Source organism: Narcine bancroftii, chromosome 1, assembly GCF_036971445.1.
Source record: "Narcine bancroftii isolate sNarBan1 chromosome 1, sNarBan1.hap1, whole genome shotgun sequence".
Taxonomy (NCBI): Eukaryota; Metazoa; Chordata; class Chondrichthyes; order Torpediniformes; family Narcinidae; genus Narcine; species Narcine bancroftii.
This window is the reverse complement of record NC_091469.1, coordinates 252,099,392-252,232,117: the sequence shown is the minus strand read 5'-3', so window position 1 is coordinate 252,232,117 and position 132,726 is coordinate 252,099,392. Positions and strand designations below refer to the sequence as shown.

The 132,726-nt window shown below is 49.0% G+C and overlaps 3 protein-coding genes and 1 long non-coding RNA gene across 8 annotated transcripts in view; 1 reads left to right on the top strand and 3 right to left on the bottom strand.

The window, feature by feature from the left end:
- LOC138751274 (uncharacterized) overlaps positions 1-7,218 on the bottom strand; it is a 13,319-nt gene extending 6,101 nt beyond the window's left edge. The window contains exon 1 of the long non-coding RNA XR_011349790.1: positions 6,666-7,218. This is a non-coding gene — a long non-coding RNA (uncharacterized lncRNA). The remainder of the gene's footprint in view (positions 1-6,665) is intronic.
- Positions 7,219-11,392: 4,174 nt separating this feature from the next.
- Positions 11,393-57,086, bottom strand: cd82b (CD82 molecule b). Of its 5 annotated transcripts, XM_069895216.1 has the most exons (10): positions 56,996-57,086; positions 28,225-28,309; positions 25,188-25,260; positions 23,612-23,736; positions 21,608-21,682; positions 17,860-17,967; positions 16,850-17,008; positions 16,060-16,143; positions 14,176-14,246; positions 11,393-11,732 (listed from the first exon to the last, which is right to left on the bottom strand). In XM_069895216.1, exons 2-10 carry the CDS (start codon positions 28,285-28,287, stop codon positions 11,717-11,719), a joined length of 774 nt encoding a protein of 257 aa, XP_069751317.1. In that variant the 5' UTR covers positions 28,288-28,309; positions 56,996-57,086; the 3' UTR covers positions 11,393-11,716. The 5 variants fall into 5 exon arrangements, with proteins under 5 accessions (XP_069751317.1, XP_069751324.1, XP_069751292.1 ...); XM_069895223.1 differs by lacking the exon at positions 11,393-11,732 and having other exon boundaries at positions 13,689-14,246; XM_069895191.1 differs by lacking the exons at positions 11,393-11,732; positions 14,176-14,246; positions 16,060-16,143 and adding an exon at positions 15,724-16,029.
- A 34,402-nt stretch (positions 57,087-91,488) lies between these two features.
- LOC138751271 (protein FAM180A) lies at positions 91,489-105,152 on the top strand. Its single transcript, XM_069913358.1, has 3 exons — positions 91,489-91,932; positions 100,692-100,768; positions 103,286-105,152. The coding sequence occupies exons 1-3, from the start codon at positions 91,866-91,868 to the stop codon at positions 103,619-103,621; spliced, it is 480 nt and encodes a 159-aa protein (XP_069769459.1). The 5' UTR covers positions 91,489-91,865; the 3' UTR covers positions 103,622-105,152.
- Positions 105,153-116,993: 11,841 nt separating this feature from the next.
- LOC138741314 (complement C1q tumor necrosis factor-related protein 4-like) lies at positions 116,994-130,400 on the bottom strand. Its single transcript, XM_069895181.1, has 2 exons — positions 130,322-130,400; positions 116,994-118,070 (listed from the first exon to the last, which is right to left on the bottom strand). The coding sequence occupies exon 2, from the start codon at positions 118,065-118,067 to the stop codon at positions 117,087-117,089; it is 981 nt and encodes a 326-aa protein (XP_069751282.1). The 5' UTR covers positions 118,068-118,070; positions 130,322-130,400; the 3' UTR covers positions 116,994-117,086.
- Positions 130,401-132,726: the final 2,326 nt, after the last annotated feature.

Genomic DNA, 132,726 nt, shown 5'->3' with positions numbered 1-132,726 from the left:
TGTAATACTACATCTACTGTAGAGCAATTGTGACGGTGGGCGAATTGCAGTGCATCCAGATCTTTACTGAGGTGCGAGTTAATTCTGGCCATGACCAGCCTCTTGAAGCATTTCATCTCTGTAGAGGTTAGTACTACTGGATGATAGTCATTGAGGCAGCTCACCCTGATCTTCTTGGGCACCGGGATGACCTTTTGAAGGAGGTGGGAACCTCCGACTGCACCAATGAGCATTTGAGCGAATACCCTGGCTGGCACAGATTACCAGTACCCTGCCAGGTCTGCCATAAGGGACTGACGCCTTGAGAGAGTTCACCCTCTTGAAGGCTGTTCTGTCGTTAGCCTTAGAGACAGATATCACAGTGACATCAGCTTCTGCAGGGATCCTCATAGTTAGCATTGATTTCTCCTTCTCAAAGCGAGTGCTCATCTCATCGGGCAACGAAGCATCACAGAAATTTATGGTGTTCAGCCTCTCCTTGTAGGATATAATTGCCGGCAATATCTGCCATAGCTGCTGCTGGGTATCTAACTGTCCCTCGGAGTTGTCTTTCTGCTGCTATGGTGCTGGCATTGGAGACAGCTCAGAGAGGATACACAAGAATGACTCCTGCAATGAAATAGTTTGCAAATAAGGAATTTTTTACAGCTCTTGGACTGTACTCCTTGAAGATCAGAATGTGGGGGAGCCTCAAGGAAGCATTTTGGAAGGCCTGGACAGAGTAGATGTGGCAAACTTATTTCCCACGGTCGGAGAGTCTACGACAAGAGGACACAACTTCAGGATTAAAGGGCACCTACTTAAAACTGAGGTGTGGAGGAATTTCTTTAGTCAGAGAGTGGTGAACCTCTGGAATTTGCTACCTCGGGCAGCTGTGGAGGCCAAGTCGTTGGGAGCATTTTAGGCACAGATTGATTGGTATCTGATTTGTCCAGGTATCGAGGGGTATGGGAGAAGGCAGGGGAATGGGGCTGAGTGGGAGAATGGATCAGCTCATGGTGGAATGGCGGAGTGGACTCGATGGGCCAAATAGCCTCCTTCTGCTCCTATATCATGGTCTTAAGATATCAGACAAACTGACACGAAAAGAAAGCAAAGACTAGAGGCGAGGGAAGATTTTACAGTGAATGTAAATGGGTGAGGGACGTAGTTCAGGTGCAATTTGCTCCTTTTTTCCCCATAAGAAGTTGATGTTTAGAGGGAAAGAGATGGGGGTGGGGGTGGCTAATTAAATCACTCTTTGGGAAAGCTGACAAAAGAATGTGGATCTCCTGTGAGGTGTCATTCCATTGATCAAGAGCCTTTCCCGTGAACTACATGAGTGGGTTATTGACAAATTACTCAGAGGATCTAGCTAACTGAACCGTACTGATAGCTCAACAATAGCAACTGTGTCAAAGTTTAGACATCCATTTCATGCTGATTTTGGTTTGAAAAATTTAGGATAAAAATGCATTCAAAAACCACATGATAATTTCAATTTGGCAGAAAGGTTACTGTGGTAGATAGTAATGTGGATTTGAGATTCCAATCAGGGCAGGCTTGACGGGCTCCTGTCCTCAATTTGTACATTCCAAATAATGTTCCCTCTCATTTTTAGTAGTCCATGCGCACAAAAATCTTATGTCACGCAAATGTTTTGCCTGTGACACAAGTATGTTTATGCTGAATGCCTGTGCAAATGTAAACTTGGAATTATTTCAAGATTATTTTGGCACAGCCGATCTCTCAGAGCTAGTAAAACTGTACTGGCATGTTTTAATAGAATATGATTAACTACTTGTTTAACTGACTAACTAGTTAACAGAAATAGTTAGCTAAGAGATTCATTTTACTAAGTATAATTATTAATTACTGCATTATTTAGGTTTGTGTGCACGTTAATTTCCTTTGTGCGCTGGTTGCAAAATGTGCGCGCACGCGCACAGCTTAGAGGGAACAGCGATTCCAAAGTATGTGACTGTCCCTGCTGTAACCTCCATCCTGCAACAGCCACTCTTAGAACCACACTGAATCACTTGTTGAGATCGAGGCAAAGAGCACACAGTGAACAGATCTTTTTACCCTGGGTGAGAATGATACTTGGGGTCAAGGGTAAACTAGCACCTGACTGAAGTCCGACACCACCCACTGGTTACATTTATAACCATATAACAATTACAGGATGGAAACAAGCCATCTCGGCCCCTCTAGTCCGCACTGATTTAAGTGAACTCATCTAGTCCCACTTACCTGCTCCCTGCCCATAACCCTCCAATCCCCTCACATCCATGCACTCATCCAACCTTCTCTTAAATGGAAAAATTGACCCTCTTCCGGAAGGTCATTCCACTCAGCCACTACTCTCTGAGTGAAGAAGCTTTCTCTCATGTTACTTCTAAAGTTTTCCCCCCTAACCCTTAACTTATTTAGAGGAGGATTAAGGAAAGGCAAGGTAAACCAAACGGTACATTTTAAAAGGAGGACGAGAACTAAACACTGGCATATGTTTACAAACTAATGATGAAGCTGGAAGGAGAAAATGATGAGAAAATTAATTACAAAAATGAGTGTTGCGATCCTTTATTAGCCATCAGTCAGGTCTGTGAATAGCCCCTTTTCCACTGGCACCTTGTCCCAGGAATTAACGGGGAATTAACTGGTTAAGGGTCCAGTTGGAAAGGAAAACAATCAACATGCTGGTGTCAAAAGGCATCAAATCGTGCCGTGGATTAATGGCCTCGACCCCTATTCATATCCTCAGCATCAGCTGAGGCCGGCGTTCTGATTAAACCAGTGGAAAAAGGACAACTTCCATCCATTCCATTCCGTTCGAAGCTAGACTCTCCAAACCCTGAGGATGAGTTGTGTTCAGTGGAAAAGCAGTTAGTGTCCCGGTTAAAGGTAGCCCAGTGGAAACAGCACAAAGGGCTTCCTATCCTGGGACACTGCACGGCCAATTAAATGGGATGCCAGTGGAAAAAGGGATAATGACCGCCAAAGAAGTAGAGTTACAGAAACAATTGGCTGGGCGTAGGACTTTGTTTGGTTCCTTGGAGACTGGAGATTGGTGAGGTTCTCTCAGGGGCAATTTGGGAGGTTTTGTTGAGGTATTTCAGAATTGTCAACACAGAAAAGGAGAAACTGTTTTCACTGGCAGCCGACGAGACATGTGTACGAGGATTTTTTAAGAAACTGTGAGTAGACAAAGCACAACATGTTGATGATTTAATCTGCGCTGACTGAAAAGGAGCAACTTTGAAAGTAACCGCCAGAAGCAAATTGGATCAATAGATTGAGTAGCACATGTGAATGGTTATGAACAGAGCGGCACAGGGGACAAATTAGATACTTCAGCTACAGAGCAGGCTCATAGACACTGAGCTGAACAGTCTCTTCCACACCACGTTACTCAAGCTTTGGCCCATTTCCATCTTCAGATCTGCTTTGGCATGCTTGACGGCTTCTACTTTTTCAAACAAAATCCTCCAACACTCAAACATAAATATAAATGAATTGCAAGAAATGAATTAGTTCTACCACCAGGAAACAAAAACCACTGCATTGACTTGGTTGGTCTTCATACATCCCACGGAGAGCAAAGATGAGCTTGACCCGTGACTTTTAGCAGGGTTTTTAATCTCTTCATTTATTTCACAAGTATTTTCCCAGTTGACTGTGAATATGGTAGAATTAGACGTTATTCCCAGCACATAACTTGCAAAACTCTGGTATTCTTGTTGAGGATAGATGAAAACTGGCGACAGATGCAAAGGCACATCTGAAGAGGCTTCCATCTTGGTTTTCTCGCACTAATCAAAGGCAACATTAGTAACGGCAACTCAGACACACAAGGTGATGGTCTTGCTGTTACTAATCAGCCATCGAGGCCATGAGTGACAGTTCGCTGAACTCAGATGAAGGACGGCAGTGACTGGTGTTGAAATTTGAGGAGAGACTTTGCAGGTCAGTGGGATGGCTGCAGAGCTTCCTCTGAAAGTAGGCAAGAAGACTGAAGGAGGCCCGGGTTTTGACTGAAGGAGGACCAGGTTTTGACTGAAGGAGGCCCGGGTTTTGACTGAAGGAGGACCAGGTTTTGACTGAAGGAGGCCCGGGTTTTGACTGAAGGAGAACCAGGTTTTGACTGAAGGAGGACCAGGTTTTGACTGAAGGAGGCCCGGGTTTTGACTGAAGGAGGTTCAGGTTTTGACTGAAGGAGGCCCGGGTTTTGACTGAAGGAGGACCAGGTTTTGACTGAAGGAGGCCCGGGTTTTGACTGAAGGAGAACCAGGTTTTGACTGAAGGAGGCCCGGATTTTGACTGAAGGAGGACCAGGTTTTGACTGAAGGAGGCTCGGGTTTTGACTGAAGGAGGCCCGGGTTTTGACTGAAGGAGGACCAGGTTTTGACTGAAGGAGGACCAGGTTTTGACTGAAGGAGGCTCGGGTTTTGACTGAAGGAGGCCCGGGTTTTGACTGAAGGAGGACCAGGTTTTGACTGAAGGAGGCCTGGGTTTTGGCTGAAGGAGGACAAGGTTTTGACTGAAGGAGGCCCGGGTTTTGACTGAAGGAGGACCAGGTTTTGACTGAAGGAGGCCCGGGTTTTGACTGAAGGAGGCCTGAGTTTTGACTGAAGGAGGCCCGGATTTTGACTGAAGGAGGACCAGGTTTTGACTGAAGGAGGCTCGGGTTTTGACTGAAGGAGGACAAGGTTTTGACTGAAGGAGGCCCGGGTTTTGACTGAAGGAGGACCAGGTTTTGACTGAAGGAGGCCCGGGTTTTGACTGAAGGAGGCCTGGGTTTTGACTGAAGGAGGCCCGGGTTTTGACTGAAGGAGGCTCGGGTTTTGAATGGATGGTTTTGGATGTGTGACGAGCAGAGGTGATGTAAACTGGAGAGTGCAGGAGGACATGAATCAAACATAAAACTGGTGCAGCAACATCTGACTCCTGGTTGGCCTCTTGGTGTCAGAATGAAATGCTGAATTCATAATTATTGTGTCCATTGTTAAGACAGTTTATTGGATTGCTCACCCCGACCTTCCAAATTTCACCGAGAGAAAAGAAAACGGCCTTTGCACCTCCTACTTTCTTTGGACAGAACAACATGCCATATTTGTGACATTAATGCTGGTGGGAAGATACCTGTCTGCTCCTCTTCTTTGTCAGTGAAATCCTTCTCCCTGAAGGTTCTCTTCAGCGCTGGGTCCCAGAAGTCCATTCATCATGTGCTCTGCAGTCAGCAGCAAAGGGAATGACCTGCCTGGAAGCCCTTGGGGATTATGATGGACATCTTCAAGCTGAACACAAAGATAATTTCAGATTGATTGTATCACGTAGGAAGTTGGAGAAGCATTAAATGAAATTTTATTGAATTTAGCACGTTTATTGCTGAACTAACATTGCGTTAGTTCAACTGACCTAAAACTGTTTGGCCACTGAGTTTTGTTTGTACTCAGCATCTGATGCCTCTCATGTCAGTGTCCAATAGTCAGCCAGCATCGATGGGTTCTAGTTGTCCAGATACTGCTTTTCCATGGTTGCAATGTCCTGCTGAATCCTTTCACCATGTTTGTCACTGACTGAACCAAGATCAGCAGGGAAGATGTCCAGGTGTGAATCCAGAAATGACATGTTACACTGCATGGTTTTGTATGCTTGAAGCATGTTGTCAATCAGCAGGATGTAGTGCAATCATGTTGCATCTTTGAGCTAAGTGTATACTTGCCACAAATGCAACAGAATGTATCGTAGTTGGAGCAGCTGCAACATTGTCGAGACACTTCAGCATCTTCCTGAAGACAATAAATGCTACTGTATTGTTAAGTCCACTCACTCCGCTAATGTCTAAATAACATGTGCATCAACATGCGATCAATCTATATCAATGTAATGCACAGCATCTGTATATTTTAATTTAATTTAGACATTCAGGTGGGATGTTAACGCAGTGGTGCGTTTACAGTGCCTGTGATTCAGACCGGAGTTCAAATCCTGCACTGTCTGTAAGGAGTTTGTACATTCTCCCTGTGTATGTATGGGTTTTCTCCAGGTTCTCCAGTTTCCTCCCACCGTTGAAAACATACCAGGGGTAGTTGGTCAATTGTGCCCACAAGCCCGTGCCACCCAATTACACCCAATTGACCTACACCCCGATACGTTTTGACTGTGGGAGGAAACCAGAGACCCTGGGGTAAACCCACACAGACTCGGGGAGAATGTGCAAACTCCTAACAGACAATGCAGGATTCGAACCCTGGTCCTGATCGCTAGCACTGTAACATAGTTGCACTAACAGTGCTGCCCAAATGGGAGCTGCTTTTGTGTCCTGTCTGCATCTATCCTGACTAAGCTTGCCCAGGCTGAAAACAACATTTGCATAGCACCTGCTCTGAGTACATACTCAGGCATTCTTGGACTGACCAAAACAGCTTGCTTTGTGGGCAATACACTGATAGACTTAAAATAAGACAGGAAATCACAAAAATAGATTATATGTAAAAAGAGGAAAGAGAGGGAAACTGAAAGAATCGTTGGACTTCCCATGGACAGAGCCGTTGGCCCCCAAGTCCCATCACCAGATGGTTTGCTGGACGATGCCTCAGTGAGAGGCAAATGTGCCATTCTGCCCCCAATATTTTACAACCTGAGCCAAAATATTTCACAACATGAGTTCTTTTGCATTTTACCTGTTTTACTTGTCTGTTTCTGTCTGTCGTGATCTTTCCTCTTGATGTCTGATGTCTAATCCATGACTTTCTCACCTCAGGTTTTGATTCACTGAATGAACGCCCCACAACCTCAATCCGAAAGAGATCAACGGTTCATCTCTGGACCCAGAGCCCCTCTGCTGAAGACCCAGGATCCCATTGAGAAAGGAAGGTCTTCCTACAGGAACCAGAAGAACTGGATGGAAGAGAAAGTGGTTGATGTGTCATCTAAGGTGAAGGCAGTGAGCAGAGGTTCCCTTCCCTGCAGCTAGCTGGCTCAGAACTATTCACGCTGCCCATTTCTCAGTGTGAATGCACACAATGCAAGCCCCACTCTTCTCCAGGATCCTTTGAGATCAGTGCCAGCTTTGTCATCCTCCCCCAGCTCACTCTAATTCGTCTCACTGTCAGCAGTGATCACTTTCTCCCCTTCCTCCCACCCCAAGCACCTTGGAAGGAAGGTGCGCACACACTGTTCCATGTTGTGAAACAATGCAATTCAGCTAATCAAACTGCTGTTGATTATTTTCTGCAGCGATTTGTCCAGCGCTGCCTTTACTCCTTCACTGGTCATCTAATCCATGTGTCCACCACACATAATGTCATTTTAAATTTAAATTTAAATCGAGACATACAGCACAGCAACAGGCCATTTCGGCCCACATGTCCATGCCACCCAAATTACACCCAATCAACCTACACCCCTGCTATGTTTCAAACTGGGGAAAACCCACACTGACATGGGGAGAACGTACAAACTCCCTACAGGCAGCAAGGGATTTGAACCCCAGTCTTGATCGCTGTAAAGGCGTTGCACTAACTGCTATGCTAACCCGTGCTGGCCTAAGCGTAAGCAACATCCACATTCTCAAACGACGACATTTCTCAATCTGCAATGTGTTGTTTTACACGATCGAGTAGTCTGAATCATCTGGAAAGGTTTATTTTAGGCTGCTCCACTAAACTGTAATACATCAAAGAACTGTGTTGATATTTCCGAGCTTGCAGTATTCTGCTATAATGCTTCCCCTATCTGGGAGAAATTACGCAAATAATGAAACTTCTTGATATTCAATTTTAAATTATTTGGAAGCGTTTATATTTTCTGCTGCGCAAAATGGTTCCACTAAACTGTGGTATATCAAACAGCTGTGCAGATTTTCCGTTATGAGGAGGAGGGATAACTGTCTACATCCTTCTTAAACAGTGAAATTTCTCTGTCTGTTTTACACAAATGACCATTTTGAACGATTTGCTTGGAAAACCCTTCATACCTCGAACAGCTGGGCAGGTATTTCCAAACAACTATTCTGCTGTTTCCAGCCTCCTGTTACAACTGGAGGTATCTTTCACAAACAATGATATTTCTCATTCTGCAATGCGTGGCTTCACACAAGTGAACATCCTGAATCATTTGGGCTAAGTTTATTTCATACAGTTAAACTTTGACAGATCTGACTGTTCTGTAAGAGATTCTTCAAAACACAACGTTGCTGTTTGCAGAGTTGTTCTAATGCTGCTTTAGAATCAATGTATCTAACTTTGTATTCGGCAATGTTGTTTTACATGATAGCGCATTCTGAATTATTTGGAAACGATTGTTTTGTGCAAAGACTGTGATATATTAAACAGCTGTGCAGAGATTCTAAAACAGCTATTGCGCTGTTTGCAGTGATTTGTTACTGTGCTTGCTCTATCTTACTCAAATACCCAAATTTATTGGTCTGTGATGTGCCATTTTACTTTCTGGGAAGAATTCAAAATGATTTGGACATAGATGAAACCTTATCTGAGGCGGTCACACCTCAGGGTCCACCAGTAGATACATGGGTGATCACCAGGAGAGAAAAGCGAAATAGGCGAATTGTATGGGATTCCACTGTGGACATTCCCCTCACTATCAGTATACAGCTTTGGATGCTGTTGGGAGGGGGGGGGGGAGGGTGAGGGAAGGACCATTTAGGGACTAGCAGTAGTAGTAAGGTCAGTGGCAATGTGACCCGCTCTAAGGCACAGAGGTAAGGGTGCAGACAGACAGAGTGAGAGGGATAGGAGACTTGAAAATGAGGGGGGACAGACAGGAGGTTGCGTGGTTTAGGGGGATAGACAGGAGGATCTGTGGTTGTAGGGGTGACAGAAAGGAGGTTATGTGGTTGTAGGGGGGACAGACAGGAGGTTGTGTGGTTGCAGGGGGACAGACAGGAGGTTGTGTGGTTGCAGGGGGACAGACAGGAGGTTGTGTGGTTGTAGGGGGGACAGACAAGAGGTTATGTGATTGTAGGGGGACAGACAGGAGGTTCTGTAGTTGTAGGGGGGACATACAGGAGGTTGTGTGGTTGTAGGGGGACAGAAAGGAGGTTGTGTGGTTGTAGGGAACAGACAGGAGGTTCACTGGTGGTATTGGGGACATACAGAAGGTTGTGTGGTTGTAGGGGGACAGACAGGAGGTTCTGTGGTTGTAGGGGGGACATACAGGAGGTTGTGTGGTTGTAGGGGGACAGACAGGAGGTTGTGTGGTTGTAGGGGGACATACAGGAGATTGTGTGGTTGTAGGGGGAAAGACAGGAGGTTGTGTGGTTGTAGGGGGACAGACAGGAGATTGTGTAGTTGGGGGGAAAAACAGGAGATTCTGTTGTGTTGGGGGGACAGACAGGAGGTTGTGCAGTTGTAGAGGGGACAGACGGGGAGTTGTTTGGCTGTGGACGAGATACTGGGATTGTTGAGGGAGGCGACCTACCAGGAACAAGCTACGGTGGTAAGGTTTCTATTATGGAGTCTGGCCTTATGGCTAATATGGGGAGGGAGGAGAAAAGGCGAGGTGTAGTGAGAGGGGACTCCATAGTCAGGGCAACAGATAAGAGGTTCATTGGAAAAGATCAGGAATCCCAAATGGTATGTGCCTCCTAGGTGCCAGGGTCCGGAATGTCTCAGAACAGTTTCACGGCATTCCCAAGGGGGAGAGGGAGCAGCCAGATGTTGTGGTCCATGTAGGGACGTGGGTAGGAAGGGTGATGGGGCCTTGGAAAGAGAGTTCAATAAGTTAGGATAGGACCTGCAGGGTAGTGATCTTGGGATTTCTACCTGTGCCCCGTGTTAGTGAGGTTAGAAATAGGATAATTCAGCTTAACATGAAGGAGGTGTGGGCGCAAGTGGAGCATTTCCTATGGTCACAGGGATAGGTGCCAAAGTGGTGATTGGTGAGCAAGGAGCGGTCCCTGTGGAAGGTGAGAGGGGAGGAGAGGGGAATATGCAAAAACACGCAGAGATGCTGGGGGAACTTAGCCGGTGTCACAGCGTCCATAGGAGGTAAAGATATATTACCAACATTTCAGGCCTGAGCCTTTCGTCAAGGTGTAATCAAAGGGCAGGTAGGCGTCAGAATAAAGACTGGGGAGAGCAAGTGGGAAGATTTGAGGAGCATGAGTACAAAGGGTGTGAACGGATTTGATGAGAGGAGAGGTGAGGATTGATTTTGGCTCTGTGAAAGGAGTTAGAGGGAAAGGGAAAAGAGAGAGGTGGGGAGAGAGGGGGAGAACTAGGGGAAAGGAGATGGGGATGAAGATTGGGGGATGTTTTAGCGGAAACCGGAGAAGCCGATATTAATGCCAACAGGTTAGAGGGGGCCCAGACAGATGATGAGGTGTTGCTCCTCCACTTTGCAGGTGGTCTCGTTTTGGGGAATATGCGTCTGGTGGTGGGATCACGTGGCATAAATGGCAGAGGAGCATATGTTGGATGGGAAGGCTGGTGGGGTGGTAGGTGAGGACAAGGGGATGCCTGCCCTTGTTACCTGTGGGGGGGCACAGGGGACCAGGGCAGACATGTGGGTAATGGAGTGAGGGCTGAGTTGATTGACATAACAATGCTTGAATTTTCTATCTACGCCCCCTCCAACCGGATGCAATTAGCATCAACTTTTCTGGTTTCTGCTCACCTACTCTCTGTTCTTCCTCCCTTTCCTTTCCCCTTCTCTTCTTTCCCTCAGCTCTCTACCCCCTTCCTTCTCTATCCCCTCCCCCCGCTTGCTGTTGTGCCCTCCCTCCTTTCTCCTATTTCCTCCTGCCTTTGGGTCCATGTTCCTCCCCCTGCCCCAACATTCCGTTCGGGCACCCGCCGACGTTTTTCCATACCTTGATGAAGGGCTCAAGCCCGAAACGTCGATTTTCTATCTTTACCTTTTCAGTATAGAGTTGACCTACTAAATTTCTCCAGCATTCTGTTTTTAATTTAAACCACTGATAATTTCCCTAATCATAGTCTGTGAAAGTTTCTAACCACCAGGGTTTAACTGATCTGTTTGTGGCTGCTGGGTAATCCCTATAATGGGGAGGAAGGTCATATTTTACAGACATCTCGGCCATATTCAGGGGAGGCCAGTGCCAGGTTATTGTTGCAGCCAGTACAGGAGCTGCCTCACAGCCTAATGGCCCAGGTTCGATCCTGACCTGTGCTGTCTGTGCAGAGTTTGCACATTCTCCCCGTGCTCCTGGTCCCATGGATGAGCCAGTCAATTGATTGACTGTCTCCTGTAACCTGCTCCTGGTGCATCTGTGAGGGGTAGAATCTGAGTGGAGTTGAGGGGCCTACTTCTGTGCTGTGATGATAATGACTCCATTATAGCAACGCTGTATTTCCCACCCCCATTTCTTTCAGCCATCAAGGACGCATTTCGCCCAGATGAAATTAATGAAGGAGGCACTTCAAAATTTACAGTCACAGAAGATTTAATAAGAAACAACTGGCTAAGAGTTCAGTGGTCAGTAATCGTGCTCAATTGCAGTGAGTTAACCCTTTCACCCCCTCTCAGTGATAAACCATCTGTGATGGGCGGCGTGGTTCACGCAATGCATTTAAAGCGCCAGCAACCCGGGTTTATATCTGACGCTGTCTATGTGGAGTTTGTATGTTCTCTTCGAGTCTGCATGTGTTTCCTCCAGGTGCTGCTGTTTGCTCCCACCCTTCATAACGTACTGGATTGTAGATTAATCGATGCATTGGGGGGACACGGGCTCGTGGGCCAGTAGGGCCTGTTACTGCGCTGTAAATCTAAAAAGAAATTACATTTTTAATATCGAAGTTCTGAGATGACAGCAAAATCAGAATGAAAGGCTTCACCAGCAGTTTTGATATTTTGAACCACCCCAGACTAAACTTACCCTTGTCTGGAGTGTAGAACAGACCTCGGCCTGTATTTGGGGTGGCAAGGTTGGCATCGTGGTTAGCGCAACGGTGTCACAGCCTCAGTGATTGGGACCAGAGTTCGAATCCCACGCTGCCTGTAAGGAGTTTGTACATTCTCCCCGTGCCTATGTGGGTTTCCTCTGGGGTGTCCAGTTTCCTCCTACCAGTCAAAACGTACCGGGGGTGTAGATCAATGGGTGTAAATTGGACAGCACGGACTTGAGGGCCAAAATGGCCTGTTACCGTGTTGTATGTCTGTATGGCTAAATTTAAATTTATAATGTTTGGCAAGTGAGAGCAAAGTGCTTACTTTGACAATGAGAGACAAGGCAAATGCTTGACAAAGAAATGGAAAGGCTTGCTCGGGAAAGTGAAATCATGCAGTGTTTATTTGGAAAATGGGAACAAAGCCAAAAACATTGTGAATGAGGTAAACTTTCTTGCCTCAAATTTTGCCGGCATGGAATGTTTGAGAAAATTGGGACTAAGCTAGACATAATATTCTGTTGTAGGGATGTTGAGGTTTGGGAAACCCGAGATCGACCTCCATGTGCTCCCGGATGGAGGTTATCATCTTGTGTCAAAAGACTCATTCAGTGACACTCAACACTTGGATCTCTTCTCTGTACAACCCAACAAGGAACCTTATGGACAAGCCCTTTTGTTATTACCCATCTGTAATTCAAATGTAAACCCTGCCAAATGATGAGAGGAAGAGATAGGGTAATAGTGAGAAATGTTTTCCCACAATAGGATGGCAAAATCAGACTGGGTTAAATCAAAGCTTATGGGTTAAATCAGAGTGAGTTAAATCAGAGCTCGTGCATTAAATCAGAACTTGTGGGCTAAATCAGAGTGGGTTAAATCAGAGCTCGTGCGTTAAATCAGAACTTGTGGGTTAAATCAGAGTGGGTTAAATCAGAGCTTGTGGGTTAAATCAAAGTGTGTAGATTGGAGTGGGTTAAATCGAAGAGGGTTAAAAAAGAGATTGTGCGTTAAATCAGTGTGGGTTAAATTAAAATGTGGGTTAAATTGGAGATGGGGGTTAACTAAGAGTGGGTTATAATCATGCATTAAATCAGAGTGACTTAAATTGGAGAATGCGTGTTTAATCTGAGAGCATGGGTTGAAGTGCAGGAGCAGAGTTTAGAGGACATCTGGGAAAGTTTCTCTCACCTCGAGCATGGACGTGTTTGGAGCACACTTCCTGAGGGGATGGGTGGACAGGGACTCTCCCTATGTACAATGAGCATCTCTACATACTTGAATCCCAAATGGCTACAGACCAAGTGCTGGTAATTGAGATGAGGATAAATGGGGGGGGGGGGGGGGGGGGTAATGGCCAGCATGGAACTGATGGGCAGAAGAGCATGTTTCTGTGCTGCAGCTATAACTTGCCGCAATTATTGCCAGCAGCTGCTCCTCGTTGACTGAAGTGAACAGCTGAACAGGCCCTGGCGGAGATACACACTCCCAGTTATAACCAAAGGTCATTAAATTAAATTTAAATTTAGACACACACCAATGGTAACAGGCCCTTTCGGCCCCTGAGCCTGTGGTGCCCAATTACACACCCAATTAACCACCAATCCTGGTACATTTTGAAGGGTGGGAGGAAACCGGAGCATCTGGAGGAAACACATGTAGACACGGGGAGAAAGTACAAACTCCTTACAGTACAGACAGCGCTGGATTTGAACTCCGGTATCTGGTGCTGTAACAGCATGGCGCTAATTGCCCACCGTGCCATCATGTTGTTGGTGCCGGTGGTCCTTCTCACACCCCGATAACCCTTTGAAATAAAGGAATGCCTGCGCAAACTCGTTTTCACAAGTGTATTTATTGGGGCTGGATGATGGACAACAAGACCTCCTGAGCTTTTGTGTACAATGTTTAGAAAAATTATTCAAGATGCATTTTTTTTTAAAACTGATAGAAAACATGGAAGATTGTTGATTTGCTAAAGCTCTGATCCACAACTGGAATCTCCCTCAAAGGCACATTCCACCATGCTGGCCCCAACATTTAATATAGAGATGTGTAGAATAATCACATGCACTGCTTGAATCTTTATTACAATTGTTCCCTTACAAAGATAACATGCTAAACGTTCTCTAAAGTAGAAAACATCATCTTTACAAAATAGATACTGATCAACAGTTTTAATAATGATAATAAAGTGCTGAAGTATATAAGGTAAAAGTAACAAGCAGTGAAGCAAATACAAAGGTTGAACAATCAAATCGTGTTATTCACTGATTATCGTACACACTTCAGGTGACCCACAGCTGCTGGAAGATCTCAGTACCTTGGAACTTTGCTGTAGTCTTCCTGCTCCACGTTCTTACACAAACTCATTGACAAGATCATTCCCAGCAACTGCGAATAGAGCAGAGAACATTACAGCAAGGACACGCTCTTTAGCGCACAATGTCGTGATGACCTGCCATACACATACTCCACAACCCTTCCCTCACCCACATCCAGATCCTGACATCAATGTGCCTAAGAGTCTTTTAAATGCCCGTATTGCACCAGTCTTCACCACCACCCCTGGCAATGCCACCCATAACTGTGTTAAAAAAAAACCACGTTACCTCTGACATTTCCCCTAAACTTTCCTCCACTCACTTTAAACAGATTTGCTATTATTACCCTGGGTAAAAGGTGCTGACTGTCTACCCAATCTAAGCCCCCCCTCCCTTAATCTTACACACCTCTATTAGGTCACCTCTCACTCTCACTCCAAAGAGAAAAGCCCTAGCTCTGGCAACCATGCTTTATAGACACATTCTCCAATCCAGGGAGCACCCTGGGAGATCTCCTCTGCACCCTCTCGGAAGCATCTACATCTTTCCTGTAATGAAGCCACCACAACTGAATCTCTGAGCTGTTCTTTACCACTACGTTCTCTGTCCAATTGGAAGGGCCTAACCAACCACAACAGTGGAGCTGGATGTAGAAACACCTCCTGTCAGGTGAAAATGTATCTGAACGAGAGAGGAAATGCTGGAATTGCAGCTTTGTTGCACGTCTCCAAGGAGTCCCAGACAACAAAATGGCATTGATCATGATGAGTAAATGACACAACTATCTGTTCCAAACAGTGTCCATCACTACACCCATCAGCCTGTACAGTTTGGTATCAAAGAGCGATGGTTCAAAAAGTATTGTTACAGATAACACCCACAGTGTCGGCTCTGAATCACCTTCAATAAAATTTCATCTTTCCCAACTTTTATAGCCCAGCCCCCTTGAAATAGTAGCCCATCCTCCAACGTTCCTCCCTCTTGCTAACCGCAGCGATTGTGACAGCCTTCTGAGCTTCAGCAAAGCTTTCTGCAATGGCTATGGAGCAGTGGGTTGGTACCACAGGTAGAGCCACTGCCTCATAGCTCCCGGCATCTTGTTTGTCTGTAGGAAGTCTGCATACTCTCATCGTGACTCCATGGGTTTCGTCTGGGTCCTCTGGTTTCCCTCTCACCCCAACCCCGTGGCCTCACTTTCCCCCAACCCCTTGTCCCCACCTCCCCCCACCTCCCCCCCAACCTCTTGTTCCCACCTCCCCCCAACCCCTTGTCCCCACCCCAATCCCTCATCCCCACTTCCCCTCAATCCCTTGTCCTCACCTCTCCCCCAACCCTGTCCCCACTTCCCTCAATCCCTTGTCCCCACCTCCCCCTCAACCTCTTACTCCCCATCCACCCCTTGCTCCCCATCTCCAACCCTCATCCAACCCCTGGCCTCCCACATCCCACCTCCCTCAAGCATGCCCCCTCCCTCAACCCATTACACCCACCTCCCAACCCCAGCCCCTTGCCCTGCATCTCCCATCTCATCATCACCCTCCACCTCTCAACTCCCAATCCCCTCACTTCTGTGGAACAAACCAACCTTCCCATTCACACCCAGCCAAGAGACTTTCCCAAGGTGGGGCAGTGCCCACTCCAGTACACGGAGCAGGTGGTGGGAATGTCCCTCCCCACGAGACCTGCACGTGGTTCCTAGTGACAGGATAATGCAGAACACATGTTTGTAAGTTTCCTTCCTGCTGTTCCAGAGTGAGGAATTCACTCCTTGTTTCTCTGCCAGAGGGGAAGGGGTGGGGGGTGTTGGGAGTCATCTGCCATTTTCCAGGAGAAGTGTGAAGGTGAAGGTTTTCCTATGGGAAGGGATATGAGGATCAGCCTACCTCGATCACTGCCACTCCAATGCACACCCCAAAGATGAGTCCGATGTTGCTGGAAAGCCACTCCTCCACACTGGACACACAACCCTGGGGCAAGTGGAAGAGGATGAAATCAGACCGGGTACATACCACCCCTGGGTCCCCATCACCCACTGGGGGAGAAGGAGGATCGATGGGCAGAGGATCAATGGGTGGAGGGTTGGGGGAAGGAGGGTCGGGGAGGAGGGTCCAAGGAGGGTCGGGGAGGAGGGTTGGGGAGGAGGAGGAGGGTCAGGGGAGGAGGGTCGGGAGGAGGAGGGTCAAGGGGGAGGGTTAAGGGAGGAGGGTCAGGAGGAGGGTAGGGAGAGGAGGGTTGGGGAGGAGGGTTGGGGAGGAGGGTCAGGGAGGAGGGTTGGGGAGGAGGGTCAGGGAGGAGGGTCGGGAGGAGGGTTAGGAAAGGAGGGTCGGGGGAGGAGGAGGAAGGCTGGGAGGAGGGTTGGGGAGGGTCGGGGAGGAGGGTCGGGGAGGAAGGTTGGGGGGAGGGTCAGGGAGGAAGGTTGGGGGGAGGGTTGGGAAGGAGGGCTGGGGAGGAGGAGGGTCGGGAGGAAGAGGGTCAGAGAGTAGGGTCAAGGGAGGAGTGTCGAGGGAGTTCTGTCCCTAAACTGGCCTTTTCCGGGCCATGTTACTCTGGGCCCAGTCTGTGTCCCCAGGGCAGAAACCCATTGGTGTTCTCAGTGCTTGAGCTTCCCCACCCTGCCTCCAGCATCGTGAGGGGGTCGGGGGTGGGGGGATGGGCAGTGAAAGGCTCACTCACCTTAGTATACGGCACCACTCCCTCGCAGAAACCCGTCTCGGGCAGGGTGTCATTCTCGCTCCGCTGGTGGCAGGAGCAGGGAAAGAGAATCTCTGAGCTGTTCTTTACCACTACGTTCTCTGTCCAATTGGAAGGGCCTAACCAACCACAACAGTGGAGCTGGATGTAGAAACACCTCCTGTCAGAGCAGTAACAACAGCCTGCAGCCACCCACCACCCTCCCCCCCCTCACCCTCACCCAGCACCCCACACTGCACAACACCCTCATCCTTGGATAAAGGGTGGGGAAGGGAAGAGAGGGGATAGAGATGGGAGGGGAGGAACAGGAAGGGAATGGAGCAGAGGAAGGGGGAAGGGAGGGGGAAAGGGGGAAGAAGAGAATAGGCAAGGAGGAAGGGGTGAGAGGAGGGCTGCAAGGGAGGGAGAAATGAAAAAGATGGATGGGGAAGGGTCAAGGATAAGGGAAAGGGGGTAGGGGAGAGGATGGGTAGAAAGGGGCAGGAAGCTGGTGGGAGGGGAATGGGTGTCGGAGAGGGACGGAGGGGAAGGGAATGTGGTGAAAGGCGTTTCCCCTCATACCTGGACCCCTCACTCCTCACCCTGGGGGAGATGTTCCCTCATTCCTGGACTCCTCACCCTGGGGCAGGTGTTCCCTTACACCTGGACACCTCACTCCCCACCCTGGGGTAGGTGTTCCCTCACTCCTGGACCCCTTACTCCTCACCCTGGGGCAGGTGTTCCCTTACACCTGGACCCCTCACTCCCCACCCTGGGGTCGGTGTTCCCTCACTCCTGGTCCCCTCACTCCTCACCCTGGGGCAGGTGTTCCCTTACACCTGGACCCCTCACTCCTCACCCTGGGGCAGGTGTTCCCTTACACCTGGACCCCTCACTCCCCATCCTGGGGTAGGTGTTCCCTCACTCCTGGACCCCTCCCCACCCTGGGGCAGGTGTTCCCTCTCGCCTGAATCCTTTGATCCCCACCATGGGGAAGATAGTTTCTCACTCACTTTCCTCTGGATGTAATCCCAGGTTGCCCCGAAGCTTTTGTCACGGTTTTCCTGTGGGTTGTAGGTCACCATCATTTGGTGAATGACATCAGCGATCTCTGCCTTGAGCTGGAGAGGAAAGGAAAAGGTTTCAGTGAAGGAGCTGGAGTCACAGGAGGATAACAGCAGCAAGATCCTGACAGGGAGGCCAGAATGACGTGCCCTGTGGCCTGTGACAGGGATGGAAACTAAGTTCCTTGTGGTGACAGTGCTGGCTTAGACCAGCCCTGGAGCATGCCCCTCATGAGTAAGAAGGAAGGGCTGGGACCCCCTTCGAGACCCGCAGCCTCTGTTCACCCACCAAGCTCCTTGTGACTGTGACTGTCCCAGTAGAGGACGATGCTCTGCCCTGACAAGGTGAAAAGGCTGGAATGGTGCACAATTCCTAGATCTGTTCCCCTTGGACATCCCCAGTGAGATGTACAGCACGATAACAGGCCCTTCCAGCCCACGAGCCCTCCCAGGATTCTCTTCCAAATGCAACCAATTATCCTACTGACCCAATACATGTTTGGAACGGGGAGAAAACTGGATCATCCGGGAAAAACCTACGGGAGAAAGTACAGACAGTGGTGGATTTGAACCTGGGCCGGTGGATGATTGTAATAGGGTTGTGCTAATTGTGGGATGAGTGTAGAACAGAAAAGATTAGCCTTTCCTCATGGAACTCCATCTGATGTTATGTGAGGGGTGGGATCTCAATTGTTTACCTGGACCTGCGGAGCGATCTGATCGAGGTGTCGAACATGACGGGTGGGGGGTGGGGGGGTGGTAGGTGGGGCAGACAGTGAGTATCAGGAAACAGTGAGGAGGAGGAGGAGGACCGAGGGAGAACTGCTTCCTGCAGAGGGTGGTTGGAGTTGAGAATGCAGGGCCAGAGGGGATGAGGGCAGAGGCTCTCATGATGTTGGAGAAGCATCTGGACGTGCACTTGAATAGCCAAGGCAGGGAAAGGTATGGACCAAGTGTGGGTGAATGGGTCAGCAGAGACATGGTGGGCAGAAAGGCCTACCAGCATGCTGTACTGCTCAATGCGGATTGTTGAGCACAAACCCAGGCTGCACAGTCCACTGGGGAGTGGGAAGGTGGAAAGATGGATCAGGGGTGAGGTAAGAGAAGAGGGGAGTGGGTCTGGGCTGAGGGTGTGCAGAGTAGGGGAGGGAGGATGAGGAGGAGGGGGGGACAGGGGGGACAGGGAGGGGAGAGGGGATGGAGATGGGGAGGGGTGACAGGGAGGGGAGGGGTAATGGGGAAGGGGACAGAAAAGGGAGGGTTAATGGGAAGGGGAGGGGAGAGGACAGGAATGAAGTAGGGTCAGGACAGAGGGGAATGTAGAGAGGTTGGAGGGCAGGAAGAGAATGGGGAGGAGAGTGTGGAGGGAGTTGAGACAGAGGGTGGAAGGGTAGGAGGGGGTGAAGGGGATGGAGGGGAAAGAGAGGCTGGAGGGGAGGAGCAGGGGGAGGGAATGGAGGGGAGGGGATGGAGGGGGTGGAGGGGAGGAGCAGGGGAGGAGACAGAGGGAAAGGAAGGGGTGGAGGGGAAGGAGGGAGTGGAAGGGAGTTGGGGTGGAGGGGAAGGAGGGGTGGAAGGGAGGTGAGGTGGAGGGGAAGGAGAAGTTGGGGAGAGTGCAGCTGACCGGCAGTGTAATGGGACAGGAAACGGAAGGGATACCCTGTTTACCACTGTCCAATCAACCCCTATGACCCATCCTGATTCAGAGAGAAATGCCAGCCAAGTGCAACTCTGACCAACTCTACTCCCACAACTTGCCCTGTCCTAGTGGGTCTCACTGCACACATACAGGCTACAGTGCCATTCGTTACTGGAGTTATCTATAAGCATAAAACAAACTGGAGACCTTCCATCGGGTGCAGGGAGACGGAACAGAAAACAGGAAGTGTCGTGGCTGCATTCCTCACACTGGGAGCTCGTTCAAGAATTAACAGATGAGGGAAAGCTGTTACAAAAATGAAAATCTATCCCAGGGAACTGCCTTGGACCAGGCCTGGATCCACGGTCCCCTTGGCTCCTGCTCCCATTTCCTGGAGAAGGGCCAGGATTGTCCTGGCAACTCTCCATTTCCCTGGCTTTCCTCCAATTCAGGTCCAGTGCACGCTTGTGCGGCGCCACAGAGCCCTGCTTCAGAATAGTAAACAGCTCCAGGTCTTTCTGCAAAGATGCAGCCGCCTTGGCTAAAGGTGAGAGCTGCACAGGAGGTGAAGGAGTAGCTTTATATTGGTTTTGAGGAAGAAAATGCTGGCAGCATTCAGCTGATCACTCAGCGTCTGGTTGAGTGGGACAGAGTTAAGACAAAGAGCACCTTCATCAGAACAATGGAGTTGTTTTTACTCAGCAGGTGGTGGGTTCCTGGAATTCATTGCTGGGGTGGTGGTGGAGGTTGGTACAATGGGGACATTCAAAAGACTCTTAGTTAGGGATGTGGATGGAAGATAAAGCGAGTGATAAATTGTTGTGGAATAGGTTTGCATAGGTTGGCATATCATAATGGGAAGAAGGGCCTGTGCTGTTCTGTAATGTCCTCTGCTCTGTGTCCTGGACAAACCGAAGTCTGAGAGTCGTGAATGTGAACTGTTGCTCAAAGATGATCTTTGACCTGCTGAGTGTTTCCAGCACTTTATGGTTTTTTTTGCCGGATTTCATCATCTTCAGGGTTTGATCAAGATTTATTTGCCCACCCAAACTCCCCCATAAGTAAGGCTATTAGTTACATTGATTTAGTTGTATTTAAGATGCTGCCCCATCTGTGGGGCACCTGGTATGGATGTACTACTTCCTCCCCAAAAATCAGATGATTTCACACCAATCTGGCAGCTGGTGGTCACTCTTATTCCTGGCCAATTCTTTTCTCGTTCCAGAATATTGACAGGCTTGAAGTCCCACAGTTGCGCTGGTAGCACGACCATTCATCTGGACTGGTTGTTCTGTTGCCGGGATACCTTACGCTCTGAACTCTCTCGCCTTGTCCATGAGGGAAAGGATGAGGGCAGAGGACTGGAACTGTAAGAGGGAAGCTCAGGCAGGGCCGCAAGCAAGGGTTCAAGGTGGAGGGACTGGGTGGGGATCAAGCTGAGACCCTCTTCAGTTTGTTTCAGTATTTCAGCCCCTCCCGCAACCTGTGGGACATGCTCACCTCACACTAGCTGCAGGGTGAGGTGAGGGGGGAGGGGGAGAGAGGCGCATCTTCTCTCCAGGGAGATCTTTTGTGGTGTAGGGAAGGGGTTCGAGTGTGTGTGTGTGTGAGTTCCAGTGGGTGCCTGTGTGTGTGCACACACACCTACACACTTCCACACACAAATGTACACACACACAGGCACCCACTGGAACTCTCTCACACACACACAGGCACCCACTGGAACTCTCTCACACACACACACACACACACACACACACACACACACACACACACACACACACACACACACACACAGCCACATGTGTGCACAGGCTAATGCATGCACAAGTGTGTGCACAAACACACACATGAACATCCATAGATTCATACACATAAACATAATTCAGACTCACATAGATATGCAAGCACATGCACAGATACACATTCATGCGTGCACAAATAGAACACACAGTCTCTGGGACATACCCATACCTGCGCACGCACACATACATATGCACACACCCACACTGTGGAGAGTCCATGCCCCCAAAGCGAGCGATTCTGCCTGTAACTCACCCTGTCTCTCTGGAGGTAGATCAGCACACCAGCAGTGATCTGTGCAATCAGGATTAATAGTAGGCAGGTGAAATACTGCAAGACAAGACGGCCCATCAGACAAGAGCACTGACAGAGTGGTGAGGTGGAAGGGAGCCATCCCACCTTGCTGCAATGTAACGGCCTTTCTTGTGGGCTCCCCCCTCCAGCAGAACACACTCTGCTTTCCAGTGAATCATCTTCCACGGAGAAAGCAGTGGTGCCAGATCTGCGCCTCGAGGTTTGGGCAGGTGGGGATGCACAGGGCTTGAAGTCGGGAGGTCACAGAGCACCCCTTGGCCTTGGGAGTTGCAATGGACCAACAGGGGAGGACCTTCCTCCCCAATCACTCCAGCCTCTCACAAGGAGGTGAGGTGATTGGAGGCAGACCCCACCCCAGAGATTGCAACACCTGAGTGCGAAGAATTGTGTGAGTTGCTCCTGGCATGCATTGCAATCATCCCACCCTCTTGTATCACTTCCCCAGTACCACTAGAATCACTAACATCAATCTGTTAAATCTCCAGTGCCCAGACATATAGAGCCTCCAGAAGATAGCAAATATATCCAGGTCCATTGCAGGCTTCAAACTCCCACACATTGCAGACATCTATGTGAGGCTCTGCCTCAAGAAGGCTGTCAACATCATAATGAACCCCCATCACCCTGGTTACAATCTCTTCTCACTGCTCCCTTCGGGCAGAAGCCTGAACACCGGCACCTCTAGGTTTAACCACAGTTTCTTCCAACAGCTGTCAAGCTCTTGACCCTTTCTCTATGACCGTAACCCTCACCATGAACAATGCCACAACCCCCAAATGTTCAGACTGCAATCCTGCCATGGCATTTTGTGTTTCCTCACAAATTGCAACTGGGAATATTTATGTATCTATCTTTAGATAAATACCATCTCTTTTCCTGCTGTGATAGTAGTAATTCATGATATAAATTACTGTTTGTGTATCATAATGTACCTGTGTGGTTGCCACAGGCAACAACTTTGATTTATCTGTACATTGTACGAATGTGTATAACAATCGATTTTCATTGTAACATGATGTACACCCTGTGACTGACTGTACCACCCCACACTACACTCGGTGTCTGACTGTACCACCCCACCCTACACTCTGTGTCTGGCTGTACCACCCCACACTACACTCTGTGTCTGACTGTACCACCCCACCCTACACTCTGTGTCTGACTGTACCACCCCATCCTACACTCTGTGACTCACTGTAACACTCCACCTTGCACTCTGTGTCTCACCACAACACGCCACCCTACACTCTGTGACCCACTGTAACACCTCACGCTACACTCTGTGACCCACTGTAACACCTCACCCTACACTCTGTGACCCATTGTAACACCGTAGCATACTGTCTCCTCTTGTGGCAGCAACCTCTCTCCCCCAGGCCCCACTGAGCGAGTTCTCTCCCCCCCGTGGCAGTGAACTCTCAGCCCCAGGACCAACTGCAGCGATCTCTCTCCCTTTGTGGCAGTGACCTCTCTTCCCTCTGCAGTAGGGACCTCTCTCCTCTCATGGCAGTGACGTCTCTCCTCTGGACACCGCAGCAGCATCGCAGCAGGGCAGCTCAGCCAGGGGTGTCACTGTGACGCCTGCACATAAAACACCGACATCACTAGAGTAACTGGGTTGGCCATTTCCCCTTTCAATTTGCCAGAGTAGGACACCCAGGTAACACTTACGAGGTTCCCTAACCACCTCTGATCAGCGGTGTTTACTGCCGCTGAACCCTTTAGGACAGGTGTTGGAAGCAGAAACATGCCATTCAGCCCTTTGTACCTATGCAAGCTCATTAAGGACCTGGCTGCAGCTCCATCCTCCCGAAACAGACGACTTTTCACCTTACCATTGGAATGACCTGCCGTGCTCAGAGGTGGAATGGAGGCCTCGAGCTGGTGGGGAGGGGTGTAGGGATGGGCAGGGCGATCCGTGCCTCACACCCAGAGGACACTCACCAATCCCAGGAGGCACTTGACTTCGTTGACGGCCCCCAAGCAGCCGAGGAAACCCAGCAGCATCGTGACCGATCCCACTCCCAGCAGGATGTAAGAGCCGACCCTCAGTGCAGACGAAGAGGATTCTGGATGAGGAAAGGGAAGCCCGTGAGGTGCAGTCGGCCGCTCACCATCACTCTCAACTCCGACTCTCAGTCCACGAGTACCCCCCTCCCATCCAAGGTTCCTGGCATCCATTGCAACCCCCCCTGAAAATCAGCAGCGCCACCAGTGCCCACCCAACCCACTCCATACCAGCATCCCCTCCCTCCCACCGCCTATCCCACCATACCCACCATGGGACCCTCTCCGCTGGACCAGCCCCACCCTCACCCCCACCAGACCCATCCTTTCTAGATGGCTCAGTATCACTCCCATCTCCGCTGCATCCCCACAGCCCACCCCCACTCCCCTCAGCCTCGTCACACACTTCTTTACCCCCTCCCCAACTTGCCTTGAACCCCGTCTCACTGCACTTAAACGCCCAAAACAAACCCACTCCCAGCACTGCTGTGTACCTTTGACTGATCTGTCCACACCCCAGCCTTTCCCCTATCACCCCCAGCTCTTCCTCTACACCCTCTCAGCCCTTCTCCAACCTCTCCAGCCCTTACCCAATACCACCCAGCCCTTCCTCAACCTCCCCCAGTCCTTCCCCAACAGCCCCAGTACTTCTCCAACCTCCTCCAACCCTTCCCCAACCTCCCACAGCCCTTCCCCAACACCTCCAGCCCTTCCCCAACCTCTCCCAGTCCTTCCCCAACACCCTCAGACCTTCCCAAACCTCCCCACCCCTTCCCCAACACTCCCAGCCCTTCCCCAACCTCCCCAGCCCTTCCCCAACTTCCCCAGCCCTTACCCAATACCCCCCAGCCCTTCCCCAACCTCCCCCAGTCCTTCCAAAACACCCCAAGCCCTTCCCCAACCTCTCCCAGTCCTTCCCCAACCTCCCCAGCCCTTCCCCAACTCCCCCAGCCCCCAACACATCCAGCCTTTCCCCAATCTCCCTCAGTCATTCCCCAATACCCCCCAGCCCTTCCTCATCCCCCAGCCCTTCCCCAACACCTCCAGCCCTTTCCCAACCTCTCCCAGTCCGTCCCCAACACCTCCAGCCCTTCCCCAACCTCACCCAGCCCTTCCCCAACCTCCCCCAGCCCTTCCTCAACACCCCCAGCCCTTCCCCAACATCCCCCCAGCCCTTCCCAAAATCCCCTAGCCCTTCCCCAACATCCCCCAGCCCTTCCCCAATACCTCCAGCCCTTCCCCAACCTCCCATAGCCCTTCCCCAATACCCCCCAGCCCTTTCACAACATCCCTCAGCCCTTCCCCAACACCCCCAACCCTTCCCCAACATCCCCAGCCTATTGAGGGACTGGGCAGGTCGGCCTTCCCCAACACCAAGTCCCTCCATGATCCCACCAAGGGGGTAGGTGTGTCCTCCTCCTCCTTCAGGACCCTCTTCCCACCACAAACCTCTGGTCCTGGAGCAATGGGGAGCGAAGGGGAGAGGAGGAACGGGCATTGCTGAAATACTCACGCAGGACAGCGATGAAACTGTTGTTGTCCAGGAGGATCCACAGCCCAAAGCCCAGGATCACTGCTCCCAAGATCTGTCCAGATGATGACAACGGGTTAGATTCACACAGGTCCATCCCACCATGGTGTGGGGGGGGGTTGGGGTGTGGGGGTTGACCAATGTACTGCCCGAAATAGGCCAACTTTTCCACAATTCCACCATGCTGACAAAAATGACATTTCAGCTGGTGCTGTTTGTCTGCATTTGGTCCGTACCCTTCTCAACCCTTCCCATCTTTCCATCTGTCCAGGTCCCTGAATGGTGACCCTTCTACTGCATCCTCTGCCAGCTCTTTCCACATTCTCACAACCTTCTGAGAGGAAGAAAATGCCCTTCCAGTCACTCCTAAATCTCTCGCCTCTTACCTTAAACCTATGCTCTCTTGTTCTAGAATCATCTACCCTCAAGCCCTACAGTCCCGGCGACGTCCTGGTGAATCTCCTCTGCACCCTTTCTAACCGAATAACATCCTTCCTGTATCTGTGTGACTGGAACTGCACACAAATCTACGTGCTCTCACTGACACCTTGTACAGGTCCTTAATAATGACTTCTGTACTCAATGCCACACCCAGCGAGGGCCAGCATACTACGTGCCTTCTTCGCCACCCTATCCAACCAAGTCGCCTCCTTCAGGGAACTGTGCCCTTGTTCCCCAAGGTCTCTTCGCTCTATAGAACTCAGCTGGGACCCACCATTCCCAGTGTCAGTCCTGACCTGGTTTGACTTTCCAAAATGCAACCCCTCACACTTTTCAGAGTTAAGATTTACTTAGCACAGGCCATTTCGACCCATGAGTCGATGACTCCTAATTTACACCCAATTAATTTACACTCCCGGTACATTTCGAAAGGTGGGAGGAAACCAGAGCCCCAGACACAGGGAGAGCATACAAAACCCTTACAGACAGCACGGGATTCGAGGTCCAGTCCTGATTGCTGGCGTTGCACTAACTGCTACGCCAACCATGCTGCCTTAAACTCCATTTGCCATTCCTTGGCCAACCCTACCCAACTAATCTAGATCCTATTGTAAACTCTGACATGCTTCCTCGCTACACCATCGATTGTGGTGTCATCTGCAAATTCGTTGATCAAATTCACTCCTTTGCCATTACAATCATTCATGTAGATGACAGGCAGCGGTGGACCCAATACTGATGCACCACTGGACACAGGCCTCCAATCAGAACCTTCCACTGCTACCCTCTGCCTCCTTCCACAAGACCAGTGTTGAATCCAACAGCCCAGCTCCCCATAGGTCCTCAGTGATCTCAAGCTCCACGTGGGACCTTGTCAAATCTCCCATAAGCCTGTCCTTTTCCTCTACAGTTCAGGCTTGAATGCATCGCAATAGTTCACCAACAAATTTACATGCCCAAACAACTTTCAAAATCAGGGCACTCAGCAGTGCAGATAAAAGCCGACTGATTCTCCATAAGATCCATTTGCAGCTACTGGCTTGCAGAGATGCAGTTGGGTGCTGTGGCCAGAAGTGCCCAGCAGCCCCCTCCCTGTCCACCCCCACACCCAGACTCAGTGAACCAATGACTGCCCATGTGGTCTACTGTGATCTGAAGGGTGTGGATGGTGGCTACAGCAGAGCAGGCAATGGGGTGTGTGGGGTGTGAGGATGGTGTCCATCCAGCGGCCCAGACACACCTGCCCCTCCCCTGTCAAGACGTGGGCAGAACTAAAACTAGAGCCCTCGGGGATTAAGGCCAAGCTCCCGCTGGGACTCCAGGGAGAGAATGTTAGGGGGAACTTTTTCACGCAGAGTGGTGGGAGAGTGGGATGAGTTGCCAGATGATTTGGTAAATGCAACCTCAAATTTGACATTTTAAGAAAAATTTGGATGGGATATGGTCCAGATCTATGGGACTAGGCAGAAATATTGTTCGGGACAGACTAGATGGGCCAAAGGGCCTGCTTCTGTTCTGAAGTGTTCTACGGTTCTATATACGGAGAGTGGGAGATTGCAGCCTCTATTTGAATATCTTAAGCTCATTAAACATTTCAGTCCCACACTCCTGATCTTCGGTCAACAGCTGAGGAGAGAGGGTAGGCCAATCAGGGGATCTACTTTGCATTTTGCTCCTGGGCCTGGCCAAGTTCCCCACTCATGAGTCCAGGCAGTGGGCAGCCAAGGATTGTGCCCGGTTTGACTGCCTGCCCATCCTCCAGAGGGTTACGTCCATGCCCGTGTGACCCTGGAGAAGGAGCAGGCTGTGTCCACAGGTACGATGGAGCATTCCAGAGCCAGTGGGCACCACAGGCTGCATTCTGAATGGTGAAGCCGCAATATAATTTGAACATAAATAGTGTGTAACTGAGTCCTGTAATTATTGTATTAATATGACTTCTTGTAATAATATGACTCCTTTGTTCAAGTTTGTGAAGTGGATCGAGCTTCCAGCTGAAGTGGTGAATGCAGGCTCAATTTTAACATTTAAGAAGAATCTGGACAGTACATGGATGGGAGAGGTAGGGAGGGCTATGGGCTGGGTGCAGGTCAGTGAGACTTGGCAGAATAATAGTCCGGCACAGATTAGAAGGGCCAAATAGGCCTGTTTCTGTGCTGTAATGTTCTATGATTGGTTTTAAGGGGGATAAAATCTACCTCTGGGTGTCAGTGTTTACATCTGGATCTAACCTTCGCTGATTAAAAATAGTCAAATTTTATTCATCATGTAACTGCCAGGAGAGATACAACATGGAAACAGGCCCTTCAGCCCATCCATGCTAGTCATGTCAACCCTGTATTATTTTCCCCTCATTCCCATCAACTCACTCCAGATTCTAAACCCCCCCCCCTCCTCACCCACACAAAGCCGCATGTCTCTGGGAAGTGGAAGGAAACTGGTGCACCTGAGGTGGGGTAGGATAGGGTGGATAGCCCACACAGTCATGGGGAGAGCACGCACAGGGAGCACCCATGGCTTATGGGGCAGCAGCCTGTCCCACAACCGAACAACAGGTGAGAAATGAAGGTGTACTCACAAAGAAGAGCAGGTTGAAGAGGAAGAGGCAGTACTTGGTGGCTTTGATGCAGCCTTTCCCCATGTCTCAAGCACAGTGTTGATGTCTGTGGAAACAAGGTGAATAGGTGAGTTCAGAGCAGGAGCACCGTGTTACCATCTGCGGGATGTGCAGGGGGGGTTGGACTCTGTCCTCGAGGGGATGGGTGGACTCTCTCCTCGAGGGGAGGCGGCCGGACTCTGTCCTCGAGGAGAGAGTGACCACTCGTCCATTGACCTCAGTGTTGACAACATTTGGCTGCAGGGAGCTGCAGGCTCATCCTAAGTGGGGAATCACACTGTTGGTCAAACCAAGGGCTACCATTTGGACAGTACTGCGCCACACATGTCCATGCCATCACACCGGCAACCAACCGCTGGCACCAGGGATGCAACCATAGCTAGGTGTGTCCAGATGTGTGGGGGTAGGGGATGCTGAGCCTTGTGTCCTTATCTCCCCTCACTCCACACTGTGATACCTGTCTCCACACCATGAATCCTGACCCCCTCTACTCCATGACCTCTGATTTCTCCACACCACGAACTCTGATCCCTCCTTACTACGAACCCCCTGACCACTCCACACCACGACACATCACCCTTCCTCACCACAACCAAATTCTCCATATTGTGACCCCTGACACCTCACCATGACTAAACTCCCCATATCATGACCCCTGGTCCCTCTGCATCATGACCCGACTCCCCACAATGTGACCTCTAAACACCCCCTCCCACTCTAACACCCATCTCCTGCCGAGACCATCTTCCCTCTCCATTCTGACCATCTTCCCACATCAAACCCTGGTGTCTCTCTCCAATGCTGTAATCCCTGACCTCACACACCATGACGTGTCTCCCTATACCTCAATCTTGACTCCCCCCACGCTGTGACACCTGACTCCCCAGACCATGCCTGCACCCTGATTTCCTGACACCTGCCTCCCTTACAGTGCTCTCTCTGTGGGCACCCCTCCATCTACTCTCTGTGCCCCCCCCTCTCTCTCTCTCTCTCTCTCTCTCTCTGGGGTCCCTTCCCTCCACATTTTCTCTGTGGGATTCTCTCTCTCTATGGGGGCTTCTTTCTCTCGCTCTGTGAGGTCCCCTCCCTCTCTCTGTGATCCCCCCTCTCTCTCTCTGTGAGGTTTCCCCCTCTCTCTCTCTGTGAGGTTTCCCCCTCTCTTTCTCTGTGAGGTTTCCCCCCGCCTCTCTCTCTGAGGTTCCCCCCCTCTCTCTCTGTGGGGTTCCCTCCTCCCCCCCCGACTGTCTATCTGTCTATCTCTCTCTCTCTCTTTATTTGGTGTTCCTCTCTCTCTCTCTGGGGTTCCCCCATCTCTCTCTCTCGTGGATCTGCTCTCTGTGGGGATCCCCCCCCCCCCGACTGTCTATCTGTCTATCTCTCTCTCTCTCTTTATTTGGTGTTCCTCTCTCTCTCTGGGGTTCCCCCATCTCTCTCTCTCCCTGGATCTGCTCCCTGTGGGGATCCCCCCCCCCCCGACTGTCTATCTGTCTATCTCTCTCTCTCTCTTTATTTGGTGTTCCTCTCTCTCTCTGGGGTTCCCCCATCTCTCTCTCTCTCCGTGGATCTGCTCTCTGTGGGGATCCTCCCCCCCCCCGACTGTCTATCTGTCTATCTCTCTCTCTCTCTTTATTTGGTGTTCCTCTGTCTCTCTCTGGAGTTCCCCCATTTCTCTCTCTCTCCGTGGATCTGCTCTCTGTGGGGATCCTCCCCCCCCCCCCCCCCCGACTGTCTATCTGTCTATCTCTCTCTCTCTCTTTATTTGGTGTTCCTCTCTCTCTCTCTCTGGGGTTCCCCCATCTCTCTCTCTCTCCGTGGATCTGCTCTCTGTGGGGATCCTCCCCCCCCACCCCCCCGACTGTCTATCTGTCTATCTCTCTCTCTCTCTTTATTTGGTGTTCCTCTGTCTCTCTCTGGAGTTCCCCCATTTCTCTCTCTCTCCGTGGATCTGCTCTCTGTGGGGATCCTCCCCCCCCACCCCCCCGACTGTCTATCTGTCTATCTCTCTCTCTCTCTTTATTTGGTGTTCCTCTGTCTCTCTCTGGAGTTCCCCCATTTCTCTCTCTCTCCGTGGATCTGCTCTCTGTGGGGATCCTCCCCCCCCCCCCCCGACTGTCTATCTGTCTATCTCTCTCTCTCTCTTTATTTGGTGTTCCTCTCTCTCTCTCTGGGGTTCCCCCATCTCTCTCTCTCTCCGTGGATCTGCTCTCTGTGGGGATCCTCCCCCCCCACCCCCCCGACTGTCTATCTGTCTATCTCTCTCTCTCTCTTTATTTGGTGTTCCTCTCTCTCTCTCTGGAGTTCCCCCATTTCTCTCTCTCTCCGTGGATCTGCTCTCTGTGGGGATCCTCCCCCCTCCCCGACTGTCTATCTGTCTATCTCTCTCTCTCTCTCTTTATTTGGTGTTCCTCTCTCTCTCTCTGGGGTTCCCCCATCTCTCTCTCTCTCTCCGTGGATCTGCTCTCTGTGGGGATCCTTCCCCCCCCCCCCCGACTGTCTATCTGTCTATCTCTCTCTCTCTCTTTATTTGGTGTTGTCTCTCTCTCTCTCTGGAGTTCCCCCATCTCTCTCTCTCTCCGTGGATCTGCTCTCTGTGGGGATCCTCCCCCCCCCCCCCCGACTGTCTATCTGTCTATCTCTCTCTCTCTTTATTTGGTGTTCCTCTCTCTCTCTCTGGAGTTCCCCCATTTCTCTCTCTCTCCTGGATCTGCTCTCTGTGGGGATCCCCCCCCCCCCCCCCGACTGTCTATCTGTCTATCTCTCTCTCTCTTTATTTGGTGTTCCTCTCTCTCTCTCTGAGGTTCCCCCCCTCTCTCTCTGTGGGGATCCCCCCCCCCCCCGACTGTCTATCTGTCTATCTCTCTCTCTCTTTATTTGGTGTTCCTCTCTCTCTCTCTGGAGTTCCCCCATTTCTCTCTCTCTCCGTGGATCTGCTCTCTGTGGGGATCCTCCCACCCCCCCCCCCCCCGACTGTCTATCTGTCTATCTCTCTCTCTCTCTCTTTATTTGGTGTTCCTCTCTCTCTCTCTGGAGTTCCCCCATTTCTCTCTCTCTCCGTGGATCTGCTCTCTGTGGGGATCCCCCCCCCCCCTGACTGTCTATCTGTCTATCTCTCTCTCTCTCTCTCTTTATTTGGTGTTCCTCTCTCTCTCTCTCTCTGAGGTTCCCCCCCTCTCTCTCTGTGGGGATCCCCCCCCCCCCGACTGTCTATCTGTCTATCTCTCTCTCTCTCTTTATTTGGTGTTCCTCTCTCTCTCTCTGGAGTTCCCCCATTTCTCTCTCTCTCCGTGGATCTGCTCTCTGTGGGGATCCTCCCCCCCCCCCCCCCGACTGTCTATCTGTCTATCTCTCTCTCTCTCTCTTTATTTGGTGTTCCTCTCTCTCTCTCTGGGGTTCCCCCATCTCTCTCTCTCCGTGGATCTGCTCTCTGTGGGCTCCTCTCAGTTCACTGTGATGGGGGAAGTTATTGTCACTGCTGCTGAACTCTCACTCTTGGCACAAGAGGAATGACAGAGTTAATAGGGATCCGTCTGCTTTCTCCTGACCCCACCCTTTGTCTGTATCCTGCATCTTCTACCCTACCTGTGCCCAGGTGTGCAGTCACCTGACTGCCACACGTCTGATCCCTTTCACTACTTCAGGCAAGGTGTTCCCATCCTCAAAGATCCGGAGCTGGTGAAGGCCTCAAACCCCAAGCAGGAAGTTGGGAGAACGGAGCTGCCAGACATGGCAATACCACTGGGTGTGGCTGCCCAGCCTCTGCCCTTCACCTTCAAACCCAAGCAAGGACAGGAAGCCTCCCCAACCGCCTCCTGCCAATCACAACGGGCTCCGCCCCAAGTAGCAGACCGACAATTAACCCTTTCCCTCCTCACCACTTACCAGGGCATCCCAGAGATTTTCTGGCACACGGAGAAATAGAGATGGTGAGGCAGGGTCCAGCATTTCCAGAGGGCAGAAGGGAGAGGGGTCAGCATTAGGGCACTGGGTGGGGGTGGGGGGAAATGCTGGAATAGAGGTGTGTGGGAGAGTGTTGAGACATGAGAGAAAATAGTGTTGGGAGAGTGTGAGGGACAGATTTCAGATTTATTGTCAGAGTACACACATGACATCACTGACAACCCTGAGATTCCTTTTCCTGCGGGTGAGTCACAATTACCACTTAGGACAGAAAAACTCTATCAACATACACATGAAAACAAATAAAGAAATGTAAACAAACTGACTGTATAATACACAAAGAAAAAAAATCAATGAAGCACAAAATTTAAATCCTTAAATGAGACCCTAATTTGATGGTCTGATGGTGGAGGGGTAGTATCTGTTCCTGAACCTGGTGCTTCATCAGTTCTGGACTACCACAGGGCTGGATTCTTAGCCCCTGCTCTACTCACTTTACACCTCCAACTATGTAGCTCAGTACAACATCTACAAATTCAGTGACAATACCACAGTAGTGGGTTGTATAAAGGAAGATGATGAGATTGAAAACTTGGCCGAATGGTGCACCAACAACCACCTTGCACTCAATGTCACCAAAACTAAGGAGCTGATTGTTGACTTCAGGAAAGAAAAGTCAGACGTGTGCAATCATTGGGAGATCAGAGGTGGAGAGGGTGAGCAAACTTATGTTCTTGGGAATCACTATATCAGAAGATCTTTCCTGGACCCAATGCACTAATGACATTGTGAAAAAAGCATGTCAGCACCTCTGCTCCTTAGGAGTTTGCGGAGGATTGGTATGACACCAGAAACCCTGGCAAGTTTCTACAGAGGTGTGGTGGAAAGTGGGCTGACCAGCTGTATCACGGTCTGGTATGGAAATACCAATAACCCTGAACATAACGCCCTCCAAAAGGTAGTGGACACAGCCCAGGTCATCACAGGCAAAACCCTCCCCACTACTGAGTACATCTACAGGGAACGTTGCCTTCAGTAGGCAGCAGCGATCATCAGAGACCCTCACCACCCAGCACACGCTCTGTTCGTTCCCTTCCTGAAGTCAACAATCAGCACCGTAGTTTTGATGACATTGAGTGTGAGGTTGTTGTTGGTCCACCATTCAACCAAGTTTTCAATCTCCATCCTGTAAGCGGACTCATTGTCCCTTTTTATACAATCCACAACTGTGGTATTGTCAGCAAATTTGTCGATAGTGTTGTCATATCAAGCCATAGATTAAGCAAGTAGCGCAGGAGGTGGGAGAGAAGAATGGAGGGGACTGTGTTGGGAGGGTGTAGGGGATGGTGTTGGGTTAGGTTTGGGTCAGTGTTGGGTCATGAGGTCAGCATTGGGACAATGTTGGGTTTGGGATGGAACATAAGGGAGGTCCGTGCTGGGTCAGAGTTGGGACATAAGGGAGGACTGTGTTGGGTCAGCATTGGGACATGAGGGAGGACCGTGTTGGAACATGAAGGAGGACCGTGTTGGGACATGAGGGAGGATCGTGTTGGGCCAGGGTTGGGTCATGAGGGAGGACTGTGTTGGGTCAGTTTTAGGACATGATGAGGACCATGTTGGGACATGAGGAGGACCGTGTTGGGCCAGGGTTGGGACATGAAGGAGGGCTGTGTTGGGTCAATGTTGGGACATGATGAGGACCGTGTTGGGACATGAGGAGGACCGTGTTGGGCCAGGGTTGGGACATGAGGAGGACCATGTTGGGCCAGGGTTGGGACATGAAGGAGGGCTGTGTTGGGTGAGGAATGAGACCGTGTGGGTGACGTGCATGATTATCAGTGTGTACCAGGTTGTATAACCTGGGTCTCCCATTGGTGCTTTGCTTCCTCATTGTTATTCCTGTTCCAGCCCCCTTTGCACCTCTGAACAACCCAGAGTCATGTGCCTGCCTTTGTTCAGGCATATAAATGAGCTAAACACTCCGATGGCAAGGTGACTGATGTTACGGCACAGATCTTGAACCAGTCAGTGAATCTCCAACCTTCTGCTTCTTGGCTGAGCATTGCCCTTGACCTTTCCCTCCATCTCTGACCTGTGGCTAAACGGATTTACTCACTCCTCAATCGACATGAGCTCTGTGCTCAGTTTCCATGGTCAAGCTTCACAAGACAGGACCTCTGCTATTTTGCTCTCACAGTCTGACAGCTGAGGATGGGAATCAGCTTGAACTCTTGCCCACTGGACTGGATACAAATGACAGATTTTGTTCTGCAAAATCAGTGGGAGGAATTTCCCACTCTTTGGACAGAATGGTTGGCGTAGCAGTTAGCTCAACGCCTTTACAGCACCAGCGGAAGGGACTGGCATTTGAATCCGGCGCTGTCTGTAAGGACTTTGTATGGTCTCCCCGTTTCTGTGTGGGTTTTCCACAGGGGCTCCAGTTTCCTCCCACCCTCCGAAACATACCGGGGGTGTAGGTTAATAGGGTGTACATTGAGTGGCGCGGTCTCGTGTGCTGAAACGCCTGTTACTGTGCTGATGTCTACATTTTAAAAGAGGCAGTGGAATGTATCTTGTCCCAGCCCTGCTTGCTAAGTTGAATCAGCAAGTGTTGCCTATCCCACATGCCAGACCCCTTCCACAGTGTCTACATCCCGGATGCGACATCCACCCTCTGTTGTTGCTCTTTGAGGAAATCCAGTTGTTCTTCCTTCACTGAAATGTGTCACTTTCCACTTCCTCCAGCCCCAAAAATCTCTCCCACGGCTCCAGCATCAGGGCCTCACTGGCTGGGGATCCTCAGTTGGTGGCTCAAGATCACTGACAGCATTTCAAAGGCAAGCCCCTCCGACAGCACTCTCTGAACTTGCCAAAGTTCCATTTATATTGACCAATCCATGGAGCAAAGGATCCAGGGATGGGAGCTGTAGCAGGTCAGTTCTGGCAGAGTCACACAACGACACATTAGGGCCAAATTAGTGAAAGGGTAGATGCTACTGAGGGGACAGACAGACAGCATAGTGTCCAACACCATTAGCAGACCAGACAGTGGGACACAGATTTCTCAGAGTGAGGGGTGGGGGGGGTGGGGGGGGTGGAGTTGGTTGGTTATAGCACAGTCAGACCATCCCTGGATTAACCACCAAAGTAGGTGCTTGTGGTCTGCTGCTTTCACTTCCTGGTCCTTGACCTCTGTCTGATATTCTGCAATAACCCCAGTGCACTGTAAACACACTCTTTCTGTTGGTCAACATCTGGACTTGCTCGTCTGCCCGCCACGTCTTTCACAACATCCTGGCTCCATGTCATGGAGATTACTCAATCCTTCCTGTCTCACCCTTCATGATCTTTCCCCTGCTGCTGGTATTCCTCCAAAGCCCCATCATTCTCATCACTTCCCGCATCTTGGCCGAGAGCGCTGGGCTTCTTTATGACCTTGCAGGCGTGTTGGTGGTGTGCAAACGCACTGTTCGCAAAGGAGTCCCTCTCTTTGAGAGCCCAATGAGATTTGGTCAAAGCTCAGGGATTTCACAACTGTGCAGTGTGTAAAATGGTTCACCCAAACCTAATGCCTTTGATCAAAGCTGATGGATGAGTCATTCTGCAGAGTGGAGAATCATCAGTATTGTAGTTTTAAGAGCCAACTACCTCTTGCCACTAAAGGAAGAGAGGAATTAATAAGGTGGATAATAAAGAATGTTCACTGTAATAAAACTTATGTTCAATAGCCTGCCATCTCTTAGATCCTTTTCAGCATTCCCCACTGTTTCCCAATCCTTGCATGAAATGCTCAATGAGTACTGCTTCCTACACCCTGACCCAAAACACAGGCAGACCATTTCGACCATGGATGTTGGATGACCTCCAGCAACTCACTGCCCTCTGAAGAATCCAGCAGCCCCAGTCTTAGTGTTCCTCTCTTTGTGCAAAACTAGAGTGCACAGGTTTAAGGCGAGAAGGGTCAGAGGGAATCTGAGAATGTTTCCTCTTCATGCAGAGGGAGGCTGGAGTATAAAACACACTGCCTGAGGCTCTGCCATTGAATAACTAATCAGATATTCAGTACAGATCAAAATGCTATGGCTCGTGTGATGGAAAATGAGATGAGTAGAATTGGGTACTTGATGGTTAGAAATGACACCATGGGCCAAAGGGCCTGTTTCTGGGCTGTAGGGCTCTGACAGGGTTGATATAAAGCCTGGGCATATCGACAAGGAGTTCCCAGGAATCCTGAGGGCAGCAAGGATACAGAAGCCATAGAAGGGTGGCAAATAAGCAGTGAGGTTATGGACCATGTCCAGATTACAGAGGAGGAGGAGGTGCTTCCAATTGAGGCAAATAAGGTGGATAAATCCCCAGGGCCTGACAAGATTTTCCCTCGGTCCTTGAGGGATGGGAGTGTTGAAATTGCAGGGGAACTGACAGATATATTTAAAATATCCTTCAAAGTGCAGGAGGATTTGAGGGTAGCTCCTGTGGCTCTGTTGTTTAAAAAAGACTCAAAAATAATCCAGGAGATTATAGGCCTATGTGCTGATGTCAGTAGTGAGTAAGTTATTGGAAAGTGTTCTAAGTGATTGGATATACTAGTTCTTGTATGGACAAGGACTGATTATGGATGGTCAACATGGCTTTGTACGTGGTAGGCCATGTGTTACCAATCTTATAGAGTTACCAGGAAAGTTGAAGGAAAGATCATGGATGTTGTCTACATGGACATTTGATAAGGTCTTGCATAGGATGTTGGTCAAGACGGTTTAGTCACTCAGTGTTCATGGTGAGGTAACAAATTAGAGATTGGCTTTACAGGAGAAGACAGAGAGTGGTAGTAGATGACTGCCTATCTCACTGGAAGCCCGTGACTAGTGGTGCGCCCCAGGCATCGGTGCCCCAGATGTTGTTTGTCATCTATATTGATGATCTGGTAGTAAATTGGATCAGAAAGTTTGCAGGTGACACAAAGACTGGAGGGGTTTAGGACAGTGAGGAAAGCAGAAGAGGAAACCTACGCAGATGTGGGGAGAACGTACAAACTCCTTACAGACAGCACCAGATTCAAATCTGGGTCGCTGGTGCTGTAATAGTGTTGCACTAACTGCTACTCTAACGGTGCCATCCCTGCGGACAAGTGTGAGGTGTTGCACTTTGGGAGGACTAACCAAGGACATACGCAGTAAATGGTAGGGCCCCATGTACAAGTTTGCTGAGGATATCACTATAATGGGTGGGATAAAAGGGTGCGACTAGCAGCATATGGGGTGGGGGGGTGGGATTGAAAATCTGGCTGAATAGACTTTCAACAACAACCTCTCACTCAAGATCAACAAGACAAAGGAACCTATTGTAGACTTGAGGAACGAAAACCAGAGGGATGTTTCCCAGAAATCAGTGGGGGATTAGAACTTCAAGTTCCAGGGAGTCTATCTTGAAGGACCTGTCCTGGACCCATCATACAAATGCTATCACAAATAAAGCAGAGGTTTGGTATGACATTGGAAACGTTGGCAAACTTCTGTAGTGGAAAGTGCGCTGACCGGCTGCATCACAGTCTGTGTGGGAGCCACAAGTGCGTTGTTTGTGATCGATGGTTTGGCCGCAGGCGTCGGCGGTGTTCTGGGGTCCAGAGGTGTTCTGGGGTCCATCAGTCGCTGCCGGTGCGCACGCGTTATTCACTACAGATGGTTCGCGCATGTGTGTGGGTTTCGGGCGGTTGGATTTTTAGTTAGGCCGCACTGACTGGTATGGTGGGATAGACGACGGGTGAGTTGGGCTCCAATATTTTCTGGTGACCATTACCGTTAGCACGGTATCTTTACACAGTCATTAGTCATGTTAGCAAGGAAGTTTTCGTTACCAAGTTCATGGACATTACCACATTATGAGTCCTTTGTGTTCACTAATAAACAGTTTAAAACACATCTGGACTTCGCTATGAATTTACTCAAACACTCCGCAGTTAAGAGCTCAGTTAGCCCCCGAACAGATTTTTTATGGATAGTAGTTGTTACATATTAGTCAACAGAAAATATGTGGCAATCTTAGTTAACAAAAATAGCTGCATCTAAGATAGAATGGAATGGACATTGTTGGAACATTTGGACTGTTTACCCTCTTTGGTTGGAGCGATACTGAAAGCAATACGGCGGCCATACTGGAAATGCCGAGAGCAGGTCGCTGACAGCAATCCGCCTCCATCAGTCTGAGCATCGGTCACAGTGGCCCAAGGCTTCTAATCCTAGCCCAGATTGTCCTATGTACACACTGGCAGTTATTTGCTGAGAATCACAGCAATATAATTGGCTGCTGCTATGGTGGAGACTCGCTCGTTGACAACAGCCATCACAGCCATCAGAAGCAGTAGGATTGCTGTTATGTCTCTGAGTTACTTGGGAGGCTTCTTAAATAACTTAGAGATACAAGATTTAAATACAGAAGAAACTTTATGTACTGATCCCTTCCACCATCTCAGGGAAACTGTTCACACACACTCATAAACAAACATATGCCCCACAGTGGGGCACTACAGTTACTACAATGGACTCTTACGTGGTTGCAAAATAGTTCACATTATCCTGATTATATAACATCACTCCTTCTCAAGATAAAGAAAAAATTAGTGTTCTCTATCACTTCCTTTTCAGTGCAACTTAAGTGACTGAACTTGTACACTAGTTTATTCACACAACTATTTTTAATTAGTTCTTATCGATATCGCATTGGCAGCAGTATGTTAATTCGCCATCTTGTGGATTTGGCTACAACCGATGGGCTCTTGAATATGCATATGCTGCCCTCTGAAGAGTTCTGGCAATGTTTGTGCATGTTTATTGATATATTTCTCCTTGCGAGTCAGCCAGTCTTCTTCTGGTTTCCTCCTGGTCTTCAGAAGGGTGTATTCTTACATGGTTACACGTTTGTGGATTCCTTCTGTGTATTTATTTAGTTTGAACACAGTTTGGAGGTGCTGCCACTTGTCCATTGGAGACTGTTGATTTTGAGCTCGTGTTGTGTGTGCTTGGTGCTCGAGCTCGGTGGACGGTTGGATGGAGATGTGTAAAATGACTGCTGCTGCAGGCCTTGCCGCTGAGGTGCGATTAAAACCACAGCAGAAGATGTTGACTGCATTTAAGGTCAGCAACTTGGAAATGGCTAAAGGTACGTCACAAAATGGCGGCAAAGAGGATGAGCAGTTCAAACTGGAGAAGGAGTCAAGTACTAAGGCAACATCTGACAGGCAGGATGAAATACAATCAGGTGACATTGCGTCAAATGTTGGAAGCAGGAGAAGCAAACGAAAATCTTCTGGATCAAGCTCCAGAGTTTCCAGTAGAACATCTGCTCGTATAAAGGCTGAGGCTGAAGTGGCCACTCTTGTTGTACGACAAAAGTTGCTTAAGGATAAATACGCCTTAGAAGAACAAAAGGGAGAGCAAGAGGAGCAGAGAAGGAGGAAAAAAGAGCAGCTGGAGCTGGAAGCAAACGTGGCTGCTACTGTGGCCAAAGTGAAGGTATGAGGAACCTCAAAGGGATCCGGTGATCAAAGTAACTTACCTGAAGTGTCAGGTGGTATGGAGTCATATCTTGAGAAAGGATAACAGAGAAAGAAAACACAATGTTAAGACAGATCCTTTTGTACCACAGTTACAAGACATGGAATCACATGGACATGGTGTTACCAATCCACAAACACCAATAATAACAACCCCAGACAGAGCTGTAGCTCAAATCCAATCTCTCACCACAGCTCCTTGGACACTCCAGTCGAACATCAGAAATCCAGGTGAACATCCGAATGTGACATCTCCAGCCACATTACCTGCTACAAGCAACGGCGAACAGAGTGACGTATTCTCAGCCATGGAAAGGCAAAATTAAATCACTGCATCATTAATCCAGCTACAGTAGCTCTCTTCCATGCCCAAGAAGGAGATTCGGGTGACTCACTTCGGTGCCAAGCTTTCATTAAATCCTTTGAACACAGTATTGAAAGCAAGAACAAAAACCAAAAGATTGCCTCTATTATCTGGAACAGTACACAAGAGGATAGCCGAGGGAACTTGTAAGGAGTTGCCATCATATGGTCTCGGACAGAGGATTCAGAAAGGCTAAGTCTTTACTATAGGAGCATAAAATTGCGGCAGCTTATATGGAGAAGGCTCTTTCATGGTCGTCAATAAAACCGGATGACAAGGATCTACTGGCATGCACCCTCTTTCTAAGAGGAGGTTGTAATGCCATGGAAGATATCAACTCTGTGCATGAGCTTGACATCCCTGCTTATCATAAGGAAGTTGCCCTACCAGCTGAGGGATATATGGAGAAATGTGGCCTGTGATTTCCGGGAAAAACACAATCAAAGAGCTACCTTTAGGGTTACGGTGGATTTCCTTGAAAGGCAAGTGAAGATTGCAACAGACCCAGTATTTGGAGATATCAAAGACACTCCAACAGTGAGCAAAGATGTAAGGAGGTCCAAATCACAGCCTCATCCAAGAATAAAAGGAAGTATCTTTGCCACGACTGTGATAGTTGCAGATAGGGAAAATGACAAAGGAACAAAGGAAAAGGAGAGTTTGCCTGCTGCGAAGAGGTGTTTGCTCTGTGGAGGTGGACATGCTTTGGAGATGTGTCCACAGTTGAAAAAGAGGGCGCATAGTGAGAAAATTGGTTTCTTAAAGAAAATGGAGTATGTTTTGGCTATCGGTGTATAGGACACATCAGCAAAAACTGCGGGAAATGACTCCATTGCAACATATGTGGTTTAAAGCATCCCAGAATGCTGCACATTTACCAAGGAAAGAAAGAAATCGAACCAGAGCAAATGGAAATAAAGGAAGCAGATGAAAACAGTGCTGTAGCCTCTGTTCAGACAAGAGGTCTTTCTGGGGTGGTGAAGATAACGGCAAAGCTTCCATAGTGCCAGTACAAGTCAAGGCCAGGAACAGTGCATACTTATGCTTTTCTTGACCCAGGTAGCGCTGCGTCGTTTTACACAGTGGGGCTAATGAATAAGCTTAATCTTCAGGGAAGAAGGTTGAGTATACTATTGAGAATTATGGGTCAAAGGAAGATCATTGAAACCAGAATCATTTCACATTTAGAGGTCGCTGGACTGGACAGCAGAGATTTTTGTGAACTCCCGGAAAACTATGCCTGTGCTCAAAGAAAACATCAAATCAGTGGTCTCATCTGAGGAATGTTCATCTACCTGAAATTGGCTCTGAGATAAAGTTGCTGATTGACCCAGATGGTACAAAGGCTCTGGACCACTAGATTCGGAGTGTAGGAGACAGACCTTATGCTATCAAAGCCTTGCTTGGTTGGATGATTAATAGACCTTTAGGAGGAACAAATGATAATGCTCAACACTCAGTGACGTGTCAACAGGATATCAGTTGTGAAACAATGAACAGCAGTTCAGGACTGACCTGTGAAGTGTATTTTTCTAAAGTGAATCTACCAGGACATCAACTCGTGTGATAAATGTAAAAGATTTGAAGCCTCTTTGATGCAAATGTTTTGGTTTTGTCCCAGTTTAGCAGAATATTGAACAACTATTTTCCAAACATTTTTGGCTATTTTTGGGATTGATCTAGAACCATGCCCGTTGGTAGCATGTCTAACCCAAAACAGGTCTTAGCATTTTCCTCATTACTGGCTAGAAGAGGAATATTGCTTAAATGGACAGAGGACTTTCCACCCACCCATAGACAATGGTTACTGGATATAATGTCCTTTCTAAGTTTGGAAAAACATTCAGACATAATGTTAGGAAGATTACCAAAAAATGAGTCCATGCATTATTATTTCTATATGATATACCAATCCAAATGTAAAATATTGTGGCCTCGTGGCTTAGGCCAGGGTCCGCACCTTGGGCGAGCGTGGTGACGTCACCTCTGACATGGGGGGGCGGAGCTCACACCACCATTAAAGGGCGCGTGCGAAGTTTGAATAAACAGTTCGTTTGAAACCTCCAAAATGGTAGTGGTGTGTTTCATTCTGTGTAGCAGTTGCTACATTGGTGACCCCAGCGAGTCCAGACAGTTTTCTGGCCTCCTGATATGGATTCCACAGCAATCAACGTGGTTGCGGTGAAACTCCCCATCCCCTTCTGGACACATTGCCCATGCACTTGGTTCAGGCAGGCAGAAGCACAGATTCGCCTCCAACACATCACATCAGATGCCACGATGTTCTACCATGTCGTGAGTGCGCTCGACAAAGAAACCGCAGCCAGGGTGGACAACCTCATCCATGACCCACCAGTGGAAGGTAAATACCTCGTTCCCAGAAGCCTCCTCCTCGGCACCTTCGGCCTCTCCCAGTGGCAGCGCGCCACCAGGCTCCTACACCTTGATGGTCTGGACGACAGAACCCCATCTGCCCTCATGGATGAGATGCTCACGCTGGCAGAGGGCCACAGACCCTGCTTGATGTTTCAACAGGCTTTCCTCAAACAGAGGATATCCAACTCCTGCTGGCCGATGAGGATTTCTCAGATTCACAGAGAGTCGCAGCCTGCGCAAACATCCTCTGGCGGACCAAGCGAGGAAAATGAGGCTGCCTCAGCCAGGTATCGCGCCCAGGACCCAATTGGCTGCAAGCACCCCCCCGCCCCCCCAGCACAAACCAGAAGAACACCACCCCACCTGGTGTTTCTACCATCAACGCTGGGGGGCCCAAGCCCGCAAGTGCAGTCAGCCTTGTTCGTTCCAGGGAAATGACCCGACCAACCGCCGTTATTGTCTGTGATGGCTGGCCACACAAACAGCCTCCTGCATGTGATTGATAAGTCCAGTGGTCAACATTTCCTGGTAGACACTGGAGCCAAACTGAGCGTGCTCCCCCCAACCGCCCTCAAAACCCGCATCTGAGCATGGGGCCCAACCTTACAGGCAGCCAATGGATCCTCCATCAAGACCTTCAGCACATGCAGCGCACAGATCCAGATCAGCAAGGACAAGTTCTGCTGGAAGTTCATACTGGCCTCTGTGGGCACGGCGCTGCTGAGAGCCGATTTCCTTCGGGCACACAGCCTGTTGGTCGACATCAAAGGCAAATGGTTGCTAAATACCCACACCTTCCGATCCATTCGCCTCGACTCCACAGATGCGTGCGGCCCAGGGATAATGCCCCCAAGGATGAGTATTCTCGCATGCACGACGAGTTCCCCTCCATCCTGCAGCCGCAATTTACTTCCGCCATGCCCCAACATGAATCTGCCATCATATTTCAACCCAGGGCCCCCTCCACGCCAAAGCCAGGTGGTTTCCCCCCCAAGAAGCTGCAACTGGCAAAGGAGCAGTTCTCCTGACTGCAGGAGGTGGGGATCATCTGCAGATCGAATAGCCCTTAGGTCTCCCCCCTCCACATGACCCCAAAGGCTTCTGGGGGGTTGACGCCCATGAGGAGACTACCGTCGCCTCAACGATGCGACCACGCCGGACCAATACCCCATCCCGCATATACAGGGCTTTACAGCCAACTTGCATGGCACCCGGGTTTTCTTGAAGGTCGACCTGGTATGGAGTTACCACCAGATCCCGGTCCGCCCCAACAACATCACCAAAACCACAATCGTCACCCCGTTCAGCCTATTTGAATTCCTGCAGATGCCCTTCAGCCTTAAAAAGGTGGACCAGATATTTCAATGCCTGATGGACGCAGTGGGCAGAGACTTGGACTTCATGTTTATCTATCTCGACGACATCCTCATCGCCAGTCGGGACCACGATGAACACAAGGCCCATCTCTGTGCGCTATTCACCCGTCTGGCAGAGTTCAGCCTCACGGTTAACATGGCCAAGTGCCAGTTCAGCAAGCAGTCCCTGCAGTTCCTGGGCCATCTCTGCGGATGGAGCTGTCCTGGCACCCGAGAAGGTTGCAGCCGTACGCTAGTTCCCGAAGCCTGACACCCTCAAAGGTCTACAGGAATTCGCCAGGATGGTCAACTTTTACCACAGTTTCATCCTGGGAGCGGCTCATATCATGCGGCCGTTGTTCGCACTGATCGCCGCCAAGAACAAAACCCTGGAGGGGACAGAAGAGGCCGAGAATGATTTCATTGTGATGAAAGACGCATTGGCAAGCATCACCCTACTAGCCCACCCACATTCAGATGCCCACACCATACTCTCAGTGGATGCTTCAGCCACGGCCGTCGGTGACATTCTAGAGCAATGGGTCAATGGCCAGTGGCGCCAACTAGCCTTCTTCAGCAGGCACCTCTGCTCCCCTGGAACTGAAGTACAGCGCCTTCGACGGGGATCTCCTGGGCCTGTTCCTGACCATCAAGCACTTCCGGTACTTCCTGGAGGGCAGGCCATTCACTGTGTTCACCGACCACAAACCACTCACTCTGGCCCTCGCAATGTCAAAGGACTCCTGGTCGGTGTGCCAGCAGTGGCATCTGTCCTACATATCGGAGTTCACCACCGACATCCGACACCGAGCAGGTAAAGACAATGTCGTTGTGGACAAGCTCTCAAGGCCCACCATCCACAGCTTTTCCTCCGGCCTGGACTACACCCAGCTATCGCAGGTGCAGAAGGAGGATGCAGACACACAAGCTTTCCGCACTGCCATCACGGGTCTCCAGCTCCAGGACCTCAAACTGCCGGACAGCCCTGACGCTGCTCTGCAAAGTCTCCACCAGCTCACCACGCCCAGTAGTCCCACCACAATTGAGACCACAGGCCTTCAGCATGGTCCTCGGCTTGGCTCACCCCTCGGTCAAGACCTCAGTTCGCATGGTGGCAGAACGGTTCGTGTGGCACGGCCTCAAGAAACAGGAAGCCCAGATGGCGAGAAACTGCACGCAGAGCCAGGCCTCCAAAGTCCAGCGCCGAGTTAAGGCCCTGGTACAGCAATATGACTCCATGGCCAAGAGGTTCGAACACATTCACATCAACATCATGGGCCCCCTGCAGGTGTCCAGGGATGCCTGCTATTTGTTGACTGTGGTCGACCGCGTGATGAAGTGGCCGGAAGCCATCTCACTGAGAGACCTTTCTGCTGAGTCCTGCACCAGGAACCTACTCGCCCACTGGATCGCCAGGTTTGACGTCCCAGCACACATGACGAGCAACAGGGGTGCCTAGTTCACATCCATCCTCTGGTCACAGCTGGCAAACCTCTTGGGGATCAAGCTCCATTACACCAACACAAACCATCCCCAAGCCATCGGCCGAGTAGAGCGCTTCCACCAGCACCTAAAGTCAGCCCTCATGGCTCACCTCACCGGCTCAACTGGACGGACAATTGCCCTGGGCCCTGCTTGGCATCAGAACGGCTCCGAAAGAAGACCTTCAGGTATCGTCCGCGGAGTTCATTTATGGCGCATCGCTGTCGCTACCCGGGGAGTTCTTCAGCCTGAGCATTGGTTCCGTGACCAAGAGTCAAACCTTGCTGGCAGACTTGCGGGGATAGCTCTCCTCACTCGCGTCCCCACCACCGACCCACCACAGCAGCCGCCCATCCTGCATCACCAAAGAGCTGGCCACAGCTAATTTCATTTTCGTTCAGTGAGGCCCACACACCGTACCCCTGCAGCGCCCCTATGAAGGTTCCTACAAAGTCCTGCAGTGCTCAGGCAAGACATTCACCCTCGACATCGGGGGCAAGGGGGAATTGTTCACAGTCGACCGACTCAAGGCGGCACACCTGGACCTTAGCCAGCCGGTAGTGACGCCCCGGCCAAACCGATGAGGTCGGCTGCCCAAGCCGGTTCTGGAGGGGGTTGAGTGGTGGCGCACATCCTTGTGGCGAACCGGCCCTGCTTGTACTGCCGCACTGGCAGGATAGCCGTGAGAAAATGGCGCCATCGGGGGACCTCTGTGCCTCGCATTGGGCGTGGTGACATCACCAGTGAAGCGGGGGTGGAACTCACGCCGTCCTCAAAGGGGCGCATGAATAAACAGTTCATTTGAAACCTCCAACGTTGCAGTGGTGTGTTTCATTCTGTGTAGCAGTCGCTACAATATTGTTTTTAATTTATATGGACTTAGAATGTATGATAAAACTCAATAAAAGCGATTGTAAAAGAAAAGGACTGACTTTCCTGAGTCCTCAGTGATGACCAAGAACCTTCAGGATTTAGTTCCAAAATCTGCCAAGCTAGTCAATGGCCATTATTGCATTGGATTACCTTTAAAGGAAAGAGAAATTTGCATGCCTGACAGTAGAAGTGTGGCTGAACAACATACACTGAACCAAAAGAGAAGATTTGAGAAGGATTCTTCCTTTCATTCAGATTACACCAACTTCATGTCTGATGTGATATTCAAAGGTTATCTTTGAAAGTACCAGATGGTGTCTTGAAACAAAGTGATGGCAGAAAATGTTATCTACCACACTGTGACTGTGGTGACATTTCAGGGAGTTTCACTAAATTCTCAGCTCTTACAGGGACTGGACCTGACCAGTACATTGATGGGAGTCTTGGCTAGATTCCGTAAAGAACCTGTTGTCATCACTGCAGACGATAAAGCAATGTTCCACCAGTTTAAAGTACCAAATGAAGATCGGGTCTTGTTACGGTTCCTCTGCTGGCCTGATGGAGACTACAGTCAGAATATGATGAGAATACAGAATGACAAGGCATCTATTTGGAGCAACTTCATCTTTGTTGAGTAAACTTTGCCATTAGAAGTATGATGAGGACAATATGAAACAGTTTAGCCCTCAAGCTGTAAGCATCATCATGAACAACTTCTATGTGGATGACTGCCTCACTTCAGCAGCTTTACACAGGGAGAGCGAAGGAAATGAAGAATCTGGACTTGGTCCATTTCAACCTTCCTGTGGAGAGGCTGTTAGGTGTACAATGGTGTGTCCAGTTAGACGTTTTAAGTTCAAAATCATCTTGAAAGACCGACCTCTCACAAGAAGGGGGAATCCAGTCAGTTCGATATATGATCCCCAAGGAATATTCGCACCAGTATTCCAGACTGCCAAGAAGATCCTGCAAGATTTGTGTAGGAAAAGGATTGGTTGTGAAGATACGATACCAGACTCCATTGTACAGGAATGGATGTGTTGGATTCAGGATCTTCATAAGCTGGAAGACTTTAAGGTTGACAGATGCTTCAAACTCACAAACTTCGGAACGGTGACATCTGCCGAACTGCATCATTTTGCTGATGTCTGTGAGGACGGTTATAGAACTGTTAGTTACCTGTTACTACATGATTAGGCACATTGTGGGTTTGTGATGGGAAAAGCATAAGTGGCTCCATTAAAGCCAACCACTATCCCTCGAATGGAGTTGACTGTTGCCAACATGATGATCAGAATGGACAGTGTAGAGAAATGAGCTGCAGATGGAACTAGCAGACTCCATACTTTAGACCGATAGCACCTCTGTGCTAAAATACATCAACAATAAGACCACAAGGTTCCAAACTTTTGTGGCCAACAGAGTTGCTGAAATTGACAAAGTCTCACATGCACTACAATGAAGATATGTTAACACAGTTAACAATCCAGCAGACATGGCTTCTCAAGGTTTGTAAGTCAAATCTTTTCTGAAATATGGGTACCGGGCCTCAGTTTCTTCTTCAACCTCAGGAAGAGTGGCCTCAAAATCCTGATGGATTGGAATAAATCTCATCCAAGGACTCTGAAATCAAGAGTATAACTGTAAACGCTGCTCAGATCATGTCTGAAGAGATGGATCCAGTAACTTGCTTAATCCATTACTTCTCATCCTGGACTCGTTTGAAAAGGGCAGTAGCAGAGATGCTCAGACTTAAAGGACTGCTTCTGTAATATAGCAGACAGAAGAAACAAGCAAGTGGTGTTCTTCCACAACTTCATCCAGATAACATCCATCAGAGAGATCTGCCACAAAAGGAGACAGGATATCTTGAGACTCAGGAAAACAATGGTTTCACAGTTGAAGAACTGGCTAATGCTGAAATGGAGATCATCTGCTTTTGCCAGAAGAAGAGATTTGCAGATGAAATCTCAAATCTGAGAAAAGAAATGAATGTTATGCCATTGATGCCACCGGGGCAGTTTCAGAAGAAAGACACATCTGCTCATCGCAGGTGGAGGCAAGTTCAGTATGTGTCAGACTTGTTCTGAAAAAGATGGATTCAAGATATCTTCCCCAAATGCAGGAATGACAGAAATGGTCTAACATCAGACACATTTAACAATTTTTATGGCTTGTTAGAGCCAGAATCATGGATGATTCAGTGCCTTGAAACTCCTAGCTAACTGGAAAATTGTTGAGACCATTCTGGACAAAAAAGGACTTGTACATCATGTTCGGATCAAGACCAAACCCAGCTTTCTAAACAGATCCATCAACAAAATCTTCCTTCTACAAGAGATAGAGGAACTTTGACAAGCCCAAACTGACTTTATTTTGTTGTTTTTTGGGCCTTGCTCCTTGCCCACTACACAGAATACAAACATTACTGGTCCAGAGTGGGGTAAAGATCATTCTTTCTCAAGGCAATATGCTGGTAACTTCTGGCCTTACGAAGAAAGAAGAAAGAAGATCTACATAATATTGGAATACGTTTGATTGTTATTTATAATTGTGTAATTATTATGAGATATAATAATTAAGGGCCAGTATTGTAGGAGCCAAAAGTGCGTTGTTTGTGGTCGATGATTTGGCTCCGGGCATCGGTGGTGTTCCATGGCCCGGAGGCTGTGCATGTTTGGTCATTGCCGGCGCAGATGCATTCTTCACCGTGGATGGTTGGCGCATGTGCGTGGGTTTCACATGGTTGGATTTTTATTTAGCCCACATTGAAAGGTATGGCGGGATAGACATTGGGTGAGTAGGGCTCCAGTATTTTCTGTTGACCATTACCGTTATCATTACACAGTCATTAGTCATGTTAGCAAGGACATGATCATTACCAAGTTCATGGATGTTACTACATTATGAGTCCTTTTGTGTTCACTAATAAACAGGTTAAAACGCATCTGGATTTATTCAAATAGTAAAGAGCCAACTTAGCCTGCGAGCGGATTTTTTGGATAGTAGTTGCTACATTCTGGTATGGGGGGGCACCAATACCTCTGAGCGAATAAACTGGCAAAAGGTTGTGGGCGCAGCCCAGTACATCACAGGCAAAGCTCTCCCCACCATTGAGCATATCGATTTGGGGTGTTGCCGTTGGCGAGCAGCAACAATTTTTAAGGATCCACACCACCCAGGACATGCTCTATTGTTCCTGCAGCCATCAGGAATGAGGTACAGGTGCTACAGGACTCGTACCACCAGTTACTACGCCTCAACTATCAGACTCTGGAACAATGGGGCATAACTATACTCATTTAGAGACTCAATTAGGACCCATGCATGTTATTTATTACTATATTTACATCTGGATTTGCAGCTTGTTTATAGTAACTAACCCACAGTTAGTTACTCAACTAATTGCTGTGCTTGTCAGAAATGAGAATGTCATGTATGTATTCTGAAAATGTTTTTTGAACTTTGAGGAATGTGCTAAAACAGAGGGATCTGGGAATGCAAATGCATAATTCCCTGAAAGTGACAACACAGGTCGTAAAAAAGCATTTGGCAGTTGGCCTCCATAAATCAATTGAATGTAGGTAAACAGATTATGACTTTATTCCCTGGAGCATAGAAGAATGAAGGGAAATTTGATAGGAGATTAAGGATAGAGATAGAACATTACAGAACGGTACAGGCCCTTCAGCCCTCAATGTTCGGCCCACCTATATATTTCTACCAAAATAACATGCTAAAACCTTCCTACCTCATAACCCTCTATTTTACTTTCATCCAGCTGACTGTCTAAGAGTCTCATAAATGCCCCCAATTTTCCAGTCACCACCACTATCCCGGACAAAGCATTCCAGGACCCACAATTCTCTGTGTTTATTTTAAAAAAACTTAGCCTTGATGTCTCCCCTAAACTTTCCTCCCTTCACTACTCTGGTCTTTGCTGTTCCTGCCCTGGGAAACAGGCACTGGTTAACCACTTTATCGATGCCTCTCATAATAATGTAGACCTCTAACAAATCTCTTCTCATCCTTCTTTGCTCCAAAGGGAAAGGTCCCAGCTCTGCTAAACTTGCCTCAATAGACATTTTTCCATCCAGGAAACATCCTGGTAAATCTCCTCTGCACCCTCTCCATAACTTCCACATCCTTCCTGTAATGAGATGACCAGAACTGAACACAATACTCTCGGTCTCACCAGAGATTTGCAGAGTTGCAACATGGCCTCTCGATTCTTGAACTCAATCCTATTAATGAAGCCCAACATCCCATCAACCTGAATGGCAACCTTGAGAGATGTATGGATTTGGACCCTCTGTTCCTCCACACTGTTAAGTATCCGATCATTAACCCTGTACTCAACCTTCAGGTCTGACCTTCCAAAATCCATCACCTTGCACCTTTCTGGATTAAACTCCATCTGCCACTTTCCACCCAACAGTGCATCCTGTCTATATCCTTTTCTAACCTACGGCAATCTTCAGCACCATCCATAATTCCTCCAACCTTCATATCAACCATAAACTGACATATCCTTCTGCTTCTTCATCTAGGTCATTTATAAAAATTACAAAGACCAGGGGTCCCAGAACAGATCCCTGCAGAACATCACTAGTCACTGACCTCCAGGCAGAGTACTTTCCGCCCACTACTACTCTGCTTTCCACATGCAAGCCAATGTTTAATCCACACAGCCAAGGTTCCGTGGATCCCATGTCTCATGACTTTTTGAACGAGTCTCGCATGGGCATCCTTGTCAAATGCGTCACTAAAATCCATGTAGACCACATCTACCACCCTATCCTCATCAATTTCTTTTGTTACCTTCTTAAAAATCTCAATTCGGCTCGTGAGGCACAATCTTCTTTCACAAATCCATGCTGATTATCCTTGAGGAGACTGCCCTTCTCCAAATGTTCATAGATCCTATCCTTAAGAATCCTTTCTTATAGTTTGCCCACCACTGGTGTAAGATGCACTGTTTACAATTCCTAGGATCCTCCCTATTACCTTTCTTAAATAAGAGGACTATATTTGCCATTCTCCAGTCCTCCGGCACCTCCCCTGTGGCCAAGAAAGACTCAAAGATCATAGCCACAGCTATCTCTTCCCTCATCTCCCACAGCAACCTGGGTTGTATTGTGCCCAGCCCTGGGGACATCCTACTCAATGTTTTTAAGAAGATCCAACATTTCCTCTTCCTTAATGTCCAGTACCCAAGCCTGTTCTATTCTGACCTCACCCCGATCAAAGTCCTTTTCTCATGAATACTGAAGCAAAGTATTCATTTAGGATCTCCCCAACCTCCTCTGCCTTTAGGCACATGTTGCCTCCTTTATCCTTAAGTGACCCCACCTTCATTCTCATCATCCTTGGGGTTCTCCTTAATCCTACCTGCCAACACCTTTTCGTGCCCTCTTCGAGCTCTCCTAAGTCCTTTCTTAAGCTTCTTTCTGGCTATGATATAATAATCATGTCCTTCCTGTTTCTTACTTCCAAAATATAGCGGTTGCTTTCTTCTTCCTCTTAATGAGCTGCCTCACCTGTTTTGTCAATTCTCTTTTCCTATCATCTTTTCCTTGTCCTAGTGGGAAAAACCTATTCTAAACCCAGCACAAGTGGTCCTCCACATTAGTTCTGTGCTCTTGTCCATGAATATCCGTTTCCAATTTACTCTCACAAATTCCTGCCTCATCCTAGCATAATTAGCCCTTCCCTAATTAAATGCTTTCCCATTTTGTCTGCTTTTATCCTTGTCCTTTGTTGTGGTCACAATCACCAAAATGCTCTCCCACTGAGAGTTCATCACCCAGTACTAGATCCAGTATGGCCTCTCCTCTAGTCAGCTGGTCCACATACAGTGTCAGGAACCCTTCTTGGTTACACCTGGCAAATTCTGCTGTAATATCCCTCTTGCAGTCAGGAAGAGCCAGTCAATAGAAGGAAGTTGAAGTGTCCCATAACAACAACTCTGTAATTCCTGCACCATTCCAAAATCGACCTGCTTATCTGTTCATCCGGAGTCCTGAGGGCTATTCAGGGGCCTATAGACTACTCCGAGTACAATGATAGCTCCCTTCCTATTTCTGACTTCCTCCCACACCAACTGAGTGGGCACTTCCTCTGCAGCGTCCTCCCTTTCTGTCGCCGTGATACTATCATATGGTAGTAAATGAAAGCAGGCTTTTTCCACCGAGGTTGGGTGAGACAAGAACATGGGTTAAGGGTGAAGAGTAAGATATTTAGGGACTTCTTCACTCAGAGTGATGAGAGTGTGGGATGAGCTACTAGCTGAAGTGGTGAATGTAGACTTGATTTGACATTTAAGAAAAGTTTGGACAGTTACATGGATGTGAGGGGTATGAAGGGATATTGTCTGGTGCAGGCCAATGGGACTAGGTAAAGTATTAGTTCAGTACAGATGAGATAGGCCTATTTCTGTTCTATAGGGTTCTAGAGTACTCTGGTTCTACATTGAATGAGGCAGACTTCACTGTTTCCTTGAGCAGAGAATTCCAGAGTTTCAAGAGTCTCTGGGAAAAGTAGTTCCTCCTCACCTTTTTCTTAAATCTGCTCTTGAGCTATTTTCCGTAGTTCCAGTCTCACCTAACAATGGAAACAACTTTTCCACCTCTATCTCATCTATCCCTTTCATAATTTTAAATATTTCTATGATTCCTCCCATTCTTCTGAATTCCAGCGAGTACAGTCCCATGTGACTTGATCTCTCCATGTAGGCTAACCCCTCATCTCTGAAATCAACCTGGTGAACCACCTCGGCATCACCTTCAAAGCAAGTACAGGTACACAATCCTTGATCCGGAACCCTTGGGGGACCGTGTGTTCCCAATTTCGGATTTTTCTGGATTTCAGAACAAAAGCCAGCTGCCCCAGATTTAAGCCCACCTGAATTGTGCTGCCATATCCACCCCCTTCCAGTCACGCTGGCATCTCTCTCCCCCTTGCCTACCCAAGTTATGCTGCCATCTCTCTCCCCCACCCGCCCGAGTGATGCTGCCGTCTCTCTCCCCCCTCGCCCACCCAAGTCACGCTGCTGTCTGTTCCCCCCTCCCACCCGAGTCACGCTGCCATCTCTCTCCTCCCGCCCACTCAAGTCATGCTGCCGTCTCTCTCTCCCCTCGCCCACCTAAGTCATGCTGCCATTTCTCTCCCCCACCCGTCCGAGTCATGCTGCCGTCTCTCTCCCCCCTCGCCCGCCCAAGTCACGCTGCTGTCTCTTCCCCCCTCCCACCCGAGTCACGCTGCCATCTCTCTCCTCAAGTCACGCTGCCATCTCTCTCCCCCCTCACCCACCCAAGTCACGCTGCTGTCTCTTCCCCCCTCCCACCCGAGTCACGCTGCCATCTCTCTCCTCCCGCCCGCTCAAGTCACGCTGCCGTCTCTCTCTCCCCTCGCCCACCCAAGTCGTGCTATCATCTCTCCCCCCCCGACCCCGCCCAACCTAGTCACGCTGCTGTCTCTCTCCCCCCCTCCACTGTACCAGCACCAGGAAAAAAAATGCCAGTTTTTGGAGCATTCTGGATTTTAGATGTCCAGATAAAGGATTGTGTACTTCAAGTCAGGAGACCAGAACTGTACACAGTACCCTGTTGCAGCAAAACCTCCCTGCTCTTAAATTTAACCCCTCCAGCAATGAAGACCAACATCCCACTTGCCTTCCTAATTATTGACTGCACCTGCAAACCAACCTTTTCAGATTCACACACATGCACTCCCAATTCCCTCTGCACAACAGTATGCTGTTATCTCTCACAGTTTAGATAATAATTTGATCCACTATTTTTCCTTACAAAGTGGACGACCTCGGATTTACCAACATTGTACTCCACCTACCAGACCCTTAACCTATCTATATCTCTTTGCACACTCTCTGTACCCTCTGCATAATTTGCTTTTCCACTCAATTTCCAAATCATTAATGAACCTTTTGCCTTCCTAATTGCATGTTGTAACCTACACATTAACTTTCATTGATTAATGTTCAGGGACAAAAAGGTACCTCTGAAGGCCAACACCCTCAAATCTTTCAACACATAAACAATACTTTTTTTCAGTTAGGAAACTGCAGCGCAGCCAGTCCTTAGCTGAAGTATGACATTGGTAGAGGGAAATCTGGGATAAATCAGTTGTCAAAACAAAATCTCCAACTTTGCACAGTTCTGATGAAAAATGATTGAATAAATTTACGTTTAGGCTTACAGCATGGTTACAGGCCTTCTGGCCTATGAGCCCGGGTCCCCCAAATTAACCTACAACCCCCATACGATTTGAAGGGTGGGAGGAAACCGGACCACCCGAAGGGCCCTACAGGACCATGACAGCAAACTAACAAGGGGCTCAGCGGCTGAATTTCCCACATTGGCTACTGGTGGTTGGCAACCTGCAGTAGAGAAACTCACAGATCCGAGATTCATGAGGGTGCTGAGGGCAAGAAGGGCTCCCAAAAAGCCTCAGGCACTGAAGGCTTCTTGATCGTGTCAGAGCTTTGGTACTGGAGCTCAGGTTGCCTATGGATTAAAAAGGGGTCCGTATGGCTTCAGAAGTGAATCCACGGATACTCAGTGTCTCTGAAGGGACTCTCTTTTGCTTCTCTTTTTCTCTTACTGTGAGGGGCTCCGTGCAATACTAATGGTGAATCTTTGTCTGCCTTACAGCAGGCAATAGGAAATTTTATATTTAAATGTAAAATGTAATATTCCATTTTCTGTATTATTACATGACAACAAGGATTCGAATCTTGGATCTTGAAGTCCACTCAGGTCATGGGGAGAATGTACAGACAGCGCCAGATTCAAGCTCTAGTTGCTGGTCCTGGTAACCTCTACACTAACCGTGGAACCCCCCCAGACTGACTTCAGATATTAAATCACTCTCTGCCTCCACAGATGCTGTCTGACCTGCTGAGTATTTCTCTGGTATTTTGCTTCCAGTGCTGGATTTTTATGCAAATAGGACACAGAGGGGGACAAATTAGTTTCCTGCAAACATTCACAGTGGTCATTCTATAAACTGGCATCAATCAATGTTACTTCTATAAATCCTACATGTAGCATTTACTGCATGAAGCCAACCGCCGTTTTCCTTCTGTAGATTCATGGGACATTTTTACACAGAAACTTCAGAATTATTCTGAAAAATATTAGCACACTTACCTCTGGTGTGTCTCGATGTGGTTGTTTACACAGGGGCACTTTTTGGCACTTTTACACAACCTTCCTGCATTGTGGAGTTTGTCAGAGGGGAAATGTCGTATTCGTTAGGCCTGTTTCTTACGGAATGGCTGCGGTCAATTTAGACTGCAGCCGCTCTGTAAAAATGTGTAGGGGTGCGAGTGGAAAAATTTGTATAAATAATTTTATCCCGATATTTTTACCTGAAATTTTCTGCTCTTCAATGGGCAATAGATACCGCAAAGTCAATGTTCACGGCATGAACAGTAGTAAACCGCACCTTCATCTGAGTCCATTGTTTCCTACTCCAGGACTTACTTTTCTACTCTCTCTCTAGATCTAACTTTTCTACCAGACTCTCCCACCTCCAATCACTTCCCAGCTTTCAATCCTCCCATCCACCTGTGGCCTCACCTGTTGGCCTGTGGACCATCCCTTCCTTCCTTCCTCCACTCCCTCTCCCCTCCTCCTCTTCACCCTTCCTCTCTCTCTCTCTCCCCCCCCCCCCCCCCCACCCTCCACATCTTTCTATTCGAGCGCCTGTCTTTATTTCACTCACTCCTTGACGAAGGGCCCAGGCCCTTTACTTTCTGTGGCAGCTGCGATTCACATCGTGGATCAAGTGTCGCTGTTTCACCCACTGAATTCTCCACTCAGGATTCCTGCATCTTTAGCTTTTGTGGTTCTCTGTGGGAAAACCTGTCGGGTCTGTTTTGAACAAGAACCCTTCTCACTGTCCTCAGTATTTTGTGACAAATAAACTGATCCGAGTGACCTGAAATATCTGTGTTCCCACTGAGCCTCGAATCCCTCGATATCCCGATCTGTTCCCCGTGTCCCGGGATATTACTGATCCCCCGTGTCCCGGGATATTACTGATCGTGTCCCGGGATATCACTGTTCCTCGTGTCCCGGGATATTATTCCACGAGTCCCGGAAGTTCTCGGCCAAATTCCAGTGACCCAAGATATCCCGGTCTGATCCCCGTGTCCCGGGATATTACTGATCCGCATGTCCCGGGATATCACTGTTCCCCGTGTCCCGGGATATTATTGATCCCCCCGTGTTCAGGGAAGGGATATTACTGATCCGCGTATCCCGGGATATTACTGATCCCCGTGTCCCGGGATATTACTGATCGTGTCCCGGGATATTACTAATCCCCGTGTCCCGGGATATTACTGATCGTGTCCCGGGATATTACTGATCGTGTCCTGGGATATTACTGATCCCCGTGTCCCGGGATATTACTGATCGTGTCCTGGGATATTACTGATCCCCGTGACCCGGGATATTACTGATCGTGTCCTGGGATATTACTGATCCCCGTGTCCCGGGATATTACTGATCCACGAGTCCCTGGAGATCCTGGCCAAATCCCAATTACCCGGGGTATCCCAGTGATTCGGGATACCCCGGTCTGTCTCCTGTGGCACTGGATATCCCGGTCTAATCCCTGAGTCCCTGGAGACCCCACTATGACACCCCCCTCCCCCGGTTCCTCTCCTCGCCCCGGTGCTTGGTCCCTGGGAGAGCCGCCGGCGGTGAAGGAAGGCGATCAGGACGGGTCGGGTTGGGCCGGGCCTGGCAGCGTCGTCTCCCCGGCCGGACCTGCGACATGAGGAAGTTAGGGGCCGAGAGAACTTACCGGCAGGACAGCGGTTCGGTGACCGGACAGCGACTCGGTGACCGTGCGAAACGAGCGGGACCTCCCGTACCGAGCTCGCCACCTGATGCAACAGAAGGGAAAAGCTGAGTGAAAGAGAGGAAGTGAGCGGGTGAAACTGTCAACCCCAGCAGAGAAACGGATCGGGGGGAGAGAGAGAGGCGATGGGACGAGAGACATACACAGAGGTTGTGGGGGGGGCGGGGAGGGGGAAAGCGGGAGACAGAGAGGGGCGAGAGAGGTTGGTGAGGGGAGAGAGACATCCACAGAGAGAGGGGAGAGGTTTTCACAGAAGGGGAGAGGGGAGTGGGGAGGGAGAGAGAGACACACACACACACAGAGGGGGATAAACATACAGAGGGGCGAGAGACGTATACAGAGAGGGGGGTGGGAAGAGAGAAACATACACACACACACACACATATAGTGGGGTAGAAAGAGACATATAGAGTGGGGAGACATACACAGAAAGAGGGGGTGGGGGAGAGAGAAATCGAGAGGAGGAAGAGAAAGGGGAGACATAAACAGGGGGGTAGATGGCGATGGGGCGAGATGCACAGAGGGAGAGAGAGGGGGAGGGGGCAGAGAGGGGGGAGACATACAGAAGATGGAGGGGGAGAGAGGGGTGATGGGATGAGAAACAGAGAGGGGGAGAGAGGTTAGAAGCAAAGGGGTGAGAGATATACACAGAGAGGGGAGAGAAAGGGGAAAAGAGGGGAGAGAGGCGATGAGGCAAGATATACACAGAGAGAAGAGGGAGAGAGAGCGGGCTGATGGGGCAAAAGACATGCACAGGAAGGAGGAGAGGCAATGGGAGAGAGACGGAAAGAGGAGGAGAAGGAGAGGGGAAGAGAGAGATGCACACACCCAGAGAAGGGGGAGGGGGAGAAAAGAGAGGGGGGTGAGAGAAGTGATGGGGTGAGAGACATCCACAGAGAGAGGGGAAGAAGAGAGGGGCTATAGGGAAGAGAAGGGGAGGGGGGAAATGGGATGAGATACACAGAGATAAGGGAGAGAAAAAGGGGAAAGGAAGAGAAGGGATAGAGAGAGGGAGGAGGAAGAGGTGGGGAGGGGAGAAAAATGGGAGAGAGAAGGGAGAGGGGAGAGAGGGGCGATGGGGTGAGAGGCATACAGGGGAGAGGGAGGGTGGAGAGGAGGAGAAAGGGAGGATATAGAGAAGGGAGAGCAAAGTGGGAGCAAGGGATAGAGAAAGGAGGAGGGGGAGTGAGGCAATGGGGCAAGAGACATTCAGAGAGAAGGGGAGAGAAGAGGGGAGAAAGGAGAGGAGAGAGGAGGAGATGGGCAAGGAAGGAAGGAGAGGGAGAGGAACAGACAGAAGGGGTGGGGAGAGGAGGGAGAGGAAACAGAGAGAAGGGGATGGAGCAGAGGGAGAGAGGGGTGGAGGGAAGGGGAGAGGGAGAGAACAGGGAGAGAGGGGAAGAGGAACAGAAAGGAAGGGGAGAGGAACAGAGATGGGGAGGGAGAGGATGAGAGAGGGAGAAGGGACAGGGATGAAGAGAGGGGGAGAGGAACATAGATGGAGGGGAGGGGGGTGAGGGAGGGGTAAGGTGGAGGAGAGGGGAGAGAGTGAGGGGAGGGGGAAAGAGAGTGGGGAAGGGTGGGAGAGAAGCAGAGAGAGGGGACAAAGAGTGGGAGAGGAATGGAGAGCGGAGGAACAGGGAGAGGGGGAGAAGGACAGATGGAGGGTAGAGAAAAGATGGAGGAGAGGGGTGAAGAGGGGAGAGAAGGAAGAGCGAGGAATGTGAGTGGGGCAAGAGGGGAGAGAGAGTGGGGGAGTAAAGGGAAAGAGGGAGAATGAGGGTGTTAAGGAAGGAAAGAGGAAGCAGAGAGGGGTAGGAAGGGGTGAGGGAGTGGAAGGGAGAGGAGATGGGGAGAGGGAGGAGAGAAGGGGTGAGAGAGGGGGAGGGAGAATAAGAAAAGGGGAAAGGCAGGGATATCAGGAAGGGTTCAGAAGAAGGGGGGATGAAAGGAAGGGAGACAGAAAGAGAAGTGGGGAGGGGGAGATGGAAGGTGAAGAGAGAAGAGAGAGGGAAAGTGGGTGAGTGAGAGGACGGAGGGAAAGAGGGTTGGGTGAGAGGGGTAGGGAGAGAGCAGAAAGAGGGATGGCAGAGAGAAAGGGGAAAGCCAAGAGAGGGGTGAGAGAGAGGGAGGGAGGGGGAGAGAGAGGGAGGGAGGGGGAGAGAGAGGGAGGGAGGGGGAGAGAGAGAGGGGTCAGAGAGAGGGAGGGAGAGAGAGTGGGGAAAGAAAGAGTAGGGGAGGGAGTGAGAAAGGGGAGAGTAGCAAAGAGAAGGCGAGAGAGGGGAGAGAAGGAGGGATGAAGCAGGGTGAGAAAGTTGGGGACAGGTGAGGATAGAGAGCGGGAGGGGAGAAAAAGAGTGGTGAGTAGAGGTGGGGAAGAGAAAAAAGAAAGAAGGGGAGCAGGAAGGGAGAGTGAAGGAGAATGACAATGAGACAAGCAGGGAGATAGGGAGACCCACAGAGCGAAAGAGTGTGTGTGAAAGAGAGAGGAGACAAGGGACAGGTCAGCAATAGAGAGTGAGTAAGAGACAGAGAGGGACCAATAGAGAGGGTTGGGGAGGCGATAGAGATAGTGAGTGAGAGATTGGATGGAAAAGAGGGGTGAGAGAGAGATAGGAGGGAAAGACCAAGAGATGGAGGAGAGACAATGGGTTAGTGTGGGGGGAGGAACATGGAGAGAGGGAAAGAGACAATGAGAGGAGGGGGAGAGAGAGAGGGGAAAGAGAGAGATGGATGAAAAAGTTGGACGAAAGGAATGAGGGAGACAGAGAGGCAGTGGTGAGGGCATGGTTCAATGAATGGAACTTCCAAAGTCCAGCTCTGCAGCTGCCCCCGTCTCTATGACCCAGTGACCACCTAACTGGCCCCTTTGCTCTGACCAGCTTCTTAGAACTGACCATTTCCAGGCACCTAAAGAGCAGCTCATACATGTGATGAAAGCTGGTTGGGTCTAACCAAACATGACCCCAGTGTGGCTCACTATTCCAGGATCAGAGAGTCCAACAGCATGGAAACACACCCTTCCACTTACCTTCTCTGACCTAATCCCATTTGCCTGCATTTCAACCTTTTTTGTCTAAATGTCTTTTCCATATAACAATTATCTCTGCCTCCACCACTTCCTCTGACAGCTTGATCCATACATCCTCTGTGTGAAGAAGGTGCCCCTCAGGTTTCCTTTTGAATCGCGCCCCTGATGGTTCCAGGAGAATTTGTATCAAACTCATGAGCATGGGAGGAGAAGCTTGGTTCTTTAGTGCCCATACCGACATCTCAATACAGTCAGGTCAGGTCCCACATACGCCAGAACTTCCAGGACTTGCAAGTATGTTTTCATACAGAAAGGAGTACACTGAACACCATTCCAGCATCCATAAGAGGGTCCCTTCGAGCTACTGAGATGCATTGGTTCAATGTCCATTTTGGACATCAGAGGTAAAGAGGAAGCTTTTGCAATTGACCACCTCAAACCTGCCCATCTGGATCTGGTCAGACCAGTCATGGTTCAGGCGCCTCAGCAGAGAGGAAGGCCACCCAAACAAAAGAATATACAGACTTTGGGGGTCTGCAGTGGGATTGCTGGTTCTGGGGGGGTGGGGTCACGTGACAACCCACTTACCAGCAAGTGAACAGGCTCCCAAAATAGTGGACATGCTGTGGAAAACGCAGGTTTTTATCTGGGGTGATGGTGTTACTGATGACATCATTTCCTGTCCATGTGACAGAAGCAGTGATGTATATAAGCCCTGCATGCAAGCCTGGAGGTGTCAGTCTTGCACTGGACTCCACAGCGTGTAGGTCGACTTCCCACCATATACCTCAGTTTGACAACATGTACAGTGGTTCCATAATGTGTACACTGACATCTATAGTAACTCAGTAGAGAATTCTTCGCTACACTATAACTATTGACCTTATCTCTGCCCCTCATGGTTTTTTAAACCTCTGTTAGGCCCACCCTTAGCTCCCTGTGCTTCAGAAGAAAAGTTGTATCCAGCTTCCCCTTACAATTCAGCTCCCAGTTCCAGATATATTCTCCTGAATCTCTTCTGTACATCTCCAGCTTAATATCTTTTGTGTAGCTGGATGACCAGAACTGCTCGCAGCTCTCCATGCAGTCTCACCAACACCCTGTTACAGTTGCATCATGACCTGCCTGCTCCTATATTCAATGGCCGACTTATTCACTACTTTCATGGGACTATGTATCTGTACCCCAGCCCAAAGTCCCTCTGTTCTACAACACTCTCCAGGACTCCATTATATTTGTCCTGCTCTGATTTATCCACCACCTCATACTTGTCTAAGTTAAATTCCATTTACCATTCCTGGGCCCACTTTCCCAGTTCATTTACAGTAGATCCTGTTGTAATCTCCAACTGTCCACGATGCCACCAATTTTGGAGTCATCTGCAAACTTACATTGTCATCCAAGTCGTTCATATAAATGACAGCAACAGTGAACCCAGCACTGATTGCTGCGACACTGATCACGTCTCCAAACTCAGTACAAACCTCCACTACCATCCTCTATCTCCTATCATCGAGCTTATTCTCTATCCAATTGGTCAGCTCACCCTGGATCCCAGACGATCTGACTCTCTGGACCAATCTACCATGCAGGACCTTGCCAAAGGCCTTGCTTTTTTTAAAAAAAAATTATTTTTCACACTATGAACCATATTAATCAAAATACACACAAACATTTCCCTCTTGAATATACACAGTGGCATTTTCTCCCCTTTTTCTCCCCTCCCTTCCTCCTACCCCCCTCCAAACCCATTAAATGTTCAACATATACAATACATTAAACCCATTAAACAATGTCATCACACAATGAAAATAAACAAGAAAATTGAGTCATCTGCTTTTACACACTGGGTCAGTTCATTTCGTCTTCTTCTCATTCTATCATTTTAGGGGGTGGAGGTCTGCGGTAGGCCCTCTCTGTTGTGTTCCATGTACGGTTCCCAAATTTGTTCAAATAATATGACTTTTTTTTAAATTATATGTTATTTTTTCCAATGGAATACATTTATTCATTTCTATGTACCATTGCTGTATTCTCAGGCTCTCTTCTGATTTCCAAGTTGACATTATACATTTTTTTGCTACAGCTAAGGCTATCATAATAAATCTTTTTTGCGCTTCATCCAATTTGAGGCCTAATTCTTTACTTATCATATTACTTAGAAGAAAGATCTCTGGATTTTTAGGTATGTTGCTTTTTGTGATTTTATTTAGTATCTGATTTAGATCTTCCCAAAATTTATTTCACTTTCTCACATGCCCAAATTGCAAGTTCTGTTGTTCCCGTTTCCTTCTTACAGCGAAAACATCTATCTGACAATGATGGATCCCATTTATTTAACTTTTGGGGCATAATATATAGCCTGTGTAACCAATTATATTGTATCATGCGTAACCTCGTAATTATTATATTTCTCAGTTCTGGAGCATAACTTTTCCCATATTTCATTTTTTATCTTTATGTTTAGATCTTTTTCCCACTTTTGTTTGGGTTTATAGCTTATTTCCTCATTCTCTTTCTCTTGCAGCTTGATGTACATGTTCATTATAAATCTTTTTATTATCGTTGTTTCTGTAATCACATATTCAAAGCTGCTTCCTTCAGTTAACCTCAGTCTGCTTCCAAATTTGTCCTTTAAGTAGGCTTTCAGTTGATGTTATGCAAACATTGTACCATGATTTATTCCATATTTGTACTTCATTTGTTCAAATTATAATAAATTATTTCCCAAAAAACAATTTTCTATTCTTTTAATTCCTTTTCTCTCCCATTCCCTAAAGAAAAGATTATCTATTGTGAAAGAGATTAGTTGATTTTGCGTCAATAATAATTTTGGTAGTTGGTAATTTGTTTTTTTCCTTTCTACATGAATCTTCTTCCATATGTTGAGCAGATGGTGCAGCACTGGTGAACTTCTATATTGCACCAGTTTTTCATCCCACTTATAAGTATATGTTCTGGTACCTTCTCCCTTATTTTATCTAGCTCTATCTTGGTCCAATCTGGTTTTTCCCTTGTTGGATAAAAATCTGATAGATATCTTAAGTGTGCTGCTCTATAATAATTTTTAAAGTTTGGTAGCTGCAAACCACCTTGTTTGTACCATTCTGTTAATTTATCTAGCGCTATCCTCAAGTTTCCCCCCTTTCCATAAGAATTTCCTTATTATTCTCTTTAGTTAATTGAAGAATTTCTCTGTTAAGGGAATTGGTAATGATTGAAATAGGTATTATATCCTTGGGAAGATATTCATTTTAATGCAATTTACCCTTCCTATCAGTGTTAGTGGTAAATCTTTCCAATGTTCTAAGTCATCTTGTAATTTCTTAATTAATGGCTGATAATTTCATTTGTATAAATGGCTTAAATTATTATCTAATCTAATACCTAGGTATCAGATTGCTTGTGTTTGCCATTTAAATGGTGATTCTTTTCTAAACTCCGCATTATTAATTGGCATCGCTTCACTTATATTTGCACTGATCTTGTACCCCGATATTTCTCCATATTCCTTCAATTTCTTATGTAATTCTTTTATTGATAATTCTGATTCTGTTAAGTATACTATGATGTCATCTGCAAATAAACTGATTTTATATTCCTTCTCCTTTATTTTTATCCCTTTTATTTTATTTTCTGTTCTTATCAGTTCTGCCAATGGTTCTATTGCTAAAGCGAACAGTGAGGGAGATAGTGGACATCCCTGCCTAGTTGACCTGCTTAACTTAAATTGGTTCGATATATATCAATTTACTGTCACTTTCGCCATTAGTCCCTTATATAATGCTTTAATCCAATTAATATATTTCTCTGGTAGGTTGAACCTCTGTAATACTTTGAATAAATAATTCCATTCTACCCTGTCAAGGGCTTTCTCCACATCTAAAGCAACAGCCATTGTTGGTATCTTATTTCCTTGTACTGCATGGATTAAGTTAATGAACTTACAGACATTATCCGTTGTTCGTCTTTTCTTAATAAATCCTGTTTGATCTAGTTTTACTATTTTTGGTACACATTCGGCCAATACGTTTGCTAATAGTTTTGCTATTATTTTATAATCTGAGTTAAGTAGAGATATCGGTCTATACAATGCTGGTGTTAGTGGATCTTTCCCCATCTTTGGTATTACTGTAATTATTATTGTTTTACATGAATCTGGCAAGTTTTGTGTTTCTTCTATCTGGTTCATTACTTCCCGGAAAGGAGGAATTAATAACTCTTTAAATGTTTTATAGAATTCTACTGGGAGTCCGTCCTCTCCAGGCGTTTTATTGTTCGGTAGCTTTTTTAATATATCCTGTATTTCCTCTATTTCAAATGGTTTTATCAATTTGTTTTGCTCCTCTTCTTGCAATTTCGGTAGTTCAATTTTAGCTAAAAGTTCATCTATTTTGTCTTCTTTCCCTTCATTCTCAGTTCAGTATAAATGCTTGTAGAATTCCTTGCAGTTTTCATTGATCTCTATTGGGTTATATGTAATTTGTTTGTCCTTTTTCCTTGATGCCAATACCGTTCTTTTAGCTTGTTCTGTTTTAAGCTGCCAGGCTAGTATTTTGTGCATTTTTCTCCTAGCTCGTAATACTTCTGCTTTATTTTCATTATATTCTTCTCCACCTTATACATTTGTAGTGTTTTGTATATTAGCCAAAGGCCTTGCTAAAGTCCACATTGACCCTGCCTGCACAGATCCTCGTGTTCACATTGGGTGGCACGGTTAGCACATAGGGTGGCACGGTGATGGTTTGCACAACACCGTTACAGCATCAGCGATCAAGACCTGGGTTCAAATTTGCACTGTCTGCAAGGAGTTTGTACATTCTACCCCGTGTCTGTGTGGGATTTCCCTGATGGCTCCAGTTTCCTCCCACCCTTCAAAATGTATTGGGGTAATAGGTCAATTGAGTGTAATGGGTGGCATGAGCTTGTGGGCCAAAAGGGGCCTGTTACTGTGCTGAATCACCTGTCTAATCACCTCTTCAAAGAACTCAAATTTTCTTTCCCACACATAAAGCCACACTGACTATCTCTGGTTGCCTTTCCAAATGCAGGTAGATCCCATCTCTCAATAACTTCCCTGTGTCTGGTGTTCAGCTCACCAACCGGTAGTGTCCTGGCTTGTCCTCGCACCTCACCTGAACTCAACAATGGTCTAAATATCCCTGCTTGGGCTCTTGGAATTTATTCCTTAGTTCTCCATCACATCCTAGGATACACCTGACCAGGCCCCAGGGATTTCCCTTTATGCATTTTAAGACATCATCTCTTATAATATGGATTCTCTTCAAGACATGAGCCTCTACATTGTTCTCCACCGTAAATACTCACTGAGGATCTCACCCATCTGCTGTGGTTCCACACATAGAAAACCTTGTGGACGTTTAGGGGGCCCTGTTCTTTTTCCTTTTAATATATAAAAAAAAGTGGTTAAGCAGGTAGACAGAGTAGTGAAGAAAGCATTTGCACATTTGCTTCATCAGTCAGGTTATTGAGTACAGGAGCAGGGATGTCATGTTACAACTGCACAGGACATTGGTGAGACCACACTTGGAGTGCTGTGCCTAGTTCTAGTCACTCAGGTTCGCTGATCAATAAAATTAAGCTGGAAAGGATTCACCAGAATGTTTGCCAAAGGGCCAGTGAGTTCGAATTGTAAGGAGAGGCCAGATAGGATGGGACTTTTAACTTGGGAGACTGAGGAGGATCTTTCAGCAGGGGTAAAAGCATAGGGGTCTAAGACGAGAGGAAAGGGAGGGGAAAGACTAAAGGGACCCGAGGGTCCCAACTTACCTGTACATTGGAGGACCAACACCTTATATTCCATCTGGGCACTCTCCAACCAGATGGCATCACTGTCGACCTCCAAATTCCAATAAACCCCTCTCCGCTTCTATCCATCCCTTCCTCCACCTCCCCAACTATCACAAAGCTACCCTGTATTTCTCAGCTTTTCTCTTCTATCCTCCCACCTGTATACACCCGTGCTCATCCTCTGCCCCTTCCCCTCTCCTCCCCTCCTCCCTCTCCCCCCTACTCTTTTATTCAGCCTGACAAATGGCCTTTACCTTGGTGACCCTTTACTTCCTGTAGAGGCTGTGTGACCTGCTGACTTTCTCCTGCACATCCGTGTATGCCTCTCTGTCTTCCTTTGACAAGATTCCTTACTGTTTCCCCGAGTTGCAGGAGCATCTGCAGATTGGATTATGAATGGAGACTGCACTGTATGTGTTTTGATGTCTCACATGTGTTTTTATTACTGGTGGTTATGGACACCTAACTACAGGAAAAAAAATATCAATAAGATGGAAAGAGTGCAGAGATAATTGACTAGGATGTCGCCGGGACTTGAGGAACTGAGTTACGGGGAAAGGTAAAACAGGTCAAGACTTCATTCCCTGGAGCGTAGAAGAATGAGGGGAGATTTGATGGAGGTATTTAAAATTATGAGGGTCTAGACAGAGTAAATGCAAGCAGGCTTTTCCCCACTGAGGTTGGGTAGGACAAGAACTAGAGGACATGGGTGAAATGTGAAAGGTGAAATATTTAGAGGGAACATTAGGGAGAACTTCTACATGCAGAGAGCGATGAGAGAGCTGAAGTGGTGAACGCAGGCCTGATTTCAACATTTAAGAAAGATTTTGACAGGAACATGGATGGGAGGGGTGTGGAGGGATATGGCCCAGGTGCAGGTCAGTGGGACTAGGTAGAACAATAGTTTGGCACTATCCAGATGGGTTGAAGGGCCCATTTCTATGTTTTGGTGCTTATTGTTGGGAGATTGATCCAAACATTTTCCATGGCAAAGGGTGAGTGTCCTTGGAGGGCCAGGAAGAGACTTCTATGGTGCAGTGAACTGATTTGTCCAAAGTGATTATGGTGGCAGATTCATTCATAGCTCTCAAAAAAGGAAGTGGGTGAACAGAAAATAAGGAAGAAACAATGGGTGGGGTTTGGGGGGTTAATTTGTGTATGTGAGGGGCACAGGCTTGTGGGCTGGGAAGGCCTGTTACCACGCTACATGTCCAAATGAAAATATATCCTTTATTATCTCCTTCTCTATTTAAAGTTGAGAACACACAGGCCCTGCAGGTGAGGGTGTTGAAGGGGTTAGTGATGGAGGTAGTGTTTGCACTGGCTGCCACCTTCCACATGTCATGGATTGGAGGACAGAAAATTGGAAGGCAACAAAAGTAGCTCTGCTATTTCAGTGAGCAGGAGAGAGAAAACTGGGAGCCACAGATCAGTCAACCTGTCAACAGCAGAGGGAGAAATGCTGCAAATCTATTATTCAGGACGTGATAACAAGCCACTTGGACAATTCTGACATGACTGGGCAGAATCAACATAGATTTATGAATGGGAAATTAAGCTTGACAAATCCCTCAGGATTCTTGTAACTGACAGAAAGGGAGTATAATTGGACTTTCGGAAAAAATGTGCAGAAGATCATTAAACGTAGCCAGAGTGCATGGTATCGGGGAGATATATTGGCATGGACTGAAGGTTGTTTCACAGACAGGAGAAAGCAGAAATAAAACATGAAAGTCTGCAGACTCTGTGGTTGAAGTAAAAACACAACGTTGGAGAGACTCAGCAGATCAGTGTCCTTGATGGAGCAAAGGTAAAAATACAGATCTGACGTTTTGGGCTTGAGCCCTTCATAATGTCAGTTCTGTATTTTTATCTTTGCTCTATAAAGGATACTGTTTAACTTGAGTTTCTCCAACATTGTGTTTTTACAGGAGAAGAAAGCAAGTAGGTCATTCTGGGGTTGGGAGTATCAATACAGGGACGCCCCCCCCCCCCCCACCCTGCTGTTGACACAGTCATCGGGGTTAAGTACATTAGATCCAAGCTAGCTGGTAGAGCGGCTCTGAGGAAGAAGCAAAGAGGCTCCAGGGCCAGTGCGACAGGCAATGGATGGACAGAGGGAACAATGTGGCCGTCCACTCTGCGAGAAAAGAGACAGTTTTTTTTTAAACACCAAGCCATTGAAAAAAGTTGTTGCTCAGAGGAAAGTTGGGTGTACAAAAAAGACAAAGTTAATATGTAGGTACATCAATGAGGAAAGGAAGGGATACGTTACTGCAAGAGGATCCGAATGATGGAGCACAATCCCACCCGCGTTACGTGGGTGAAACATCTGCTGGAACATTGGTCCCCCTACCTGAGGAGGAACAGTAATTGGAAGGAAAACTAAAGATTGCATTTGATTTTTTACTGTTGCGAGGAAAAAAATAGAGTGAAAATCTTTATTTGGGTGCTATCCAGGCAAGTCAACCTTTACCCAGTACAGTGGGAATAAAAACATCATGTTACAATTTATAAAGAAGCAGGGTATAGTGTTAAAGGGAGAAGTACAGTGAAACTGTGCAAGGCATCATCTAGTACAGAATAGAGGTTCATTCAAGAGTCTGATAACTGCAGGGCCTGGACTATAACACAGCTGGTGTACACCCCACAGTTGGGCCTGGTCTGTAACACAGTTGATGTACCAGGACTACCAGCAACAACCCCTGGGGGAGCAGGCAGGTTGAAAAGGAGAATGCCATGGACTGGAAGGCTGTCAAACTGCCCCTAAAGTCAAAAGGCCCAGACTCACGCTGGCAGGAAATCCTCCCTATGGCACTCCATTCCATCCGGTCACTACTATGTACCACCACCAATGCCACTCCTCATGAGCTCCTATTCTATTTCAAAAGAAGGTTAGCATCAGGAACTACACTCCCAATTTGGCTCACCACTCCTGGTCCAGTCTTTCTCAGGAAGCACATGAGAAGCAAGACCAGCCCACTGGTGGAAAGGGTAAAACTGCTCCATGCCAATCCCACGATCGCCTATGTGGAGTACCTGGATGGCAGGGAGGATACCATCTCCATCAGGGTCCTGGCACCCACCGGAACAGAGGGTCCATTGCCTCAGATGCCCTGCGAGCCACGGAGCTCATTCTCACCACCCCCAGTCAGGGCCTCGGGGAATCCAGTTCAGGAGGAAAGTGCACCCACCTCCATCATTGAGCCTGAGACCCAGCCCACCTCTCCTCCTTCACAAGGGGACCAGGAGACCCAAGCAGTGCATGTTCCCCAGTGCTAAGGTGCTCAACCAGGATCTCCAGTCCCCCGGACCATTTAAATTTGAAAATTTGTAATTAACTGTATACTTTTTTATAACCACTTGTTCTGAACCCATGTTCTCTGACTTCATTCCCAGACCCTAAATTCTACAGGAAAGGTTGAATGCAGTGAACTAGGATTCACTGGTAGTGTGTTGTGCTGATGGCTGGCCCCACTTCCCAGCTCCGACCCCATCTGCTCACATATAACCCTGGTTTCCCGCCTAAACTCAGAACCCTTCTGAAGACCACTGTTGAATCCTACCCTAAGTTATGAGCTAATAAAACATTTGTTCTCCCTCCAGTCGTGAGAGCTTTTATTCACGCTATAACAGCCCCACTGCAGGGCTTGGTCTGTATCACAGCTGTGTACAGTCCCACTGCAGGGCCTGGACTGTAACACAGCCATGTGCAGCCCCACAGCAGGGCCTGGACTGTAACACAGCCGTGTACAGCCCAACAGCAGGGCCTGGACTGTAACACAGCCGGTGTACAGCCCTACACCTGGGCCTGGACTGTAAAACAGCTGTGTACAGCTGTAATGGTATGGATTGTATATACTCATTGGCCGGTAAAGGCTTGGGTTGGCCCACCCCCTGCGTAGAGCTCGTCGAAAAAACCAAAGACTTGTTGATCCAAACCAAGGCTTTTATTAGCAAAAGACAGGAGCTCTTCACAGTTGGCTGACCAGTCCAGAATGATCCGACCTGGCTAGGGACACAATGGTGATAGATCTGTACTATCACATTCACCCCTTCTTGGAGAACTGACCCTGGAAAAAAAAACAAAAACGAGGGAGAGAATGAAAGGAAGGGGTAGGTCAAGGACTGTAGCAGTCAGGGGGTCTGACCATCCGGCGTGACCGCCGTGGTGCCGGGATTGGGGTCGCTGGAGTGGTGTCGCCAGCGGGCTCGTCGGGTGCGACTGCTCCGTCGCTCAATTCCCCAGTCGTGTTGTCGGCAGGGTGGCCCGGGTCGTTGGGGTGCTGTTGGTCCTTCTGTTGTGGCACGGGGCCTGGGGAATAAAGAGTTGGGGAAGGTTGGGTTGGGGGGTTTGCTGGGTCTACCGCATCCTGAGCTAGGTCCCGCACCGAAAAAGTGTCCTCCCGCCCGTCTGGGAACTCAACGTAGGCGTAATGTGGGTTCGCGTGGAGTAGAGTCACTCGGTCGACCAAGGGGTCGTTCTTTGAGTGCCGGACGTGGCGTCACAAAAGGACGGGGCCAGGGTCGGTGAGCCATGCCGGTAGAGTGGTTCCTGATTCGGATTTCCTCGGGAAAAGGAACATCCTTTCGTGGGGGGTGGCATTTGTTGCAGTACATAGGAGGGAGCGGATGGAGTGTAAGGCACTAGTGAGAACCTCCTGCCAGTGAGAGGTGGGGAGACCTTTAGACCGGAGAGCCAGTGTAACCGCTCTCCATATGGTGGCATTCTCCCTCTCGACCTGGCCATTACCGCGTGGGTTATAGCTCGTGGTCCTGCTTGAAGCGATACCACACTCCAGAAGGTACTGTTGCAGCTCTGCGCTCATGAATGAGGACCCCCCATCACTGTGGATGGAATTGGGGTATCCGAAGATGGCAAAAATACTGTGAAGGGCCTGTATCACTGAGGTGGCAGTGGTGTCTGGGCAGGGCACAGCGAACAGGAAGCGGGAGTACTCGTCGATGGCCGTAAGGATGTAGGTATTACGGTTGGTCAACGGTAGGGGCCCCTTAAAGTCTACGCTAAGACACTCGAAGGGGTGGGTGGCTTTGATAACGTGGGAGTTATCCGGATGGAAGAAGTGGGGCTTGCATTCAGCGCTCACCGAACAGGCTCGGGTCATGGAGCGGATCTCCTCGACTGTGTAGGGTAGGTTGCGCGCCTTCACAAAGTGGGCAAACCTAGTGACCCCTGGATGACAGACCGCCTCATGGAGTTTCTGTAGTCTGTCCATCTGTATGCTGGCGCACGTCCCCCTGGAGAGCGCGTCAGGCGGGTCGTTGAGCTTACCAGGCCGGTACAGGATGTCATAGTTAAAGGTGGAGAATTTGATTCTCCATCTGGCGATTTTGTCGTTTTTTTATCTTACCACGCTGGGTGTTGCTGAACATGAAGGAGACCGCGCGTTGACCAGTCAACAGTGTAAAGCGCCTCCCAGCGAGGTAATGTCTCCAACGACGCACCACTTCAACTATGGCCTGGGCCTCCTTCTCGATCGAGGAGTGTCTACTCTCTGAACCCTGGAGGGTTCTGGGGAAGAAGGCTACAGGCCGACCGGCCTGGTTCAAGGTGGCTGCCAGGGCGAAGTCGGATGCATCGCTCTCGACTTGAAACGGGACAGACTCATCGATCGCATGCAGCGTCGCAGCAGCGATGTCGGATTTGATTCGATCGAAAGCTACTCTGGCTTCGGTCGAGAGGGGAAAGGAGGTGGTCTTGTTAAGAGGACGCGCCTTGTCGGCGTAGTGTGGAACCCATTGGGCGTAATACGAGAAAAGGCCCAGGCAGCATTTGAGCGCTTTCTGGGTATGGGGGGGGGGGGGTAAGTCCATTAGGGGACGCATGCAGTCAGGATCTGGCATGACTATCCCGTTCTCCACCACGCAACCTAGAATAGCGAGTCGTGTGGTCTGGAAGACACACTTGTCCAAATTGTAAGTCAGGTTCAGCCGACGGGCAGTTTGAAGAAATTTGTCTAGGTTGGCGTCGTGGTCCTGCGTGTCTTGGCCGCAGATGGTGATATTGTCCAGATACGGGAAGGTAGCGGTTAGCCCGTTCTGGTCCAAATAATAAAATTGTAGAGCTCGTCGAAAGAACCAAAGACTTGTTGATCCAAACCAAGGCTTTTATTAGCAAAAGACAGGAGCTCTTCACAGGTGGCCGACCAGTCCGGAATGATCCGACCTGGCTAGGGACACAACCCTTTAAGGCCAGACAATAGGCGTGGCTTAGCTCTCAGCCAATCGCTGTAAGCACAGTCTAGATACAGTAACTATATACACTATGTACATTGGTGATAGATCTGTACTATCACACCCTGATGACACTCTTACCTGGACTCCTCCCCTATGACCCAGGCCATAAAGATCAGGCTCCCTTCCCTGCACTTCCCAAGCTTGGATCCGGGCCAGCTCAAGTCTTCTGTACAATAAAGCTTATTGTTCCCCTCAGTCTTGGTTCTTGTGATTATTGGGGTAATTGGTAGTGCCCAACGATTTATTGTACATAAAATGTTAACGTCTCCAGTAATGAAGAAGTTGCTGTGCCTTGATCGGCTAGAGGTGGATCCCCAAGTCCCGGGTGCATCAGAACTCTTCGAGCAGGGGGTTAATTGCTTCAAGAACTTTCTGGAGGCCACTGCTGGAGTGGTCGACTCGAATGAGAAGAGGCTGAAAGTCCTATAGGCAAGAGGGCTTTCCAGGCCATCAGAAGCTGCGCGACCTACACTGCGGCAATGGCTGAGCTACGGGCACTATACAAGCCCAAAATCAACAAGGTCTACTCCCGTTACCTCCTGGCGTCCAGAAAACAGCAGCCTGGTGAGTCAGTAGAGCCCTGATCACACTGGAAAAAGACTGTTTGGGGAACCCCACGGTCCCTGTGCCGGGGGCCCAGTGCGTGGAAGACCTGGTCCAGGACGCTTGTTTGTCGGGGTTGAAGTTGGACTGTATCCAACAACGTCTCTTCAATGAAGATCAACTACCACTGAAACAGGTGATCCAATTGACCAGGACCTTAGATTCGGCCCAGAGCCACGCAGAGTCGATCGCTGGCAGAAGCAGGCCTATCCAGTTCGCACTGCCACGAGGACTGCCATCCTGAGAGTCAGTGTTGGGGACAGCCGACCAAACTGCGGCTGCAGTGGCGCCGGGGATCCTCGAGGTGCAACTTCTGTGGGCAGGGAAGATATCCACGACGTCTCTGCCCCACAAAAGGAGCTACCTGTTCAGGCTGTGGGAAAAAGGACCATTATCAACGTGTCTGCAGGTCCAGAGCCCCAACTTAGAGCAGTGCGGCGTGTATGGCCAAGGAGCTTCTGGTGCTGGCCACGTGCACGGTAAGGCAAGCGCCATTTTACCCGCTCCCGCCTCCATCCTCTAGGCAGCAGCAACTCTCACCAGCGACATCACTTCCGCCCTCGACGACGTCACTTCCATTTTCTTCATTGGCATTGGCAGCGTGGTCAACATAGAGGCCGCTATCTTGGACATGTGGCCTCCCTACTGACGACTAAGACGATGCACCCATCCTGACATCGATCACCTTAGACCAAGCCAGCCCTCACCTGATCACGAACTCCATAATGCAGATCGAGGTGAATGGGCACAAATCGAACTGCCTCTTTGATAGTGGCAGTACCACAAGTTTTATCCACCACAGGGTGGCCTGTCGACTCTCGATACCCATTTGGCCGATGACTGGATCTGTGTCAATGGCGGCAAAAGACCAACAGATGTATCCGGGGATACTGTGTGGTGTCTCTGATGGTGGGGGGGTGGGGGGGAGTGTTGGTCATGCCCCATCCTCCTGGGCCTTGACTTCCAGAGTCAGATCAGGAGCTTGAGGATAGCATTCAGGGGCCCCCAACCACCACTCACCATTTACAACCCACAGCTTACGGACCCCCCCAATCGAGCACCCAGCCTCCAGCAGCAACCTGCAGCCTCACCACCCTGCAGGTGGTCCCTCCATCACTATTTGCAAACCTCACCCCAGGCTGTAAACTGATTGTGACCAAGGGCAGGCGCTACAGCACGGAGAATATGGCGTTCATCCAGGCCGAGGTTTAATGACTCTTGGCGGAGGGGATCATAGCCCCTAGCTCCAGCCCCTGGAGGGCACAGGTCCTCGTGGTCAGAGGGGCAGGTAAGCCCAGGATGGTGATTGTCTACAGTCAAACCATCAACCACTTCACCCAATTGGATGCGTACCCTCTACACTGGATCTAAATTGACTTGGTCAATAAGGTAGGCAATACAGGGTCTTTTTGACCATTGACCCCAAGTCGGCCTTTCATCAACTCCCCCTTCACCCAAGCGACCAGCTCTACACGAGTTCGAGGCCGACGGCAAACTTTTTCACTTCCTGCAGGTGCCTTTCAGTGTTACTAACGGTGTTTCTGCTTTTCAGAGGGTTATGGATCGAATGGTGGAGGAGCACAAGCTGACGGCGACGATCCCATATCTTGACAATGTCACCATCTGTGGCCATGACCAGCAGGACCACAACGTGAACCTCGCAAAGTTCTTACGTAGGGCCAAGTCTCTCAACTTGATATACAATAAGGAAAAGTGTGTTTAACACAGACTGCCTGGCCCTTCTTGGATGCGTCGAGGCACATGGTATCATTGCCCCGAACCCTGACTACATGCAACATCTTATGGAGCTCCCAGCCCCATACACTCTAAAGGTGCTGAAGAGGGCTGTTTTCCTATTATGTACAATGGGTGCCCAATTACACCGATAAAGTCCACCCGATTAAGTCCACAACTTTCCGTTATCGGCAGAAGCTCAAACTGCCTTCTATCAGATCCGAGGAGACATCGCAAAGGCCACGATGCTGCCGTGGATGAGTCCGTCCCTCTACAGGTGGAGAGCGACGCCTCTGAATTCTCACTGGCCGCTACACTTAACCAGGCAGGGAGGACAGTAGCATTTTTCTCCCGCACACTGCACGGTCCTGAGTACGGCACTCCTTGGTCAAGAGGGAGGCACAAGCGATTGTTGAGGTGGTGCGCCACTGGCGACATTATCTGGCCGGTAAACGGTTTACCCTGCTGACAGACCAGAGGGATGTGGCCTTCATGTTTAATACTAAACAGTGGGGTAAAAGAAAAAATGACAAGATTCTTAGGTGGAGGATTGAGCTCTTCACCTATAATTATGGCAACTTGTACCGACCAGGTAAACTCAACAATTCCCCAGACGCCCTATCCCGGGGAACATGTGCCAGCACACATCTTGACTGCCTCCAGACCCTCCACGACAGTCTGTGCCTCCCTGCAGTCACAAGGTTATACCACTTCATCAAGACTTGGAACTTTCCATACTCCATTGAGGACGTCCAGTCCACGACCAGATCTGGTCACTGAATGTAAGCTCCAGTTCTACTGGCCCGAAAAGGCACACCTCATTAAGGCCACACGCCCTTTTGAATGGCTCAGTGTCGATTTCAAGGGACCCTTCCCATCTCAAATAGGAATGCTTACTTCCTGACGGTGGTGGACGAATTCTCCAGATTCCCCTTTGCTATTCCCTGCCCGGCTATGACCTCGGCAACAGTAATCAAGGCGCTGCGCTGTATTTTCACCCTATTCGGGAACCCCAAGTACATCCACAGAGATCAGAGGACCTCGTTCATGAGTGAGGAACTGTGACAGTACTTCCTGGCCAGAGGCATAGCCGCCAGCAGGACCAGGCGGCCAGTTGGAAACAGAGTACGCCACTGTCTGGAAGATGGTGCTCCTGGTCCTTAGGTCCAAGAACATGCTGGTGTCCCGCTGACAGGACGTCTTGCCCAAAGTGCTTCACGACATCCGATTGCTCCTGTGCACCGCGACTACCACCAACCAGCATGAATGTTTCTAGGAGATCAGCGAATGGTGCCTCCATTCCTCCCTTGGCTGTCAACCCCAGGGCCAGTCCTGCTATGGAAACACACAAAGGGCCATAAGATGGATCCACTGGGGGAAGCGGTACACCTCATACATGCCAACCCGCAACACGTGTTTCTGAGGTACCCCGATGGCCACGAGGACACTGTGCCTATCTGAGACCTGGCGAGGGACGGGGATGCTGAAACCGCTCTGCCTGCCACAGCCCATCCCACAGAGCAGACCACCCCACAAGGGAGCGCAATAATGGAGGCCGAGCCACCCGGCTCTCCTCTCCAGGAGTTAGTCCACTGGGAGGCATCAAACCCCCACTTCCTCCCAGGAGACCTCAAGCATCACCCCGTCCCAGAGTGTTCCCTCCCTTGCCCCTCCCGGGACTGCTTGCCCTCCCAAACAGCAGAGCGTGGACACGCCTGCCCCCCAGCAGTTCCACAGATGAAGGAAGTCACCAGTGCGGCTGTTGGAGACTATCAGTAGCCCAATAATGATGCAGACAGAAGACTGAGGGGAACAATAGGCTTTACTAAGCAAGAGACTGCTGGCCCGGGTCTAGGCTAGGAAAATGAACGGGAAGGAGAGGGGACTCGACCTTTATGGCCAGGGGTCACATGGGAAGATCAAGGGAGGAGCTAAGGTAGGGAGACCCCCAGAGGGTGGGCCAACCAGTACATACAGCCATATCACCACATTCACCCCCCACTTTTTAAAAAAGAACCCAGCAACAATAAACAAAACCCGGAGACAATAACAGCAGAAACAATAACATTTAACAATCAATAAAAACTGGCTGAGGAAGCGGACGTCCCCCCCCCTACCCCCCTACCCCCCTCCACCATCTGGCTAGAGGTTGAGCTGCACAGGCGGCCTCCACTGTCTGCCGGACTGCCAAGGAACCAACGTTTCAGTACGGCGCTCCTCCAAAGAGGAGGACGACGGGGGAGTGTCCACTGCCAGAACTATGAGGGTTGGGGTGCTGGCAGGTGGACTCCTGAAGTACTGGGGGGGTCCTCTGCAGCTGCAGGAGGGGTAGGAGCCTGGACATCCGACTGCAGCTTTAAATTTTTTATTTTTCACACTATAAACCATATTGACCAAGATACATAGACATTTTTATCTTGAATATATAGTGTCATTTTCTCCCCCTTTTCCCCCCCCCCTTCCCTCCCTCCCTCACCCCCCCCCTCCCATTCGCCTGAAGTTCAATCTATAAGATACATTAAACCCGTTAAACAATGTTGTCACTTAATAAAAATAAACAAGAAATTTTACTGAGTCAGTTCTTTTCGTTGCCTTCTCCTTCTGTCATTTTAGGAGGTGGAAGTCCATGGTAGGATTTCTCTATTGTGTTTCATGTATGGCTCCCATATTTGTTTGAATATTGTGATGTTATTTCTTAAATTATATGTTATTTTTTCTAATGGAATACATTTATTCATTTCTATGTACCATTGTTGTATTCTCAAGTTGTCTTCTAATTTCCAGGTTGATGTAATACATTTTTTTGCTACAGCTAGGGCTATCATAACAAATCTTTTTTGTGCTCCATCCAAATCGAGTCCAAATTCTTTATTTCTTATATTACTTAGGAGGAAGATTTCTGGTTTTTTTTGGTATATTGCTTTTTGTGATTTTATTTAATATCTGGTTTAGATCTTCCCAAAATTTTTTCACTTTCTCACATGTCCAAATTGCATGAATTGTTGTTCCCATTTCCTTTTTACAGTGAAAACATCTGTCTGATACTGTTGGGTTTTATTTATTTAACTTTTGAGGTGTGATGTATAGTCTGTGTATCCAGTTATATTGTATCATGCATAACCTCGTGTTTATTGTATCTCTCATAGTTCCAGAGCACAGCTTTTCCCATGTTTCATTCTTTATCTTTATGTTTAGATCTTGTTCCCATTTTTGTTTAGGTTTACTGTTTGTTTCCTCATTCTTCTTTTCTTGCAGTTTGATGTACATGTTTGTTACAAACTTTTTAATTATCATTGTGTCTGTAATCACATATTCAAAATTGCTTCCTTCTGGTAACCTCAGATTGTTTCCCAATTTGTCCTTCAAGTAGATTTTCAGTTGGTGGTATGCAAACATTGTATCGTGAGTTATATTATATTTATCCTTCATTTGTTCAAAGGATAATAATTTATTTCCCGAAAAACAATTTTCTATTCTTTTGATCCCTTTTCTCTCCCATTCTCTAAAGGAAAGATTATCTATTGTGAAAGGGATTAGTTGATTTTGCGTCAATATTAGTGTTGGTAGTTGGTAATTTGTTTTATTCCTTTCTACATGAATCTTCTTCCAAATGTTGAGCAGATGATGCAATACCTGTGAATTCCTACATTGTACCAATTTTTCATCCCATTTATATAGTATATGTTCAGGTATCTTCTGCCCTATTTTATCTAGTTCTAATCTGGTCCAATCTGGTTTTTCCCTTGTTTGATACAAATCTGATAGGTATCTTAATTGTGCGGCTCTATAATAATTCTTAAAGTTTGGTAGTTGTAAGCCTCCTTGTTTGTACCATTCTGTTAATTTATCTAGTGCTATCCTCGGTTTCCCCCCTTTCCATAAGAATTTCCTTATTATTTTCTTTAACTCCTTGAAGAATTTCTCTGTTAGGTGAATTGGTAATGACTGAAATCGGGATTGTATCTTTGGGAAAATGTTCATTTTAATACAGTTTATCCTTCCTATCAGTATTATTGGTAACTCTTTCCAATGCTCTAAGTCGTCTTGTAATTTTTTTCATTAATGGATGATAATTTAGTTTATATAGATGGCCGAGATTTTTATTTAGTTGTATACATAGGTATCGCATTGCTTGTGTTTGCCATCTAAATGGTGATTCTTTCTTAAACTTTGTGAAATACACATTATTCATTGGCATTGCTTCACTTTTATTTGCGTTGATCTTGTACCCTGATACTTCTCCATATTCCTTCAATTTCCTATGTAATTCTTTTATTGATAATTCTGGTTCTGTTAAGTATATTATAACATCATCTGCAAATAGACTGAATTTATATTCCTTCTCTTCTATTTTTATCCCTTTTATTTTCTGTTCTTATCAGTTCTGCTAGTGGTTCTATAGCTAACGTGAACAGTGAGGGAGATAATCGACATCCCTGCCTTGTTGATCTGCTTAAGTTAAATTGGTTCGATATATATCCATTTACTGTCACTTTCGCCAATGGCCCCTTCTATAATGCTTTAATCCAATTAATATATTTCTCTGGTAAGCTGAATTTTTGTGGTACTTTGAATAAATAATTCCATTCTACTCTGTCAAAGGCCTTCTCTGCGTCTAAAGCAACCACTACTGTTGGAGTTTTATTTCCTTCTACTGCATGAATTAAGTTAATAAATTTACAGATATTGTCCATTGTTTGTCTTTTTTTAATAAATCCAGTTTGGTCTAGATTTACTATTTTTGGTACATAGTCGGCCAATCTGTTCGCTAATAGTTTAGCTATTATCTTATAATCTGTGTTAAGTAGAGATATTGGTCTATATGATGCTGGTGCTAGTGGATCTTTCCCTGTCTTTGGTATTACTGTAATTATTGCTGTTTTGCCTGAATCTGGTATGTTTTGTGTTTTATCAATCTGGTTGATTACTTCCAGGAGGGAAGGAATTAATAAGTCTTTAAATGTTTTATATAATTCTATTGGGAATCCATCCTCTCCTGGTGTTTTATTGTTCGGTAGTTTTTTTTAATATCTCCTGTAATTCTTCTATTTCAAATGGGTTTATTAATTTCTTTTGTTCCTCTGTTTGTAATTTCGGTAGTTCAATTTTAGTTAGAAATTCATCTATTTTGTCTTCTTTCCCTTCGTTTTCAGTTTGATATAGTTGCTCGTAGAATTCCCTGAAGTTTTCATTGATCTCCGTTGGATTATATGTAATTTGTTTGTCCTTTTCCTTAATGCCAATACCATTCTTTTAGTTTGTTCTGTCTTAAGCTGCCACGCTAGAATTTTGTGTGTTTTTTCTCCTAGCTCATAATATTTCTGTTTTGTCTTCAATATGTTCTTCTCCACCTTATATGTTTGTAGTGTTTCATATTTTATTTTTTTATCTGCCAATTCTCTTCTTTTAGTTGTATCTTCCTTTATTGCTAATTCTTTTTCTATATTTGCTATTTTCCCTTTCCAACTGTTTTGTTTCCCGATTGTAGTCCTTCTTCATCTTAATTACATAACTTATTATTTACCCTCTGATGAACGCTTTCATTGCGTCCCATAGCATAAACTTATCTTTCACTGATTCCGTATTTATTTCAAAGTACATTTTAATTTGTCGTTCAATGAAATCTCTAAAATCCTGTCTTTTAAGTAGCATGGAGTTTAATCTCCATCTATACATTCTTGGTGGGATGTCCTCTAGCTCTATTGCCAATAACAGGGGTGAGTGGTCCGATAATAGTCTAGCTTTATTTTCTGTTTTCCTAACTCACCCTTGAATGTGGGCCGATAACAGGAATAGGTCTATCCTTGAGTATTTTTTGTGTCTACCCAAATAATATGAATATTCCTTTTCCTTTGGGTGTTGTTTCCTCCACATATCCAAAAGTTGCATTTCTTGCATCGATTTAATTATAAATTTCATTACTTTGTTCTTTCTGTTAGTTTTTTTCCAGTTTTATTAATGTTTGAGTCCAAATTAAGGTTAAAATCCCCTCCTATTAGTATGTTCCCTTGCTATCTTAAAAAAGATATCTTGCATAAATTTTTGGTCTTCTTCATTAGGCGAGTATACATTGAGTAAATTCCAAACTTCTGAATATATCTGACATTTTATCATTACATATCTCCCTGCTGCATCTATTATTTCCTGTTCTATTTTGATTGGTACATTTTTATTGATTAATATAGCTACTCCTCTGGCTTTTGAATTATATGATGCTGCTGTTACATGTCCTATCCAATCTCTCTTTAATTTCTTGTGTTCCACTTCAGTTAGATGTGTTTTTTGTACGAATGCTATATCATTTTTTTCTTTTTTCAGTAAATTTAACAGTTTCTTCCTTTTGATTTGGTTATGTATTCCATTAATATTTAAAGTCATATAGTTCAACATAGTCATTTCATACTTTGTTTTTCTTTCCTTTCCGTTTCCTCATCACCACCTTCCCTTTTTATCCATTTCTGCTTTTTTTTTTGAACAGATTATAAGACAACATTTCTAAAACATAAAATATTTCCACTATTCTCATATCTAAAATTCCTTTAACCCCAATAGTCCCTCCCCTTTCTGAGTTGCCCTTTGTCCCTTGTCGGGCAACCACATCTCCCCTCTCCATTTGGATTTGTGAATCCGCTCGCAAGCATCAACTGATTTCTCATTGACTGTTATTCTTCCCCACCCAGCCGCCCCCAGAAAAGATTTTAATCTTCATATATAACAAAGGTTAATTCCCTCACTTCCTTTCTTCCCTTTCTTTCCCTTCTTAGTTCTTACTTATACTCTTTATACTGCTCAAACTACAGGGGAATCACGTTGCTCTCCATTGCAGGCAAAATCTTCGCTAGGATTCTACTAAACAGAATAATACCTAGTGTCGCTGAGAATATTCTCCCAGAATCACAGTGCGGCTTTCGCGCAAACAGAGGAACCACTGACATGGTCTTTGCCCTCAGACAGCTCCAAGAAAAGTGCAGAGAACAAAACAAAGGACTCTACATCACCTTTGTTGACCTCACCAAAGCCTTCGACACCGTGAGCAGGAAAGGGCTTTGGCAAATACTAGAGCGCATCGGATGTCCCCCAAAGTTCCTCAACATGATTATCCAACTGCACGAAAACCAACAAGGTCGGGTCAGATACAGCAATGAGCTCTCTGAACCCTTCTCCATTAACAATGGCGTGAAGCAAGGCTGTGTTCTCGCACCAACCCTCTTTTCAATCTTCTTCAGCATGCTGCTGAACCAAGCCATGAAAGACCCCAACAATGAAGACGCTGTTTACATCCGGTACCGCACGGATGGCAGTCTCTTCAATCTGAGGCGCCTGCAAGCTCACACCAAGACACAAGAGAAACTTGTCCGTGAACTACTCTTTGCAGATGATGCCGCTTTAGTTGCCCATTCAGAGCCAGCTCTTCAGCGCTTGACGTCCTGCTTTGCGGAAACTGCCAAAATGTTTGGCCTGGAAGTCAGCCTGAAGAAAACTGAGGTCCTCCATCAGCCAGCTCCCCACCATGACTACCAGCCCCCCCACATCTCCATCGGGCACACAAAACTCAAAACGGTCAACCAGTTTACCTATCTCGGCTGCACCATTTCATCAGATGCAAGGATCGACAATGAGATAGACAACAGACTCGCCAAGGCAAATAGCGCCTTTGGAAGACTACACAAAAGAGTCTGGAAAAACAACCAACTGAAAAACCTCACAAAGATAAGCGTATACAGAGCCGTTGTCATACCCACACTCCTGTTCGGCTCCGAATCATGGGTCCTCTACCGGCACCACCTACGGCTCCTAGAACGCTTCCACCAGCGTTGTCTCCGCTCCATCCTCAACATCCATTGGAGCGCTCACACCCCTAACGTCGAGGTACTCGAGATGGCAGAGGTCGACAGCATCGAGTCCACGCTGCTGAAGATCCAGCTGCGCTGGATGGGTCACGTCTCCAGAATGGAGGACCATCGCCTTCCCAAGATCGTATTATATGGCGAGCTCTCCACTGGCCACCGTGACAGAGGTGCACCAAAGAAAAGGTACAAGGACTGCCTAAAGAAATCTCTTGGTGCCTGCCACATTGACCACCGCCAGTGGGCTGATAACGCCTCAAACCGTGCATCTTGGCGCCTCACAGTTTGGCGGGCAGCAGCCTCCTTTGAAGAAGACCGCAGAGCCCATCTCACTGACAAAAGGCAAAGGAGGAAAAACCCAACACCCAACCCCAACCAACCAATTTTCCCTTGCAACCGCTGCAATCGTGTCTGCCTGTCCCGCATCGGACTGGTCAGCCACAAACGAGCCTGCAGCTGACGTGGACTTTTTACCCCCTCCATAAATCTTCGTCCGCGAAGCCAAGCCAAAGAAAGAATATATATATATATATATATGTAGTTTGTTGTCATTTTTGTTCTTGTTACATCTCTTCATCTGTCCATTTTGTAGTTGTTCTGCAAATTTTCATGCTTTTTCCGGATCCGTGAATAGTTTGCCTTGCTGCCCCGGGATAACTATTTTAAGTACCGCTGGGTATTTTAACATAAATTTATAACCTTTTTTCCATAGGGTCGTTTTTGCTGCATTAAACTCCTTCCTCTTCTTCAGGAGTTCAAAACTTATATCTGGATAGAAAAAAATTTCTTGACCCTTGTATTCCAGTGGTTTTTTGTCTTCTCTTTTTTTTTCATTGCCTTCTCCAATATATTTTCTCTTGTTGTATATCTTAGGAATTTTACTAGAATGGATCTTGGTTTTTGCTGTGGTTGTGGTTTAGGGGCTAATGTTATGTGCGCCCTTTCTATTTCAATTTCTTCCTGTAATTCTGGTCTTCCAAGGACTCTGGGGATCCATTCTTTTATAAATTCTTTCATATTTTTGCCTTCTTCATCTTCCTTAAGATCTACTATCTTTATATTGTTTCTTCTATTATAATTTTCCATTATATCTATCTTCTGAGCTAACAGCTCCTGTGTTTCTTTAACTTTTTTATCAAATTCTTCTAATTTCTTTTTTAAGTCATCTACTTCCATTTCTACGGCTGTTTCTCGTTCTTCCACCTTGTCTACTCTTTTTCCTATTTCTGTCATGATCATCTCTAATCTATTCACTTTTTCCTCTGTACTTTTTATTCTTTTTATTTCACTGAATTCTTGCATCTGCCATTCTTTTACTGTTTCCATATATTCTTTAAAAAAAATATATCCATGTACTTGCCCTTCCCTTCATCTTCCATTTCTCTGTGTTCTTCCTCCTCTTCTTCTGAGTTCACCCAGGATCTGTGTCCTTTACGTCTGTCTCTTCTGATTTTCTTATTGGGTTGTTTATTTTATTTTGTTGGGTATTTTTGTTCTTCTTATTTTTATTAAAAGTGTCTTGGTGTTGGTCTTCTTCCTCTGGGTTGGTCATCTGTTGTTTCTTTGATTTCCTATTTTTATTCTCTTCCTTCTTGTTCTCGTTATTTTCTGTTTTCCTGTTGAGAGTCTTGCTGTTGTGTTGTACTTGTCTGTTTCAGCTGTGGAGATTTACTCCTAAGCTGGTCCCCCCTCCCGTCGGTGTTATTTTTGTCTTGCGCGGTTGCGCACTTTTGTTTGTCCTGACTACATTTTTGTAGTCCTGAGTTCGGGGTTTCCACAGACCTCAGGGAGCGGGCTTCTCTCTCCACGGCGGGCCTCCTCGTACCGGTAAGGCCTTCACTTTCCTCCTCCAACATCCTTCCTTCTTCTTTTATTCCCGTTGTTTTTGGTTTTTCTTTCTTTGCTGCCATTTTCTCCACACTTTCACTTTCAATTTGTTTTGGTTTCTGTGTTAGTGACTTTGTTTTTTCTCTACCTTTTTTTTACTTTTCTGGAGAGGACTGGAGTTCCCCTACCGGCTACTACTCCATCATGTGACTCCTCCATCCGACTGCAGGTTGGGCAGCTCGGACTTCAGGGCTGTGCTTGGGTGTGGCACCATCAGGTCCGCAGCGTAGTCAGCAGCTGGCAAGGCAGTCTCGGGGTCTCTGCCCCTTTCCAGGTCTCGTAAGGGCACTGTGTCCTCGTGGCTGTCCAGATACCTCACAAATGCATACTGGGGGTTGGCATGAATAAGGTGTACCGCTTCTTATGGCCTCTGACATGCTTCTGAAGGAGAACCGGCCCTGGGGATGTCAGCCAGGGAGGGATGGAAGAACCATTCGCTGACCTCCTAGGGAAAGCAAAGAGGCATTCATGCAGGGTGGTGTTAGTGGTGGTGCAGAGTAACGACCAGATAGCATGGAGGGCTTCTGGCAAAATGTCCTGCCAGTGGGACACTGGTAAATATTTGAACCTGAGGGCAGGAGCACTGCCTTCCAGACAGAGCCGCTCTCCCTTTCCACCTGGCCATTACCTCTAGGGTTATAGTGGCTATGCCTCTGGTCAGGAAGTACTGACGCAGCTTCTCACTCATGAATGAGGTCCCCCGGTCACTATGAATGTAGTTGGGATACCCAAACAAAATGAAGTTACTACTCAGGGCCTTGATGACCGTAGTTGAGGTCATATCCGGGCAGGGAATTGCAAAGGGGAACCTGGAAAATTTGTTCACCACCGTCAGGAAGTAGGTGTTCCTATTTGTAGTAGGGAGGGGGCCCTTGAAATCGACACTGAGTCTTTCAAAAGGGTGGGTGGCCTTGATGAGGTGTGCCTTCTCTGGCTGGTAGAACTGAGACTTACACTTGGCACAGATTTGGCAGTATCTGGTCGTGGACCGGACATCCTTGACAGAGTAGGGGAGGTTCCTTAACCTGATAAAGTGATACAACCTCATGACTCCAGAGTGGCACAGACTATTGTGCAGGACCTGGAGACAGTCAAGATGCGCATTGGCGCATGTCCCTCAGGATAGGGCATCCGGAGGATCATTGAGCTTACCCGGCCGGTACAAGATGCCATAATTGTAGGTAGATAACTCAATCCTCCATCTCAGAATCTTGTGGCTCTTGATTTTACCCCGTTGTTTGGTGCTGAACGTGAAGGCCACTGCCCTCTGATCAGTCAACAGGGTAAATCTCTTACTGGCTAGGTAGTTCCACCAGTGGCGCACTGCCTCAACGATCACCTGCGGCTCCTTCTTGATGGAGGAGTGCCGGAATTTGGGGCCCTTAAGGGTATGGAAAAAAAATGCTACCGGCCTGCCTGCCTGGTTTAATGTGGCGGCCAGCGCAAAGTCAGAGGCATCGCTTTCCATCTGGAAGGGGACAGACATGCATCGTGGCCTTCGCAATGTCTCCACGGATCTGATTAAAAGCAGCTTGGCCTCTGCTGATAGGATGGGCCTTATCAGCGTAGTTGAGCACCCTCTATGCATAGTATGAGAACAGCCCTAGGCATCGTTTCAGCGCCTTCAGGGTGCTCGGGACAGGGAGTTCTAGAAGTGGTCACATGCGGTCAGGATCGGGAGCAATGACATCATGTGCCACAATGCATCCAAGAAGAGTCAGGCGCTCCGTGTTGAACATGCACTTGTCCTTGTTGTACATCAAGTTAAGAAACTTGGCCGTACACAAGAACTTGGCAAGGTTTGTGTCATTTGCTGCTCATGGCCACAGAGAGTGACATTGTCGAGGTAGGGGAACGTTGGCGTCAGTCCATGTTCCTCCACCATCTGGTCCATTACTCTCTGGAAAGCAGAAACACCGTTATTAATGCTGAAGGGTACCCGCAGGAAGTGGAAAAGTTTCCCGTCGGCTTCGAATCTGGTATAGATTCGATCGTTCAGAGAGAGGGGAAGTTGGTGGTAAACTGACTGAGGTCAATGGTCGAAAAAATTCTATATTTGGCGACCTTATTGACCAAGTCAGCTACATGGGGGAGCAGATACACATTCAGCTGGGTGAAGCGGTTGATGGTTTGACTATAGTCAATTACCAACCATGGTTTGCCTGCCCCTCTGACCACGAGGACCTGTGCTCTCCAGGGACAGGTGCTAGGGGCTATGATCCCCTCTGCCAGGAGTCGTTGAACCTCAGCCCGGATAAATTACATATCCTCCGGACTATAGCACCGACTCTTGGTGGTGATAGGTTTGCAATCCGGGGTGAGCTTCATGAACAGCAACGGAGGGACACCCTTAAGGTGGTGAAGCCACAGGTCATAGCCAGGGACCGAGTGCCGGGACTGCTGGACGATGCCAGGGATTGGGTGTTGGGGCCACAGGATGATAACGGGGGCCGGCTATTTGGTTGGGGATGGTCATCCGAATGCTGAGGGCTGCGAATGGTCAACGGTGGTTGGGAACACCATCATCACTAAACTGACTCTGAAAGTCAAAGTCTCGGAGGATCAGCGCGTAGAGGCAGGGCATGACTAGTAAAACAAAGTTGTTATAACATTCCTCCTTCACCGTCAGCGACACTACACAATACTCCCGAATACTTGTCTGTTGCTCCCTGGGCGCCATTGAAAACATCCCGGTCATGGGTTGGACCGGGAGGGAGAGTCTCTGGACCACATTAGGGTGTACGAAGCTTTCCATACAGCCGCTATCAAAAAGACAGTTAATTTTATGTCCATTCACCTCGATCTGCAACATTGAGTTTGAGAACGGGTGAGGACTGGCTTTATTTAGTGTCACTGAAGCAAGGAGTGGTGTTTCTTCATCGTCGTCATTAGTGGGGAGGCCCACTCAAGATGGCGACCTCCTTGTTGACCACGCATCGGATGAAGAAAAAGCTGGAAGTGAAGTCAAGGTGGCTGGAAGTGACGTCACTGGTGCGGTAGACCGAGGTACAGAGGCTGGGAGCGGTGGCCGGTAAGATGGCACTCTCCTCACCGCGCACGCGGTAAGCGCTGGAAGTTCTTCAGGAACACACGCTGTACTGCTTTCTGGCTGCGATCGGGACCTGCAGACCCTTTGATAGTGGCCCCTCTTACCATAGCCTGAGCATGTTCTCCTTTTGCGGGGCAGAGGCGCCTCACGTGCCTGGCCTGCCCATAGAAGTTGCACCTCAACGATGCGGTTGGTATGATTGCAGCCACAGTCGGGTCGCTGATGGCCGATGCTGAGTCCCAGGCCGATGGCCCTCGCGGTAGAATATACATGGTTGGCCCGCTTCTGCTGGCGATCGACACCGACTGGCGCTGGGCCAAGTCCAGAGTTCTGACCAGTTAGATAGCCTTTTTGAGAGGGAGCGGGTCCTCTTCGAGGATTCTTTGCTGGATGTAGTCCAACCTCAACCCCAACACACAGGCTTCTTTGATCAGCTCTTACATGCACTGGTTCAGTGATATCGTGCCTGGGCCCATGAGATCCCCCAAACAGTCTTTTCCCAATGTGACCAAGGTCCAGACGAACTCTTCCGCACTCACCAGGCTGTTGTTTCCGGGACACCAGCAGGTAACAGGAGTAAACCGAGTTCAGCTTGGGTTTATAGAGTGCCCGCAGCTCAGCCATCGCATTGGTGTAGGTCGCACAGCCTAAGATGGTCAGGTAGGCCTTCTGACCGACTCGTGCTTGAAAGATCTTGAGCTTCTTCTTGTCCGAGTCGATCACCTCCGCAACAGCGTCGAGGAAATTATTGAAACAGTTCACCCACTGCTTGAAGAGTACCAATGCACCCGGGACTTGGGGGTCTACTTCCATCCTTTCAGGGCACAGCAATTTCTTCATAACCGAGAGTTCTAAAATCTTGCTTAATAAATTGTTGGGTGCTATCGGTAGCCCAATAATGATGCAGACAGAAGATTGAGGCTTTATTGAGCAAGAGACGGCTGGCCCTGGTCAAGGTTAGGAAAATGAGCGGGAAGGAGAGGGGACTCGACCTTTATGGCCAGGGGTCACATGGGAAGGATCTGGGAGACCCCCAGAGGGTGGGCCAGCCACTACATACAGCCATATCACCACAGCGGCTAAACCTCTAGTTATATTTTTTTCTTCTCCCTCTCTCTTCTCCCTTGTGTGTCAAAAGAGTGGGGGGGTGGTTTTTGTTTAAAAAGAGGGGGTGAATGTAATGGTATGGATTGTATGACCTAATTGGCTGGTAAAGGGCTCGGGCTGGCCCGCTCTCTGATGACACTCTCACCTGGACTCCTCCCCTATGACCCAGGCCATAAAGGTCAGGCCATCTCTCCCTTTCCTGCACTTCCCAAGCTTGGATCCGACCCAGCTCAAGTCTTGTGTACAATAAAGCCTATCGTTCCCCTCAGTCTTTTTCCTTGTGATTATTGGGGCAACTGGTAGTGCCTAACACCTGGACTGTAACACAGCCGTCTACAGCCCCACTGCAGGGCCTGGACTGTAACACAACTGGTGCACAGCCCCACTGCAGGGCCTGGTTTGTTACACAGCTGGTGCTCTAGACTCCCGTTGTCTCTGCATTAACAGCCCTGAGTAAACCCCAGCAGATGGTGCTGAATGGGCTGGAACGGTTCCCACCTTGGCCTGGGTTCAGTCGACCTGGCTGGGAGCTGTGATGAGAGATGGGGGGTGGGGGGGGGCGGGGGATGCTGGAAAGAGACCAGCTCAGGACGTGCTTCACATTTATCTCCCATCTGGCTGCTATATGACCAACTCAGTCTCCATCGGAAACATTTCCATTCCTTCTTTGAATCAACTCCTTGCTCTCATTATTTCCTGTCTCTCACTCTGACCAAGGCCTTCCCCTTGTAGCTGGAATGGCTATGTTCAGATACTTCTGTCTCATCTAGCCTGTGAAACCCTCACTTTCTCCCCACCCCTCCACTCTCCCCACCAACTCCGTACCTATCTCCCCTACCCCTCCACTCTCCCCACCAACTCCGTACCTATCTCCCCTACCCCTCCACTCTCCCCCTCCCCTCTCCATCTCCCCCACCCTCTCCCTCCCCATCTCTCCACCAATCTCCCGTACCCTTCCCCTCTCCCACACACCTCTCCACCTCCCTTCCTTAGCCCTCACCCCAACAAATCTCTCCCACCCATCCCCTCCACCCTATCAATCTCCTCTCCACCTGCCCATACACCTTTCCCCTCTGCTCTCCCCACCAACTCCCCTCTTCCTCCTCACCAACTTTCCTCCATCTGTCCCCCCACCCTCTCGCCTCTTCCCTACTTCTCCTCCTTCCCTTCTTCACAACTCTCTCCCCACACCAAATCATTCTCCCTATTCCTCTCCCTCTTAACCCTTCCCTCCCTTCTCCACCCACACCCCCTCTCCACAGCCCCATCCCCAGCATTTCTCACACCACCCTTCTTCACACACTCTTCCTCCAACCTTTGCTCCACTACCCATCCACTCCCCCAAACCCCATATCCCACACCCTTACTCTCTAATCCCTCTCCTCTTCACACCCCCTGCCCCTGGTCACTGTATGTTGGTGCCCAGCCTGGTATCGATTTCCAATCTGTCCCCGGGAGGTAGGCTCTGTGCCGGAGGTAGAGGCCCTACGAGGTAGGGACCCCGGGAGGTAAGCTCTGTTCCAGAGGTGGGACCCTGGGAGGTAGGGTCTGTGCCAGAGGTGGGGACCCTGGGAGGTAGGGTCTGTGCTGGAGGTGTGGACCCCGGGAGGTAGGATCTGTGCCAGAGGTGGGGACCCCTGAAGGTAGGCTCTGTGCCAGAGGTGGGTACCCCGGGAGGTAGGCTCTGTGCTGAAGGTGGGGACACCGGGAAGTTGGCTCTGTGCTGAAGGTGGAGACAATGGGAGGTGGGGACACCGAGAGGACACCTTCACTGGACTGCACTGTGCCCAGACCTGACCACTCCAGGGCTTTGGGTGATGTCCCACAATGAGGCACTGGGATGGGATCTGGGAAAGATAGTGGGAGTATGTGGGGTGTGGGTGGGGTCTGGTGTGAAGGAATGTGAGGGAGGTATCTGGGAGAGTGTGAAAGGGCTAATGGGAAATTGGGATGTGGGGAGGGGAGTGGAAGGGTATGGGGGAGGGGAATGTGAATGGTGGGGTCTGGGGAGGGGTGTGAGGGAGTCTGGGGAGGAGAGGGAATGCAGTCTGGAGGACTGTGGGGGTATCTGGGGGAAGGGAGTGTGGTGGGGACTGGGGGAAGGGAGTGTGGGGGGGACTGGGGGAAGGGAGTATGGGGGGGACTGGGGGGAGTGTGGGGGGGGACTGGGGGAAGGGAGTGTGAGGGGGGACTGGGGGAAGGGAGTGTGAGGGGAACTGGGGGAAGGGAGTGTGGGGGGGTCTGGGGGAAGGGAGTGTGGGGGGGGTCTGGGGAAAGGGAGTGTGGGGGGGTCTGGGGGAAGGGAATGTGGGGGGGTCTGGGGGAAGGGAGTGTGGTGGGGGTCTGGGGGAAGGGAGTGTGGGGGGGTCTGGGGGAAGGGAGTATGGGAGGGGTCTGGGGGAAGGGAGTGTGGGAGGGGTCTGGGGGAAGGGAGTGTGGGGGGTCTGGGGGAATGGAGTGTGGGGGGGTCTGGGGGAATGGAGTGTGGGGGGGTCTGGGAGAAGGGAATGTGGGGGGTGGTCTGGGGGAAGGGAGTGTGGGGGGGAAGTTGGGGTAGGGAGTGTGGGGGGGGTCTGGGGGAAGGGAGTGTGGGGGGGTCTGGGGGAAGGGAGTGTGGGGGGGTCTGGGGGAAGGGAGTGTGGAGGGGTCTGGGGGAAGTGAGTGTGGGGGGGTCTGGGGGAAGGGAGTGTGGGGGGTCTGGGGGAAGGGAGTGTGGGGGGGTCTGGGGGAAGGGAGTGTTGGGGAGGGGAGTGAATGGGTGATCTGGGGAGGGGAGGAGAGTGTGTGGGAGAGGGGAGTGAATTGGGGGGTTCTGTAGGTTGTGGGTCTGGGGAATGGGAGTGTGAGGGGTCTGGAGAGTGGAGTGTGAGGATGGTCTGGGGAGGAGAGATGAGTCTGTGGGGGAGGGGAGTGAATGGGGGCTCTGGGGGCGGTGGGTCTGCAGAGGGGATATGAGGGAGGTCTGGGAAGAGGAGTGTGTGGGGGGGTCTGGGGAGGAGAGGTGAGTGTGTGGGGGAGGGGAGTGTGAGGGGGTCTGGAGGTTGTGGTCTGGGAGGAGTGTGAGGTGTCTAGGGGAAGAGAGGAGAGGTGAGTGTGTGGGGAAGGGGAGTGAATGGTGGTCTGGGGGCTGTGGGTCTGTGGGTGGGGTGTGGAGAATAACGTGGGTGGTTAATAGTCTGCAGGACTCCTGCTTCACTGCCGTGCGACGACTCCTTGGAGCTCTTCCACTGGGATGTAAAAGGGCGTTCCAATCGCATTGTTCCTTGCACCACAGCACATCCCTGTCCAACTGTTACTGTGCTGTTGCCAAAGGTATGGAGGACTCGATGCTGGCAGCAGAACTGAGAGAGGCGTAGCATCCTCCCAATCCTTGTCAAATCCCAGCTGTGAATCCCAGTCAAGGAATGTGCTGGAGTGTCAGCGAGCGCCGACAGAAGAGGACGGAGAGGGCTCGGAGAGCAGCAAAGGTTGCAGGGTTCTCAGAGGATGCGGCAGCGAGGCTCGTTGGTCATCTGTCTCCTGGTCATCCTGAGCTGCCAGACCAGCCACGTGGGTGAGCTCCCTGCAACTGCTCTATAACCTTCCGTGCGATGCAGGCATCACCAGCTATGCTGGCATTTATTGCCTGTTCCGGGCGTCCTCGAGAGTGGGGTGGTGGCACTGCTACCCTCCGTCTGTTCAGTAGCTCCCATGGCACTGGGGGGAGAGAGAGAGAGAGAGAGAGACTGAGTGTGGAGCTGCACAATACTGGGGTTATTGACGGGGGCAAACAGATGTGTTTATTGACCCATCAGTGTAACCTTCACCACACAGAGACACAAGCTTAATTTGCAGATTGATTTAATGCAGAGAATTTAAATTCTTCAGTGAGTGAAAATTGGATGTATCTGGGTCAGAATCCCCAGAGGAGGTTCAACATCTACGGGATTAAATGAACAGGTTTTCAAGGATTTGGATCAATGGGGGAGAAAGAACACTTTAGGGTATAACAGGGTATTTTATCAGAGTGTTGCAAGGAATAAAAAGATTGACATTTGCAGAGGGTAATCAGAGAGAGGATCAGAACATATGTGGGAAGTAACAAGAAAGAATGCAGAAACAAATGGAGAAAGTAAGAAGAAAGATTAACAAAACAGCCAGTCGGAGATAGAATGAAACACTCAACAGACAGCAAGTCACACACCCTTCAGCTCATCAGGGACAACCAGCTTCGAGCATTCCTGGCATTGACCACCATTCCAGTCCAAGGAGAACTTTCTCCCTGCTTCACACTTGTGTAATCAAAGCGCCAGCACCTGCTTTCCTTATCTACACATTTTATTGGCTGAAGCTCTTAAAACTAACAAATTCTTAGTGAAAGATGTGCCTTGCATTGTTAACAGAACCATTCTCACTGTTTCTACAAACAAATTCATTTTATCAGGTCACACCTTTCCAGTCTGCAGCCTTCAAGGCCTAACGGGCCTCTTGAATCAGAATGCTGTCCTGCTCATTTTCCTCAGTTAGCGAGCCTGCCCTGTTTGAGCACGATGAGCTGACAGCCTCACTTTAAATTTCTCCTCATCTCTGCTTTAAATTTCTCCTCATCTCTCCTTCTAATTCTAAGACTGTGCCCTCTTGTTCTGGATTCACCCAGCAAGGGAAACATCTTATTCACATCTACTCTGTCCAATCCTTTCAGCATTTGAAATGTTTCTATTAGATCCCCTCTCATTCTTCTATACTCCAACGAATACAGTCCAAGAGCAGATAGATGCTCCTCATATGTTCGCCTTCGCTTTTCACGAATCATCCTGGTAAATCTTCTCTGGACTCTCTCCAACATTATTACATCTCTTCTAAGCTAAGGGCCCAAAACTACACACAGTTCTCCAAATGAGGTCTCACCAGTGCCACATGGAGCCTCATCAACACTTCTTTACTCTTATACACTATTCCCCTTGAAATTAATACCAACATAGCATTCACTTTCTTCACTGCCAATCCCACTTGGTGGTTAACCTTTAGGTTTTCCTGCACGAGGACCCCCAAGTCCCTTTGCACTTCCAATTTTTGAATTTTATCCCCATCCAAATAATAATCTGCCTGTTTATTTCCTCTTCCAAAATGTCCAACTGTACATTTCTCACCATTGTATCTCATCTGCCATTTATTTGCCCCCTCTCCTAAACTGTCCAAGTCTCTCTGCAACCTTTCAGTTTCTTCAACACTTCCTACTCCACCACCTATCTTGGTGTCATCTGCCAACTTCACCTCAAAACCATTCAATCTATAATCTAAATCATCGATATACATTGTAAAAAGCAACGGCCCCAACACCGACCCCTGTAGAATACCATGAGTAACTGGCCATCCACCTTTATTCCCACCCTTTGTTTTCTGCCTATCAGCCAATGCTCCACCCAATCTAAAATCTTTCCTGTAATTCCATGGGCTCTCATCTTATTAAACAGCCTCTTATGCGGCACCTTATCGAAGGTCTTTTGAAAATCCAAATCCACAACCTCCACAGCCTCTCCCTTGTCCACCCTACCTGAGATTTCCTCAAAAAATTCCAATAGGTTGGTCAGCCAGGATCTTCCCTTCATGAACTCATGCTGGCTTGGACATATCATGCCACGCACCTCGAGGTATTTCATAACCTCGTCCTTGAGAATCGACTCCAATAACTTTAATAGGCCTATAATTTCCTTTTTTCTGCCTCCCTCCTTTCTTAAACTGTGGAACGATATTTGCGACCTTCCAGACCTCTGGAACCATGCCAGAGTCTATTGATTCTTGGAAAATCATTTCCAATGCCTCCACAATCTCCAAGGCCACCTCCTTCAGAACCCGTGGGTCACCTCATCCGGTCCCGGTGACTTATTAAGCATAACTCTCTAGTAATCCTGACTGTACTTAATTCTATTCCCCAAGACCTCTATCAGGTATATTGCTTTTGTCTTCCTCTGTGATGCAAAATACTCATTTAGTTCCTCTGCCATCTCTGTTACCCATTATAATTTCTCCAGCACCATTTTCAATCGGCCCAATATCTACCCGTATCTCTCTTTTACTCTTCATATATTTTTTAAAAACTATCTTTTTGTATGTTATTTGCCAACTTCCTTTCACAATTCATCTTTACTTTCCTAATGACTTTTTTTGTCTCTTACTGTGTTTTTAAAAGTTTCCCCATTTTTTTCCCACTAATTTTCTTTCCTTGTCTGCCCTCCCTTTTGCTGTTATTTTAGCCTTAACCTCTCTTGAAGCCACATTTGTGCCATTTTTCCATTCATAATTTTCCTTTTTCTTGGAATATATCTATCCTGCACTTTATTTATTTCTTGTAGAAATATCATCCAATTCTGCTCTGCCGTCCCCCACCCAGCTTACTTTTCCAGTCAACTTGGGCCAATTCCTCTCTCGAACCCTGTAATTCCCTTTGATCCACTGAAGTATTGACACACCTGATATCAGCATTTCCTTTACAATTTTGAAACTGAACTCGATCATGTTATGATCACAACTGACCAAGGACTCCATTACCTTTAATTCCCTAATTACAGGTAAAACACTATGGTTAAGTGAAAAAACACACAAATGCTGGAGAAACTCAGCAGGTCAAACAGTGCCTCTATGTAACAAAGGTGAAGATACATCACCAACGTTTCGGGATTGAGCCCTTCATCAAGGTGTGAGGTCTCTCCGATGTAGAGGCCACAGAGGGTTCACCGGATGCAGTAAATGAGTTCTTTGAAGGTACAGGTGAAGTGTTGCTTTACCTGAAAGGTCTGTTTGGGACCTTGGACCGAGATGAGAGTGCAGGTATTGCACCTCATACAACCACAGTGGAAGGTGGGGGTTGGGGGTGACGATGGGTGCAGAGAGAAGTGTGGACAAGGGAGTCACGGAGGAAATAGTCTCCTATGTAAGGCTGAGAGGGGAGGAGATGGAAAAATGTGTTTGGTGGTGGGGTCCTGTAGTAAGTTCTGGAAATTCCTCCAGATAATGTGTTGGATGTGGAAGCTGGTAGGTGAGGATGAGGGAGATTCTGGTGGGGGGGGGGGGGGCTAGAGCAGATGAGTGGGGAATGGAGGAGATGTAGGTGAGGACTGTTGGTAGTGTTGGAGGGGACCCCACTTTTGTGATAGCAGGCAGTCATTTCAAAGGCTCTGGACTGAAAGGACTCATCTTGGAAGCAGATGAGGCAGAGATGGAAAAATTGAGAGAAGAGGATGGAGTCCTTGCAGGAGTTAGGGTGTGAGGATGTGCAGTCCAGGTAGTTGAGGGAGTTAGAGGGTTGGTGGGCTTATCGACAAGTTGTTCCAAAAAAGCCATCCTGCAGGCATTCTGCAAACTCTCTCTCCTGAGATCCAGAACCTTCCTGATCTTCTCAATCCCCTTTCATGTTATTTTTGACATTTTCCTTCTGACGTGCTTTTTCTATCTCCAGCTGTAACTCGTAGTCCATTTCCCGGCTGCTGTTTGGGGGGCCTGTATATAACTGCTAATGGGGTCCTTTTACCCTTACAATTTCTTAACTCAACCCATAAGGATTCTACCATTTCTGATCCTATGTCCCTTCTTTCTAGTGATTTAATATCATTGCTTCCCATCAGAGCCACCCCACCCCACCCCACCCCCTCTACCTACTGGCTTACCCTTCCTATACACCGTGTACCCTTGGACATTCAGCTCCCAATCACATCCATCATTAAGCCATGTCTCGGTGATGGCCACAATGTCATATCTGTCAATCTGTAGCTGTACCACAAGGTCTTCTTTGTTATTCCTAATGCTCTGTGCATTTAAGTACAGTGCCCTTAGACCAGTATCTGTTACTGGTTTCGCTGTATTTCTATTGTACAGCAAATTATCCCGTCTTTTCACCTGCCTGTCCTTTGTCTTCTATGCTACACAGACTTCAACTTTTTTCCATTTTACTCTTTCTCGACCCTAACACCCTGGTTCCATTTCCATCCCCCCCCCCACCCACCCCTCACACTGCCAACTTAGTTTAAACCCTGCCTAATAGTTATATTAAACAAAGATGTGTTTTTAACCCTCATACTCCACTCATTGAGTTACAATTAACAATTTAACTGATGTAAAGCTGATGTGATATTCAGGCTTAAACTAATGACTATATTCTGTCACTAATTACTACAATTTGCCCATATGTGGTTAGCACAATGCTACTGCAGCACCAGTGACTCGGGATCGAATCAGGCGCTATCTGTGAGGAGTTTGCACGTTCTCCCTGTGACCTGCATAGGTTTTACCTAGGTGCTCTGGTGTCCTCCCATGTTCCAAAATCATTCGAGCTTAGTCAATTAATTGGGAAGCTTGAGTTTCGTGGGCTGGAAGGGACTGTTACTAAACTGGATCATTAAAATTTTAAACAATTAAAATATACTGACATCATTTTCCCTACACATATTAATGACATTAGTGTACAAGTGTATTGTTTCCTGACTGTGTTCTTTCATATCTATTAATTACTGCATACAGTATCCACTTCCGTTAATTAGAGAGAGCACCTTTTTTCCTGTGGAGACAATAGCAAATACCAGAGGACATCCTGTTTAAGCTGAGTCAATGAAAGTTTAGGGCAGATCTCAAAGATAAATTATTTTTACACAGAGGATGGTGGGGGTCTCGAATGCATTGGCGATGGTGGTTATTGAGGCTGGTACTATAGGGACATTCAAAAGATTCTTAGGTAGGCTGCATATTCCTACCAAACAAAATCAAAAAATATCTAAACCCTTCCTAACTCATAACCCTCTATTTTTCTTTCATCCATGTGTCTGTCTAAGAGTCTCTTAAATGCCCCCAATGTTTCAGCCTCTACCATCATCCCTGGCAAGGCATTCCAGGCACCCACCCTAAACTTCCCTCCCTTCACTTTGTACACATGTCCTCTGGTGTTTGCTACTCCCACCCAGGGAAACAGGCGCTGGCCATCCAACATATCGATGCCTCCCATAATCTTGTAGACTTCCAATCATCCTTCTTTGCTCCAAAGAGAAAAGTCCCAGCTCTGCTAAACTTGCCTCATAAGACTAGTTTCCCAATCCAGGCAACATCCTGGTAATTCTCCTCTGCACACTCTCCGTAGCTTCCACATCCTTCCTATAATGAGGTGATTAAAACTGAACACAATACTCTCGGTCTCACCAGAGATTTGTAGAGTTGCAACATGACCTCTTGACTCTTGAACCCAATCCCCTGACTAATGAAGATCAGTATCCCATAAGCCTTCTTAACTATTCTATCAACCTGCACAGTGACCTTGAGAGATGTATGGACTTGGACCCCAAAGTCCCCCTGTTCCTTCACTGCTAAGTACCCAATCATCAACCCTGTACTCAGCCTTCTGGTTTGACCTTCCAAAATACATCACCTCACATTTATCCAGATTGAACTCGATCTGCCATTTTTCCACCCAACTGTGTGTCCTGTCTATATCCTTTTGTAACCTACGACAACCTTCAGCACCATCCACAACTCCTCCAATCTCGGTATTATCCACAAATTTACTGACCCATCCTTCTGCTTCTTCATCTAGGTCATTGATAAAGAACACAAAGAATAGGGGTCTCAAAACAGATCCCTATGGAGCACCACGAGTCGCTGACCTCCAGGCAGAATACTTTTCCTCCACCACTACTCTCTGCTTTCCATGTGCAAGCTAATTTTTAATCCACACAGTCAAGGACCCCATGCCTCATGAGTTTCTGAATGAGTTTCCCATGGGGGGACCTTGTCAGATACCTTACTAAAATCCATATAGACTGCATCCACTGGTCTACTTTCATCAGTTTCTTTTGTTACCTCCTTAAAAAACTCAATTAGGCTTGTGAGGCACAACCTTCCATGCTGACTATCCTTGATTAGACTGTACTTCTCCAAATCCCTATAAATCCTATCCTTAATAATCCTTTCCAATAGTTTGGACACCACTGATGTAACACAGATTTCAGATTTCTTGTCCGAGTACATACATGACAGCACATTCCTTTCCCTGTGGGCGCAGCAGAATTACCATTAACTTGTAGTGCAAAAAATAAACTGTACATAGTGTAAACATGTAAACAAAGAATGTGACTAGATAACAAACGTAAACAAACTGACTGTGCCATACAGAAAGAACAAAAGAAAATCAGAGAAGTGCACAAGTAAAAGGCCTTAAATGAGTCTCTGATTGAATTTGTTGTTGTGGAGTCCTGTGGTGGAGGGGTAGCAGCTGTTCCTGAACCTGGTGGTGTGAGTCTTGTGGGACCTATACCTCTTTCCTGATGGCAGCAGTGAGAACAAGGTGTGTGCTGGGTGGTGTGGATCCTTGATGATTGCTGCTGCTCACTGATGGCAGCATTCCCTGTAGATGACTCAACACTGGGCAGGGTTTTGCCTGGGCTGTGTCCACTACCTTTTGGAGGGCTTTACACATAAGGATTTTGGTGCTCTCATACCAGACTATGATGCAACTGGTCAGCACACTTTCCACCACACCTCTGTAGAAATTTGCCAGAGTTTCTGATGTCATACCAAACCTCCACAAACTCCTGAGGAAATGGAGGCACTGACATGATTTCTTCACGATGCCAATAGTGTGTTGGGTCCAGGAAAGATCCTATGAGGTAGTGACTCCCAAGAGCCTAAATTTGCTCACCCTCTCCACCTCTGATCCAGTGATCACTGCATTGTAAACCTCTGGCTTTCCTTTCCTGAAGTCAACAATCAACTCCTTAGTTTTGGTGACATTGAGTGCAAGGTTGTTATAGACCCAATGGTCTATAATTCCCAGGATTCTCCCTATTACCTTTTTAAACAAGGGAACCACATTTGCTATTCTACATCTTCTGGCACCTCCCCTGTGGCCAAGGAGGATGCAAAGATCACAGCTATGCCCCAGCTATCTCTTCCCTCCCTTCCCACAGCAACCTGGCGTACATCACATCTGGCCCTGGGGACATCAAATTTAATGTTTTAAGAAGATCCAACACTACTTCTTCCTTAATCTCAACATCGTTGAATAGAACAAGCCTGATTGAACAAAGTATTCATTTATATCCTCCCCAACCTCCTCCTTTATCCTTAATTCTCATCATCCGTCTGATATTCACAAACATATAGAAAGCCTTGGGGTTCTCCTTAATCCTACTTGCCAAGGTCTTCTCGTGACCCCTTTCAAGCTCTCCAAAATTCTTTCTTAAGCTCCTTCCTGGCTACCATGCAATTCTCATGAGCACTTCCTGTTTTCTGCTTCTTAACTCTACTGTATGCTTCCTTCGTCCTCTTAGCTGATAGCCTCACCTGTTTTGTCAATCACGGTTCCATTTTCCTCCCATCTTTTCCCTGTCTCAATGGGGCAAACCTATCCAGAACCCTGTACATTTTGCACCTCCTGCCAGCTATTCGTTCCCACACACTTCACGCTGCTTGGTTCATTGAACTTGCCATTGATTCTTTTGCACTTAAGTGAATTGTTACAGCAGACATGCACTTGGGAGCCCAATGTCGTGCTGCCACAGCAATGCCATCCTCCCACCAGGTAGATCCCGCCTTTTCCTAAGCTGCAGTGGCAATTAGGCTTCAACTTGTTGAATTTGGACTTGCTGAGTGAGCTAGAGAGAGACCTCAGCTTGTTTGATGCTGTCTTTGTTGCAGAACCAATATGGAATACACTTTCTTCTCATTACTCAGCTTCCTCTGTAGCTCACATGTCCAACTGCACAGACGACACAATCCTGCAACAGTTCCACAAGTTTGTCCCTCCACTGTACTGTGCAGGAGTCTGTCTTAACGTCTATCACTGTTTCATCCGGATTCTGATTCTGTCCGTTCAACCTGAATCATTGAAGTCAGGATGGAGTCCTCACGCCGTTACTCCTCTCTCTCACTTCCTGCTCTCCTGTTTGGATGAGACCAGCAAAGACTTTATCCAAGCAGCCACACGGGAGAAGAACAAGGTCACCCGTCAAGTTCAAGTTTTGGGCAAGTTGGGCCAAAGGGCCTGTTTTCACACTGTGTGGCTCTGACTCTATTCCCCCTTCTGCAGCTGGTAAGTGAATTGGCCACTGTCAGTTATGGGTGGGAGGGTGGCAGAAGACTTGGGGGCATGGATGTGGTGCGCCGAAGGGACCGTTTCCCTACAACATGAGACATAGTCCCATTGGCTCTGGCACCTCCAAAGGAATCCAACTCCAGTCATGCAGATTACTCAGCAGGGAAATACTTTGGACGTTGGAACAACAGTTGTGCACAGGACCCTGTAAACAAAAACTCCTAATGTGCCTTGCAAGAACTGCCTGTGTTTGATTTCAGGCTCTGTTTGGACACAGCACAAAGAACAAAGAAGTATTTTTCTTCAGAATGTTGCAGATACCTTCCTGATGTATGAGGTATGGTTCTTCCCCTTCTACAAACAATGTCACCAGTACACAGACACAGCCAGTATGTTGCAGCAGACAAACAGGAACCATGCAGTGTATGTCCAACATGCCAGTGTACAACCTGCAGAAATTACAGCAATATACAGCCACTCTATGTGGAATACTGTTAAATAAGAAAGCCTGCAGATGCTCGAGTTGAGTGCCATACAGAAAGGTACCATAAAAACTCAGCAGGTCAGGAGAGGCTCAGGCCAAAATATCGATTATCACATACCCCCTCTGAATGCTGCCTGACCTGCTGAGCTTCTCCAGCACGTTTGTATACTGCTCTATGTGGAATACTGCACTTTTGGCAGTCATACACTTAATGGTCAGCCCCCACTCTCTGCGGTCACACGTACTCCACACACTCTACGATAAACCATTCTCTACCGTCACACACTCTATGGTCACTCAACGGTCCCAAACACTCTCCAATAAACCACTCTCTGTGGTCACACACTCTTATAAGTCACATGCTCTTAACAATCATCAGACAGTCACATAATCATGGACAGTCACACTGTCAACAGTTTAAATCCATAGTCACACTTGCAGATGGTCACACTCTTTGATCTTAGTGTTTGGGATGACCTATCCAGGCACACCCTGCGACTTCTCACAGATTAGTCGCCCATCACCTAGGACACACTGTCCTTTCCTTGAGCCGATCACCGATCTCTGCGGCACCCACCAGCACCATTCTGTTCACCATTGAAATGACCCTCACATACACTGTACTGGCTCTCCTTTTCCAACTCATCCTCCATGCATTTCAGGCTCCTCTCCCCAACTTCCTCCGCCACAGTAACGTTTGGCTGATACCTTTTCGACAATATACATAGCCCACTGGTTCCTTCAACTGAAAGATTTCTCCTCCATGAGTCAAAAGAATTCTGCTCTTGTGAAGTCAAGCTGCTAACATTCTCATGTCCCTGCTCCCTCTTCATGAGTGGGGACCAGCATATTCCCAACAGGCCACAGCAGACTCAGCGCCTGAGCTTCCCCTCCTCAACTTGGTCAATATCCCCCCTCCAGAACAGAGGAGTGCTACATTTCCTACCATCCACACATCTTTGGGTTGCTTCAGATCATCACCACTAATATCGGTACATGTGCTGCTGTCCCTGGGACACCACCTGTTACATCCTGCAACTCTCAGTCCCAATTCCTTCCAAAGGCATCCCTTGACCCAGCAATAATAATTTTGCTCCTTGCAATCTGTACATTCCTGGTTGTGCTCCACTTTCTTGGCGCTCCGCACTGAAGACATACAGACTGTTTCTTTAATAACTGAAGTGTTTTCTTATTCTTCAATACATGTTCTTGATTCTGAGCTTAGCACGGTTCTTGGCAATATTATAAAACTCTCCTTTAAATTCAATACCAGCTGTACTTCCTCAGTTAGATATAGAACTACTTGGAACTTTTTTCCTCACAGCATTTGCTGAGAAGTTAGAATGTATTTCTTTATGTCATTGTTTTCGTTTATTTACTAGAAAACCCTTTAATCTAATTTCTCCACTGATCAGATTCAATACCTGTGCACCCATCAGAACCATTCCAATGGTTTCATTCCATTCCAAGGTTGGTCCCAAGTTTATTAACTAACCCTAAACCCAAAGCACACACACACACCCACACCCCTCCCCCCCCCCCCACACACACACACACACACCACACTACAGCACAGTACAGGCCCTTTGGCCCTTGATGTTGTGCCGACCTAAATATTCCTACCAAACAAAACCTAAACCCTTCCTACCTTGTGACCCTCTATTTTTCTTTTATTCAGGTGCCTGTCTAAGAGTCTCAAATGCCCCTAATTTTCAGTTTCCACCACCCTGGCAATGCATTCCAGGCACCCACCACTCTCTGTGTTAAAAACAAACCTTACCCATGATGTTGCCCCTAAATCCTCCATTTTGTAGAGATGTCCCCTAGTGTTTACTATTCCTGCCAGTGGAAAAGGTGCTGGCTGTCCGCCTTATCTATACTTCTAAGAATCTTGTAGATCTCTATTAAGTTTCCTCTCATCCTTCTCAGTTCCAAAGAGTATAAAGTCCCAGCTCTGCTAACCTTGCCTCATAAGATTTATTTTCCAATCCAGGCAATGTCCTTGTAAATCTCCTCTGCACCCTCTCCAGAGCTTCTCTATCTTCCCTATAATGAGGTGACAGGAACTGAACACAATATTCTAAGAGTGGTCTCACCAGAGATTTGTAGAGTTGCAACATGCCCTCTCTACTCTTGAACTTAATCCCCCGACCAATGAAGCCCAGCATCCCATAGGCCTTCTTAACTATCCTATCAACTTGCATGCATAACAGTACGCTAACAAATATGCTAACCACTGCACTATCCACCATTCTAAATGCAATGCTAAATGCAACGCTAGCCAATGCACTAACCAATGCCCTGACCACTACGCCCTAAGGTTGTACAGGTTGGGGAAGTGTTTCCATCTGTGTCTGGTCCTCTTTTCAGTTCCTGTCTGGGGGCTTGGAAATCGGGAAGAACAGCACGGTGACTTTGAAAGATGAGGAGTTATCTTCATTGCGCCCAGCGAAAGCCTTCCTCAGCATAATGGAGATGAAGGTTCAGAAAACTCCCTCCGCCATCAAGAGGAGACTGGCCGACCTGCCCGGGACTGGGGAAACGCTGGAAATGGATACCTTTGAGCAACTGCTGCTGGCTTCGGTTTACGTTGCTCATCGCGCTCAGCGCAGCATCCCACAGAGCCAGCAGGTCTGGGGGCATGTCTTCTGTCAGCTGGTGGCTGCCCTGACCCACGATCTGTCCCAGCAGGTGGTCAAGTGCTAGCCCCCCCTTGGTCACCGGTCCCCTTCCTGGCCGCTGTGCCGCACCTGACCCAGCCATGGAGAGGGATTTTGAGCGGCGCGAAAAACTGGAAGCCCTTGCCTGGCAAGCTGAGTTGGGGCTGTGGGGGAGAAATGGGTTCACACTTAACTAGTGGGTCGAAATCCAGGACTGGAGGAGAGGTGGTAGTCAACATGACGCAGAGAAGAGGGGGAAGAGAGGGCCGGGTCTTTGACAGGGTGCAGAGCCGGGAAAGAATAACCAATAAGATGGAACAGGTCATTGCAAGACGAGCTGAATGACGGATGGGGTAGTATTCGTGGGAACATTTGAGCCCAGTCAAGGAATCAGGTGCAAGGAAATTTTCAAGTGAACCGCAAACAATGGAGATCTGAAATCTCAGCAGGTCAGGCGGCACCTGCACTGGGGGAAACGGTTAACATTTCAGGTCTGAGGCCTTTCATCGGAACTGGGAAGGAGGGATTGTAAACTGGGTGAGAAGATGGGGAGGGATGTGGTGGGGAATGGTTCTGATGGGTGCATAGGTCTTGGCAAATGCCCCATCAAAAGGAGAGAAAAAATAAGCGTCACCCCATGAAAGCTCATCCCTCCCAGCCTCGAAATGGTGAGCGCTTCTCTTCCCCCAGGCGCTACCTGGCCTGCTGAGTGTTCCCGTTTCTCAGTGCTCCACCGGCATCGGGCTGAGACGGAAGATGGGGTAGGGATCTGTACCCCCACCTCCCATTGTCACCCCAAGCTCATCTCTGCACTTCTCATGTCAGTGAAAATCTCCGGCGTGAACAACCAGTGGCAGGAAGGGTCTATGGGTCAGGCAGTGTCAATGGTGAGAAATTGACCTCATCACAGACTGCCCTCCTCCATACATGCTGTCCAGCAAGCTGAGAGTCTCAACCTCTCCTTGCTCACTCCTGCGGTTGTTGTGAGCTTCTCAGGCTCTCTCCGGCTGCTGTCTTGATGACAGCCCTTTGCTCTCTCGCCACAGCCTGCCCCCTCCCTGCTTCCCTCTGCAGAGCTGTCAATGTGGCCAACGTTTTGTTGCAGGAAGGGGTGGCGCTGAGCTCGTCTCTCCCTGGGAATATTCTTCAACACAAAACCAGGCCGTGTGTTGCCAGGCAACAGGCTGTTTCCATTGTTGTATCCAATACATAAACATGTTGGTGAAACTCCGCTGTTCCACTGATCATAAATTTGTTACACACACCTAATGCCAACAAACTGGGGCTGGATTCAATCTGAATCCTCTCGCCTCGCAGTAAAACATTTGCTGACTTTTATATCAACAACTTGGGAAGAACTTCCCTGAGGTAAACCATTCAAGGTCAGGAACGGATCGGCTTTTAAATACAAGTGCTTTCTTGTTAAAGCAAGGCATCTCGTCTCATTCTCCGGGTCCCGTCAACATCCCGTCTCACCGGACCGGGCCCTCCGGCGTCATTTACACATTCCTCATTGATATAAAGCACCTGGTGAGAAAGGGGGCTGCTGGAGGGGCGTGGGAGTCGAGTGATGAGGGAAGTGAGAGATGAGGGAAGTGAGAGATGAGGGAAAGAAGGAATGAGGGAGGGATAGAGCACTGAGGAATGGTGTGAGGAGTGAAGAAGGGAGTGAGGGGAAAGGAGGGGAGAGAGAGGTGACAAGGGGGCAGGCAAGGGAGTGGAGGGTGAGAGGAGCGAGGCAGGTAGGGGAGGGAGGAAGGTAGGGGAGGGGGGGAGGGAGGAAGGTAGGGGAGGGGGGGGAGGGAGGAAGGTAGGGGAGGGGGAGGGAGGAAGGTAGGGGAGGGGGGAGGGAGGAAGGTAGGGGAGGGGGGGAGGGAGGAAGGTAGGGGAGGGGGGGAGGGAGGGAGGAAGGTAGGGGAGGGGGGGAGGGAGGAAGGGGGGGAGGGAGGAAGGGGAGGGAGGGAGGAAGGGGAGGAAGGGGAGGGGGGGAGGGAGGAAGGGGAGGGAGGAGGGGGGGAGGGAGGAGGGGGAGGGAGGAAGGGAGGGGGGGAGGGAGGGAGGGGGGGAGGGAGGGAGGGAGGGGGGAGGGAGGGGAGGGAGGGAGGGGGGGAGGGAGGGGAGGGAGGGAGGGGGGAGGAGGGAGGGAGGAGGGAGGGAGGGAGGGAAGAGGAGGGGGGGAGGAGGAGGAGGAGGGGGAGTGAGGAGGAGGAGGGGGAGTGAGGAGGAGGAGGGGGGAGTGAGGAGGAGGAGGGGGGAGTGAGGAGGAGGAGGAGGAGGAGGGGGGGAGTGAGGAGGAGGAGGGGGGGAGTGAGGAGGAGGAGGGGGGAGTGAGGAGGAGGAGGGGGGGAGTGAGGAGGAGGAGGGGGGAGTGAGGAGGAGGAGGGGGGAGTGAGGAGGAGGAGGGGGGAGTGAGGAGGAGGAGGGGAGTGAGGAGGGGGGAGTGAGGAGGAGGAGGGATGGGGGGAGTGAGGAGGAGGAGGAGGAGGGGGGAGTGAGGAGGAGGAGGAGGAGGAGGGGGGAGTGAGGAGGAGGAGGGGGGAGTGAGGAGGAGGAGGAGGGGGGAGTGAGGAGGAGGAGGAGGGGGGAGTGAGGAGGAGGAGGAGGAGGAGGAGGGGGGAGTGAGGAGGAGGAGGAGGAGGAGGAGGAGGGGGGAGTGAGGAGGAGGAGGAGGGGGGAGTGAGGAGGAGGAGGAGGAGGAGGGGGGAGTGAGGAGGAGGAGGAGGAGGAGGGGGGAGTAAGGAGGAGGAGGGGGGAGTGAGGAAGAGGAGTGATGGGTGAGGGAGGGACAGGGGACTGAGAAGCGAGGAGGGGTGTGAGGGCGAGGCGTTACCCGTGGGGGAGTGGGTAACCCGTGGGGGAGTGGGTAACCCGTGGGGGAGTGGGTAACCCGTGGGGGAGTGGGTAACCCGTGGGGGAGTGGGTAACCCGTGGGGGAGTGGGTAACCCGTGGGGGAGTGGGTATGAAGGACATGGGGTTCGGGTGGTAACAGAAAATGGAGAAAGGTAGCTTTTGCAGCTGTTTCTACGCTAAACATGCGCCTGAAGAAGCAGAAGCGGCCCTTTAAGTTGGTGGCAGGATGCGGTTCTGAGCACACTCCGGCTCCTGCCCAGTGTCAGCTGTGACCAGCAGCCTGACCCTTTAACATCCGCTTTCTGCCAGCTGCATTCAAGTGGCTGGGGGAAGCCGCTGAGCTGATTATCCCTCTCGGAGAAGGGTTACGTTGCTCGCCTCAAAGCGGCAATTGGCCACCTGAAATTGGCCCATTATAGAACCATTGTTTTAAATTGAGTAAAACAAGAGAAGCTGGGCTAGAGAACAAACGTGCACATTTTAACATTTTTGATAGTGATCGTCCAAACGCTTTTTGCCAGGACCCAATTCTGCAGCTGGATTTAACGCTTCGGGCGGGCTGGGTGACTTGAGTCCAGCGTTGTGAGAGGAGCCAGTCGGGGGGACACGGCCGGTCAGACTGAGCCCGCCGAGGGTAGCGGACAAGTGGGGCTCTGCTTCACAAAGGCGGGGAAGGATCCGGGGGACGGAGGTGCTGAGATCCTAGATGGAGGCGGACGTTTGTAGACAAACATGTTGCACCTTTGGGAGATTCCGGCCTAAAGCAATTCAGAAATTGCGGGAAAAGCAAGGTGCATCTTTTGGGTGAAGCAAATCAGCCAAAACACAGCGGGCCAGGCAGCGTCCGTGGAGAGATGTCAGCGCTGCGAGCCGGGGCCCTTTATCGCGACTTTGAAACAAAACGGGGAGATATCACGCATAACAAGGTGGGGGGGGGGGGGGGGGGGGAAGGAGCTGGGAAAGGGACGAGGGAGGTGAAGAGACGGATAGAGATGGGTGTGGAGGAGAAATGGCTAGAGAGATGGGTAAAGAGAGACAGGTACGGGGGGGGGGGGGGAGATATCGGTCGATAGGGAAAGGTGGGGGAGGGAGGTGAAGAAGGTACAGGTAGGGAAACGTCGGGAGGGGGAGACCACAGTGGGAGAAGGGGTGGCTGGGGTGGAGAAAAATGAACAGGAGAGGTGAACTTGCTTCAGTCCACCACCACACAACAGTGGCGGACTCTACGCCAGTGTATGCCCATGTTCTGTTTAACCACACGGCTGTGAAATTTCTTCACATTAAAGCAACCCAAATCACAAAATCCGAAATGCAGCGAGCTCACAGCAAGTCAAGAGTCCGCCCAACCTTCCCCACCCAATAACCCCGTGGCGTCTCGGAGAATATCATCCGAGGAGGGGTATGGGGCTTTCCCGTTCCCTTGAAATGTGGGCTCTGAGGTTCGCACACTGAAGAGAGCCACTGCTGCCGCCTTCGGGCCAGGGCTTAGGTAGCAGGGAATGACCAGAGCAGCTCACAAAGGCGCTGGAGAAACGGCTCACACTACAGCATCCATTGGAAGTTACAGAATTGATCCCAGCATCTGCAGATGTTCTTGTCTGGAGCAAAGTCAAATCTGTCCTGGAGCCCCTACATCGATGCAGTGATACCTTGTGAGGTGTCTGAGGAGATTCCGTATGTCATGAAGACTCTCATAACATAGGAACATAGGAACATAGGAAGTAGGAACAGGAGTAGGCCAAAAATGGCCCATCGAGCCTGCACCGCCATTCAATACGATGGACTTCTACAGGTGCACCGTGGAAAGCATTCTGGCTTGTAACATCACTGCCTGTATAAAGGCTCCAACTCTCAGGACAAGAATAAACTCCAGAGGGTTGTTAACTCGGCCTGCAACATCACAGGCACCAGACTTCACTCCACCGAGGACATCTGCATGAGGCAGTGTCTTAAAAAAGAAGCCTCTATCCTCAAACACCCCCACCACCCAGGCCATGCCCTCTTCACTCTGCTACCAACAGGGAAAAGGTTAAGAAGCCTGAAGACAGCACAAGAACAGCTTCTTCCCTACTGCCATCAGATTCCTGAATAATCAATGAACCGTAGACACTGCCTTACTTTTTGTCCACTAGTATTGTTATTTTATATAGTAATGTTGTAAGATGGTTATAATCTGAATGTTTGCACTGTGACGCTGCTAGAAAACACAGAATTTTATGACTTGTTCATGACAATAAATCCTGATTTTGATATAGCAAAGCCCCAGGCAGAAATCCACAGTTCTGAGTTCTGCAGTGTGACTAAGGGGTGGTCCCGATCTGAAACGTTTACTTTACTTCCTGTGACCTGCTGAGTTTCTCCTGAACTAGACAGCATCTCTAGACTTTGCTGAGTTTCTCCTGAACTAGACAGCATCTCTAGACTTTGCTGTTTTACGTGAGCCAGGTCAGACAAAACACCTCTCAAAGCATCGGGGGGGGGGGCTTGGGGATATGCTTCCCCAGAGAGTACTGGATGCAGAGGACATCCAAAGAGAGCGGGAAGCAAGGGGGTGAGAGGTGATCACAAGCAGGGAAGACTGAGTTCAGCGCAGGGTGAATGAGCCCTGATCCTATATGAACGGTGTATAGGTGATGTTGAGGTCAACGGCTGGCCAACCGGCTCTGAATGTGAAACTGTTCCGGGATTGGGGGTGTTTGAGTGGCGTGGGGACCGATGATTGGGGAGCCCAGGCCAGGAAGCTTGGGGGAAGGCCCCAGCAGGGGTGTGGGGGGGGTGGGGGGCTCTGGGCAATCTTCCCAAAAGTCCCAGAGGTGGAGATTCTCTCCAAGGAAGCATACATTAGATTTCGGAGCAAAAAACAGAAAGCACTCTTGAAAATTATATGGTAGCCAGGAAGGAACTTAAGAAAAGATTTTGGGAGAGCTTGAATGGCCTTAGAATTTAGGAGAGCTTGAGACAACCTTGGCAAGTAGGATTAAGGAGAACCCAAGGTGTTCTATGCATAGGTGAAGGACAGACAGGATGACAAGAGTGAAGGTGGTGCAGCTAAAGGATAAGAGAGGCAACATGTGCATGGAGGAGGTTGGGGAGGTTCTAAATGAATACTTCAGTGTTCATTTGAGAAAAGGACCTTGGTCAAGATGAGGTTGAATAGAACAAGCTTATGTGCTGGACCATGTTGAAATTAAGAAAAAAGTACTGGATCTTCTTAAAAACATTAAGAATTATGTCCAGAGACTGATATGCCCCAGGTTGCTGTGAGAAGGGAGGGAAGAAATAGCTGGGCCTTTGGCTATGATCTTTGAGTCCTCTTTGGCTACAGGGGAAGTGCTGAAGGATTGGAGAATGGCCAATGTGGTTCCCTTGTTTAAAAAAGCTGATAGGGAGAATCCTAGGAATTAAAGACCGATGAGTGGTATGCAGAATATTGGAGGGGATTCTTAAGGACAGGGTTTATGAGCACTTGGAAAAAATACAATCTTCTCAAAGATAGTCAGCATGGCTTTGTGAGTGGAAGATCGTGCCTCACGAGCCTAATTGAGATTTTGAGGAAGGTAACAAAGAAATTGATGATAGAGTGGTAGATGTCGTCTATATGGATTTTAGTGAGGCATTTGACAAGGACGCCCATGAGAGATTCGTTCAGAAAGTCATGAGGCATGGGATTGATGGAACCTTGGCTGCATGGATTAAACATTGGCCTGCACATGGAAAGCAGAGAGTAGTAGTGGGCAGAAAATATTCTGCCTGGAGGTCAGTGACAAGTGGAGTTCTGCAGGGATCTGTTTTGGGACTCCTGGTCATGTGATTTTTATCATCGACCTAGGTGAAGAAGTGGAAGGATGGGGTCAGTATGTTTGTGGATGATACAAAGGTTGGAGGAGTTGTAGATAGTGACGAAGGTTGTCATTGGTTACAAAAGAATGTGTCAGGCTGAAATATTGGGTGGGAAAGTGGTGGATAGAGTTCAATCTGGAGAACTGCAAGGTAATACATTTTGGAAGGTCAAACCAGAAGGCTGAATACAGGGTTAATGGTCGGATACAACAGTATGCAGGAACAGAGCGACTTTGGGATCCAAATCTATGATCTGTCAGGATGGCACATTGGTTGAGAGGATAATTAAGAAGGCTTTAAACTGGGCTTCATTAATTTGATAATTTAGTCAAGAGTAGAGAGGTCATGTTGCAACTTTACAAATCTCTGGTGAGACCCAGAGTACTGTGTTCAGTTCTGGTCACCTTATTATAGGAAGGATATGGAATCTATGGAGAAGGTGCAGGGGAGATTTTATGAGATGTTGTCTGGATTGGAAAATATCTTATGATGCAAGGCTAACAGGGTTGGGACTTTTCTCTTTGGAGCAAAGAAGGATGAGAGGAGAATGTGAGGGCCATAGTTAGGATGGACGACCAGCAACTGTTTCCCTGGGCAGGAATAGCAAACACCAGAGGACATGTACAAAGTGAAGGGAGCAAAGTTTTATTTTGTTTACACAGAGTTGCGGGGTGCCTGGAATGCATTGCCACGGATGGTGGTAGAGTGGGGGAGGGTGGAGCCATAGGGGCATTAAAGAGACTTTCAGAGAGGCACATGGATGAAAGAAAAATAGAGGGTTACGAGATAGGAAGCATTTAATACATCAAAGGCTGATAATTCATCGATAATACAACCATCGAAGGACCTGTAGTGTTGAAATGTTCGATGTTCCATAAGACCGATGTGGTGCTAGGGAGCAGAGCAAGCTATGAGCCCCACTCACCCAGGATCACTTACTGGAACCATTACCAGCAATTCTCAGCCAGGCCACCACTATCTGTATGTGGAAGACCATGGGTGTAGCTGAGTTATACCGCCCTTATCCGTGCCAACATCAGCATTGTCTCACTGTTCCCGAAGTGACAGTACCTGTAGCTTAGGATAGGATGAACGTCCAGGAGCATTGTCCAGAGAAATATACCTCTCCCCTTCTTTTTTTTCCCTCTCTTTCTCTCTCTTTCTCCCATCTCCTCCCTCTCTTCCTTTCCCTCTCCCTCCTTTACTCCCTTTCTCCTTCCTACTCTCCCTCCATCTCCTCTCCGTCCTTTCTCCTTCTTCCTTTCCAACTCTACCCCCTATTTCCACTCCTTCCTGCCTACTCACTCCTCGTCTCCTCTCCCTTCCCTTGTCTCCTTCCCTCTCTCCCTCCACCTCTCCTTCATGTCTTCTTTCCCTCTCTCTCTCTCTCTCCCTCCCTCCCTCTTTATCTCCTCCTCTCCCTCCCTACCACAGCACATCAAGCCATCGTCTCCAACACCATCTCCAAACTCATCACCTTTGGTAACCTCCCTCTCACAGCCTTCAACCTTATTGTTTCCCATCCCTGCATGGCCTGGTTCTAACTCATACCCAAGATACATAAACCCAATTATCTGGGTAGACCCATTATTTCCTCTAACTCTTGCCCCACCAAACTAGCATTGTCTTACCTCGTCTCCATCTTTACTCCCCTGGTCCAGTCCCTCCCCACCTACATCCATGATACCTCAATATACCCTCCATCTCTTCAATGACTTTCAATTCCCTAAACATGACCACCTCACTTTTACTTTACACCTCCATCCTCATACAAAAGGTCTCAAAGCCCTTCATTTCTTTCTTGACAAGAGACCTAACCAGTTGCCCTCCACCACCCTCCCTTTGCCTGGCAGAACTTGTTCTCACTCTTAATAATTTTCTTTTGACTCATTCCACTTTCTTCAAATCAAGCATCAGATGTTTTTGTCTGTTGTTTGTGTGTGTTTGACCCGCAATGGGTCCCAGCTACACCTGCCTGTTAGTGGGCTTTGTGGAGCAATCCATGCTGCAAGCCTACATAGGCAAGACCCACCCCCAACTCTTCCTCCACTATAATGACAACATGCATCATGCACCCATGATGAGTTTGTCAATTTCATACACTTTGCTGACAACTTCCATCCTGATCTCAAAATCCTTTGGTCCATCTCTGACAACACTCTCCCTTTTCTTGATCTCTGTCTCCATCTAGGGCACACATGTCAAACTCAGGCCCGTGGGCCAAATTTGGCCTGTGATATAATTATATTTGACCCACAAGATCATATCAAATATGTATTAGAGCTGGCCCACTGGCGCCGTGCCGGTATAGCGCATGCCACAGCTAATACTACAAATCCCAGAATGCTTTGCAAATGCGTTGGCGCCGCCCCGTCAGCCGCTAATCACCCCCACCTCCTCTCTTAACATCTGCGACCTGTCGCCCAACTCACATGTAATAAACCCCTTACGAAAAATGGCCAAACGAAAGACAGAAAACAGGACCTTTCAAGACAGGTGGGAGGCAAACTCTGACCCCAGAGTTTGATGAACTTGCATCTAAGAAGAGATGCCAAGTATCTGGTTTAGACCCAGGTGCATCAGAGTAAATCACAGTGTAGCAAGCTAAGCTTGGATTAATATTTTCTTTGGTTAACTTTGGACTGTTCATAGTTGAAAGATTGGATTTTCATTGAAGCAAGTTGTTATTTTGTGAAAAAAAATTCATTTAAAAGGAGCTTAAAGGCTGTAGAGAAATATTATTTATTGAATATTTTATTTCTCATTTGTTAATGCTTCTTCTGGAAAGAGTTTAACCAAAACTATTATTAAACATTTATTTTAATAAGAAAAAGTTTAACATTACATATGTTGAAAGAAGAGAAAACATCCAGATGTTGCAGAAAATTTTCAATAAATATTTAGTTTGGCCCACGACTTAGTCCAAGTTTTTAATTTTGGCCCTCTGTGAATTTGAGTTTGACACCCTGATTTAGGGAGATAAGCTTTCCACTGACATTTTATAAACCCACTAACTCCCACAACTACACTTCTTCACACCGTGTCCCCTGCAGGATTTGGTTCCCTTCTCATAATTTCTCCACCTCCACCACTTCTGTTCCCAAGATGAGATCTTCCAGTCCAGATCATCTCAGGTGCCTCCCTTCTTCCAAAAATGTGGATCCCCTCCATCACCATCAATTCAGCCCTTATCCGCATCCCTCCATTTCCCACACATTTGCCCTGGCCCCCTCTGCCCCAGACACAACACAGGATTCTCCTTGCCCTTTCCTACCACCCCACCAGCCTCCACATCCAAAACATTATCCTCTAATTTCCAACACATAACATGATCCCACAAGTACACACATCTTCCCCTCTTATCTCCACCAATTGCTCCCCCCCCCCTCGCCCCCAGAACCCTCCACTGTGGCTGCAGGAAATGCCACACTTGTGCCCACACCTCATCCTTCACCACCATTCAGGGCCCCAAACATCCCTTTCAAGTAAAACATCATTTCACTGGTATATCTACTGCATCCAGTGCTCCCTTTGTTGCCTTCTCTACATCACAGAGATTGGATGCAGGCTGCAAGATCTGTCCGCATCAGTGGCATGGATCTCTCAGTGGCCAACCTTTTCAATTCTGTGCCCCACTCCCATGCTGACATGTCTATCCATGACCTCATGTACTATCCCACCAAGACCACCCGTAAAATGGAGGAACAATGCTTGATTTTCCACCTGGGCATCCTCCAACCAGATGATATTAATATCATCTTCTCTGGTGTCTGCGAACCAGCTCTCCTCTCTTCCCCCCCCCCCCCCTTCCTTACCCTGTCTTCTTTTCTCTGGCTCTCCACCCCCTTCCATCTCTATTCCCAGAGCGGCCCCCCCCCCCACCTTGCTGCTATGCCCTCACTCCCTCATCTGTCTTTGGGTCCGTGCTTCCCTTTCCCATTTTGTTCGAGTGCCAGCCAACATTTTTTCATACCTTGATGAAGGGCTCAAGCCCGAAATGTTGACTATGTCTCTTTATTTTTGCTAAAGGACACTGTTTGACCTGCTGATCTTCTCCAGCATTCTGCATTTTCAACCACGGTATCTGCAGACTCCTCCTCTCCCTCTCTCACTCCCTCTTCCTCACCCTCCCTTCCTCCTCTTCCTCCTGTCTCTCCCTCCCCTTCTCTCCTTCCCCCTTCTTTCTCCCTCTCTTTATCCTCCTTCCTAGCCTTCCTTTCTCCCTCCTTCCCTTCTCCCCCTCCTTTCTTCTCCCTCCCTTCCCTCCCTCCTGGAGCCCGGCACCCAGTGTGATCAGATTCGCAGTGTCAAAGCACACCGTACCATTCACTGAGCGCTGTGATCACTTTCCAGTTCAAGTTTATTATCAGTTGGCTGTACATATGCAAACAGAGTTTCTCCAGACCACCACAAACACACACACAAACAACAGACAAAAACATCAGTTATATTACACCAAGATATAATATAAAATAGATATGTATATTTTGGAATGTTTTACTCAGTTACAGGGAAGAAACTATTTCCCAGCCTGGCAGTCCTGATTCTGATGCTTCCTGCACCTCCTTCCTGATGGTAGTGGGTCAGATACTATGATGTAGGGATCCTCAATAAATCTTTGAGCCTTATTGCAACGTTCATTCCCAGCACATGAGGGCGATGCTCTGACACCGAGCATCATCTCACTTGTCCTGATGATGGGGGGGTGGGGGTGAGGGGTCCATCCCTTCCTCTTGAGATTCCCTTTCTCCCACTGTGCAATTTGGTGGATGTGGAATACACCTCCCCTTTAAGTGGCGTCGGCTATCCCCAAGACCAGGAAGGCAACTCGGCTCGTCCAATCCAAATGTAGCTGATCCCATCTTGGCTCTGCCATCACTTTCTAGCACTCACTCCATACCCTTGTAGTTTGAATGTCCGTGATGTATCGCCTCCGCCTCCATGGTACTCAATGTGGGAGTTGGTTCAAAATGTTCGCCGCACTGGTAGAGAAGTTCCTCCACTCTGTTCAGGAATCATTCCCTCGCTCGGGAAAACAACTGGCAATCCACCCTGTCAATCCCCTTCAGCAAGGTCATGTCTCCTTGTCCTAGTGTCCAACGCAGTAAGACCCCATCTAGTCTTCCACCAGGCAGCCCGCCGCCCCGGAATCGGCCAAACAAACCTGCAAGCACTCTGTTTTCCACCAGAGGATTGCTGGAGGAACCCCACCGGCCAGACACAACCATGAGAAGAAATGTGCAACATACAGATGTGCTGGGGCAACTCGACAGGCCACGCAACATCCATTCAACCCTGTCAAAGGGCGCAGGTCTTTACTCCCTGTGGGGTGTGGCGTGACCTGCTGAGTTTCTCCAGCAAGTTTGTTTATTCCACTCCTTCCCCAGCATCTGCAGCTTTTCCTGTGAACTCATGACTTGTCTGCAGTGCCCTGTACAAACCTTCCCAACTTTTATATCCCATGCCCCCTGCAATAAGGAGACTTCTTTTCACCGCCCTAATTAGTTGTTGCCGCCTCATGGTTTAGAAATGCGATCCCTGGATTCCATTTTGTCGTTTCATCCACAGCTCAGAGACAGGCCCTTCGGCTCATCTAGCTTGTACCGAGCTACTTATCCTGCCGAGAGCCTCACTTAATTTGTTTAATTCTTCCTTCCAAACAAGGGGGTCCTTTCCAATATTGCTTCCTCTCCACAGAGGCGTATTTGGAGTTTATGAGCTGTCCGCTGAGAGCCAACGGCAGCAACCAACACGAACTGTGTGCTGGATACTCCCCCTCCATCCTCTCCGTCTCCACCAGACTCTCTTCCGGATTGCATCACCGTTGATGTTTTATTTGTGCTCAAAGCCAGTGTTTCAGTTTATACTCCAGACCAGCATTTATTGCCCGTTGTGCCTCAACACTGGGAAGGTGGGAAAGAGCGTGAGTCCTCATCCTGAACCACTGGATGTATTTATTCCACAAGTCGTGGTTTGGGCTGGGATGTGTCCAGGACCACCTTGGGGCAAAGTGGGGAAGGCGGCTGAGGGTTCCCTAATAACGAACCAGGGCTGTTTCAGGTGATGTGATTCTTTGGGGATTATCTCCCCTCGCTGATTACATTCCAAATGGAGATGGGTCGATTTCTGATCATTAACGTGGTGAGGTCGGCGCACAACGCCAGTTCTTGGCTGCCACAGACTTTGTGGGCTGAAGGCTACTATGCTGCCACTGCTTGACTCTCTAACGGGAAGGTGCAGGAAAATGGAGACACCAGAGACTCCACAAGCTGGCATCTGGAACAACCAACTCTGCCGGAGGAGCTCAGCGACTCAGGCAGCCACCCTGCAGGGAAACAGGCAGACCAGAAATGTTTCGGATCGAGAACCTTCAAAGTCCTGTCTTCGGGTCCCAGCTAGAAACGTTGAGCACCCATGGACGGTGAGTTTCTCATGCAGTGTTTTGTGCAGGGAAATGTCTCGAGCTAGGAGTCCAGTTTGAATGGCAGACAAGTGGGGTTGGATGGACCACACTGCCGATCACAACCCTCACCAAAGCTGCATGAGAACAGCAGAAACCTCCTTCTTCAGTTGCACTGTTGTATTTGACATCAGACTTCAAAACATAACACAGAGGGGGGATGAGAGCGAGAGAGATGTTGGTTAAGAGAGGGGGAAAGAAAGGAGAGTGGAAGGTAGTGGAGAGTTAGAGGGTGGAACAGAGAGGGTGGAGAGAGCATGAAGGGGTGGGAGAGAGAGTGGAGAATGAAGGGGCGGGAGAGATAGAGGGGAAGGGGTGGGGGGCGGGATAGAGAGGGGAGCAAGGCAGTTCCGAGACCGGTCAGAGTGTGTTGGTGGCGGGGCCCGAGTCCGAGCCGTGCTCCGGGTAGACCAGGAAGCCGGTGAAGGTGATGTACTTGCCGTGGTTGCTGTAGGCCCCGTAGCCGTCGTGCTGATAGCTGTAGAGCCAAACCCGGTCCCCGGGCCGCAGCGGCAGCATCAGGCTCTGGCTCTGCACCTCCCTCTGCCCGGACGGGCCGTCGTCGTAGATGATGGCCTGCACCTCGTCCTCGTTCTTCATCAGCTTCACCGACATGGTCTTGTGCGGCAGCTTGCCCACGTTGAAGGCGAAGTAATAGGCGCCGGCCGCCCGGCAGGTGAACACGCCGAGCGACGCGTTGAAGTCGCCGCCGATGTTGACGAGCTCGGTGTCGAAGGCCAGCGGGTCGTGTCTGTAGCGCTGCCCGCTGCTGCCCACCACGCTGTGGGTGAGGGCCACCGAGAAGGCGGAGCGAGGGGCCGGCAGCGGCGGCGAGGGGGACGCCTCGGCCTCGGGGTACACCAGGCTGCCGCTGAAGGTGGTGTAGGGGCCGCCGTCGCTGAAGAGAGCGTACTCGGGGTGGCCGTGAAGCCGCAGCCAGACGGTGTGGCCGCGGGCCAGCCGCAACATGGTGCTCTGGCTGCGGGCTCGGCGCACCGGGCCGCGGTCCTCGTCGAAGGCGACCGCCTGCACCTGGCTGCCGTCCTTCATCAGCATCACCGACAGCCCCTTGTCCGGCTGCTTGGCCGCCGTGAAGGAGAAGTAGTAAGCCCCGGGCACGCGGCACGTGAACACGCCGCGGCTGCCGTCGAAGTCGTGGCCGATGTTCACGTAGACGCGGTCGAAGGTGACGGCCATCCGCGGCCCGCCCACCATGCTGCGGCTCCGCGACGCCGAGAAGGCCGAGTGCAGCTCGTCGCCCGGGGCCGCGGCCCGACCCGGCGCCGCCCGGCTCCACGCCACCCACAGCACGACCACCAACAGCTGGGCGCGCTGCATCATCCCCTGTGGGGCACACACGGAGCGGAGTTAGGGGCCCGGGGGAGGGCCGAGGCGCGGACACAACCGGAGCGCGGGGTGCACGGCAGTCGGGGGCCCGCTGAACGGGAGGGAAGGAGAGAGGGAGGGAGGGAAGGAGAGAGGGAGGGAGGGAAGGAGAGAGGGAAGGAGGGAGGGAGGGAGAGAGGGAGGGAGAGCGGGAGGGAGGGAAGGAGAGCGGGAGGGAAGGAGAGCGGGCCCGCTGAACGGGAGGGAGGGAAGGAAAGGGAGGGAGGGAAGGAAAGGGAGGGAGGGAAGGAGAGAGGGAGGGAAGGAAGGAGGGAGGGAGGGGAGGGCCCGCTGAACAGGAGGGAGTGGATGACGTTGACCGGGAGGGTGGGTCACGGTGACCAGGTGGGAGAGGAGGCTGGTGTCCGGGGGTGGGGGGGTGGCGGTAACTGGTAAGGATAAGAGGATCCCGGTGACCAGGAGAGAGAGTGAGTCTTGGTTACTGGGAGCGAGCGTCCCGGTGACCATGAGTGTGGGTTAGTCCCGGTAACTGGGAAGGAGGAGGGAGGATCCCGGTGAGCGGTAGGGTGGGCGAGTCCTGGTCACCGGGAGGAAGAGGAGGCTAGTAACCGAGGGAGGGTCTCCGGTGACCGGGAGAGGGAGGGAGGGACTACGATGACCAGGTGGGAAGGAGGGGGCCTCAGTGTCAGAGATAGAGGAAGGGAGGGGGGGGTGATTGGAGAGGAGGGAGGGGGTGTGGGTCTCGGTGACCGAGGGGTGTGATGACGGGGAACGAGGGGCGGCTGGTAACCGGGAGGAAGGGTCCTGGTGACCAGGAGGGGGAAAGGGTCCCAGTTACTGGGAGGGATTGTGGTGCCTGGTGAGCGGGAGCGGGGTGGGGAGTCGATGACTGGGAGGGAGGGTCCCGGTGACCAGGAGGGAGGGCGGCGATGTCCGGGGGAGAAGGGGCAGGGAGGGTCCCGGTGATCGGGAGGGTCCCGGTGATCGGGAGGGTCCCGGTGATCGGGAGGGTCCCGGTGATCGGGAGGGTCCCGGTGATCGGGAGGGAGAGAGGTGTGGTTCTGCTAACCGGGAGAATCCCGGTGACAAGGGAGGAAGGGGAGGCTGGTGACCGTGAGGAACCCAGTGACCGGAAGGGCGGGGAGCTGGGGGATACGATTACCGGGAGGGAGGGAGCGGGGAGCCCAATGAGCGGTTGGGGGGGTTGGGGGGATGACCGGGAGGGAGGATGAGTCACGGAGGCCCACTGACCGGGAGGGATTGTGGTGCCTGGTGACGGGAGTGGTGGGTGGGGTGTCGGTGACCGGGAGGGAAGATCGTAGTATCTGGAGAGTGAGACACAGTGAACGGGAGGGAGGGTCTCGTTGACAAGGAGGGTGGACCGGTGACCGGGATGGAGGGGAGACTGGTGACAGGATGCAGTGACCGGAAGGGGGAGGCGTATCACAGAGGGATCTGGGAATACAGATACATAATTCCCTGAAAGTGGTGTGACAGAAAGATAGGGTTGTAAAGAGAGCATTTGGCATATTGGTCTCCATAAATCAAAGTGTTGAGTATAGGAGTTGGAATGTTATAGTGAGCTTGTGAGAAACATTGGTCTGGCCAAATTTGGAGTGTTGTGTGCAGTTTTGGTCACCTAACTACCGAAGGATGTCAATAAGATTGAAAGAGTGCAGAGATTTTATAATGATGTTGTTAGGACTTAAAGGGAATTATTGGGAAAGGTTAGGATTTTATTCTCTGGAGTGTAGAAGAATGAGGGTAGATTTGATGGAGGTGTGCAAAATTATAATGGGTATAGATAGAATAAATGCAAGTAAGCTTTCTCCACTGAGATTGGGTGAGACGAGACATGGGTTAAGGGGGAAAGGGAAAAGTTTAAAGGGAACATTGGGGGAACTTGTTCGTGCAGAGTGGTGAGAGTGGAACGAGCTGCCAGCTGAATTGGTAAATGAGGGCTCATTTTTGACATTTAAGAAAAATTTGGATAGCTATATGGATGGTCTCTGTGACCCTGAACTGCAGACACCTGTGCCCTCCCATGCATATGCTCTCCTGCTCCCTGTCACATACATGCACACGTTCCTAAACCTTAATTCCTGGTACTGTGGCAGCTCACCACAAGGTAGGCGAACCGGCCCCGCGCCGGGGCAGCTGGCCAAAATGGTGCTGTCGGGGGTTTCCCTTCCTTCCAGCTTGGGGCTCAGAAACACACACTTGGGGACCACGTGACACCCAGATGATGTCAGTGCCCTCCAACGTGTTTCTCAGCCAGATCTGGGCTGGGAGTATAAGTGCAGCCCAGCAACCTACAATAAACTAGTCTGCTCACTGAGCTCAACCCGTCTGGTTGTGTGTGTTATTGCAGGAGCAGTGTAGCCACCGCTACAATTGGTGACCCCAACTGGTTCAAATGTCTTTGAACCCATCATGAGCGAGCCTGGGATCAGTGCTATAGCCGTGAAACTGCCTGAATTCTGGGTTCAGCAGCCGGAGACTTGGTTCGTCCACATGGAGGCCCAGTTTCACCCGCCAAATTTCGTCCGACATGACCAAATTCTACCATGTGGTCGCTGCCCTGAACCAGGCTACCGCCAGATGCGTGCTGCACCTTGTTCAGCACCCACCGCCGAGGACAAGTACGAGAACATCAAGCGAGTGGTTACCGGGTCCCTCGGACTATCCAGATACCAGTCTACCGCTTGGGTGCTGCACCTCAATGTCCTGGGGGACAGGTCCCCAATGGGAGGAATGGACGAGATGCTCACACTCATGGGTGAGCACACCAACTGCCCACTTTTTGAGCACATCTTCCTTGAACATATGCCCGGGGACATCCGCCCACTGCTGGTTCAGGAGAGCTTCACTGACCCAAGGAAGGTCGCCCAGAAGGCCCAAGAGCTATGGCTCGTATGATTCTCAGAAGGCTCAGTGGTCCAGCAGGTCATGAGGCACGGGCACGACCACGCCAAGTCCGCCCCTAGTGCTGCGGTAGAGCATCCGGCCCCTGCAGGGGCCCCCAAGAGCATAGCCAAGGCCACAGTATCCGCTTCAGGCCTCTGCTTCTACCACCAGTGCTGGGGAGCCAAGGCTCAGAAGTGTCGTCAGCCCTGCTCATTCCAGGGAAACGACCAGGCTGGCTGCTGTTAATGGCTGCAGCGGCTGGCCAAGGACTTAGCCTTCTCTATCTGCGGGACTCAGTCAGCGGCCGGCGGTTCCTCGTTGACACTGGAGCCCAGATCATTGTCATACCATCCACAGCCATCGAATCCAGGAACCGACCTTGTGGACCTCCCCACCATGCGGCCAACGCAATGGCAATCGGACGTATGGAGACAAGACAGTCCAGTTCCAGATTGGCCAACAGAATTTCACGTGGTGATTCACCGTCTCGTCCCTCCCAACTGCCATCCTGGGTGCAGACTTCCTCCTTGCACACGGGCTTCTGGTGAACATTGGAGCAACCGCAGATGGCCACGATCAGCATGCCCAGAAATGAGTTATAGCAGATCCTGGATGAGTTCCCGACACTCCTCTAGCCACAGTTCGCTGCCTCACCACGCTTCGGGGTGTCCCACCACATCCTCACCCAGTACCTGCTGGTTCACGCCTGTCACAGTGCGAGGGTCTTCTCCAAGGTTGACCTGGTGCGTGGATATCACCAGATCCCGGTGCACCCTAATGACATACCCAAGATGGCCATCATCACCCCTTTTGGCCTGTTCGAATTCCTGCGCATGCCATTCGGGCTCAAGTATGCCACTCAGACCTTCCAGCGTCTCATGGATTCCGTGGACAGGGACTTGGATTTTGTATTTATTTATTTGGACGACATCCTTGTTGCCAGCAAGAACAGGGCACAACACAGGGCCCACCTACGTGCCCTTTTCTCCTGGCTGGCCGACTTTGGCCTTACCATCAACCCAGCCAAGTGCCAGTTCGGGAAAGAGTCCATGCAGTTCCTGGGCCATAACATCATGGCTGAAGGAGCCACGCCCGCCACTGCCAAGGTTGCTGCCATCAGGGAGTTCCCACACCCAAACAGCTTCAAGGGGCTGCAGGAGTTCGCGGGTATGTCAACTTTTATAACTCCTTCATCCCGGGAGCTGCGCGCATCCTGCAGCCGCTATTTGCCCTCATCACAGCCAAGCACAAGATGCTTGCTTTGAACCCGGAAGCCTGCACCGCATTCGAGGCCACCAAGGATGCCTTCACAAAGGCCACCATGCTCGCCCACCTGCACACCGACCTGCATATGGCACTCTGTTGATGCCTCTGCAACAGCTGTCGGTACCGTTCTGGAGCAGCAGGTGAATGGGCATTGGAAGCTGCTGGCATTCTTCAGCTGCCTGCTCCGCCCGCCGGAACACAAGTATAGTGCCTTCAACCGCATGTTACTGGGCATGTACCTGGCGGTGTGGCATTTCCGCTATTTTTTGGAGGGGACCACAAACCCTTCACCCAGGCACTCGTGATGGCAAAGGATCCCTGGTTGGCCCGCCAGCAGCGTCATCTCTCCTTCGTGTTGGAATTTACCACCGACATTCAGCACAAGGTGGGGAAGGACAATATGGTTGCCGATGCACTCTCACAACCAGCCATCTGCGCACTGATGCCTGGCCTCGACTTCGACCAGCTCGCCCGGGACCAGGAAGCTGATGAGGAGACAAGGTCCTTCAAGACCGCCATCACCAGCCTGCGGTTCCGAGACCTCCGGACTCTGAGTGGCGAAAGCACCATCCTGTGTGATATCTCCTTGGGTACCCTGTGGCCAGTGGTTCCGCAGTAGTGGCACAGGCTGGACTTCTGTCACATCCACGACTTTTCACATCCATTCATCAGGTCCACGGTCCGGATGGTGGCAGAACTGTTCATATGGCATAGGCTGCGGAAGCAGATTGCGGGTTGGGCCAGAACATGCACCCATTTCCAGACATTACAGGGCACTCGTACAGAAGTTTGAGCATGTCTGGGAACGGTTCAGCCACATTCACGTGGACATTGTCAAGCCCTCACCCGTTTTTCAGGGCAACCATTACCTGTTTATGGTGGAGGACTGCACCACTCGCTGGCCCGAGGTGATCCCGATGCCAGACGCCTCCACCGACTCCTGCTCCTGAGCCCTGTTGCATGGTTGGGTCGCCCAGTTCGGCATCCCAGCTCACCTCACCAGCGATCGGGGCGCCCAGTTCACATCTGCGCTCTGGGCACAGCTCGCCAACAGGTTGGGGATACAGCTGCACCACACCACGGCCTACCACCCACAAGCCAATGGACTGGTCAAACATCTGCTCCGCCACCTTAAGTCAGCGCTCATGGCCCGCCTCACCGGTCCTGACTGGATGGACGAAGTGCTTTGGGCATCTGCTCCTCTTCCAAGGAAGATGTGCAGGCGTCATCAGCTAAGCTGGTCTACGGTGCGCCGCTGGCGCTACCTGGTGAGTTCGTCAGTGGACCTCACAATCCCCAGCGGTCGCCGCATGAACTACTTCCTAACCTCAGGGCACGCTTGGACTCCTTTGAACCCCCACCGCCGCCCAGGGATGGCACCCGCCCAACTCACGTTCCTGGCGAACTGCTTTCCGCGGAGTTCGTTTTTGTTTGGTGGGGCCCAACCGTGGCACCTCTGCAGCAACCGTAGGAGGGGTCATACAGGGTTAAACAGTGAACCGGCTTGACATTCACACTGGACTTGGGTGGCAAGCATGAGCTGTTTACCATGGACATGCTGAAGCCAGCGCACCTCAATCCCACCGAGCCCCCGTGGTCGTTGCCCAGCCCAAGAAGCGAGGCCACCCAGCAGAAAAGAACATTGGCGCCAGTTCTGGGGGGGGGCTGTGTGGCGGCTCACCACAAGGCAGGTGAACCGGCCCCGCTGTAACCCACACAGTGGGGCAGCCAGCCAAAATGGCGCCATCGGGGATTTCCCCTCCTTCCAGCTCGGGGCTCAGAAACACACGCTTGGAGACCACGTAACGTCCGGATGACGTCAGCACCCTCCAGTGTATTTCTCAGCAGGTCCAGACTGGGATTATAAGTGCAGCCTAGCAGCCTGCAATGAACTAGTCTGCTCACTAAGCTCAACCTGCTGGTTGCGTGTCTTATTGTTGGAGCAGTAGCTGCCGCTACAGTACCTTAATTCCTGGCACCTTCCACCAACCACTGCCCATCCTCATTCCCACTCTCAGAACCCTAGTCCCTGGCCATCTGCAAATCTATCCCGAGTTCCTCCTGGCCTTTGATGCGTGACAAATACCATCCCCACCCCTCCCTGCACTACTGTTAAGGAATCTCACCAAACATCACCAGTCTCAAGGGTAAGGTTGAATCCTCATCATCTCTCACATAACAAGAGCTATCCACAGAAAATATCAACAAACTACACGTACTAAAAGGCTACCATTGAATATTATCAGTATAACATGCATTCTTTTACTTGTACCATTTCATGGATTGAATAGGTAAGGTTCCAGATGGCATGGTTAGCATAGTGGGACTGGAGTTTGGATCCTGCATTGTCTGCAAGGAGTTTGTACGTTCTCCCCGCATCCCTAGGAACTCCAGTTTCCTCCCACCCTTCAAAAATGTACCGTATGTTATGAGTCAGTTGGGTGTAATTGGGCAGCATGGGCTTGTGGGCTGAAAGGGCCTGTTATTGTACTGCATTTCTAAATTTAAATATAAACATTTAGAATATTCACCAAAGTACTGTTTAGTGCAGCAAGCATGCATCTTTATGCGATAATTATTTGATCAAGGGCATTCTGTAGTTTATCCTCACTGGAACCCTGGCCTCACCCAAATGGAAATTGATCTCTGTCACATCCTCCACCCCCTGCAACTTCATACAAACTTTGTTTTCCTCACTTTAAAAAGGCCATGGCCCTGAAACATTAACTCTGTTTAATCTGCTCAGTCTCTGGTGCGTTTTTATCAAACCTCATCATTGCCTAGTGACCTGATTTACCACTTATGAACTGGCTGCTGCATGCTTCCTTTGACATGAACTTCTCTGTTTGCGCTTCTAGCACTGTGGACAGTCAAATGATGAATAAGGTCAAACTTGAAAGGAAAAATAAGGAAAACTTGCTGCACAAGAGTCATGAAGGATTCCCACCCAACCCTCCTGCAGGAGCTCACCCAGGAACCATTTACAAATGAAGAGGTTTTCTGGTTCCTCCACACTCAGACCTCCATCCTCTGGTAGAAATAATATTCCAGTTTATTTCCTGAATGGTATGTTTACTGCTGGAGACCCATTTGCTGATCCTTTGTCAACCCTGTGCCCTTTCAGTCAGAACTAATTGCTGTCCAGTTCCAGTCCAATTGTTATTTGTACGAAGGCTGACAAATCACTGCTCCATCATTACCAAGATTTGGCTGTTTATATTCAACAAGGTGGTCCCTTGACTGGTTCTCAGCTGTTGTCTCCCTCATGGACAATAAGAAGTAAATTGCTAATTAATGTACCATTACGGTTCTTACTGACATCTCACCATTATAATCCGGTCATAAACTGAGCCATCTGCCCATTTTCCCATGTTCAGTTATTGCCAGACAGATTTTGGATTCTCCAAACCACAATGAATTCTAACAATTGTAAAACAGGAGTTGGCCAGAATGATGCCTTCCCATGGTTTGTGGTTCCTAACACTAAATGTTGTAAATGAAGAGTAAAACATCTCCAAAAGACACACAACCCCATGGCCTCAAACACCAAGAAAGACGAGGACAGTAGGCTCATGGCAACACCAGCTCTGACACATTCTCCAGGTAAGAGCATCCGGACCTGGAAATGTGTTTCTGGAGTGTCTCTGTCCAATTCCAGAGCTTCTTTCCCAACAGGGAGCATCTTCAGCAGGACATCAGGGGTTGCCCTTTTCAAGGGCAACTAGGGATGGGAAATAAATGCAAGCCTTGCCAGAGAAGCTCATGTTCCAATCCATGAAACTATGAAAATGTAGATAATCTGTCAGCTAATCAAATGTTATTAGGAAGCATTTAGTACTAATCATCAGCCCAAAATGTCAGTTATGTATTTTTTTTAATCTCTTCTATATAAACCTGCAGAATTTCTCCAGCATTATATTTTTACATCAGTTACTCAACAATTCAGTTCACCAGCATCTGCCTGGTTCTTGAGTTCAAACCACCACTGAACCAGAGAGATCCTTGGACTCCAGGTCCGCAGTCCCTTAAGGTGGGTAAGAAGGCTTATGGTGTGTTGGCCTTCAGGAGATTGAGTTCAAGAGCCATGAGGTAATATAACCACTTAGAGCACAGAACAGGCCAGTTCGGCCCTACTAGTCCATGCCGTAACAAATCCCCACCCTCCTAGTCACACTGACCAGCACCCAGTCCATATCCCTCCAGTCCTCTCCTATTCATGTACTATCCAGACTTTCTTTAAACGTAACCAATGATCCCGCCTCGACCACGTCTGTCGGAAGCTCATTCCACATCCCTACCACCCTTTGCGTAAAGAAATTTCCCCTCATGTTCCCCTTATAATTTTCCCACTTCAATCTTAAACCATGCCCTCTAGTTTGAATCTCCCCCACTCTTAATTGAAAAAGCCTATCCACGTTTACTCTGTCTGTCCCTTTTAAAATCTTAAACACCGCTATCAAGTCCCCTCTCTATCTTCTACGCTCCAGAGAAAAAAGCCCCAGTCTGCTCAACCTTTCCCTGTAACTCAAACCTTGAAATCCTGTCAACATTCTCGTGAACCTTCTCTGCACTCTCTATTTTGTTTATATCTTTCCTATAATTTGGTGACCAAAACTGTACACAGTACTCCAAATTTGGCCTCACCAATGCCTTGTACAATTTCATCATAACCTCCCTACTCTTGAATTCAATACTCCGATTTATGAAGGCCAACATTCCAAATGCCTTCTTCACCACACCATCTACCTGAGTACCAGCCTTGAGGGTACTATTTACCACAACTCCTAAATCCCTTTGTTGTTCTGCACATCTCAATAGCCTAACATTTATACAATGTTGCCACTCTATAAAACTGGCTAGACAACATTTGGAATATTATTTTCAGTTCTGGTCACATCGTTGTTGGAAGGATGTTGATGCTTTGGGAAGGACGTAGAGGAGATTGTCCAGGATGTTGCCTGGATTGGAGAATGTGCCTTATGAAGCAGGGTTGACACCTAGGGCTTTTCTCTTTGGAGTGATGAAGGATAAGAGGCAATTTAATGGAGCTTATGAAAGGCTTGGATAAGGTGGACAGTCAGTCCTGTTCCCATGGGCAACAATAAAAAATACCAAGGGACATCTGTTTAAAGTGAGTGGAGGGAAGTTTAGGGGAGATGTCAGAGGAAAGTTTTTATACACACAAAGTGGTGGGTGCCTGGAATGCATTGCTGGGCTGGTGGTGGAGGTTGGTACAATAGGGACATTCAGAAGATTCTTCCATAGGCCCATGGATTTAAGAAAAATGGAGGGTTATGGGTGTGAGTCAGGAAGGGTGAGATTGTTGTGGACTAGGTTTACATGAGTCAGCACAACATTGTGGGCTGAAGGGCCTGGAATGTGCCAAAACACCGTGGGCTCAAGGTCTCATCGCAGATAATCTGACAGCTAATTTGCTGCCACAACAGCGACGTGGAGTGAGTGGATAATATATTTGTGGTGAGGCTTAAGATCTGAAAGCCAATCTCTAGAGATGGCAGTGTCATGAGTCAGTGCTGCATTTTCTGATGTTAATGCCTTGCAGCTTGGCATGTCAACCTGGAGCACCTCGTGTGAGAAAGAGCAGCAGCCTCGTGTTCAAACTCTAAATCATATCAGTAAGATATTAAATCATGTTGACTGACTGCTTGGGAGTTGGAGGGAGTGGATTTCATCCCAACTGGTGGACGCATCCCAGCCAGCAAAAGGCGTCAAGTGTCCACACCCCAGCGGGTGGACTGCGTCAGATGTCTGTTGGCTGTACCCTCCCCGCCCAGTGTATCGGGCTTTGTATATCCTGCCCGTCCAGTGTACCCCATCCCCTGTGCAATTGGGCTCTGTGGGTAATGAGGGATTTCTTAAGGTGATGTGTGAAGGTTGAGAAGCACTGGACTTCACCTTGCAGGAGTAGAAAGGGGGTAGTGCACTCAGGAAGCAGGGATCTGACCCAGCTTTACCCCATATACACATGGACCAGCACAGGTGAGCTGGCCAAGGCCTCAACCTGTCCGTTCCCCATCATTTGTAATTCATCTACTATCCAAAATTCTATTTAACTCTGCCTTAAATATATTTAATGAGACGGCCTCTGTGAATTCCACAGATTTACTACCTCTGGGAGAAGCATTTCCTCCTCATCTATGTCAGCGATCTCTTCCCCTTAGTCTTGATGCTCTTTCCCTACATCCAACATCACCTGTTTCTCATCTATTCCTTTCAAAATTTCATATTTCATTTAGTTCGTGTAGTCCCAATCTCTCCTCATTTGGCCTCTTAATTACCTGTCGCACCTGCAAACCAACCTTTTGTGATTCATGCACAACAGCACGCTTCTCAACCTTCACACATCACCTTAAGAAATCCCTCATTACCCACAGAGCACGATTGCACAGGGGATGGGGGAAAATGTTGGGGTTCGAGCCACCTTCTAACATATGTAGAGGCTCAGTGGTCTACATGGGGCTCCCCTCTGTAGGATTTCAATGGCAGTGAGGCGTCATTATTTAAATAATAGCTCATTTTAGTATTTTTCCTCGCATTTATCAACATTGGACTCCATCTGGCCCAGGTACAGGCCCATTCATTTAACCCAACTCTGCTGATTCCTTCTGCCCTCTACAGTTTGGTGTAATCGGCAAACATGTTTGGAAGAGAAGACCAAGTGTGTGCGATCTAAGAATAAGTTGTGGGCCCAGAAAAGTCCCTGCGGTCCCAATTCTCTAACCATGCTCATGCTTCTCTCTCCCCCCCCCCCCCCCCCACCCCCGCCAACTCAGCGCACCCTGAACTAACAGCCCTTGCACTCTGGAGCAGAGCTAGGACGGTGCATTGGTGGCACCCCACAGGCGTCTTGGAGATGGCCCCACCTCCGGGATAAGGTACTGGCGGACGAAACGCTGCTGACAGTTTTATGGGGCAGGGAGACAAATACGGGCAAACCATTTCAAGCAGCCTGAACAGTGAGGGAGAGTGGGGATGGCAAGTCGAAAGAGTCAAGGGTCGGCGGGGAAGGAGGTGGGTCGAAAGGGATGGTGCAAATTAGTTGAAACTCTCCAGGCTTGGTCTAATTCATCACAAGCCATTCTTTTTATAATCAATGAAAGGAGAACGATTCTCGCAACTCGCAGAACAGAAAGAAAACCAACAAACTGTAGTGCACCGATCACATTCACCTGCTCGTTGCTTCACACAAAAGGCCAGCCAGTCGGCGGTCGACTCAGGGAGCAGCGGGGACCCCCAGAGAGTCCTTAAAGCCAGGGGACACCCGTAGATCGAAGGCAAAGACAGCAGAGATGGCGGGGCGGGGGAGAGTGGACGAGAAGTATTTCGGGGAGAGGTGGGAATCAAAGGAATGCAGGAAACGAAGGTAGAGAAAGGGCAGAGTACGAGAGGGAAGGAGGGGGGCTGAGAGCTTGGGGGAAGCAGGGACTGAGTAATCGCCCTTTAGTTGTGGCCACCTCCTCAATGGGAAGATTGAAACGTCTGCAAGGTGCTGGTGTGGACGGGAGGAAAACAATGAACAGGGGAACAGACTGGCAGGCGGAGAGGGGGGAGACGAGGGGACAGGCGGTGAGGGGAGACGAGGGCAGGAGGGAGGGGGACGAGGAGGCAAACGGAGGGGAGGAGGACGAGAGGCGAGGACGAGGAGGCAGGTGGGGGGAGGAGGGACGACGAGGGGGCAGGCGGAGGGGGAAGACGAGAGACGAGGCATGGGATTGGAGGGGGTTATAGGGAAAGGAGGCAGACAGGGAGGCTGTCGCCCACCTCAGGTAAAAAAAGAACCATCCTGTCACATCCGACTCGCTGGGTGCCTGGCCAAATACTGACGGCGGCGGCTCGCTGACATCCCCCCCCCCCCCAGGTCGGGAGATGAGGGTGTGGTGGGCATGACACAGATCTGGGTTGAAAGCAGCCGCCCAACCCGGCACAGCGAGGACAGCCTCCCGCTCGCTGTGCCAGGCGTATCCCGGGAGCACTGGGTGGCCGGGATTCGAAGCGATGGTGATTGGAGACGGGGCGGGGGCGGGGGGTGCTCCTATGGGTACCCGCGCCCTTACCTCGGTGTCCCGGTCTGACTCGCTTCCCCCTTGCTGTGAAAGAAGGGGTGTCTGACCAGCGCTGTGCTTGAGAGGTGCTGGATGCTGGCTGCGAGGATGTAGCGGGGCGGGGCGCCAACAGTAAGAGGGAGGGGGGCGGGATCAGCCCGCCGGCTGCTCACGTCCTCGTCCGAACACCGATGCACCCGGCCGAAGTCTGCTCCTGTTGGGGGGACGTGTTGGTCCGTGTGGTGAGATGTAATTACACCATTAGGTCACCAGGGGTCATCTCAGTGACCTTGTATATAAAGCAGCCCAGAGCTACAGTCTATCCTTCCAGGTTCGTCTTGCAGAGAGACAAGACCTCTTAGTATACATATTAGTTTATTAAAGCTGTCTTATACTCGCACTGCTGGTGTGGTTATTGTCAGTACAGTCTGGACGTCTAGTCTCATCTCCTCTCATTGCTGGTGAGTCACGCCTGCATCCCAGTTCCAATACATGCACAGTCACAGAAGACACTGATCTTTTTAATTTAGACATACAGCACGATGACAGGCCATTTCCGCTTACGAGTGCGTGCTGCCCAATTTACACCCCATTAATCCACACCCCCAGTACATTTTGAAGGGTGGGAGGAAACCAGAGCCCCTGTGGAAACCCCACACAGATACTGGGGAGGACCCCTTCCAGACAGAGCGAGATTCGAACCTCTTCTTGATCGCTGGCGCTGTGAAGGCGCTAAGGAGACCAGTGCTTCTCCACCTTTTTCTCTCCACTCACATCCCACATCCTTATGCCATAGGTGCTCTGTGATTAATCAAGGATTGTTTAAGGTTGGATATGGGTGGAAAGAAAAAGTTGGAAAACCACTGTTTTAATCGTCCCTCATTGTCTCGTTATGTGCACAGTTTCAGAACTCCAAAGGAAATGGTCCATTGACAATTTTTCTCAAGCAAAATATTTCAGTAACATTTAGGACTAGAACAGTAATTCTCAACCTTTCCTTCCCACTCACATACTACCTTAAGTATCCCTTACTAATCACAGAGCACCGATGGCATTGGGATTGATTAAAGTGGAATGTGAGTGGGAAGAGAAAGGTTGAGAGGCACTGCTGCACCAACTGTGCCGTCCCGTCATTTTGTTCTGTAGTGTTAGCAGTGTTGTCTGCGCTGCAACAATGCACATCAACCATCAGGTTCTGCAGCGCACAACAGACCAAGCAAGCTGGGCTCATTTGCCTGCGTGCAGCCTATATCGCCGTTGAACCTTGAATCTTGATGGAGGATTCCAACCCAAAACATGTACCACTCTTTCCCACCCACACTGCTTAATATGTCTTGCTTCAGGTTCCAGTGCCGGCACTCTCCAGGCCTTGCCTTCCAGTGCACCTGTCTAAATGGTTATAACTGTCCCCACCTTGACTACTTCCTCTGGCAGTTCTTATACCCACCATCCTCTGTGTGATGATAACCCTCCAGTCGTTTACATTTTTCAAATCTCACCTTAAATCAATGCCCTCAAGTTTTAGACTCCACTCAAGTGGTGTTCATTCAGGAACCTGATAACAGTGGGAGAGAATCTATATCAGAATTTATTGTCGTGAACATATCATGAAATTTGTTGTTTTACAGCAGCATTCTAGGTGCAAAACTTGCTATAAATTACATTTTAAACAATAGTCCAAAAGAAGAGAACAAATGAGCCCTCCCACGCTCACACTTCTCTCCATGACCTTCCGTGGTATCCCACCCATAGATTGGAGGAACAATACCTTATTTTCCCATCTGGACACCCTCCAGCCACATGGCCTTAACTTTGACCTCTCTGCTTTCTGCTAACCTGCATTTTGTGGTTTTACTTCAACCATGGTGTCTACAGATTTTTGTGATTTACTTCCGTGGTTCATTGTCCATTCAGAAATCTGATGGCGGAAGGGTAGAAGCTGTTTTTGTATGGTTGGGTGTTCATCTTCAGGCTCCTGTATCTCCTTCCTGATGGCAGCAGCAAGAAGAGAGCATGGCCAGGGTGGAGAGTGTCCTTGAGAATAGAGGCTGCTTTCTTGAGACACCACCTCTAGCAGATGTCCTTAATGGAGTGAAAATTGATGCCCATGATGGCACTGCCTGAGTTTACAATCCTCTGTAGCCTTTTCCTGTCCTCTGCATTGGCTCCTCCAAACCAGACAGTGATGCATCCAGTCAGAATGCTCCCCACTGTACACCTGTAGAAATTTGTAAGAGTCTTTGGTGACACATCATATCTCCTCAAGCTCCTCATGAAGCATAACTACTGGTGAGCCTTTTTCGTGATTACATCAGCATGATGCCTCCAGGATAGATTTTTAGAGATGTTGTCACCCAGTTCTTCTCCCTTTCCACTGCCGACCCCTCGATGAGGACTGCTTCAATTTCTCCTGATTT

Bases quoted from the DNA above. Each gene is read 5' to 3' on its own strand.
- cd82b (XM_069895191.1), bottom strand. From the start codon at position 28,287: ATGGGGAAAGGCTGCATCAAAGCCACCAAGTACTGCCTCTTCCTCTTC. The intron at 17,968-21,607 runs GTGAGTTACAGG...TTTCCTCTCCAG, and splicing joins TCTACCTCCAGAGAGACAGG to CTCAAGGCAGAGATCGCTGA. The intron at 17,009-17,859 runs GTGAGTGAGAAA...TTCTACATCCAG, and splicing joins GGGATTACATCCAGAGGAAA to CTCCACTGTTGTGGTTGGTT.
- LOC138751271 (XM_069913358.1), top strand. From the start codon at position 91,866: ATGCGGCAGCGAGGCTCGTTGGTCATCTGTCTCCTGGTCATCCTGAGC. The intron at 91,933-100,691 runs GTGAGCTCCCTG...GTTTGATTTCAG, and splicing joins CTGCCAGACCAGCCACGTGG to GCTCTGTTTGGACACAGCAC. The intron at 100,769-103,285 runs GTATGGTTCTTC...TCCTCTTTTCAG, and splicing joins ATACCTTCCTGATGTATGAG to TTCCTGTCTGGGGGCTTGGA.
- LOC138741314 (XM_069895181.1), bottom strand. From the start codon at position 118,067: ATGATGCAGCGCGCCCAGCTGTTGGTGGTCGTGCTGTGGGTGGCGTGG.